The following is a 134,318-nucleotide window of genomic DNA, read 5'->3' on the forward strand; positions in this document are numbered from 1 at the left end:
AATTTCTATATATTTACACAGCATTCTAATTAAAAATCCATTGTTAACTGTCAAAAGAACAGAACCCAGCAGACAAAAATCAGTTCTGCCATTGCCCCCAAAGCTCAGTGGAGGACGGGTTGGTTTTAAGCACCAAAAATGATATGGGGCCCTGTGAGGAAACTACCTCACGCCAATGAGTCTCTTCATCCTTTTGCAGACTCCCACGGGGCTCCTAGGACGCCCACACGCAGTTAAGACTCAGGTTACTAAGGACAGTAAACAGAGGCCGTGAGAAAGTGAATTCTGTCTTGTTTCATCTTACTCCCAGAGTGGAAATACACCGTGCTTGGCCTTGAAGTGTTACTTAACAGAACACTTTCCTTCTTGCACTCAATAATTCCAAGTGTTAGAAATGATTATAAATGATGTCTGCCCAGAGTTCTTGCATCGAATGATGATCTAGAAGGTCTCGTTGAGCGATGACACAAACACCATCACTGGTTCCTGTCCTAGAGAGATGACATCTTGTCAAAGCTTACTACTTCCCAACTCAGCAAAGGGATGGTGGTTTAGAGGGAGCATTTTTGCAGGGAGCAAAGGCATTTAGAGGGTTCACCTCAGTCGGCTTATTATCTGATTATTGAAAATATAAATTGATTGGTATTGATTTAACTTTGGCTCCAGAACAGAAGGTCAGTGGTTATTAGTGACAGGTCTTCAGCTGTGTCCATGACGATACCAAGCCCGTAAAATAGCTCAACACGATGCGTCCAAACTGCTGAAGAAGCAACAATTACTGTGCCCGTGAGAGTACCAGGGACGACTCTGAGAGCTGGGCATCATTTCACTCATATTTTTAAGCCTCTCAACATCCCTAAGAGGTAAGGCTTATTCTTATTCCAATTGTGCAAAGACACTTAGAGAGTTTGACCAATACCATACACAGACAAATAAAGGACACCTGAGGTTTAAATATAGTTCGTCTGACTACCTACGGGGCACGTGCTGCATTGCTGTCAGAAAGACTCAGTTATTTACTGCAGTGTCTTTGAGGTACGTGGCCCTGGACTGGCATTGGACTGAGAGAGGTCTCCGAGATGTCTGCAGGCTGTGGGATTCCTGGCCGGGTGGCTCTGGCCATAGCAATCTGGATGCATGACTTATGTGGATCACCACACCATTTGATTTCCTTGTTTATTTTTAACAGGTCTTATAACTTTATTGAGGTATTATTCACATGCCAAATAATTCACTCATTTAAAATATACAATTCAGTGGCTCTCAGTATATTCACAAAGCTGCATACTCATCCCCACAATAATTTTTTGGAACAACTTCATCACCCCTACATGAAATCCTGTACACATTACAGTCATTCTCTATTTCCACCCCACCCCAGCCCAGCCCAAGGCAACAAGTGATCTCATTGTTTCTATAGAGATGCCTACCCTGGGCATTACACACAAGTGATCATACAATTTGTGGCCTTTTGTGTTCAGCTTCTTTGACTTAGCATGATGCTTTCACTGTCCATCATGTGTGTGTGACACATACTGGGCCTTCATTCCTGGTGATCCATTGTGCGGATACAACACATTTTATTCACTTGTTCATTGCTTGATGCACACTTGGGCTCTTTCCACGGGTTGGCTGTTGGGAGTAATGCTGCTGGGAACATTCATGTACCCAGTTTTTGTGTGTGAACATATGTTCTCATATACTTAGATATGCAAATGCTGGGGCGTATGGGGACTCCATGTTTCCCTTTCTGGGAAATTACCAGCCTATTTTCCCTCCTTGCAGATTAGTGCTAAGAAACTCTCCTCAGCTGACTGTTTCAAAAGAGCAAATAACTCTTCTTACTCCATAGAGGCAGCATGGTATCGCACAAGAGCGTCGAGCCTTATCTTCACTAGTACCTGGCTGGCCCCAAATTTGCGCTCTGGTGACAGAAACAAAGAGAAAGCTTCCAGGAACCCGGAGGTCGCTCTCATCTGACTACTGCATGTTTATCGTGAGTACATGAGCACATTTAATGAAAGAAGGTAACAAGAGCACCTAATTGTTGAGCAGTTCACACGTGCCAGGTAGTGTATGAGGGACTCTGCGCTCATTTCATATTTAATATTCCAACCAATAATGATGTTTCAGAGTACTTACACGGTAAAGAACTATGTTCAAAAGTGGAAAGGATGACAGCCCCATTCTATCTCGACTGAAGACTAAAGCAGACAAAATTAAAAAAAGAAAAACAAAACAAAAACACGGTTAACGAAGAAAAACTGAAACAAATGGAGGAATTGCCTCTAGTGAAACATTTACCGTATTAAGGATCTTATTGGTAGGAGGCAGGAAACAGTGAGTTACTATTGCAGTGTCTTCTGGGTCTCTAGACTCATGAGAAAGAATCTCTTGGATTATAGCTTTCCACAGGAACATAAATTTGTTGCCAAATCAAGTTTGATAGAAGCTAGTAAATACAAACAGAAGAGAAACGAGGAAAAGTTCTATTTTACTGGCATCTGTGGAAAGCGTGCATGTTGTAAACTTCCCATCTCTTGCCTAGTGTAACAATTAGTTTGCTGAACATAACAAATCTTAGAAAGCAGTGAGTACACACAGAGTTAAACCAACAAAAACTAAGCCCTACACAGTCATTTTGTTTGTGGTATGCTTCAAAATAGCAATGAGAAACTTTATATCCATACATACAAATGTTCAGGTTACAAACTTCACTGCTTGGAATGGCTAATAATTATAATTTATAAGGTACTGCCATGTCCTATTTAACATGGCTGAGAATTCACAAGTGGAATTCTTCTTAGGAATAAAACCCAAATGAAACAATTGCCACAGGCTATTGAGCAAGACACAAAACAATGGATGTCTAGTTGGAGAGGGCATAGTGTTGATTCCGATTTTGTATAAATTTGGCCATTGCATGAACATTTCATTTGGATTGACTCTCTTCATACGTAACTGTGATAAAATTAAGGCGCATGATTATTTTCAATGAACTCTGAATTGCCCTTCGAATCAAAGGCTGTGGGAAGAATCCCTATCCCACATCCTGCTTCCTTCCCTAATCCCCGTTACAGCAGCCTGTCGTCATGTTCATGCCTTGGGACAGACCAGACTGTTCTCTTTAGCAGCCAATCCAGGAACTCGATTTCACCACACTAACCACATCTTCCTTTTCGGTGTCATACTTGTAGGCTTTGGGTCCTGAAAAGAAGTATATGTTCCCTAAAAGAGAAAGGTGAGATTGGGGTTACCAGAAAAGATTTGCCGACATGTAAATGACGGAATTTATAAACGCAACATTCTCGAGGAGGACCCAGAGAGCAACGGTCAGGTTCTAGGTCTTCAGTCCTCTGCTTGGCAATTTCGGAGCCCTGGAACCAGACACTCAACTTTGCTATCATCTCTCATTGTTCTCTCTTTGCTTCAACCACGGGATGGCCTGCCCTTGGAGGGTGTCCACTCACGTCCTGCTCACTTCTGCTTCATGCACCTGATAAGGTGGTTTCCCTCCAGGAATCCATGCCTCAATCTTTCCCCTCTCTAGTGAAATCTCCAGACAATCTTCAAAATCCAGCTGAAGTCCCACCAGAAGCGTTCAAGCATTGCCATTGACATAGGTAGTTTAAAAAAAAAATTATTGGGGCCTCGTCCAGCTCTTATCACCATCCATTCTAGGCTTTTGGTTTCCCAGATCATATTTTGCAATTATTCTGAGGACAATACTACATGGCAAGTCAATACTAGTTATAGATTGTTTTGTTCGTTAGTCATTTCATATGTGGGAGATGAATGGATATTTTCCAAAGACATCTTCTGAAAAAAATGAGGGGATGTTTGAAACTCCGTTAGCATTCCTGAACAATGTCCAGGTCTGCAAAATACTCAAGAAGGATGTGTTGCCAGACTGACTCCTCGGATTTGATTAAAGTGTTCTAGGTCAGCTCCATTCAACTCTCCCAGTGACGTGTTAAAGTTAAGGAGTTCGGGGGGTAGAGTGGGGAAAGTCACTGGACAAGTTCTGAGTATATGCCTTTTTCAAGATGAAAAAGGTCATTTCAATCTGGGTAGACTTTAGGGTCTAGTCAACTAATGGACTGAATCTATACTTTAAAACTCTTTTAAAGGAAGAACCACAACGACATATTCTTTATAGTGGTTCTTTCTATGGATAATCTGGCCGGTACATTTGAAAGTAATGACTCCCCATGTAGAAGGCTCGCAGCTGTTGTTGTGTTTCAGAGCTCAGATGTCTTGTCACATTTACCCCAAATAAATAGCTTTCTGTGAAAATACTCACCATTTAATTCCACAGCAGCATCTATTTGGCCATTTACTCCCGAAAATTCTTCTTGGATATTCTTTGGGTAGTCTTTATCCATTTTCCTTTTTCTTTCATCATAGCTAGAAGAAGCATTATTTAATAAACAATATTAATAAGAAGCTTTCATTGGTGTTGGATGGCTAGGCATATTTAACCAGGGATAATTCAGAAGAGGACAAGCCAATCAGCTCCTGTAAAGATATGTAGCTTCTGATTCCTGGTGGTGTTGTGGTTATGCGTTGGGCTGCAATCCACATGGTTGGCAGTTCAAAACCACTAACAGCTCCGAGAGACAATCACTGGACTTTCTACTCCTATGAATAGTTACAGTTGAAATGACTCAGCTGGTGGATTACTGAACTCAATTTCTGTGGTTCAAATCCTCCTGGGGAGAAAGATGAGGCTGTCTGCTCCTGTAAAGATTTACAGTCTTGAAAAGCCTACAGAGGGCCACAAAGAGCTGTAACAGACTTAATGGCAGTGGATTAGGTTTGGAGCTTAGTATGGAGCCCCTGGGTGATGCAAATGGATAGCACCAAAGCACACCCCAATTTAACTGCCATCAAGTTGTTGGCATACTCTTCAGGGAAGCAGAGAGCCTCGTCTTTCCCGGGCAGAGTGGTTGGGGAACTGCTGACTTTGCACATAGCTGCACGATGTAACGGGAGCTCCTGAATGGTCGGCACACTTAACTGTTCATCAGTTTGAGTGCGTGCAGGGGCATCTCGAAATACAGACCTAGAGCTCCAATTCAAAAAATCAGCCTTTGAAAAGATTATGAAGCGTAGTTTTACTCAGGCAGCTTTGGGGCTCTTACGAGTTTGAAACTCCTGAATGCAGCTGGTTGCTTTATTCTTCCCGTAGGCATCTAAGATTCTGGACCCCTAGGAGGGGAGCGGCTTACTCTCATGAGTCTCCTCAAATATTTCCAGATGTATTGCTTGGCATTACATAATCGCCACGGTTGATACCTAACCTCCCACGAACAACAGAAACACGGTGAAGGGAGACAGCTATCAGTGAAAGATATGAAAATAATAATAATTTATAATTTAGTTAGGGATCACAAGGATGGGTGGGGGAGGGAGGGGAAAAAGAGGTGCTGATACCAAGAGCTCAAATAGAAAGTAAATGTTTAGAAAACAATGATGGCCATATATATATATATATATATATATACATATACACACATATACATATATACACATACATATACATATATATGATACAATTGATGTATGGATTGTCAAAAGAACTATAAAAACCCCCAATAAAATTATCTTTAAAAAGAATAAAATTTTAAATGCTTCATTATTATTTTAACTAGCCCAGGTTGCAGCGTAGGGGTTGCACCCTGGGCTGCTAACCTCAAGGTCAGCAGTTTGAAACCACCAACCTTTCTGCAGGAAATGAGGCTTTCTTCTCTCATACAGAGTTACGGTTCAGGAAACGCACAAGGTCAGTTCCACCTGGTCTTATAGGGTTGCAATGAGTCGGCATCAACTCAGTAGCTGAGTTCTCTGCTTTTTATTCTCTTTCTAGTCCTCTATCTATGACTCTCTTGAGTCAGCAAATAGTTGGAATTTTCTTTTAGGGGAGAATGACTTAGTCATAGGTTTATTGTTATGTATTCATGGAATAGGGGTTAAAAACATAATGTATGTTGAATGGATGATAACATTTGTAAATGATCATCAGATGCTAAGCAAGAAGCTCTAGACTGTCTATTTTAAAAAATACATTAATTTACTGAAATTGTATTTGTTTCCTGGAAAGATTATGTGACTGGCCTGCTAGTAATTCAGGTTTCTTTTTCTGGGTTAGCAGCCACCCATTCAGAGACATTTCTCCAGACTGATAAATACTGGGATGAGTCTGCAGCACATTCCGCTTTGAAGGCAAAGCAGGCTCTCACCTCCACAGTGTGGCTGCACTTAGTGTGGGAAAGCCCACTCATCAGTATAGACCTCCCTTTGGACATTCCAGGATGGACACCCCACTCCTTTCCCACCAAAAAGTCAGACAATTTCTTCTGGGGTTTGGGCTTCTGGGCCGATTCCCAGGCACTAGCTCACATTCCCAGCGCCTGCCATTTGCATCTCCTGTCGCCATGACTACACACACAGACAGAGGACACCTGCTTCCTGATGGAAAGCAGGCATCAGACTTCCAGCCTGAAGCAGACCAGATGATTGTACCGTGTTGTGGAGTTTTGGGGGCAGAGTAGAAGCTAACGCCCCCAAGCCCTCTGTCCAGGAGAGTCATTAGAACTTTTCTTTAGGCCAGGAGGAAAACAGCTCTCTGAGTTACGGAAAGCAAAAAGAAAAAGGGAAATAAGTTCCGTCTTCCTCTGTCATGAGAACTGTCAATAAAGAGGATGTGGGTGGGGGCAGGGCACTGATACATGGTCGTTAGTTGTCGTGGACGCTTGTCCAGCTCATGGCTATGGCCTGCTGCAAGCAAGCTGTCACGTCTCTGGTGAGGTTCCCTCAGCCCCTTCTCTGCTAGCAGCTGAGCCCTGCGAGGACTCCCACGCCCCATGGGGAGATCACTGAAGAGAGCTTTAAAATGTGTGGGAAAATCCATGATCTCTTAAAGCTGTTTTTCCAGGGACTCTTTTGGAAGTTCCTTTGTATTTTCTGTTAGACAACATAAACGATCATTGAGTTTCCAAAACCAGTCCTACATGTATATTCAACAGACACCAAGGTTTAGTAATAACAGCTCCTCTTTAACTTCCCTATTCTGAGTAAAGACAAAAGACGGCCAGGCATTCAAGGCTTTCCATCATTTTTCCTGCACACGGGATGCGCGGGGCCACCCTCTCTGTCTCCCAGGGTCAGACCACAGGGCTTATGGTCACTTTGTCATTCCTTCTGCATCTCATGGTCCAAATCCTTAACATCTCAGCATCGCCTTCCTCATGCCCTCCGGTCAGCGTTTTCCCTTCCTTCATGTGGCTGTTTCAGGGAAGTGAACGAAAGCAACCCCACGGACAGGGAAAAGTGTGTGAATCACCTGTATTTCTGTTTTGAAAAGAGGGATTCTTATTGGTGAAATTTCAGACACAGCAAAGGATCTGGGCATGGAGAAGCCAACACCTGTACGCCACTCTGCCTGCTGCTCCTCACACCTGTTTTTTGGACTTTGTGACACTTTTTATTAAGAGGCCTCATCAATAAGTATTCCTAAACAATAAACAATGGGAAACTAAAGCATAAAAAAGAAACATTATGGACACATTAGTCAAACACTCTTAAATCTTCTTATTGCCTTTATACAGCCAATGCATAATATTTAAGCAAAATTCACTTTTTTATTAAGCAACCATTTTTGCATAAGTTGCCTTCTTCTTGTCTCTCTGTGCCTTTATCTTTTGCTTGACTTTCAGCAATTCAGCCTGGAGAGCTTAATCTTCAGGTGCTATCCCCTGAGCTTTCTTGAGATCAGCCAGTGCTTGATCATAGTCTCTTAATCCGTGCCACCCTTGAGCTCTGCAGTACAGTGCCTTAGTAGTTGCTGGATCTCGTTCAAGGGCCTCCACGCAACTATTAACTGCTTCCTGCCCGTTGGACATCTTCAGTTTACAAGCTCCAATGTTCGGCACACAGTTTAAAACTATAGGTTGTAGCTTGGATCTATCTGCTTTCTCAATAACGGCTTGGGAACCTTCTACACACCTTACAACTTGGTATACTTCTTTAGGGCCATCTCCCAGTTTGGGGATTTAAAAAAGTATTTCCAATGTTTTTTTTATGTCCTCTGTTAGCAATAAAATTTTATCTACATCTTTAAAGTTTATCTCAGCGTCCGCAGGGAAATCTGGATGACTGTCACCAGAGCCATCTTTGGGGAATATTCCCCAATCATCCCCTTCTTTCAATTCTCCACATTCTACAATAACGCACAAGTTGGCAGGTTTTTCACCTTTTGCTTCCATTTTTTCCAGCATCCTTGCCACACCCATTCTTTTAATAACTTGGCCACACACCACATATTTACCTTGGAAATGAGGAGCTGGACCTGTTGTGATAAAGAACTGAGCATCGTTTGTATTGGGTCCTGCATTTGGCATGCTCCGTAAACCTTCCTGATCGTGCTGATAATAGAAATTTTCATCTCCAAATTTTTACCCATAAATGCTTTCTCCACCTGTCTCATTCTGATTGGCGAAGTCTCCACCCTGAATTATGAATTTCTTAATAATTCGATGGAAAGGACACCCTTTCGAATGGAGCGGTTTTCCAGTTGTGGATCCAATGCCTTTTTCTCCAGTACATAATGCACGAGAATTTCCTGCAGTTTTAGGGACAATATCTGCAAACAACTCTAGGACAATCAATCAACTTACTGCCCCCCAATGTTCACATCAAAGAAGACTTGGGGATTGCTGGGGTGGGAGGGCTTAGTTTGGGGGGAGGGGTGCGACTTCTTGACCTCCACACATGTTTGAAAGTGGGCTCCCCCCATGCTTCTTCAACCCACCCGCATCTCATCTTGGGAGATGGAACGGGAATCTAGTTCAGCAAGGTCAAGCCTTGAACACCTTCCAAAATACAGTTCTGCTAACAATAACGACACACATTTTGTCAGCACGATTCTACAGCAATGAATAATCTATTGCTTCTACTAATATGTCTTTGGCCCTTTATCCTATAACTAGCTTCTAGAGCAGTGATTCTCAACCTGTGGGCGTGACCTCTTGGGGGGTGGAACGACCCATTCACAGGGGTTGCCCGATTCATAAAAGTAGCAAAATGACAGTGATGAAGGAGCAACGGAAATAATTTTATGGTTGGGGGCTCACCACAACATGAACTGCATTAGGAAGGTTGAGAACTACTATTCTAGAGAGCATTACTCCCAATAAATTTAGGATCAGTTTGACACACTCCTGACATTTGGGGAGAGATGACAACTTACTCACTTCTTAAAGAATGAAACGCTAATAGTAGAATTTTGACAGTAAGTCTATAACGATGGGAGAAGGAAACTCATCGATTCTTATTGCTATCACTTCAAGCCAAGGCCTGTTTGTGCAGTCGTTCTTGGACCCTGGATTTCAAGGATGGCTAACATTTCAAAAAGAACTTTGTTACTAACACAGGCTTATCCATTTTTCTTTTTACCAAGTAAGAACCTTACCAAACCATCCAAAAAATATCAGCTATTCTCATCATTTCACAAAGAGAAGAGAATTTAACATAAGAATAGGCTATTGGGCTTATTTTTCTTATTTTGCTGTGGATGACTTTCTGATGAACTAGCTTTTAGTTATTTGGGTATTTTTGGTATAGAGCAAAGAGCACCACCTATTTGTATACAGTCCAATGGCTCAGAGTTTAACTGGAAAACAGTTCTCTTCTGGGTAAGACACGAGTCATGTACACACCTGGGCGTGCTGAGCACATGTGGGCACCTGGGCAGCCCGACACCAAGCCTTTGCATTTTATTATGACCCACAAACCATCAACTCTGGTTTATTAGTATGAGTTGTATGAATTTTGTGGTTTCACCTGGGAGCTGAATCATAGAAGAATTCAATATCTATCTAATTTTTAAACACAATTTGTTAAGATAATGTTCTGCTAGGGTTGGTGAGCTGACCAAGCGTGACTAAAAGAGAGAAAAATTTGGAGATGATTCTGGGAAATAAATCTTAGTTAAAGAAGGGATTAAGATTAAGAAGGCCTACCACAGGTTGAAAGGAATTCTGGTGGCATTGTGGGTTACCTGTCTGGCGGCTAACCACAAGGTCAGCAGTTTGACCCCACCACATACTCTGCAAGAGAGCGGTGGGACTGCCTGCTCTCATGAAGATTTGCCCTCTGGGAAACTCACAAGGGCAGTTCCATCCTGCCCTACAGGATCAATAAGAGTAGAAATTAACTCTATGTCAGGGAGCTTTGAAAGAGTTTGTCAAGAGTGAAACAGAAAAGGAAATTATATGACAAGATGAAAATATGGTCAAAGGTATTTTGACTGATGATAAAAGTCTTTTCTGAATTGAAAAGACTTAAATTTGCATTCAGGGAACACAAGTGACATACTCCAATTGATTACCTTTTACCTATGATTTTGAATTGATCACTTAATTTCTCTAGGACACAACATTTTCAACTGTCAAATAGAGATAAAAGACCCACCTCTCAGGACTATTGAGAAGGCAATTGGGAAAATATGAGAAATTATCTAGTATGATTCCTGACACACAGTAAGCCACCAACAAATATTAGTTGCATTTGAACCTTAAGGAAATAAATAAATGCTTATTGCGCATTATATACATTTTCTCATCACAAAGGCTTGTGTGTGAAAACTAAATACCCCTCCCCAAATGATTAACATATAACGATGTTTATTTCCTCTGCTTATATTTGTTTCATCATTAGATATTGATTAAGGTCCGGGATGTAGAGATTAAATACATCGTTGCTGACAGTTAAAATTTACAATCGATACCTAGAAAGAACTGGTGTATTTCAATTGTGGTGCCGGTGACTACTATTGAAAGTACCGTGAACAAGCAAATCTCTCTCAGAAGTGTGGCAAGGGCGCTCCTTAGAGGCGAGGATGGCGAGATATACCATATATACTCATGCATAAGCCGAGTTTTTCAACAAAAAAAATGTGCTGAAAAACTGGGGTTCGGCTTATACATGGGTCAGTGGCACCCCAGCGAGGTGTAACATCTCATGGGTGATTGCCGTTTCTCCGCTGTTCATTCAAAGCCCCGCTGACACTGCAGGGCTTTGAATGTTTGTTTACTCACATCTAACCAATCAGAGCCGTCCTATGACGTGGACGGTTCCAATTCGCAGAAGCACTCGTACTGATTCACTTACGTGGGCCCCTGAACTGGTAAGGATGTGTCTGTGGCTGCGCTCCATCTCTCTCCTCTGGTCTCTGTGTTAATTCACATCCTGCATTTCCCACCCTAGGTTTATCCTCGAGTCAGTCAGTTTTTCTGGTTTCCCAGGTAATCATTAGGTAGCTCAGCTTATACTCGGGTCGGCTTATATTCAAGTATATACGGTAGACTTACATTATTTGGCCGTGTTGTTAGGAGAGACCAGTCCCTGGAGAAGGATAGCATGCTGGTTAGAGGAGAGGGGCAGCAAAACAGAGGAAGGCCCTCAGCACGAGAGGCTGGCCCAGGGGCTGTGACAAAGGGCGCCAGCCTGGAAGCGCTTGTGAGGCTGGCCCAGGGCCGGGCAGTGTGTTATCCCTGTGTTCTAGGATTGTCATGCATCAGAATTGACTGCATGGCACAGAACAGCAACAACAAATGTCTGATGTCGTCTCTCAGATATCCTGCTTTACTCCCACCTTTGTCATCGGATTGTTTGTGAGATTATTGTGGTCAAGGGCTTGCATTTTTTTGTGTACTTTAATACATATGTTTAGAACTTAGATTTGTGAGGAACCTCTGGTGTTTTGCTTGTGGTAACCTCTCTATTGCATCATTGATATAACTGATGCCCATTGGACTCATTGGAAGTGCTGCTCGGGGGAGTGAGTCAGCTGAAGACTACTTAGCGACTGGGAGAACGGCTGACAGAGAGTGCGCTCACTGCTCAGGTGTCTGTGACATGCGCTTTCATTCAAGGAGCCCTGTGTGTAGTGGGGGCGGGGTGAGGCAATTAAATGGAAACCCGAGATTTTCTGTGAGGTTAATAAGTGACTCTGCAGGAATAATGTGGTTTTCACAGTGGAGATGGCCATTGTTATCTGTTCTAGAGAAGGGCAGTGGACTGAGAGGGATGGAAGATTGGCCGAGAATTAAAAAAAAAAAAAAAAAAAAAGGAGAAGAGCAAGAAGCTAAGATGTCCACCTCAGATCTCATGGGGAATACAGCCAAAGACAGAGGACATTCTGGAACAGAGTTTGTAACCATGAGGGGAAATATCCAGGTTAAAATATTAAGTGGAAAATGTCAGGAGACAAATTTACGTATTTAACTAGACACATGTGGGGAGGGAAACCAAAGGCAGGGTGACGGAAGACAAACTATTACAATGGTTATTTTTTGTGATGACATTGGGATTTCTTTCTTATTCTTATTTTCCACAATGAGCCTCCCATTCTAGCCTTGCTCCCTTCTTTCTGGGCAGGCTTATTCTCTCATATGGCCGAATCTGCAACCTGGTTTTCTGGTGAATTTCCTGTCCTCCCCACCAGCCTGTGCTCTTTTGAGTTGCAGACTGTACATCCAGGTCGCTTCTGGGCACTTCCATTCTGAGGTCCCCCTGCCACAGCAAACTCCACGAGCACGAAATAAGCTTCTCTCTCTTTATTCTCTCCACTGTGGCTTTCCTGTTACACTGGGTGAACAATCACTAGATGGTGCAAATGTGCTTGAAACAGTGGATGCATGGATGGTTATAAGGGCTGTAAAAGCCCTCCATAAAATGACCAAAAATCAAAACAAAACACCCCCTCCAAAAAACAAACAAAATAAGAAGTGCAAAGAAAAATCGCTAGATGGCAAATCTAAACCCCAATATTGGAGACATGTCCCCCACCTAATCGTTCACCAAGACCTTACTTTTCTACTTGGATGGCAATCAAATCCACCATTTCCCCAAACTCATCAGCTGGGATATGATTATTATAATAGTCTCTCTCTTTTAAGAATTTAATTATTTCTCCCTTAAGAATTTAACATTTGTTTTATTAATATGCACTAAGTTATACTATAATTACCATAATCAATCTCAGAACATATTCACCACTTAAAAATCTTGTCTTCTTTAGCTGTCACCCTGTTAATTCTCCTATCAAGTCATAGAAACCTCTTGTCTACTTTCCATCTCTATCTCACTCACTGCCATCGAATGAGTCTATGCTGACTCATAATCACCCTATAGGACAGAGTAGAACTGCCCTTGTGAGTTTCTGAGACTGTCACTCTACAGTAGAAAGTCCCATCTTTCTCCCAAGAAGTGACTGGTGGTTTCAAACTACTGACCTTGTGGTTAGCAGTCAATGCATAACCACTATGCCAGTAGGTCTCCTTTGTCTCCATAGATCTGTTTTGTTGATAGACTTGATGATTCTAGACTTCTCATGTAAGCAGAATCATAACTAGATTTTTTTCAAGATATATCAATGCAGTAGCATGTACCATACTTTATTCCTTTTTATGGTTAAATAACACTCCACTGTATAAGTATAAAGAGTCCGGGAAGTAGCGTGCTAACTGTAAGGTTGGTGGTTCCAACCCACCAGCCACTCCATGGGACCGTCAGCTGAGAAACCCCATACAGGGTCTCTGTGAGTCAGAATTGACACCCATCGCAGTGGGGTTTAGATGAGTATACCATTCATCAGTCGATGGGCATTTGCATTATTTATACCTCTGGGCTTTATTAATGATGCTGCCATGATCCTTCATGTACATACATGTATGGACAGCTGTTGTGTGAACACGTCTTCAACTCTTTTTACCTAGGAGTGTCTTGTTGGGTAAAATGGTAATTCTGAAGTCATTTTTGAGAAGCTGCCAGGCTACTTTCCAAAGTGGTTGCATCAACTTACGTTCTCAGCAGCAGAGCAAGTAGAGTACCAATTCTCGACACCATCACCAGCACTTGTTAATATCTGGCTTTTAATTATCACCATCCTGGTGGTGTAAAATTTTATTGTGGAATTGGTTAGCATCCTTCCTGATGACTAATGATGGTGAGTGTCTTTTCAGGTGCTTACTTGTCATTTATATATTTCCTTTGGAGAAATGCCTAATCTGGGTGATTTTTGAGTTAAGTCAGTATTCTTTATGTATTCTATATAAAAAACCTTTTTCTCTAATATGACTTGCAAATATATTCTCCCATTCTCTAGGTTATTGTTTCACTTTCTTGACAGTGTTCTTTTAAATAAAAGAAGTTAGTATTTTAATAAGGTACAATATATAGCGTTCAATTTGTTGCTTATGCTTTTGGTGTCATATCTAAATGCCCATTGTCAAGTCCTAGCTGATAGAGATCTACCCTAAAGTTTTCATACACATTTTATATGTCGTTTAAATTATCATCTGTAACAGAGAGTTTGTAACTATATGAAATATCAGGCCTTCACTCAAGTGTGGGCTAATTTTTACTTTTGGCCAGAAGTGGGGATTCTAATTTATTCTTTTGCACATGACTATTCAATTGCCCCAGCACCATTTGTTGAAGAGACTATTTGTCCCTATTGAATGACCTTGTAAACCTTGTAGAAAAATCAAAGATACAAAGATCTATTTCTGTACCTTCCATTCATTACACTGATCTGTATGTCTATCCTTATGCCAACACTATACTGTTTTGGTTACTGTTACTTTATAGTAAGTTTTGAGATGGCAAAATGTGTTCCCTTCAATTTTATTAGACTTTTTAAAGCTTTTGTTCATTTGCTTGTTTGTTATTCTGGGTTCCTTGCAAGTTTATATGATTTTTAGAGTCACTTGTAATTTCTAGATAGGAGTAAGCTGATATTTTGGTAGGAATTGAGTTAAATTTATAGGTTTAGTTTGGCATATAATTGTTCATAGCATGCCTCTATAATTATTTTTATTTGTTTAAGGTCAATAATGTTTTTCTTTTTGCATGCATGATTTTAATAATTTGATCTTTTATTTTTAACTTGTTCAGTATAGTTAAATGTTTATTAATGTTGCTAACTTTTTATAAAAACACTTGGTTTTCTTTTGTTTTTAACCCACTTGGTTTTCTTTATTACTTATTTATTCTGTTTCATTTACTAGTTAATTATTTCCTTCCTCTTTATTATTTTTCCTCTGTTTTCTTTAAGTTTAGCTTATTCTTTTTCTTTCAGGCTCTAAAGGTAGAAAATTGGCTGATAGGAAATCTATTTTTTCTTTTATTATAGGCATTTACAACTATAAATTTCCTTTTAAGCACGACTTCAGCTGTATTTCATAAGTCTTATATTGTGTCTTCATTTTCATTTTCCCCAAATAATTTTATAATTTCTCGTTTGCTTTAATTTTTGTACCATGGATTATTTAGAATTGTGTTGTTTAATTTCCACATATTTACTTTTGTGAGTTGATGGCATTTCTTCTGCTATTGATTTCTAGAGAAGTCCTGGTGGTGTAGTGGTTATGCATTGGGCTGTGATCCACATGGCTGGAGGCTCGAATACGCCAGCAGCTCGGCAAGAGAAAGACTGGGCTTTGTACTCCCTTACACAGTTACCGTCTCAGAAACCTCCAGGGGGTCACTATGAGGCAGTATTGACTCGGTAGTCAGTAATTTTATTCCAATGTAGTCAGAGGAGATAACCTTGTAAACCTTTGATCCTTGCACATTTATCGAGACTTATTTTTATAGACTAGAGCATGTCTTTTGGGCACGTAAGAAGGATGTATATTCTGTTGTTGGGTTGAGCATTCTACTATTGTCTATTAGGACTATTTGATTCATAGTATTAATCTAGTTTCTGTTTTCTTTGCGGTCTTCTATCTAATTCTTTTATGCACTATTGAAAGTATTCTGTGAACAATTTGCATATATCCTCTGGTCTAATTTGGTCATAGTTGGCTTTTAGTCTTCCCCCATTGAAACCAATGGCATTGGTGCTAAAGCAAAAGTTTTGGAAAACAAATTTGTTTGGATTGTTCTAATACTCAAAACATTCAAGATGCCTTTCTGTTCTACAGAATAAACACGGAATGCCCTAGAAAGGCATAGAGCACCCCGCCACCTCCAAGTTCTACATTCTGTTTGTCATTGGATTCCATCTATCATTTTAACTCACTTTCTAGTCACACCGAATTGCTTCTAATTTTTCTCACACACATAGGCTATTTCATGCATCGGTACCCTGCGTCAGCGATTCTCTCTGCCTAGAAGCTAGCCTTCCTGTTTCCCCATTCTACCTCCTTGTCTAGGAAACTCCTACTCAATTCTCAAACTAGTTCAGTTATCACTTTCTCTGTGAAATTCGTTTCTGGCACCTTTGCTAGAGCTGGCGGCTGCTCTCTGTTTTGCCCCAGTGAGCCCTCTGCAGACTTCTAATCAGGTGCCTAAGACACTCGAGTTGTTATTACTTATTGACTTATATATCTACCCTCAAGTGCAAGACCTGCTTGGGGTGTTAACACCACCCAGCATGAATTGAGTGCTTATTATGCGCCAGGCATTTCAAATTCTTTTCATTCAAACCTGTTACTCTATGATGTGATGCTCCTTTTATCTCCATTTTGTAGACGAGGGAACTGAGACAGAGAGCTGGTCCAGATTGCCAGATGATTGCTGGTAGAACCAAGATTAACAGCGCCTTTCTTTTACAACTGCCCATACTGTTTACCGCCAAACTCTATGCCTTTTCTTGTGCGTCGAGGGTCTAGTTCAAGAGCTTTGCAAATGTAGTTTGAATATGGTGGTTGTGTAGTGGATAACAATTTTTTTGTTTGGTTTTGATTTAAGGCATTAACAATTCAGTTTGGGACATTTCTTTACCTTCCTTAGTTTGACAATATGCTATTTATTTCCCTGTGGCAACTAACTGTCCTCAAAGCTAATCACTGATACTGAGTCGATCAACTCCTAGAGTCTCTACAGGACAGGCTATAACATTCCCATGGGTTTCCAAGATTGACAGTCTCTGTGGAAGCAGCCTGTGACACCTTTCTCCCATGGTGCAGTTGGGGGGTTTGCACCACCCACCTTTTGGTTCTCAGCCAAACTCTTTGGGCACTGTGCCACCAAGTCTACTTAAAACTAACTGTAACAATTTAAATAAAAAGAAGGATTTCCAGTGTTTGTGGAATATCTAGGAAGGAGATATGTGGGGGATTTTGTCTTACTTTGCACCAGTGATGGCTCCAATGCCTTTGTGTAGAGAGAATGATTTTTGGGGTGGTGATAGGATGGAAAGGGGCTGAGATCTGTGGATCTGAAAATAACTTTACATAAAAGTCCCAAGACACTGATTCAGCTTGTGGATGACACCTCTGCAATACCCAGAAGCCCCTCGTTAGAGTCACGGCTCTGCGACCCATGGGTGATGGAGAATATCCAAAGAAGGAAGTTAGCCATGAAGGGAGAAACACTGGTTAGATTATTGAGTGCTTACTAGACAGGGAAAAGAAGGAACGAAGGTAAATAGACAAATGGGGAAGTAGCCCCTGTGGGCAATGTTTAACCAGCGTTATCTGATGATACAGCATGTAATAACATCTTCCTAATAAAGGCTCCTTTCTGCATTTCACTTTGTGGTTCTAGAGCTGCGCCCCTTAAGTTCCTCGTATGCTGATGTACATTCTCCCTCTTTGGGCCTGCACCCATCTGCTCCCCAGCAAACCCTGAGCTTTTGGTAGAGGAAGTTTCTGTGTGGTTTTCTCAGAATACTTCATTCACTGAAACTAGGCCCAAACCCTGCGAGTTCTTGGAGGACTTCCCTACCAACAAGCATATTCAGAGACTTCTTTAGCAACATTGTTAGTGTCACACACTGAAGCTGGGTGAGACTAAGGAAGAATTAGAGGAATGTACAAACATATAAGACCTAACACCCTGTCATAACTCATTTTCGCTGGCATCAAGCCAATTCTTACAGCAACCCTTTGGAAAGAGTAGAATGCCCCCGTGTGTTCTGAGATTGTACATGGCCACAGGAGCACAAAGCCTCCCTAGGAGCAGCTTATGGGCTTGAACGGACTCATAGCAACTATATATCCATCAGAATCCAACACTGCTCAATCATGTTCTATCTCACCATTGCTATGTTTGAGCGCACCGATGCAGCCACTGGGCCAACCCATCTTGTCGAAGCTCTTCCTCCGTTTTGCTTGCCCTATCACTTTACCAAGCATGATGCCCTTCTCCAGGGGCTGGTCTTTCCTGACAACATGTCCAAAGTGTGTGAGATTCATTATGCTTGCCTCTAAGAGCACTCAGGCCAGACTTCTTCCAAGAGAGATGTGTTTGTCCTTTTAGCAGTCCACGGTACTTTCAGCATTCTTCACCAGCACTACCATTCAAATGCATCATTTCTTCTTCATTCTTCTTTATTCAATGTCCAACTTTCACACGAGTATGAGGCAATCGAAAATGCCATGTCTTGGGTCAGGTCTGCCTTAGTCCTCAAAGTGACACCGTTGCCTTTCCTTAAAGAGGGATGTGCAGCAGATTTATCCAATGCAACTCCTCTTTAGATCTCCTGACTGCTGCTTTCATGAGAACTGATTGCGGATCCAAGCAAGAGGAAAGCTTTGGTAACTTCAGTCTTTTCTCCATTTACCCTGATGTGGTCCAGTTGTGCGGATCTTGGTCGTCTTTACAGTGAGTTGTGGTCCATGGTGAAGGCTGCGATTCTTGATGTTCATCAGAAAGTATTTTATGTCTTCCTCCCTCTCCGTGAGAAAAGTTGTGTCAGCTGCACGTCGCAGGTTGTTAAGAAGTCTCCCTCTAATCCTGACGCCACTTTCTACTTCATATAACGCAACCTCTCGAATTGCATATGCATTGAATAAATACAGTGAGAGGATGCAACCCTTGTGCACATCTTTCCTGATTTTAAACCATGCAGTATTCCCCTTTTCTGTTCTTCAACCTGCTTCTTGATCCATGGACAGGTTGACATGGGCACAACGTACTGTTCTTTGATTCTCCTTCCTCTCAGGACTATCCATAGATTACTATGGTCCACACACCTCAGTGCCTTAGCACAGTCCATTAAACACAAGTCAACACAAGTCAACATTCTCTGTTTCAGTCGAGATTTATCTAACATCAGCAATGATATTTGCTCCGTGTCCTTTTCTGAATTTGGCCTGAACCTTTGGCAGCTCCCTCTCAATATACTGCTGCAACCATTGTTGAGTGATCTTCAGCAAACTTTTACTTGCATGTGATACTAATGATATTCTGGTCACTTTTCTTATTTTTGGTATTCTCTTTCTTAGGACTCTATTACTAGTAGGTAAATACAATATATCTAACTAATATAGGACACCACAGGGCAATGAGGTACCACATACACAGGGCCCAGCTAAGCATGTGAGCTCTGTATGTGCAAACACAAGGGCCTGACTAGCAGGGCTGATCCAGTTGCTTGTTCTGAACGCTCAAAGTGTCAGTCAGGGTTGTCTCGTATTCCTCAGTGCCAGGGTACGTGTTTGCATGTGTGAAGGACAAAAGGTGCCTGGCTGAAAGGACTGTCTATGTTTTGTCAAACACAGTGGGTTCTGTCTAATGTCGGAAACCCTACTGTATTCAAAATAGACAATCCAATTCTACTTGGCTCTCAGATGGCCCTCAAAGGAATATTGAGGTCGAAGCAGTCGTTTCTCATGAGGCAGAACAGAATTGTCCCTTTGGGTTCCTGAGGCTGTGAATCTTTATGGGAAGGGGCAGCCTCAGCTTTCTCCCTTGGAATGGCTGGTGGGTTCAAATGGCCGAACTTGCATTTGGCAAGTTCAGTGCATAGCCTACTGCACCCCCAGAGCTGCTATGTGTCCGATTGACCTCTATGGCATGAGTGTGATGTTATATAAAACATTCATTTGGTTCATTATCACAGTGTTTTAAGCAATTATTTTCTATCACATCTGTTTATTATTCATTTTATTTTTTAAGCATTATCTTTATTGAATATCCGGTGTATGCCAGCCATGGCTTCACCCAATATTCTCAGTTATGTGAAAAGTTACTATTTCATAGCCCTAATGTGTTCTCCTTCTCCCTTGAAAATGCACTCGTTAACACTTGCACTAAGGGCCAGTCTTCTCTGAATTTGTTTCCTCTAGATTACGGAGGGCATTTTCTTAGTGGATGCAGTGGCCCAATAGGAAAGATGAAGACCTGCTTCTTTTAGGGCCAGCAGGGATCGTTGTCATTACAGAATCCCTTCTCCGCAAACCTCACATTTACAGAGGCTTTTAAATGTCTGCCCTCCTCGGGTCTCTTGTCTCAGTTGTTAAGCCTTCAACATGCCTGGCTCTAGGTGCATGTTTCACTACAGGTGGTGGCACACAGTCCGAAGAGGACATCATACGTAGAGAAGAGGAAAAAATGGAAGAGTGGGTATTCCTTCCAGTGAGAGTCACATCGTTACCACATGAACAATCTTTAACACATGAACTAAATGTATAATTATAAAAATGATAGTAGAAATCCTCCCGCCCACACTCATACATGTATTTCTCTTGCTCATTTTCTCAAAGCTCACAATGGGAATCACTTCCTCAATACTCCTCTCGTTGTATGTCAGTACTGTGATTCCATGTGTTTAATAGGCTAACACATAACCCAGAGATCCAGCAAATAGCATGTCCTCAACAAATAGCACAATCACTATTACTCTGTTTCAGGGTGGAAGCTCTGAGGGGGCAGGCAAAAAAAATACTGGACTGGAACTGACAACCATGGCGCCACCTGTGTGCTGGCGTGAATTTCTTCATACCACTCGTCTACCTCTGTCTCTACAACTTCCCCCAAGTACACACATAGAGTGTGCGTACCATGAATAGAGGGCACCATCAGTTTTCGTCACCATACCCTTGGCGATCAGGATGAGCCACCTAGGAAGCCGGAGCAGAGAGAGAATGCCAGGACCACTGGAAGAGCACCTTTCACATCTCTGTCTGAAGTGGCCGAGGCCAAGACCGGAGACACCGGAGGCACCAGAGGCTGGGGCACAGAGACTACAGGACAGAACAAGAGCAGCAGCAGCGAGACTATAGATTGGTGAGACAGATAGGCTTCCTGGTCCTGGAAAGCAGAAGCCAAGACGTGGCTGAGAGGCTTGAGGACCAAGAGGAGATGTGGTTGTGGGCTGAGACGTGGTGGTGCTGTGGCCCCATGCCTGTATTCTGATTGCTTACTGATCCTGACTTTTACTGATCCTGTTAACTCCCCTAATAGTTCCTGCCATTGATTTGATGCCAACTCATGGCAACCCTATAGGACAGGGTAGGGCTACCTCTTGAGTTTCTGAGACTATAGTTCTTTATGGGAGTAGAAAACCCTATCCTTCTGTGGAACGGCTGGTGGTTTTGAACTGCTAACCTTGCAGACAACAAACAACCCAATGGTAACCACTCCACCACCAGAGCTCCTCCAATGAACTTCCTTAATTGTGAGTATTGTCTGTGAGTTCTGTGTCACCATCACGACAAATTACCAAGCCCAGCATCTCTGCAGAGCGGCCTGAGAGGACCGTGTAGGGAAAGAAGGACTCAGCGCAGAGGAATGCTGGCCTCCAGAGGAGGGCAAACACGCCCTCATGCTGTGGACGGAAACAGGATGCTTTAGGTCCGCTGTAAGGGTTTCTCTGAGTTGGAATTGACTAGACGGCAGTGAGGTTGTTGCTGTGGTTTTGATGAGTGGTTCAGGAGATTCAGTCAGGGGGCAGGGGGAGGACCCACAGCTCTTTGGCATGTATTTTTCATAAAATAGTTTTTCCTTCTCATGAAAGGTAGCTGTGTTCTAGTCATATTACTTTCTCCTCTCCAAACTGGGGGAGATACTATGAGTTGGCTGGAAGACAATGGCAAACCTTGATAGCTAGAGAAGGGCTTTTCATTTTAGCTAAAAGGCCTTTTATTTCAGGAGAACTTTGCTCCAAAGTGCCTCACAGTTCTGACACACCCATTTTGCACAAATTATGGAGTGTTCCAGAATGCATTGTTCCTCCCTCCCAGCAGACGCTGCCCTCCCCTTGGGCTTTCCTGTTGGATCAGTACTGGGCATCCAGGTAAGGAGTGCTTTGACCCACCAGGATGTTTGGCATCCCAAAGAACAGTGGGCTTAGTGAGGGCTTCACTCATCACTTGCCCGGTTTAATGTCTTGAAAACAGAGTGAACAGTTCTGTAAATGACACCCCAATGGCCAGGGACAATCGATGAACTCATACTTCTCTTTTGCAAAGGATTGTTCTCCTCGCCAACAAACGCATCTTGTCAATCAAAAAGATAGACAGGAACTTCCTACCTGTAGTATTGGTTTCCCACGAAGAAAAGGGTTTTCTGGGCCTCCTTGAGGTAGACAGCAGCATCTATTCGTTGCACGTATCTGGGGAACCCAAAGTCATAAATAGTCCGAGGAGGACCTTGCATTTGAAATCCTCTTGTTACCCAATAGTGGGGACCTGAAAGCAGACATTGAGGCTGATAAACATTATGCACCATGTTATTAATGCGCTTCACAGCTGGAGATGCCTGTGCAGGATCGCAAGCGAGGCAAGGTCAGGAGACATTTGCCCAATCGGAGACTGAGCCTGTTCAATTCAACTAAGTGTTTTATTCAAGAAAGGACTTCACATTTTCTCTAGAGGCAAAAATGCCTCAGAAACGATAATACTGATACAATTTTTATCTCAAAATGCATCATTGTTTTAAAAAGATACTTTTCAATTATTATTTCACCTTGGTCATAGCTATGAGAAAGAAGGGACAAGCAATCCAATATTAAGCTCTTCAATTTGCACCTATCTCCTATCTGTATCTCTCAGCATCAAGAAAATAATAGCAAAAGAAAATACTAGCAAAACATGCTAGTTACCATGGATTGGATTATTTCCACTGGCAAGTTATTGTCCCAAGATAGTGTCAAGATTGATATTCCTATAATCACTTTATAAAGAAAGAAACCAAGGTTCAGGAAAGCGAGATAACTTCCCAAAGTGATTCAATTTGTAGACATCTAGGCCAGGATTCAGCATCCTATGTTTACCTCCTGAAGTCGTGGGTGCCCCTCCGCTTCTACCTGCCTTTGGGCATGACATAACAGCAAGGGCGTGGCTTACTTCACATCAGCTCTTATTACTTAGGCAGTGGCGAGCACCGTGTCTATCAAAGCGGAGCTCCTAGAAGATTGGGACAAGGCTTCTAACTCCATGGGCACCAGGTTAGGCTAGAATAAAAAATTCAGCTCTCCATACTGTTTGAGTCATTGTCACAGAACACGGGGGTCGCAGTCCACACCCTGCCGGAGGAGCTGTTGCAATGGAAACACAGTGGGGTACCTTTGAAGAAGTAAGCTGCGCCCCTGTCTGCTACTTCGTAAGCTGCATCCACGTTAGACATAAGCTGGGGGAAGGAGCTGGTAATAGTGCTGGGTCGGACTCCGGCCGTCAAGTGCACTTGGCGCCGCCAGAAAATCCTGTTGGATGTTCCAAAGAGATCAAGATCAAGGGTTAATTTAGGTATCATATTGAGCCTGGAGCAAACCTTAAAAGTGTAAGCCAAACTTCAGAGGTCATTTTTAAATGCCATTTGACCTCCTAGAAGTGGACTTAACAGCTTATAAGCCTATGATTAAAATTTTTTAAAATATACGTTAGCTATCATTAATATTTGCTTTGTTTTTTAGGAAGAGCATGTTCTTTTGACCCTATCAACTGCTTGCTTCTTGTCCATTTTTATTGTCTTAGTATCTCTGCAGAGCTCCTTAAAAATGCAAAAAAAAAAATCCAAAACACAGAATAAGAGTGTAAGGAGATTACACCGATGAAGTGATGCATCCTCCTTTTCCAAAGATCTTTTGATAGAAATTCTCTTTTCCTAGTCTGATTTCTTAGATTAATATCACACAAAGGTAAGCATGACACAAACATGAATATTATACATATGATACGAATGAACCAACATTTGTGATTGGAAGGTGTTTTAAAACATTGACAAATGTTTTCTTTTTTAAAAAAACTAATGGTATTGTCTATGCCATCATTTATGAAAAGTGTTTGTATCTATGAGTCTGATGGATAATTAACAATGAAAAAATTTAGTGAAGCACCTAGATATTAATTTCAGGATGAGCAACTCAAAGTTCTCTATCCACTCACCCAATATTGTTTTCCTAAAGATATGGCAATATAAAAATTAAGGTACTGGGCTGAAATTTTCAATGTAAATGAGGTCCATGTTGCACTTTGGGGGTGAAAATCAGTTTGATAAGTCAAAAATAGTGTACTTGACTTTGTAGAAACCTGGAACCAATGCATAAGTTTATCTGTGAACCAAATCAAACCAAGCTCACTGCTCTTGATTTGAATCTGACATAATGACCCTATAAGACAGAGTAGACCTGCCCCTGTGGGTTTCCAAGATGGTAACTCTTCAGTGGAGTAGAAAGTCTAGTCTTTCTCCAGTGAAGCGGCTGGTGGTTTCAAACTGCTGATCTTGCAGTTGGCAGCCTGACACATAGCCACTACACCACCAGGACTCCTATCTGTGAACAGGGAGACACTGAACTTTCTATGCTGTTAGTTTAGGAACTCCCCTAATATCTCTCTGTTCAAGGCAAGAAATATTAATGGTGCCCTATTGCCAGCTACTGCGGTAGATGTTAAGGGTACAACATGGAGCAAAACCAAAACCCCAGCCTTCTAGGAACGGAAAATCGAGTAGTAGAGATTGGGAAGTCATTAACCCAACCCATGGTCCTTCCATAGATTCTGACTCATAGTAGTCTGCCACTAACTTGGCAGAGTGATTAGTGCTACGTGGAGTTAGTGTGGGAGGGTCTGGAAACACCAGAGGGATGGTATATTGTGTTTACCGAGTTAGGGAAGGCTTCCCTCATGAAACTGTTTGAGCTGATGATGAAATGTAGGAGACAGATGGATGGAGAAATGTAGGAGACGGATGGATGATGAAATGTAGGAGACGGATGGAGAAATGTAGGAGACAGATGGATGGAGAAGCAAGGAGTCTGTCTTCATGTCCTTCTGATGTAGAACGCTGCATTTCAGGAGACAGAAGCTGGAACGCTGACTCTCCCCCGACCCCCGCCACCATCTCCAAGTCACACTTCCATCATCTCATGAATAAGAGTAATAACACCTGGCCCATATCATAAGCTCCTTATAAAGATCAAATGAAACTATTCTAATATAGAGTGCATTGCAAACTGTTAGGTGCCATAGAGCTAGATAACTGTTTTAAAAATTATTATTATCTGCCTACACCTTACCTATCCAATAACCAAGCACCCATGGGCTGAGCTGACTGCAAGGTTGGTGGTTCAGAATTCCCAGTCTGTCCAAGGAAGATAGACTCACAGTGACCCCAGAGGACAGGAAAGAACAACTCTGGCGGATTTCTCAGACGATGACTCTTTATGGGAGTAGAAAGGCTCACTTTTCTCTATCAGAGTGGCTGGTGGTTTCGTACTGCTGACTTCACGGTTAGCACTCCAATATGAAACCACTTTGTCACCGGGGCTCTACTGCTTTTCTTCAATGTAGTCTTCACCACGGCCAATAAACAGGTGTGCATTTAGTAAGACATTTAAAATTCTGTCATGTGTTATAAGGCCCAAACATCTATTTAGAGTTCCAACCAGAAGGGAGACAGTGGACTTGCTTAGGCCCAATCCTTCTTGATCATAATCAGATGATCCAGCACCAGTACGGGTTTGCTAGGGGCCATGCACCATAAACAAGGCTTGGCTTGGGTGGCCTCGTTTGTTCTTTACAATGACATCAGCACTGAAACCACAGCAAAGAAATATTTTAATAACTGGCCCCAAGGTTAGTAAACAAAAGAGTGAAATATTGAGCTCATGAATTCCAAATCAAACCATGATGCTTTAAAAAAAAACTTTTCATGGTGAATTGTGCAAAGATTTATAGAGCAAGTCATCAGTTTTACATTCATCAGTTCACACACATTCTGATTCACCTCATGTACTACAATCCCCTCAATGCACCAATAACTTATTCTGCATTTCCTGTTCCCAGTCATTCTCTTTTCAAACCCTCTAAGCTTTGATGTTGAGTAAATGCTGCCCTTTTGATCTTACATGGCTCCTCTTTTGTTTGTTTTTAATGACAGTTCCAGCCCAGGAGGGTGACTAAGGGCCATAGCTTTACTATTTGGCAGATCAAGTCATTCAGGATATCAGGCTGTGGCTTCAAAGAAAAGGTAGGGCTTAACTTTGTCTACAGTCAATTGCTGATTTTTAAATGAGAAATGGAAAAACAAAATCTTGCTTTAGGGTACCCAAGGAGAAAGCAGCTGCGAGTCCACGAGGTCAAGGATGTAATTTCCCATCTTCTCACCTCCACAACTGTCAAGCCTTTGATCCATGTCCATCTTCTCCAACCCCACACTCTCCCTGCTCTGTCCTTTCTGGTAGTTTGTTCCCAGTGTCATGGAGGAAGAGTGTCTTCATTCATTTGTTTTTTGATGTTTGCAATTCAATTCCTGTCTCAGGCATGGCGCCTGAGTTCTTGTTTGATCATTGCGTGCGGTGCCTCAGGGGGGTGTGCCCACGTTCCTGAGGCTTCATTACATCCTGCCATATACAGTGAGAGTAAAAGTGTTCTCTCAGGCAACAGGCTCCGTGAATGGAATACATATGAAGGCATTTTCCAAACTCTTCAAAAGTTGTATTTCCCTTCTACCGAGTTCTTAATTAATATAAAATTTAAACTTTGAGTTTATCAATATAGTTATCAATATAGAGTGATAAACTCACTCTCCCTCACTGCCATTAAGCTAAAGCCGATGCATCGTGACCATACAGGATGGGGTAGAACTGCCCTTATGGATTTCTGGAACTGTAAATAGAAAACCTCATCTTTCTTTAGCAGAGCGGCTAGGAGGTTTGAACTACTGACATTTTCAGCAGCCATCGAAATTAACTAAATGGATGTAACTCCTCCCTTCCCCCCTTTCTTGGCCACTGAACATACCATTGGCTAAGAGCTATTCGTTGCGCAGAGGGTGGGGTCAGTGCCAGGGATAGTTATTAGAATTCCTGTAGCTCAGAATTCTTCAGAGGTCAAGTATTCTTGTAGGCATCCTTCACTTATAAAGGATTATAAAACTTATAAGACTGAAAACCCATGTGTGGCATAGGCTAATAATAGTCGAAGCTATGCAGGGTGTCCACGGTGGAAGTCTTGCTTTTCCTGTGGGAGACCTGTGTCAGAAGTCACCACCCTTCTCTTGATGGAGGCTTGCATGTTGCTGGGATGTTGAACAGGGTTCAGGGGAGCAGCCAGACTGAGACGGACTAGGAAGGAAAGTCTGGCCATCTACCTTCGAATCAGCCGGTGAAAACCCTAATGGATCCAGCAGACTGATCCACAACAGGCCCAGGAAGCCTTTTGCTACTTTGTGAATGAGGCTGCATGAGGGTGACTTGGTGACAGGCCAGTAAAACCAGCATCCTTAGCTGAAGAGCGTATAGGAATCCCTATTCATAAGCTGTCACCTGTGAACAGGTAAAGAGTTCATCTTCACACTGAAGGAAGGAATGCAGAAGTGACAAGGAATCAGGGATCTTAGCACGCCTTTTGCTTTGTCTGAAACTCTTACTGCATCACAAAGCACAGGTTTAAGTAACCCCAAGTCACGGGTTGGCTTTCAGCGGAGCAATGTAGCACCAGAAAAGACAAATCCCGGCAGAGACTCTGAAGGAGGAAGACTTGCTCCTCACTTAGGCAGTTTCCTCAAGAGGGGGGAACACTGAGAAACACAGGTTTTAAACGTACCACCGCAGTAGCGGTGACCATTATGCATCCCTCTGTCATCTGTGTCCCACCTCCGTTTTGACTCCTTTAAATATGCCCAGGTTTTTCCATCTTGAAAAACTCTTGTGTGATCCCGCTGCTCTTCTCTCCCGAAGCTACTGTCTGAACGGACCCTACATTTTGCCAGTAATAGGATTCTCAAATGCATGATCGCTATGTACCATTCTGTTTCCGCCCGCTATGTGTTCCCTACGGCTGGTTTCTTTCCTCCCGTCTTAGTTTCTGGAAGTAGCCATCCCTCGGGCTGGTGGCCTCTGCAGCATTTGACACTGCTGGTCACTTTAAAAGAAAGAAAAATAGCAACTGCACTCCACTCCCACTGCTGATTTATTGGGAATTCTGCCACAGATTCTGTCTCTGAAGGCAGGAAGACCCAGATTAAAATTTTGGCTGGGATATAAGATAGGAATAGGAAACAAGCGGAGGAGAAAGCAATGGGCTGATGGTTACAAAGGAACATAGGGGAAGAGGAGGCAGGGGAAAAGAGCGGTGAGCAAACAACACCATAGACCGGGGAACAACTAGGGAATTAAAATCAACAACCAGGAGGATGTTGAGATCCTAGGGGTGTTGGAGCAACAGCAATCTAGCTGAGAGGAATTACTAAGAGGTGGAAGAAGGTTGAATGTGATAGTGGGGCAGGAGGAAAGTAAAAGGAAATAGAAAAGATCTAGGAAGTAAAGCTATGAATAGAGGTATAAACATAGATGTGTACATATGTAAATACATTAATTCATAATAATAGAGGTATTAGTACATATATTTATGTATGTAATAAAGGCCTATTACATATATTTATATGGCAATACATTGAGGAAATGGATGGGCTGTGGGCCTCTGCTCAACCCTCCCTCAACACAAGAACACTTTGTTCTAATAACCTGGCATTCTGTGATGTTCACCCTCCTGACACAATGGCTGAAGACAAAATGAGTGCATAAGTAAATGTGGTGAAGAAAGCTGATGGTGTCTGGCTATCAAAAGATATAGCACCTGGAGTCTTAAAGGGTTGAAGGTAAACATGTTGCCAACTGTCAGAGAAGCAACAAGCCCAGAGGGAAGAAGCACACCAGTCTGTGCTATCATAAGATGTCAATGGGATCAGGTAACAAGCATCAAAAGACCCAAAACAAACAAACAAACAAAAATACATATTATTGAGAACAAAGGGGGTTGGAGCAGACTCCAAGCCCATCTGTAGACAATAGGAACATCCCCTCACAGAAGGGTCACAAGGAAGGGATGAGTCAACCAGGGTGCAGTATGGCACCAATGAAACACACAATATTCTTCTGGTTCTTTGAGGCTTCCTCATCCCCCCACAGACTCCCACTATCATGACCCCAGTCCTGCCTTTCAGTTCTGGCTAGACCAGAGTATGTACACGGGTACAGATAAGAGCTAAGGACATATGGAATCCAGGACAGATAAACCCCTCAGGAGCAGAAATGGTAGGAGTGATACCAGGAGGGGAGGGGAAGGTGAAGGTGGGGAGAAGAGGGAGGAAGGGGGAACTGATTGCAATGATTGACTCATAATTTACCCCCACCTCCCAGGGGATGAACAACAGAAATGTGGATGAAGGGAGAGAGAGGTCAGTGTAACATATGAAAATAATAATAGCTTATAATTTATCAAGGGGTCACAAGGGTGGGAACAGGGAGAGGGAGGGGAAAAAGAGTTGTTGATACCAAGGGCTCAAATAGAAAGTAAATGTTTAGAAAATAATGATGGCAACATATGTACAAATATGTTTATACAATTGATATATGGATTTTTATAAGAGCTGTAAGAGCCCCTAATAAATGATCTTTAAAAAGACACAGAAATATTTTGGCTGTGAATGAAATGAGTCTCTGTCAGTGCTCTGCTTAGCAGAACACATGCACAACCCCGCATATACACACACATACGCCCGAAGGGCCAGTTCTTGTTGGAGTGCTGCTTCTCTCTCTGCTTTCATTGAATCCTTTTTTTCCCATAGCTGCCATTTTTCTAGGTTCCTTCCTCAGATTTCTTTCCTTTCTTTCATCCTCACTTCAGAACTGTGTCAATTTTTCATCTTAAACCGTATCTTCTATGTGCCAGGGGCCTAATGTATGATGTCTCACAGCGACCTTGCCCCTGAGCACAGCTCATTTCTGTGAGATCCCACGAGAACGGATCCCATTTTAAGTTCAACATGCTTACAATTCAGTTTTTCTGAACTCACCCTCTTGATCCAGCACAATAATAGAGAGGATGTCAAGGTGACCAGTAACACTGCAGAGGTACCTAGCCCTGACGATAAGCAACCATTGAGATTGAAAGGGCACCATTTGCCAAAGGATGGAGTTCAGGAGACAGGAAGGGGTAGGGAAGAAGGAGGAGTGAAAATGGGAAGCAGGAGAAAGAAGTGGGATAAGTGAGGACATATTGTGGGGATTGCAATCAGTGATCTGAAGCAAAATGTGTATGAATTGTTGAAGGGAAAACTGATCAACGCTGTAAACGTTCACTCAATTCACAAGAAAAAGTTAAAAAAAGAAGAAATTCAGTTTCTCTTCATGTGCCCACTAAATCATGTTGATTGCACATCTATGTGAATGATGCTGTTGTGTGAACAACTTTGAGCATGCTTTCTCTGGTTCCTCCTTTTCCATTGTTCTCCTCGCCATATTAGTGTAACACGTTCTGCTGCTGAAGCCTGAAGAATGCCTCTTACCTTTCTCCTTCCCCTCATTTCCTCCTTGAAGGGCCCTTAAAATAGTCTCTCTTTGCATTATATTCTAAAACATTTTGCTTTGCTTTGTTTTTGTACATATTATTGCCTATGCATGTCTATCTGGACAAGACAGGTAGGAGGAACAATCCAGAGGAGAGAACAGTGGGACTGACGGTTCCCGGGGTGCATAGGAGAGGGGGAGATGGGGAAAAAGGAAGGAGGTGTCAACAAACCCAGGGAAAAGGGAAGTATAAATAATCTAAAATTGATGGTGAGGAGGGTTTAGGATGCTTGGGAGAGCTCGGTCAAGGGCAATGTAGCCGAGAGGAATTACCGAAACCTGAAAGAAGGCCGAACATGATACTGGGACAGGAGGAAAGTAAAAGGAAATAGAGGAAAGAACTGGGAGGCAAAGGATATTTATAGAGGTCTAAATACAGGCATGTATATATGTAAATACATTTATATATAATGACAAGGGGTAGATCTATGTGCATATATTTATTTATAAAGTATTATGGCAGCAGGTGGACATTGGGCCTCCACTCAGGTATTCCCTCAATGCAAGAGCAATTTGTCCTACTGACACAGTACTCTGTGATGTTCACCTTCCTTGACATAATTGTTGAAGACAAATGGGTTCATAAGAAAATGTGGTGAATAAAGCTGATGGTGCCCGGCTATCAACAGATATAGCATCTGGGATCTTAAAGGCTTGAAGCTAAACAAGTGGCCATCTAGCTGAGAAGCAACAAAGCCCACATGGAAGAAGACCAGCCTGTGTGATTGTGAGGTGTCAATGGGATCAGGTATCAAGTATAAAAGATCCCCAACAAACAAAAATCATATCAATGGGAATGAGGGGGAGGGCAGACTAGAGACCCAAAGCCCATCAGTAGCCAGTTGGACACCCCCTGTCAGAAGGGTCACAAGGAAGAGAAGAGCCAGTAAGGGTGCAGTATAGCACCGATGAAATACACAACCTTCTTTTAGTTCTTTAATGCTTCCTCCCCGCCAACTATCATGACTCCAATTCTATCTTGCAAATCTGGGTAGACCTGAACATGAATACTGGTACAGATAAGAGCTCGCGACACAGGGACTCCAAAACAGATAAACCCCTCAGGACCAATAAGGGAAGCAAGCTGTGATACTAGGAGGGTAAGGTTGGGGCAGGGTGGGGGTGGGGGTGGGCAGCAAGGGAGAACTGATCACAATGATCAATGTATGGCCCCCCTCCCAGGGGAATGGACAGCAGAAAAGTGGTTGAAAGGAGACAGTGGGTGTAAGACATGAAAAAATATATAAGTTATCAAGGGGACCTTGGTGAGAGAGTGTGGGGCAAAAAATGAGAAGCTGATGCCAGGGCTCAAGTACAAAGAAAATGGTTTGAAAAAGATGATGACAACATATGTACAGATGTGTTTGATGCAATGGATATGTATGGGTTGTGATAAGAGCTGTAAGAGCCCCCCAATAAAATAATTAAAATGCATTTTATAAAGGGTAGTATATTGGGATAAAAAAGAACATTGACAAACCTGTGCAACACACCTAGGCTAGAACAGCCTGTGCTCTGGCTGCCTACCCACCCTGCAGGCACAGGGCCTGCACGTACATGCAGTCTTCAGTGCCCACAGCATTCAGGCCAGAATTCAGTCCTTCCCTTGGTAGTACCAGTGCACTAAACAACCCCCTCTCCCCCCAGCCAGCTACAGAAGGTTCCTTTGAATTGACTTTGATGCACGGTGACCCCACATTTCTCAGAGTCCCTCAAAGGGTTTCTGTTATTGAGTTTTCAGAAATAGACATCTAGATCTTGAACTTTGAACTTTTAGTTAGCAGCCAAGCTCATTAACTATTTTCACCCCCTAGGGACTCCACCGGCCCTAGCCAGAAGTCTTCTCTGTCAGTGATGGGCTAGACTCTGGTCGGGGCCCGAGGACTTGGGATGCAGTGGAGAATCCAGTCTGCTGAACTGAGAGACCTGGCCCTGGTTTCTTTATCGCTAGAATGGAGAATCTGACTGGGATTGTTTTTTATGGTTACTTAGTTGCTAAAATACTACTTCCTTTCCTTCTAACGTCTATAAACGATTGTGGTATTTTTTATTTTAGCCTTACATTTACATTATGTAAAACCTCCAATAATTTATGAGATGTGAATATAATTTTTGAATATCTGCAGCTCCATATTTCTTTTCCATCCCCTATGTGAGTGTTAACATTTTGGGATAGCCTTGAATATTTTATCAGTAGTATAAAGAGTAGATAAATGTGCAGTAATTATATGTGTGTATAAGTGGATATATGTATGTGTATATATATGTTTTTAAGTTAATTGTATGCATATATAATTTGTTAATTATTTGTTGCTGCTGAGTCGATTTTGACTGAACTAATTATAGTCAAAGTTTATTTCCCTTTAACCAGAAGAACACTTTAATGCACTGTTAAGGACTATGGAAAATAATTTTTTTAAAAGACTATGGAGAATATGTAACCATCTTATGGTGACTTTGAAAGGTACTGAGTTCCATTTTGGTTTACCAATAAACTGTGTGGTTAGTATGTCCACAACTTGAAATGTCACATCAACCAATCAGCAGCAGTGGAAAGGGATTCCAGCCTGGATAAGGGGAGAACAGACGGGGCTCTTTCATAATCAGGTTGCCAGTATAGCGGTGACTTAAAAGAATTCTTTGTTCTTTGTTCAGTGTTAATAAAACTTTGGGCATGTTCGTGGCAATTGGTTGAGGATCGAGGATGGGAGCTTTAGGGACCTGGAATGCTAGCTCTGGGCGGCACCTTGGGAGGTAACATAGTGGGGCTATTGGCAGCATAGTTCTGGCCAATGATAGAGTTGGTTTCAATCCTAGTCCCACCTCTCATTGACCATGTGCTATTGAATAAGTTGCAGATCCTCTGTGCCTTGTAAAGAAAGCATAGTAATTCATATATCAGAGGGCCATTTTAAGGATCTGAAAACATAGCACTTAGCTCAGTAAGCACTATACATATTTAAATCACTGTTACTATCAGGCAAGACCCTCATTTTATAATAGAGGAAAAGAGGCTTAATATACCATGGGGAAGTAGTGATGGATCATGCGCTGCCTAGCTCTTCCTAGTTCTCAGCTCATCAAGTCTGGGATGGGGGAAGAGGAGAAGGTGATGACAAAGCAGATACCTAGCAGCCAATCATCTCTTTTTCTAATCCCTTTCCTGACTCCTTTCTAAATTTCTCTTTCATTTATGCCCCACCCCCCAAAAGTCCCTTTCTCCTCTGTTACTACCCTCAGTATCTATATTCAAGACGTTGCATAGCAGTTGGTTTGCTCTCTACTTCAGTCCCTGGGTGGTGCGATGGTTAAGCACTCAACTGCTGACTCACAGGTCTGAAAGGGTAATAGTCTGAAGCACCCCCCCCTCCCTGCCAAGCCTGGCAGAAGAAAGGGCTGGCAACGTGATTCTGAATGGTGACATCAATGAAAGCTCTAGGTGCAACTGCTGTCTGAGGACAACACATGCGGGGTCACGAGCATCGCTGGTTTCTCCTTCGCAGTAGAAGGGCGTGGAAGACAGACTGTCTGTACTCGCATATGGAAAAGAACCCGGTGCCCAGAACGTAGTGGGAGCTGCCCTGCTGCAGTTGGGCTGGCAGTTATGTAGCTCCTCCCACCCTGTAGCCACAAGGCAGCGTTTGCTCATGGTTTTCACATATGGCAGTGTTTGCCTGGGTGTGACCTGGGGCACGTCGGTGGTGAAGTTCCTGCTTACCTGTCTCTGAAGAAGAGCAACTCCTTTCCAAGCATGGTCACGGCATCAAAGGGCGAGTTGGAGTCACAGAGGTCAGGGTTGGATGGTTTTTTCGGGGGTAAATGGGGCACGGTGGGATGCCCTGGGAGTGTTTTCCGAGGGCCTAGGATTCAAAGGAACATGGTCAAAATGATGTCAGCAATCTGGGGCCTGCACCTTTCTGTTCTTGTTCCCTTGCCCTCTGTACGTGTCCTTGTGACCAGCCTGCTGATGGCAGCCGACGTGCGGTGGAAACTCAGTTTTCCTGCTTGCATTTAACCCCTGTACGCTTGTTTCCTCACGCCAACGGGAGTGGCAAGACCAGTACCTAATTCAGAAGGTAGTCACGAGGATACAGTAATCTCTACGAAATACTTACTAGAGTTCTTGGCACAGAGTAAATATTTTGAAAAATGGTAGTTATTATTTCACCTCGTTCCTGGGTGGGGGAAGTGGTCGACGATCTTGCCTGCTCACCAAAAGGCTGGAAATACGAGGCCACTTGGGGGCAGCTCAGAAGAAAGACTTGGTTATTTGTGTTTTAAAAACTTCACCGTTCAAAATCCTAGGGAGCCCAGTTCTACTATGAGACATATGGTTTGTTGGTATTATTTGGTTGTTATAAAAATTTCTTCAATAGTTCCAGACTGGAGACGGATTTGAAACCTTGCCGCTGATTGTGTCTTCGTAATTAGTTCTTTCTTCTTAGTCAGATGATAACGTCCTTGTGTGTTGATCAGTTTTGTACACCTCTGTGATCCTGTGAGGCCTCTGAAAGACTGGGGAATTCTTGGGAAGGGAAAGGGCATGGAAGGGATTTGCTACTTGAAGGCAGGTCTTGACGGAGCGTCTTTTAAAGAGGGATCTGCTTCCAGCGAGGGCTGTCTGTGCATTTCCATCCTCCACGGAGGGTCAGCAGGTGAGTGACCTGGAGCTACCTGGACGGCCCATGTTGTTTGACAAAAGCTTCTTGTAGCCAGATGGGAGGATCAAAGAACAGCAAGGGCACAGGAAAGAAACAAGATTTGAGACAGATTAGGGTGAGAGGAGGGGCGAGAGGAGAGGTGGCCTCGGAGTCAGCAGTGGGGTAAGGGCCAGCAGTGGGGTGAGGCTTCAGGAAAAGCTTAGAACCAGGAAATTGGGCACATCAGAAAAGTGGTGAGGTTGGTGGATAGGGTGGCAACATCAAGCCCTGTATCCACATTCTGGTCAACTGTGTGAAAATAGCCATTGTGTCTCTGCGGCTCAGCTCCAGGTCAACTGACCTTGGCCAATACAATGGTGGCGACACTGCAGAGCACAAGTTCCTAGGAAGGACATGCAAGCCTTTGGATCTGACCTATCTTTGTGGTCCATGGGAATGTGTCACATTGACCCTCAGCCACTGGTGCTCAGGGGTCAAGTTGATAGAAAGGAAACATTGAAAACACTGTTCCCGTCACACACCTGAGGAACCGAACTCATTGAACGTTTGGACCTGGCTGGAGGCTTCCTTGATGTGGCCTGTGGTGAAAGCTGAGAGTCTACAAGGTGTGTGCCCATTTCTAGATGGTCTTACCAAGACGCAGGGAGGCATTTGAGTCAGCTGGACTCTCTAGATCAGTGGTTTCAACCTGTGGGTCGCGACCCCTTTGGGGGGTCAAACGACCCTTTCACCGGTGTCGCCTAAGACCATCGGAAAACACATATTTCTGATGGTCTTAGGAAACGAGACATCTGTCTCCAGGCGGGTCTGCCCACATGCAGATACGCCCACATATGAGTAACCAGCTGAAGACTGTTACCCATGCTACTCCATGCTTCAGGACAAAATTTCATTTATTTGTCATTAGAAATAAATACTTTACAATATATCATTACATATTGTTTTTGTGATAAATCACTATGCTTTCATTATGTTCAACTTGTGACCATGAAAATACATCCTGCATATCAGATATTTACATGACGATTCATAACAGAATGACAGCTGTGAAGTAGCAATGAGAATCATTTTATGACTGGGGGGTCACCACACCATGAGGCACTGTGAAAGGGTCGCGGCATTAGGGAGGTGGAGAACCACTGCACTAGAGGTCTTGGTTGGGAGGATGGAGAAAGGATCTGATGAGGAGAGGCTAAGTGACCGGGTTTCTGCTCAGACCTGTAGATGATTTTTCTGACATTTATTCATCAAAAAAGTGTCAGGGGCTAAAGATGTTTCATGATTGCTTCTCATGGATCAGATGATTTGTTTATCCTTTGTGGAAATTTGGATATAGAGTCTTATTATTGTTACTGCTGTGGGCTGGTCCCCAACTCAGCGATCCCTTGCACAGCAGAATCAGACTGTTGTAATCCATAGACTTTTTACTGGCTGATTTTGGGAAGTAGATCACCAGGTCTTTCTTCCTAGTCCCTCTTGGTCTGGAAGCTCCTTGTTCAGCATCATAGTAATACACAGACTTTCAGGGACAAATGAGCGGCTAGTGCACACGAGGAGCACAGGCTGGGCATCAGACCTAGACCTCCACTCCACTCCTCCACTGAATCATCACTGGCTTCATAAAAAAGCAAAACTAAAAACAAACTGGCTGCCATCAAGTCAATGCTGACTCACAGCGACCACCTGGGGTTTCCAAGGCTGTGACTGTTGACAGGAGTAGAAAGCTCAGTGTTTCTCCAGAGGAACTGCTGAGGGTTTCAAACTGCTGACCATGTGGATTGTAGCCCAACACATAGCCACTAGGCCACTAGGGCTTCATAGAGCTTCTAACAATCCTTTCGTCTCTTTCAAGGAATTTAACGCTTGAACTAACATGGAACATCTTAGGATAATTGCTGTTTTGAGCCTCATCTTTCTCAGCTACCAAAGGAGGAAAACCTACCACACCACACAGACTTTCACGTTGTTGTTGCTGTTAGGTGCCACTGAGTCGGTTTCTACCCACAGTGACCTTATGCACAACAGAATGAAACACTGCCTGGTCCTACGCCATCCGCACGACTGTTCCCATGCAAGGCGTGAAAGGCTTTGCGCCACAGTAACCAGATCGTCTGTACAGTGAGGTGATATGGCTACTGGAACGGCCATCTCTATTGTTAGGAAGATAGGTTTACTTCGCTACAGATTGATTGGCAACATGAATAAAACCAAACCAAACCTGCTGCTATTTAATTGATCCTGAATCACAGAAACTTCACACAGGGCTTTTGAGGCTGTAGATCTTTCCTGGAGCAGGTAGGCTTGCCTTTCTCCTGTGGAGGGGCTGGTGGTTTGAGCCTCCGAGCCTGTGGTTAGCAGTCCACAGCTTACCCACCATCACTACCCAGGGCCTTGGGAACACGTATACCCACTGCATTGAGTCATTCTGACTCAATAGCAACCCTATGAGACGGAGTAGAATCCTCACTCTGAGTTTTCAAGGCTACAACTCTTTATGGGAGTAGATAGCCTCATTTCCTGCTCCCCACCGTGGAGTGGCTGGTGGGTTTGAACAACTGATCTTGCAGTGAGCAGCCCGACATATAACCCACTATGCTACCAGAGTTCCTCATAGGGACTACAATATATATCTATCCTCTCTCAATGTAGAAATCCTGTTCTGTACTCAAAAACAACACCACCAATAACACCACCCCCCAAAATGATTGCACTTTCTGCGGCATTCCAGGAACCAGTATTTTCTAGAGGAAGGGTGTAGAATTTGGCTATCTATTATTGAAAAGAAAACAAAAATATCATATCTGGTTGAACCACTGAGTTTGGGGCTGACCCTTCACAGCCATGGCGATTGCTGTCAAAGCACACTTCCTCTAAATCGCTGTGCAAATGCCTGTCACTCTCCAAGTCGGCAGTCAAAGAAGTGTAAGGCCGGTACCATACAATGCCTGGATCCCCTTCACGTCGTCCTTGGGGAGGTGGAACCCATAGGGATGCTGGTACTTGTAAGTTGGATACATCAGCGCTGATGGATCTGTGGAGTGAGCCAGGCCCAGTGCATGGCCAAATTCATGAGCAGCAACAGTGAATAAATTGAAGCCTACGTAAGATAAGAGAGAGAAAGTCGGCATAAATACAGATCTATATAGATATAGATAAGTATTTTTTCTTTCTATCTTCTGTTGTTACATGGTCTTTTAGGCCCCTGGAGTAGTGCACTCCTTTCTCTTTTGAGATCATTTAAGGAGGCAGTTTTCTCTGGCTTTCCAGTTTCCTTCTTCCCGCTTTGGTTAGAAGGGGGTTGGGAGGGAAGAGTGGGAATGTAAGTCTACCGGTCTGCCTTTTGCCAGCACTTCTATGAAGCGAACACAGCCGCCCTTAGCATCAGAGTGGCCGTGGGACTCAGCACCAGAGGCAGGTTTTGACCATCGTTGCGGGACTCCTCCCGCCCGGCACCGCCAATGTCAACCTGTGCACACAGGGGCCACCCTGAAGGGTTCTAGACAGCGTGTATGCTATTCTGAGACCTTGAAGCCCATTCCAATCCCAGTTCTCAGGAGCGTCCCGATTCCCCGGTCATTTCCGAACACGCCCTGTTACCAAGCATAAGCAGGAAGCCGTCATAGATGCTGGGTAGCTTAAAAGGAGCTGTGTGCTGAGGGCATTGGCGGCCCTCGAGGTCATGTTCTTGGACATGGAGATCAGACCAGACTGCAGCACCCTGAGGGTGGAGCGTGCCCTTACGGCGTTCCCTTTCAGTTGGTTGGCTTACTCGGTTTTCCTCGTCAGTCCCCCTAGTTAAAAGGTGACTTGGGACCTTGAACCTTAAGGTTTCATGATGGAGGCCCAGAAGAAGGTGCCCCTATTTCCCGGGTTATGGTGAATTGTGCATACATACCGTTCATTCCCATAGTCCACTTCTCAGCATTGTCGAAATGAGTATCGCCTCCCAGGCCCTCTCCGGGGGCAAAGGCGTGGGCCAGAGTCCCTCGAGGACCGTCGAATGGATAGGAGTCCCCGTGATCTGAATAAGCAGAGGGAAACACCAACATGGCCTGCATCCTCGAGTGATTTGGAGGGGCCCACACCATTATAGGGGGTGGACATAGCATTTGCATAGCATTCACACCTGTACGTAACTTGAATGTCCAAAACACATGTGTCTGTGTGTAAATTCTCCATGGAAACAGAGAAAAACTACTTTGTCCCCCAAGCAGAGTAAGCCATAGAAATAAAAAGCTTTCTAAAGCTTTGTTTTATGGAAACATGGGTCAACAGACATTTTACAGACTAGTTACGCCCCGGAGGTGGCAGAAGGAGAAAGACTAAAAGGATCATTCGACACGTGAGGCCAGTTTTGTGACATGTGAGGCCACTCTAGTGATGGGGACCTCTTTACTACATGATTCAGGTGAAGGAAGTTGAGCAAGTGTGTGCTTCCTAGATCATGATTTTATACCATTGCAAAATCAAAGTAAAACGAAACACCCCCAAAACCATATACAAACTCCCTGCCATTGGCTTGGCACTGGCTCACAGCCCACCCCCACCCCCCAACGCTAGAACTCTTCAGGGAAGCAGAAAGTCCTGTCTTGCTCCCAGGGAGCTGCTGGTGCTTTCTAACTGCCGGCCTTGTGGATCGCAACCCCATGAGCACCCGCTATGCCCCCGGGAACCTTAATATACCACGGAAAGCAGTACCAAAAAATTATCGAATTTTTAATACATTTTCATGTATAAAACATGAAAGCAATAAAGTTATCCATAATCTTTAATATCCAAAACTTTAGGGTTTGGTTTATTTATTGTCTTTCTTTTAATGAATTGTTTGCTAGAAATTTAATAGGAAGAAGAAAGAAAAGAGAAACTGTAGTAGCTTCATGGCACGATTTTCCAGTTGTAGTGGACACATTTCTGGAGTGCTTGTCCCCAGCTTGCAGTGGAATGCAGATTTACCCTGTGTCCTGCATTGAGGAGCTCTTGCACGGTCCCCAGCAGGACAGGACACCGATTTGAAGGATCAGGAGAGAGCTCACTGTCATCTCCATGCCCCAAAGCTGCCGGAGTCACCTTGACATGCCACTGGCCATGGCCTTGGCCGTTCAGGAGGCACAGGAGGCCCGGAATCTTTGGGCTATGTGTTAAGCCATAGTTAGGGCTTGCTTGATTTTTTTCTTTTACTAGCACCTACGCATTTTTAAAAATCCTAGTGTAATTATATTAACATTAAGATCTGGCTTCAGTGAACAGCAACAGATATAGACATGTTGCCTGTGGAGGGGAAGAGGCAATGGTGAACACTCACTTGACTCTTAGGAACTAAGCAAGGCAGCAAACTTGTCTACTAACCGGACAAGTTCCTCTATAAAAGGACTCGGAGCGCTCCACCAACTGCTGGGCACACCCATGCCTCCAATCCTCGCCAGGTTGGTGGTGGTGTGGAGAAGAGGTGGGACAAGCGACAGGCAGGTCTCACAGGCACCAGCGAGGGCTGGTTGCTCCCAGGATGTAGGCTGTAAGCTATGGGCAAGACAGCAGCTCTCCTAACTTCCCCTGCAGAGGGAAAAGCTCTGTTGGGGTCCTGGTGGTTCAGTAGGCAGAGAAGGCAGGAAAGCCGCGGGACACAGTGAAGGGCATGATGGTGAGCATGAGATGAGGCCAGGTGACCTTCTCTGTGCCAGGTCTGGTCTTCCATGGAGCAGCAGGTGAACCACCAACTGTTCAGTTCGCAGCCGAGTACTTAACCACGGCACCGGCACTGCTCTTTCTCTAACTAAGAGGAAGTGAAATCTCACAGAATTCATTCCCGAATGGGGCAAAGGAGTACCTTGGGTGGTAAGAATGGTTTACTCATTTGGTTGCCAATCAACGAGCATCGAAGTCTGACGATCTACTGAAATGCCAGCCATTAAAATGGGGCCCAATCCTGTTCTGATCCAGAGGGGATCTCCATGAGTCAGAGTTGACTCAATATTTTTTTTTCTTTTCTTTCCTTTTTACTGGTAATAGGATGAAACCATGACGAGAGCTGGTGACACTGAATCACTCACTGAGCCTGATGCTGCCAAGAAATGCCCAGCGTGCCTCTTGTTCTGTTTTATGGTCCTAAGTCCAGTGGACTTTGTTGAGATCTTGACCTCTGCCCAGGTTGTGCTTATCAGTTGGCTTAAATATAGTAGAAGGAACAATATTGGAACAATTCTCCACTGGATTAGTACACAAAATTCAACAATCACCCCAATACCTCCGGTTTCAAAAGAGATCATGATGTCCGCTTCTCCCAAGTTGACTTTCACAAAGTTCAGTGGGATGGCGCTGCTCCAGGCCTGCAAGGCCATCTCCACGGCCTTGTCCACTTCCGTCGAACTCATGGAAGACGTGTACTTGGATACTCTGTGGGAAGAACGGGAACATGGTTTCCTTTTGGTAGAATGCATCTGAGTGAAGAAAGTAACAATTATGTTACCGACTGTATTCGAAGTAAAAATATTGAACAGAAATCTGATATTTAGGTTAGATTTTTTTTCTCCCCTTCAAAAATCAAGAATTCTTATTTTGCCCTGCGCTTTCTTTAAATACTGGAGCATGCTGAGAACAGGAGATATGAAAGGGAGAAGAGAGAGACACTTGAGGCAACCTGGGGCTGAAAAGCTCGGCTGGGATTGTTAGTATGCTGCGACTCCCTGGAAAGAGAGAGAAGCCCAAGGTCATGTGTTGGGCTGCTAACCTCAAAGCTAGCAGTTCGAGATCACCCGTCAGTCTGAGGGAGAAAAATGAAGCTTTCTGCTCCGGTAAAGAGGCCTAGTGTCAGAAACCTGCAGGGACAGGTCTGCCCTGTCCTATCAGACGGCTGTAAGTCGGAATGCCTGGATGTCAGTGAGCTTGGTTGTGGATCAGAAAGAATCATACTATGTGTCACTTTACAAGTAGCAAAAGGTCCATTTGCCTTGAAGTAGTTTAACCATGTTCTCCCTCAAGGGAGCTGCCTGCTACCTTTCAATTGTAGGAAGTTTGTACAAAGGTGGAGTTTTGGAAACTGTCACTCCGAAGTCATAAGGTTTTTTCCCCAGGGCTGTTGAGGAATGTCTTTTCTACACTAAAAAGAAAGGGTTTGGTAAAGAGGAAGTGCTGACTTCAACAGAAAGACCACTCTCCCGGCCTGGAGAAAGAGTGAGCCATTGAGTAGGTCCTCGTGCTATAGTGATGTGTGAAGGCAGAACAGGATGGAGCTTTTCGGACACCCAGTGGGCGACAGTGGAGCTGGTTGTGTTCCAGGATTTGCTGCTCTGGAGCCTGGCATGGGAGGAGAGGGAAACAGACATTGGGCTGGGCCGGAGTATGGATAGCCAGAGAGAAACCAGCTCTGTGAGGCCGCCATCTAGGGGCATTCGAGAGCAGGGATCGAGCATCCTTCCTTTCTTCAGTTCCTAGTCCAATGTTTGGCACATAGCAGGAACGTAGCCAATGCTTGTGAAATAGGCCAATGAATGAATAAAAGTCCGTGGTTTTAGGGTCTGCCAAGTGGCTCTTAATTTAAAGGCTCTTGGGAGTTAGTTAATGCACAGGGGTGACCCAACTCAACTCAATTCACACAGCCACCGAGTGGATGTGAACGCATAGTAACCCTGTAGGACAAGGTAGAACTGTCCCGGTAAGTTTCTAAGATTAACTCTGATTAATCTTAGACTAATTAATCTTAATTGACTGTAAGGTCAATTCTGATTCATAGTGACCCTATAGGAGAGGGTGGAACTGCTCTGTGGGTTCTGAGACTGTAACTCTTTACAGGAGAAGAAAGCTTCATCTTTCTCCCCGGGCAGGTGTGGTCCAGGGATCTGCATTTTAGCCAGTATCCCAGGCTATTCTAATGTAGCTAGTGCAAATCCAACCAGAAATCAATAGCAGTAAACCCAGGGCTTCAAAGGGAAGGGAGCATATTCCAGAGAGATGGGGAACAATTCAATCTAGAACCAAAGTGGGAAGGAGCAAGGAGAAATGTCACCCCAGGTCAGGAGGAGTGAACTACAGAGTTGAAGGAGGAACCTAGAAACATCCACAAGGGACCACTTGATGCTTTCACAATATTTTCAATATGCTTTGGCTTTATATAAACAAATAAAACAAAAAACCCAAATCCAACTACTTTCATTGAGTTGACTCTGAATCACATACATCCTATAGGACAAGCAGAACTGCTCCTTAAGGTTTCTGAGATTGTAAATCTTCGTGGTAGCAGACAGCATCATCGGTCTCCGGTTAAGCTCCTAATGAGTTTGAACATCTGACCTTGTGGTTATCAGTTCCACACTTACTTCCACAACACCAGGGGGGCTCTTTCCATATAGCAGTATGTTGAAATGTCCTCTTATTAAAGAGATGTTCAGCATATCTTTGAGCTGACTAAGAATAACGGGATTGGAGAAAGGACTAGATCCAGGAGAGAATAATGTTGAGAAAGGTCCTGACCTAGGCTCTAGAGATGGACAAAGCAATGACCGTAACAGCTAATCATTGAACAGACTGCAGCTGGGCCCTGTTTAAGCGCCATCTAATTCTCACAGCAACCTTTAAGAGAGAGGTAGCAATAATGATCTACATTCTCTGATTAGTCAGGATTTCAAACCAGGTCTACCTGACTCCAGAGTTTGCATCTTGTGCTATAGTTTGTCTTTTTTTTAATCCTCTAGGTTATGTTGTAAGACGCTATCTTGAGAGCCAGCAGTTATCTGGACAGGATACTGCCGTTGTTTGCTGTTGAGAGGATTTTGGGGACTCCATATGACAGAGTAGAACCGCCACCGATGAAGTCTAGGCTGCGAGCTTCATGGAAGCAGATCACGTGGTCTTTCTTCCATGGAGTGAATGGGTGGGTTTGAACTGCAAACCTTCTAATTAGTTGCTGAGTGGTAACCACTGTGCCATTAAGGCGCATTGAGATGGCCTGTAGACAGACTTTTTTGTGTGTATGGGGTAGTGCTGGCGGGGTTGTTCAGAAGTAAGAGTGGCACGACAGTGTTGGTGCCATTGCCTAGAGGCAGGGTTCTTTATTTATCACAGGCACCTTATACTTCTAAGCACCTCATACATCTAAGGAGGCCTGGTGGGGCCAGGGGTTAGGTGTTGGGCTGCTAGCCAGAGTCCGAAGTTCAAATCCACAAGCTGCTCACGAGTGGAAGACAAGCTGTTTGCTTCTGTAAAGAATTAAAGTCTTGGAAACTCTAAGGAGCAGTTCCACTTTGCCCAAATGAGGCCATTCTGAATGGGAATCAACTTCATGGCAGTGGGTGTGGTTTGGGGGGTTATTGTACCTCTCCAAGTTTCGAATTAACTTGTTCTTTGATCTTATCCTTGCTGTGTGTGGTCCAAACTCTAGAATATAATTTAAGAAAACGCTGGACAAAACTTAAGGAATTATGTAAACTTTGCATTCCTCTTAATTAACTCACAATCACTGCTGTGTTCATATCCTAATAGGATTTTTCTTTACTAACAGCTTGGATTTTCGTGAATCTCAAGATCAGCAGTTCGACACCACCAGTTACTCTTGGGGAGAAAGATGAGGTTTTCTACTCCTGTAAAGATTTGCAGCCTTGGAAACCCACAAGCAGCAGCTCTCATCTATTCTGTCCTGTCAAGTGGATAGGAGTTGGCATCCACTAGGTAGCTGTTTGTTTTTTAAACTCACAGGAGAGCAATAATTGTGCTTTGAGCGCCACCTTCTGGACCAATAGGCTCATCAAAACCTAAACCCCAAACAAAACAACGACCAATGATTCTATAAACTCACTGCCAGGAGTCCATGCTGGCTCATAGCGACCCCTGAGGGTTTCTGAGGCTGTTTACAAGTCAAAGCCCAATGAGGAACCACTACACCAGCAAGACTCTATAGTTAAGGGAGCTGACGGCTGACCATTTCTCCGCCTGAGCTGCCATGGGTTCGAATCACCCATCTTTAGATCATACACACATGCTTATCCCAAAGAGCGGCAGCTAATAAGTAGAATCACCTGGCCTCTTTCTACCTCGTTTGCCTATCTGATTTGGGCTCTTACAAGGATAAAAAACTTTGATTTTTCTTCAGGGCTTTTAAATTTCCATGCTGTGAATAATCTGGATCTGAAAAAGTTCAAGCTACCAGCTTACCCTCATTTAAGGGGACGTTGGGAAGAGATAAACAATAAAACACTATGTAAATAACCTCACAAATGTAGGTAGTAGTAAAGTGCAGTAAGAGAATGATAACAATGAGCTGTTGTTTATAATGTAACTTAATTGTAAGTTAATAGTATTTCCCTGGTAGCTATTACACAAAATTCTTGAAAATGTAACAAACTAAACCCTGAAGATTTAAAGACTGGCCGTTACAAGCTGGTGCTTGAACGATTGCAACAGTCCAGCCTTGCAGTCTTTGTCCACAGGAGCCCTGGGGGCACAGTGGTTATGCACCGGACTGATAACCACAAGATCAGCAGTTGGAAACCACCAGCCAGTCTGTGGGAGAAAGATGTGATATTCCACTCCCATAGAGCGTTGCAGTCTTAGAGACCCACAGTGGCAGTTCTACTCTGTTTTAAAGGGTGACTGTGAGTCAGAATTGGCTCAGTGACAGTGAGTTTAATTTAGTGGGTTCCCCCCCCCCCCCAGTCTTTGTTCCTGGAGGCCTGGTGGCGGCGGCGTAGCGGGTTAGGAGTGAGGTTGTAACCTGCAAGGTAAGCAGTTCGAACCCATCAGCCGCGAGTTCGGCTTGCTTTTTGAGTCATCATTCAGGTGCACTCATCTTAAATGCAGCCCAAATCTGCCTCTCGCTCTTGCGTCATTTCCCGGAAACATCTTCCCTCACCCTCCACTCCTGCACTCCTTACCCAGGGGCTGGCACGGCTGCCCCAACACACCAGGCCCTCATGCTCCCTCCTGCTGTTTGCTGGTTCTGCTTTCTTGCTTGGGAAACCCAGGGGGCAAGAATGAAAAGGAGAGACCTGGCCAATAGCGATACTCCCCTTCCTTCCAAGGCCCCTTCCCTCTGACACGGGAGAGACTCAAGTGTGACTGTCTATCCCTCGCCAAGGGGAGGGGCGGGCACTATCAGTGACTCACTGTCAGTTGGCTGGACCTTGCATGAAGGCCTACACTGACCACAGAGACTGGTCTAGGGTTATGGTTTAGGGAGGCTTGGCTTGAATACCCAGAACACAGGGAGAAGATATCCCCATTGGGCGTATCCCTTAGGCTACACAGATTCCTTGGGCCTGTAGAAGACAAGGTCAGATGATCTAGAGGATGACCATATAGAAAAGCAAACTCACTGCTGGTGAGTTTGAACTGCTGACCTTGCAGGTAGCAACCCCACTCAGAATCCACTATGCCACCACATGGTGACCCTGTCGAACAGGGTAGAAGTGCCCCTTTGGGTTTCTGAGATGATAACTCTTTACAGGAGTAGAGAGTCCAGTCACATCCTTTTTCCTGGCAGGAGGGACTCTGAAAAGTGGAGGTTGGCGGCCCCTGGGGCTGCAGATGGGTTGCTCTGTTTACTCTTCAAATCGCTGCCCGCCTTCCCTTGGGCTCCCACAGGTCTTTGCTTCGACCTGCTCTTCTGCACTTTCCATGTGGAGCTGCTGAAACCTGTGTGCCCATGTGCATCATGTCTCCCCGAAAGGAACGGAGTTCCCTACAGTCAGAGAAGACCATGCATCAGCTTTGCACCCTCCTGCCCAAGCGAATGGCTAACGCGGGCACTTAGAAAGTAAAGAACAATTGATTCTTTTAATGAATGAAAAACGTTAGTTTGATGCATGGATTTGATTTTATCCTTTGGATTCAGGAGGTTGTTTTAAGGAAACTAGATGATAAACTCGTAAACCAATTGTTTTTTAATTGATTCCAACTCATGGAGACCCTTGTGTGCCAGAGTAGAATTGTGCCCCGAGGACTTTCAATGACTGACCTTTGTCAGCACTAGAGGGCCAGCCCTTCCTTTCCAGGTGCGTCTGGACAACCACAAACGTCCAGCCTTTTGGCTAGCAGCCAAGTGCGTTAACTGCACTCCCAGGGCGGATACTGTCAGCCTATTAATCCGGGCTCGGTTCTTTTTATTGAAAGAAAAAGGAGTTATTTCTACCTGGTGCAATGGTCTCTAATGCCTAATTGTCAGGATAGTCCCAAGGTCCTGTTTTCTATTGAATACCCTTGTCGTTGTCTGAAGGTTGGAAGGAAAACTCCCTGATTCTTTCTCATGGAGGTGATGAGCCTTGATCCCATGCAGTGCAGTAGGGGTGATTGTCAAAAGGAAAGGAAAGGTAAGTTTCTCTTTTGGAAAGACTCGATCTCATTACCTGTATGTCAAAGTATTTTTTTTCCATTTGGGTTCACCTGGGAAGAGGCGGTAGTTGGCCACGTCTGGGACTCCACATCGAGGCTTCTTGATCACGTTCATTGTCTGCTGGTCCAACTTCCCCGTGACTTGGAGGCCAAAGAAGGCCTGCAGCTCCTTAATCTTCCTTATCATGGAATTGCTTCCTCTGGCAACCATCTCACCAACCAGGTGTTCTCCTTCCTTTGGGTAAAACTTCTCAAGGTACGCCTGAAACGGAGAGGCAGGCCGACATGTCTCTGGCACTGTGTCTGGGAAACTCATGCTCCGATAAGATAGGGGTCTCTATTCCTGTGAACACACACACACACACACACACATACATGCATATATATATATGTATGTGTGTGTATACACGTGTATCCTAACCCCTGTACCCATAAATATGACCTTGTTTGGAGAAATCAAGACTATCTTATTTCTTTCCCGAGGCTACCAGTCTGATGAAGGGGGTCCTCTCCACTGCTCGGGTACTAAGGCAGCACCGGGTCAGTCTAGTTCCTGCCTGAGGCTTTTATTAATCAAGTCAGGCATCTTCTGTGTGTGCTGGGTTCGAGGTTGTTTCTATGAACAAAAGTTTCCTAGGAGGCTCTTTGCCTCTGAAAGACAAGTCAAATTAGCCATACATTTTAAGGTTTTTATACAGGCTTAAAAATCCTTCATATGTTGTTCAAAATACTTTTCTATGCCTTGGGCTAGATTGGGGTGAAAGAAATGAGGCAGAGCCAACCAAATGCAAGGTTGGGGACTGGCTTTGAGCAGGGAACTTCACCTGCGTTAACTAGAAAATGAATGGAGACAAAATTTTATGTATATTTATCATATATATAAGGAGCCTTGTGGCATAGTGATTACGTGCTTGCCTGATTACCTCAAGGTCAACATTTCGAAACCACTCGCCACTCTGAGGCTTTCTACTCCCATCAAGAGTTACAGTCTCAGAAACCCACAGGGGTACTTTTCTCCTGTCCTTACAGGGTCAGTGGCAGTGAACTTGTTATTGTTTTTAATAAAAAGTTTATCTTTACATGTTATTTGTGATTTATAAATCACATATTACTTACACATTACCTAGCAACTTCATATCAGTTATATATGTTATATGGACACATTTGTGTACATATACATAATGAAAAAGTGGAAGTAGAATAAATATTAACAGTAGGAGATTTATTCAGCGATAGGATTATATATTCATTTAAAATAATAGTAGGCATCTACTAAGATCATGTTTTTTTCCTCCCCTGAGAGCAATACAATTCCTTCAAAGGTTTTATTTATTTATTTTCCCCAACAGATTCATTGGTGTATAATACACATATCATACAATTCAACAGTTCAGTTACATCAAGAAGAGCTGTACAATCACCACCCATCAGTGTGAGAACATTTTCTTAATTCTTGCACTCGTTGTTATTAGCTCCCCATTCCCCCCCAACCTCACCTCTTATTTCCCGAAAGGACCATTAATAGTTACTGTCACTATAGATGAACCTATCCTAGATTTCTTTTTTTGATACTTTTTTTGGGGGCTCTTACATCTCTTACCACAACGCATACATTCATCCAGTGGGTCAAGCACATTTGCACATATGCCGCCATCATCATTTTCAAAGCATTCTCTTCCCACTTGAGCCCGATATCTGCTCCCCATTTCTCCCCCCACCTGTCCTAATCCTGGTATCTCTACTTTCCTTGTTGGCCCTGGGGGGTTTATCTGTCCTGGATTCCCTGTGTTGGGGGTTCTTATCTGTAGAAGTGTGCAGGTACTGGTCTAATCCGATTTTTAGATTTCATATACAGAAAAATATTTACAAACAAACAAACAACACTAACATGAATAACAAAGTAAAACAGATAAAGACCTCTTTTGAAAAGAAAGCAGAAACTATTAAACACTAGAACAAATTTAAGTGGATCATAAGGGAGATCGATGACAAGGTGCTAAATTTTAACCTTTCTGCACCTGCAGCTGTCCACCTTCCAGACATGCTGCCTGTGAGCAAGGCTGTCCATGCCCCTGGTCTCTGAGCAGAGGGAACTCACCAGGAGCTTAATCCACATGTGTTTCTCCTCCACTTAATAAAACAAACCAAAGCAGCTTTCAAAGGCTTCGAAAGGGTGGTTGAATTATAAGATGCTACATTTTGACTTAACTACGGCTTCCATAACCAACTTTACAAGGATTTGTCTGATAACAGAGTGTTAAAACCCTCGACTATGATTGGAGGGGATTCACCAGAAACTTCATCCATGTGTGAACCCTGCAATGAATTTGGGGCTTCCTCTGTCATCCAGAGCCTTCTGCAAACCAGGGGTTCACAATTTAAGCACTGACACCATTCTCTCCTTTGGATTATGTTATTACAACCCCTGTAAGCTCACATTTCTGAAGAACATTTGATGATCTGGAATAATGCTCTCAATGTAATGGAAATATGCTGAGACAATCAGAAGAGAAATTGTTACACAGAGTATGATCACTATTCTATAATTACATAAACCAGATATTTATACACACACATCTATATGTATCGACCCCAAAGCAAACCTACTGATTCTAACTTGATTTCTAACTCTGTAGCAACCTTGTACAAAGTTTCCGAGTTGGTCAATCTCTTTGAGGGCATGTAGCCTCAACTTTCTCCTGAGGAGTGTCTGGTGGGTTTAAACTGTGCCAACACACACACACACACACACACACACACACACAGAGAATTATATACAATACTGGAAACTCTACATGTCACAGAGCAGCGCTGTTCCATGGGGTTTTCTTGGCTGTAATTTTTATGAATGCTCATCACCACATCTTGCGAGCTATTGATGGGTGGGTTTGAACCAACACCTTTTTGATTTGTAGTTTAGCACCAACTGCTTGTGCCACCAGAGACTTCTCATTCTTTCCTGTAGCCAAGGGTTTCTAAAAGGAGAGTAGATGCTATTGTTGGGACAGACTCCTCACTTCATCCCTGGAGCTCACACTTACCTAGTGGCAACCCCTCCTGGAGAGCTTAGGGCAGCTGAGGACCCAAGAGGAAGGGAAGGGAGAGCACCCCGACCCTGACACCCGGGTGGGTACCTCTGAAGTGAACGTGTGACTGTTTGGACCCATTTCCATCTCAGGTTGGGCAATCTCAGGTGATCATGTTATGTTTCCGATCTGATTTTGCAAGAAGACACCAAATCTGTGAATCATTCCCTTGAGTTCAGGTTGAGGCTGTGATGATGTGATGCTTGAGATGTGCTTCTCAGAGGTAAGCTTGTGAATAAGACTAGACGTTTCTTATTTTACGTGACAGTTTTTATTCCTTTTATGTTTATTTAAATTATTAATCTTTTTACAGATATCATATACCAAGAGTGAAGTCCCCAGATTGTAGTGTTGGGATATGTTTCTGAGACTTGACTTTAATTTTCATTTCAAATCTTTTGTTCTTTTGTAAGTTATGTGCTATACTCTGCATTCTAATATTGGTTTCACAATGAAGGTTAAGGAAAGAAAGGCGCTCAAGGTCTCACTGCCATCGAGCTGATCTGCCTAATAGCAACCCTACAGGACAGGAGAGAACTGCTCCATCGGGTATCTGGGACTATAGACATTTATGGAAGCAGACAGCCTGATCTATTTCCTTTGGGGAAGCTGGTGAGTTTGAACCACTGACCTCGCTTATCCTAAAGTGTTCCAGGGCTTCTTGAGAGTCATTAATCATTCAGTGTAAGTCATACAACTACTGGGATGGAGCAAATCATATTAGTGACCCCAAAAGGTTTGTGTATGGCAACCCACACAGTTGCATCTTCCTAAGTCAGTATAAGGGCGAAGTAAGTGAGGAAGTACCAGCAATCCAGTGATTAAGTTAAATAATATCAAATGAATAAAAATATATGCGAAAATCCATGCTAAAAAATGTACCACATTTTACAATAAGCATAATCCCACCTTGCCTCACCTGAATTCTGGCTCCAAGTTATTGAAAGATGTTTTGAAAGACTAGAGAGACTAACAGTTTTCATATGTTAGTGGTGGAAGGAAGAGTAGTGTACACATTTACAAAGTTATACATATTTAAATATAGCACATATCCATTGGTATATTGGAGGGGCCGACGAGATGGTTCCGACGTGCAGTGGCCCCGGGGCACAGGAGAGCGAAGCACTGTTAGGTCCTGCACCTCATCACAATGGCTTGGATGTGTGAACCCGTGTCTCACCCCTGTGTCCATCCAGCTTGTCACGAGTCCTCCCCTCCACCACGCACGCTGTCCTTCTGCAGGGAGAGCTCCATGCTGACAGCACATGCAAAGGGCTGGAGATGAAGTCCTGCCACCTGGCCTCTAAGGGGCACTCTGACGGTAATTCTTCAAAGACAGATTTGTTGTTCTTTTGACAGTCCGTGGTTCATACACACACACACACACACACACACACACACAACTTTGTGGACAGAATTCCATTATATTTGAATTCTATTTCTCATGAAATTTTGAAGCTCCTCATATGTAGCAAACTGTTTAGTGATTTACCTATCTATCTCTATCTATCCTCATTCTATCTATCTATCTATCTATCTATCTATCTATCTATCTATCTATCTATCTATCTATCTATCTTCCTGCTCTTGCGTTGGCTCCAGAGTTAGAGAGAGCTCATGCACAACAGGAGGGGACCACTGTGACCCATAGGATTTTCATTGGCTTCATTTTCATACTGGATCTGTCTTCTCCATCCATCTTAGTTTGCAAGTTGGTGTTCAGCACCATCACAACACACGTGCATCTGGTGACAGACAAGTGGCAGCTGCACTAACCCACTACACCATCTGGACACCTGGAAGATGTCAACACTCACCAGAATTGCCTCATTTGTCCTCCTCTTCACCCCCTTTTCCCCACTGTTAAAGTCACAGAATGTTGGAATTGGCTCCCAGGCGGTCATCTCGACTTCTCTTTAAACACTTGACAGAGAGAAATACAGGGGTCCAGGAGGTTGCTCACACAAGCTCCCGTATTAGCTTGAGCCTGGGCACCTTCTTTGAATCCTTCCTGAGAATATGAGCTTAGTACGCGGACTTAGGTACACTTCAATACAAGAAGTTCAGAAAAATAATTTCTGTAATATTCCTTTCTCTCATTTTTCTTCTGAGTCATAGAAGTGGATTGTGAGAAATTTTGCTACGGGGTGACAAATCCCAGGTTCTAGTGCGTGTTGAGATGGCGTCCTGGTGGCGCAGTAGTTAAGTGCTTGGCTGCTAACCGCAAGCTTGGAGGCTAAGTTTAGGCATCTGAGGAGGCTCAGAAGAAAGGTTTTGCAATCTACTTCCGAAAGCACCAGCCTTTGAAACCCCCCTGGAAGACGGTTTTATTGTGACACACTTGGGGTCCCTATAGGGAACAGTCAACTCAATGTTAACATTAAGTACATAAATTCAACACCCATTCACCCTTTCAAGTGTAGATGGTGGTGTTCCTTAGTGTGGGAGCAAGAAGTGTGCCGTATTAGGAAACATTGATGTTTTCAAGGCACAAGAACTCATTTGTTTTTTCTTAGTGAAAAATTTAGACAGAAGAGAGTCATGTTTGACCTGCCCCAGGCTTCCAGAGGGTCCTTTAGATGGAATTTGCCTCTAGGAGTCATCTAGAGTTCCTCATCCTTGATCTCCTAGCTCCACCCACACTTCAGGCTCCTTCACACACCGCCATTGCCATGTTATTTTCTTTGAATGGCCCTGTCCCTGGATCTTCACATCATACAACTTTTCAGATAGTTCTGGATCATCTCCGATGATACGTCCTCAAAGAGTTCTTTCCAGACTAATCAGTGATGGGGACCCTCTGTCCCAGTTATTAGTATTATTTTTCCCAATTATAATCTTGATTGTAATTTTTCCAATATCACTTGTTACTCCCTGAAGTGATCTTGTCTACTTATTGATTGGCTTGTTGATAACTTTTGTCATTCCCATGCAGGCACCCAAAGGATAGAAACTTTACTGATGTTTCTCCATGACTTAGAACTGACCTTGAGACACAGCACACAGTAGGCATTCAATAAATCATTGTTGAATAAATGGACGGAAGCTGGCTATTTCTCGTCTTGCTTTGTTATTTTGTAAGACTGGCAAAGTGGTTACATATTTCTATAAAGCCTGAAGTGGGACATTATTCTTTTTAATCACTGTGAGTCCATGTTAGAGGTTTGACCAGATCATTTCAACCCCCAAAAGGGTGATGGGTTCTGTCTGTATGAGCAGGGCTGTGGCAGGTAGGACATGGTATTGCTTGCCACGTGGCAAGGTATTCTTTCTCTCTGGTTTAAGCGTTTCGGACAGTATGTCATAAGGAAGATCAGGGAGTGCTGACATGTTTGGATAGATCCTTCAATATACCAAGGCGATCTCCTTCTTCCCATACATACCTGCCAAGGATAGACTCTGGCCTTATTCCTGCAGACTGGTCAGGGGTTGACTAATCTTATCTCTAAAGGCCAGATGGTTGTTCTTTTCAGCATTGGAGGCTACACACTAGCTGGACAGCAGCTATTGACATTTATAAATTAATGGTTGTGTTCAGGTTTGGACCAACGCCAATGTTGATTAACTAAACTAGAAGCAAGGTCTCTTGATCTGTTCTGACTTCAGAAGCCCTCCCAATGGGAAACTCAGAGCCTCTGTAGTTACTGGGTTTCTGAGTGCCATGGCGCTAACTGGAGGCAAGATGTATGTGGAGAAATGGGGTGCACAGCTTGGTGGCACCTATAAATTACAACTTGAAATTGAATCAGGTATCCCAACTTATTTTGAATTTAGCTCCTCAAAATAGTGGGCTTAAGTCAAAGGAAATTCAATTCAACAGGCCTGGACTGAGCATCCACTAAGAGGATTATATGCAGGTCTGGTATTCAAAATGATTAGCAGGTGGTGTGGTAGGGAATTGATCAATTAGAACGGGCAAGAGCTGTCCATAACATGCGGGGGACATGTGGGTATGCTCTGTGGGAAGCCAGCTTTGAATGTGACGATCTGAGCTGTACACAGGTGTAGCCTGGCAGGAGGGAATGCAATCTTGGGGCAGAGTTGGTAATCACAGATTACTGACACCAGGGCTCTAGTGTAAAACCATCCCTGACACGCACCTTCCACTAACGGGGAAATGTCATCATTATTGACCCATCCTTTCGATGAAGGATTACCATGTTCCTCTAACATGCAAAACCACTCAGAAGTAAATACCCACTGAGTCATTTTAAATCACGTACTGAAAAATTCGATTATAGATCATTTGTAAAAAATCATTTTCGACAGTCAAATGGGAGATATTTTAAAAAGAAAAACAAGAAAGAGTAAGCAAATAAGACATAGACAGTTCCTGGGTAACAAGTGATGAACCAACCTTCCTAAAGCTTATTAGTTTAAAATTTTCAAGTACATACCATGGTGCATAGTAAAGAACAAGTACTATCTTTCTACACACGTCAAAGCATTAATGTTATTATAATATCGTGTTAATGCTCTTTTAGGTCTCTGGAAGTATTTCCCCAGTGTTTATGCATTGAAAAGTACATTACGTCTTACATTGTAAGACAACCATCTGACTGACTGATGTTAGAAATGAACAGTACCTAACGCTCGTGACTAGCATACAAAGTCAACTTAAAAGGCAGTTGTAGAAACGGACCTTGTTCACAATCCGGAGACTGCATGTGGTTCAGAAATAGGCTTTAGAAAGGAATGCCCTTTGAATAAAAGAGGTTCAGCACAGCGGAAAAACTTGATCCAATTTTAATTTCAGTTAAAATTATCCCGAATACAAGAGCCATTAAAAAATTAAGCACAGGAAATCTTTTGATGTGAATGTTAGGAAGCTTATCCCTAAATTGATCATCCACGTCGAGTCTGCAAACCTGCCACTGTCCTGATTTTCCCTCCCCTCCACAATTCTTCAAATAGTTTTCTTAACTTATTTTTGCATTGCATTGCATGTATTTTTGTAAGCCACTCCCAAGTGTAAGGGATGAGACATCTAGACAGGCATTTATTCTTTCATTTACTCAGTCATGATGTGTTCATGTGCACCTACTATGTGCCAGAGGTTGGTCTTCAATGACCAAGAGACTGTATCTATTAGACTTCAGTGGACTTATAAAATGACTTTAAGAGGAACCGATTTTGACTTATTTTTCCCTTTCCAGGTTGTCCTGGACAGCGGGGCAGGAAGAGGGAAATTGTGCAAAGATTGACCAACCTGGGCAAGGCGGTAGTTGGTCCTTGAGGTCCTGGAAGTGGCTGCCAATAGGGAGGGGGCTGCCGTGGAAAACTTCAAAGCGGTGATGAGGAGGAGGACGAGGCCAGATGCAGGGAGCACCTTCATCTCCTCCTGGTCGCTGGGTAATTATAACAGCCCGGGGACGGCAGACAGTGCACATTTGCACTTCGACCTTCAGCTGCTTTTATAGAGCCACACAGGTCTGGGCCCTCCGAGCAAGGATGAGTCATGTCTCAAACTGTAATTACACAGCTCGCTTCGCTCCCTGATGATGGGGTTCCTCAAAAGCACACAGGAGCCAGGGAAAGCTTCCTTCTTTGTGATTTACCAAGTAACCAGGGAGGAAAATGTCACTTTTTAGGTTAATGAAGTTGACACAAACTTGGGCCCACCTGCATGAATGTGCGCCCGACTCCCTTGGAACATTTGACTAGTGTTAATTTGGGGGCCTTTCCCAATTCTGATCGCAGGGGAAGGAAAGGATGAGAAGAGAAATTAGTTTGGTCTCTGTAATCCTGGGCTCCCCATACATTCGGTCCAATCGCCTATATCTTCTGCATCCTTTTAGGCATTTCTTGGTAGTAAGTGCTGTTCATAATGATGGTTCCGAGACAGGTAGGATCCCGAGTCACCACGGAGACAGGACATTACACTGTGCTGACTTAGGGTGGAAAGTGAGCTGATACCTGTTAGATTGTTGAATCAGTCACACCAATATTTCCGTAGCTAACCCAAATACTAGCCAGAACTCCCCTTCCCTGGCCATTCTGGCTAACAGAGGTCCTATTCTATCTAGTTTTTCCTTGCTCTGATTGAGATGGGCTTTGATGCAGGGGTAGTATGGAGAAATGATGTTGGGTGGTTGGAAAAGCACTCTGTATGCAAACAAAACCCCCTGCCATCCAGTCAATACTGACTCACAGTGACCCTGTCGGGTTTTCTAGGCCGCACAGCTTCCCAGCAGCAGAGAGCCTCGCTATTCTCTCGTGGCCCAACTCAGTGAGTGGCAGTTCAACTTTTGCTTGATGGCCCTACCCAAGCACCTTGATTCAAAGTGAGATTAAACTTTGGTTGAGATATGTTCTGTATGTGTGATGCAGGGTTAGTTATTTAACCTCTGCCACATCATTTTTTGTTTAGTTGCAAATGACTGACGAAATGCTACCGGAGTGTAACCCCCTCAATGGGAAAGGGGAGTATAGAATAGAATTTGGTATCTCCTGGCACCACCTGGGTCTCCACTTTACTTCAACTCAAATCCTGGTTCTGACACCAGTTCATAAATATGACTTTGGCCATTTGTTCAATCGCTTTCAGCTGTGGTGAAAATATAAAATATACATATTCTACAGGTAGAAAATATACCTTTTTTAGGATTGTTAGTAACTATTTCAAGTCATTGCAAACCCTTTAACAGACTGGTCAGTAGACATTAACTCTTACAATATGATGTGTATTTTATCTTTTTATTTTGATGCCTAGCATCTAGTATCTTTTAACCAATTATTTTGGATGGATAGATGGATGAACAGACCAATGTTTCTCCAAGCAGGATCCCAGCAGCATCACTAAGATCAGGAATTGGTTCGAAATGCAAGTTCTTGGGCTCCACATTGGATGGACTGGATCAGAACCTCTGAGAAGAGGGCTAAGAAGTCTGTGTTTTACTAAGTCCTCCAAGCAACTCTAATTCACGAAGTAGTTGGAAAAAAAAAAAAAACAACCACTGGCCTCGTTGAGTAAAGCGTATAAGGAAATCTTTGATGAAATGGAAAAAAACCACAAAAGTAATTGCCTAGAAGACCCTAAGCACAGAAAGTATTCAATATCACCCTTTCCATCTAGATGGAAGCCCTGGTGATTTATAGGTTACTCATTGGGCTGCTGAACTGCCAGGTTAGCAGTTCAAAACCACTAGCTGCTTCTCAGGGGAAAGATCAGACTTTCTACTCCTGCAAAGATTTACAGTCTTAGGGAAAGTTCTACTCTGTTCTATAGGGTCATCACGGTCAGAATTGGGAATGTGTATGCATTGGACTCCTCTTCAATTGGTCATCTTGCTCTTTGTTTCCCCCCAATCCATGGTTCCAATTTATCATGGTGGCCACAAGGCAAAAGCAGGAAGGAGATGGGTATTGGAATAAAAAGGATGACTGTGCTTATACATAGAAAATGTTCACATAACCAAGATTTTAAAGGACATGCTCATTTCTAATTTAGAAAACAGAGTGATTTCAATAATTGCCAAAATGTCTGATGTTGACACTACAGAAGTTTCCCGTATCATTCTTCTAATGCATAAATGCTACCAATCCCAGTGTTTCCAATTGCAAGACTATAATTATTTAAGTTCAAAAACTTGAGAGAGGAATAGAAGTGTGTGTTCTTATAAGTCATTCACACATCAATGTGACTAAGTTTTACTCTAAGGCCAGTGCTAAGGAAAACCTTTAATTCTTTCAATGAACAAAACTCAAGCTGTTGAATTTCACCACATTTTGTTTCTGCTCTGTTGAGCAAACTCCCTGGGTTGCAAAGGGAATCTGCTCCTGTGCCTGCTTCGGAAGGGTTTCAGCCTCAGAACCCTGTTTAGTGCAAGAAAATAATATAGGTGAGGAAGTCTCTGGGCAGTAATGACCCCTTGGGAATCACATTTCCTAGAAATGTTTCATAGAAACCAACGATCCAGACTAATTCAAGAGGGTAAATTACCCTAACCCACTGATTAAGCCAACTCTGATTTGCAGCATCCTGTAGGATAGGGTAGGACTGCTCCTTAAGGCTCCCAAGACTGTAAATCGTTATAGGGGACAGACCACCTCATCTTTCTCTGGTGGGTTTGAACCTCTAACCTTGAAGTTAGTAGTCCAATCATTAAACCTTTGAGCCACCAAAGCCCCTACAAGAGAATGAAAAATTTGAATTATTGTATCTTATTCACTACAGAGAATTGTTCCTTGTTAGATCTCAGATGAGGAGTTTTACTTTTTTTTTCCAGTGGCAGGTAGATTTTATTGGTCTGGGGCACACAGTGGGGGAGCCCTCAATGCTTTGGGCAGTGAGGTTGAAGATAAAATCTGATGGTTACTTATGGTAGAAATGGAGATTTGGACAGTGGCTGGATGAAAGGAAGCCGAGGGCCTGGCTGCCTGGTAGCTGCAAAGCCCGACTTTCCTGTTGGTTGCATCTGCACTGGGAGCTGGGGAGATGCAAGGAGACCAGGGCCTGGGTGCAGGGCCTGGGGGTGCATGGGGCGCAGGGAAGATGAGTCAGAGAAGCCAGGCTGCTGGTTAGCATGCTCCATCTGCTTTTGTAAGGCTTGGGCACCACCAGGCTGGAGAAACCCTGTCTGCGTGGGCTGAAAGTGGCCTTGCGCAGCATAGGGCTGTGGCTGTGACAGGTACTGCAGGGCGGGAATTGCTGAAGGTGCTCGGAGCTGCTGACTTGGACTGTAGGCTGGCTGTGTGGGCCCGTAGTGAGGTGGGGGCTGAGCGGTCCCATAAGCGCCCTCAGGGCTGCCTTGGAACTGCGCGTGGTCTGGGGTCCCTGCGAAAGCCGCTGCGGAGCCCACATAGTGCCTGGTAGTAAGCATTTGAGGTGCCAACATCTGTTTGGCTCTGTCAGCTGACATGAGGGGGTCCGGGCGATCGCGTCTTCCTGGGCTCCCCTGCATGCTGAGGAGGTGCCTTCCTGTGCAGACAGTGGGGCTCTGCTGACAGGCAGCTGATGTCAGGGCGGTCAGATCGCTCTGCTCCCTTCGCCTCCGGTTTTCTTCCTCAAGCAAACCTTTCTTGAGCTGCAGGAAAACCTGGTGCTTTTCTTCCCGTAGGGCCAACAGCTTCTCCCGCAACTTCAGGATGTGTTCCTTAGTCTCCTGCAGTGATATTCTTTCTTCCCTCTCCTTTTTCTTCCTCCTCTCCTGCTCTTCCTCCATCTTCTGCTCCATCATCGTGTCCTCCTTTTCTTCCTCCTGCCGCTTGCCCTCTCGCTCCATCATGATGTGCTGGGAAAGTTTGGGGCACTCCAGGAGCAAGGGCATGGTGTCAATGACTGCCAGGCCAGGCCTCGGCTGGAGCCGGTGGGGAACAGGCGCTCAGACGACTCCCCCTCAGGGAACCCACCCCCGCGAGCCGGCCTCTCCTCTTGGGCCCCAGGGGCCCGCCCCTCCCCACGAGTTTTAAATTTTTAAGATGATACGTGCCATGAATATGAAGCATTGATCAATAGTTGTAGCATAAATGATTGAATGCGTAGTGGCATTACTTTTAAAAAGGGGGATAGGTTTTATAGTTTGGCAGATGGAACCAATTACTGACTTGGCCGCTTTTTAGATGGGCAAGATAGCAGCCAGTGTTCTCCATTTCAAGCTACAGGAAACAACACTCACTGGCATGAAGTCGATTTCGACTCATAGCAACCAAATAGGACAGAGTAGAACTCTGTGTTTATGAGATGGTAAGCCCCCCCCCCCACCATTTAAAAAATTACATTTTTATTGGGATATACTTCACATATTATATAATTTAATCATTCAATGATATTAAGAAGGGTTGTGTAATCATCACCATAATCGATTTCAGAACATTTTCTCCTTGTATTCATTGCTGTTAGCTCACCATCTGCCCCCTTCCCCCCTAGGTGAATATTAATTCCCATCGCCTGTACCCGCAACCTCGCCATGCCCCTAGGCAATTTCAATCCAATTATTGCCCATATGAAGTTCAGAAGAGGTATCTTTAAAGAGACTGTGATTCTGAATGCTGGTAAAAAGCCTCATTTTTCTCCCGAAGAGCATCTGGTGGTTTCAAACTGCGGGCCTTGCAGTTAGCAACCCAAAGAGTAATTTCATTACACTCACTGGGGCTCCCTGGCTAATTAGGAGAAAATACAGTTCTTTAAAGGATATAAAGTAGCTCAGAAATACTCCAGAAAAAAATGGAAAAGCAGGTTAGGAGAAACAGCAAGAAAAGGGATGTAGAAACGCAAGGAATGATCTGTTACTAGGACCTTTGCCTCTTACCACTTGACAACACAGAAGAACAGAGTTGAAAGACTGATGCTGCCTGACTTCGAGATGGGTTATATCGCTAAAAAGGACATGTTTCCAGGGGAGCCCAGTCCCTGGAAAAAGACAAGCATGCTTGGTAAAGTAGTGGGCAAGGGAAAAGAGGAAGATCTTTCATGAGATGTACTGACACAGTGGCTGTAACAATGGGCTCAACAATGTCAATTTTGAGGAAGGTGCAGGATCAGGCAGTATTTCCTTCTGTTGTACATATGGTTGCTATGAATCAGAACTGACTCAATGGCACCTGACAATGACAATGACAACAACAACATCCTTTGACAAGATAATTGACTGGAGGAAAGATGATCTTATCAACAAATGGTGCTGGAACTAGAGGATACTCAATGTTAAAAATGGAATCTAGACCCAGCATGCGTCTTTCACTAAACGTTCACTCACAGTAGAGCATCGGTCTCTATTTAAGTTGCAATTATATACAACTTCGAATAGACAACACTGGAGGAAAGCTAAGTGACATTGGATCTAGGGATGACCTTTCAGTTAGAGCATCCAAATCATAAGCCATAAAGGAGGAGTTTGATAACTTAGATCTAATGAAAGAACTGTTGCTCTGGGATGCTCACTGTTAAGGGAACCAAAAGACAAGCCATGCGCTGCAAGAAAATGTTTGCAAGCCACGTACAAGGAGGGTGCAACAAGGTCATGGGGAAATTGATGAAAAATTAACAAAAATTTTCCATGAACCTTTTGAAATCCCTTTATGTTGGATAAAGGACTCGTGTTTAAAATATATAGTTGAATGAGCAGAGCGACTGAATGATCAAAACTATGGAATAAGTATAATAAGAGCATTTTTAGGGGGGTAAGTTTTGAATTAACCCATTTAATGGATCAGACAAAGCTATATACAGTCACATTGAGTCGATGCATTATTACACCTCTACTCCCTGCCAGGCATTGAGCCAAGCACCATATGTACATTTTCTTACTAACCTTATGACAGCCCATTTTTGAAGAGGAAAAAAAAGAACCTTGGAATTGGGGAAATTAATAATTGACTGATGTTAAAAAATATGGTAACTGGTGGATGCAAGATTTTAACCCAGTCTGTCAGAGTTCAGAAACAAGGTTTTAACACACACAAGGAGCAAAACAGGTGTGTCTATACCAGGTAGAAGGGGGGTAACAATGTTTGGTTGGCTGCAGGGAAGTCCTGTGGCTGACTCCTAGGCCTCTAAAGCTTTGACTTACCACATGTTTTGCCTGTAGAAAAGTCTGTCCACGCTCTTGATTGAGGATATTTGTCTAGCAGATGATTAGATTGTTTCTCTGGCTTAAGTGTTTCAGACCCCAATAAATTGAGGCTTCATAACTGATTAAATTTCTGGGCCTCCATCTTGTACAACCAACTATAACTTAGTACATTTTACAAAGGAAAAATGGCTCCTAGTGAGATGGGCTTCTGACGGTCAGCCTTCTAGTTTGTCCATGCCCCAACCAAATTTCCAGTAATGGAACTCACTTTGAATACCCAAATTTTGAGACATTTATTCACTTAACATGAAAATAATAACACACTATTTTTAATTATTTTTTTATAGATTGCAAATTTTGGATAAGAAAACAGAAGGGCATGAATTGATATCCTCAGTTACCAGGTAAAATATATATATATATATGTGTGTGTGTAATTACAAGTAATAAAGAAGAGGGCACTTGAAATCAAAGATTACTTTCAGAATGCTGTGCAAAAATTCATTCAATAATCTCACCTCACCTGTGAGTATGAGAAGCTCAGAGAGGTTTTATCTTTACCAAGAATAGGAAAAGAAAGCATGTGAGACACAGAGAAAAAGAGAGACAGAAAGGAAAACACATTTACCCTGTGCTAGAAGTGATCTTAGTAGCGGACACATAAATAACCTTTGCCCCAGCAATTACTAGTATTAGATTGAACTACTAAGGAAGTTTGTGGAACTGGCTTCCCATGTAGTTAGCTATTGGATACTTGAGAAGGGATCGGGTTATGGGAGTGCTGCCTGCTCATTCCAGGAGAATTCAGATGAGAAGACATTTCCAGATTACTCCCAGCATAAAATATAATAAAAAGGAAAACACCTTTTCTCATTTACACATTCAATATTTATTGAGCATCAGTTATGAGTTAAACACTGGTTACATAGAAATAGAAGACACTGTTTTTATGCTCCTGGAGTCCAACATTAACCTCTGCAATATGACTGAAAGTGGAAAGTAACATCTGGTGGTTGAATCTGAGACAAAAATGTGCTCTATGAGTCGCTATGAGTTAAAATCAACTTGGTAGTGGTGGTTTTTATGTTTCTTAAGAGAGTGGTTGTTTATTTTTTGTTTTTGTTGTTTTGTTTGTTTAAAGAGAGGAGATGCTCAGTAAAACTGTTAATTGATCAACACTTGTTTTTTCTCAATCAACACTACCATTTAGCTGATTGGTTGATCCAATCGTACATTCACTTAAGTGGATGTCAAAATACAAGGAGACCCCTTTTTGTCTCAACGGAGACCTCAGAGGCTAAGAATAGAATCATAGTTACCAATTATTCCCACATGACAAGCATTTTATCTCCCACGAAGAATATGAGAGAACCTAGGTAATGTATTGAATTGAGCTTTTAACCACAGGTCAGCTGTTCAAAACCCCAGTTTCTCGATGAGAGAAAATTAAGGCTGTCTGTTCCCTTGAAGATTTAAAATCTTAGAAACCCAAAGGGGCAGCTCTGCTGTGTCCTACAGAGTCTCTGTGGGAAGGAATCAACGGCAGTGACTTTTTGAGTAGGAGATCCAATCCTGATCGTGCTGTCTTTGGGCCTTACGTACTTCTGAAGCTGCGCAGGAGAGTTCTTTGTCCCTCGCTGAAAATGATCATTATCACTACGCTCTACCCGAGCCAGGATCATGAGGGGGTGAGTAGAGTATATTTCCTTCCATCTCTCCCTAAATAATGTGGAAGAGAAGATTTAGAAGATTTTACGAGAGACTATGACCGAGATTGACCAAGAAACCCATGTGGATAAATGGTTAAAGCGCTAAATATCAGATTGTTCTTAGGACAACTTCCAAAGGGTGTTCAGTACCTAAAACTGTATTCAGAAACGTAAAGATATGATAACTTTAACGGAGAGTGCCAGGGGCTGGTGGTGGCACAGATTTATCTTCCAAGGTGCTGGTATGATTTTGTTTCTTATTTGGGATACTGGCTAGACAGTTGCATTTATTTTATGAAAACACAATGATCTACCCTGCTCTCTATGAATATTCTACTGCAATCAAGGGTTTGTTTTGTTGTTACTTTTAAGGTATTGAATCTGGTCAAGATTTCATTCAAGAAAAATATTGCATCAATACAAGATTTGAATGAAAATGTATCTTTGTACTATCCTAATTCAATCTACTTTATGAATTTAGTATATTTGTATTATACTTCAATTGTAAAAGCCTTATTTTTTCTGTTAAAACTTTGTATCAGTCATGCTAAAACTCATTCATTTTATTAGTTTATCAGAAAATAATCAAAGATTAAAATAAAGACTCACAATACCAGGAAAAAAAAAGGTGCTCTATGTGGAAAATTGGCAGATTCCCAAGACCTGAAAAGGGGTCATACTTTTTCAATCATATCGTCACTAAGAAGATATAGATTTTTAACCAAAGTTTGTTTTGTGCTTGCTTACAAGAGCAAAACTTTAGAAACTACCCAAATCTATAGAAATAAGGAAATACAACGATGACAAGTCAATGATGTATGAGGGAGCTTCAAAATATTCATGGAAAATTTTCATTTTCGTTTTTACAAACTTTTTGCTTCTTCATAAAAAAGGAAAAAAAGAGAGAAAGAAATGAGGTAACAGTAGATAAAATACTTTAAGAATAATTTTTACCCAAAGCCTGAAAAGGTAAATACAGAATCACACAAATGTTGATTCCCTTATGCTAAAGAAAAGATTTTGTGTATAGACCCAAGAGTTGGAAAAAACCTGATGAACTGAAAGCAATAGCGTTCATTCATTCTTGAGAGTTTTCCTCAATGCTGTTATATATATATATATATATATATATATATATATATATATATATATATATATATATATATATATATATATATATATATAAAATTTGAAAGACTATATCCATGTAACAACTCAACTACTAGCTTAAAGCTTGACGGGTTGAATCCACCCAGAGGTATCATAGGAGACCATGCTAGTGATCGGTTTTCAGAAGTTCATACCCTTGAAAACCGCAGGGAAAGCACTTCCTGCTCTCCAGGGATGTCATGAACCAGAAGCACTCAGCGGGAACTAACAAAAGCCAGATTGCAATGCAGGAGGGCAGACCGGGCAAAGTCGATCTGGTCTGGGCAGCTGAGCACATTAGTGGGCTGGAGCAAAGAGGGAGCTGGGAGTCTTCCACAGGAATGGAGTTTTAGTTCAGTGCTGATGATTGAAGGAATTAGAACTCACCAGCAAGATGGATGCAGTGAGAAGGAGGGGAAAGTGAGGTAAAGAGAAAGAAACACCAAGCACGGGATTATGGGATGGGGAGGTGTCAAAAGCATCCATTCCCAAGAAACTCAAAGGAGGTCTAAGTGCAAAGCCATCTGTGGTGGCCACAGGGGACCGGGCAAGAGCAGAGAGCAGATACCTGTCTGTTGGAGGACGCCTCTCACCCACAGTTCCGATGACTAAAACCAGAAGGCAGAGGTCAGGAGTCATGTGCTGGGTCAGCCAGGGCCAAATGTCCCAGAGAGCAAGTTCTAGTCCAGGCTCCGGATCCGGGGACAGGACAGAAATGAGACTCGGAGGCACAGAGCTGCAGTATGGCTGGCAGCACAAAGAAGAGCGGGCATGGGCAGCCTAGCCGAGAGCAATTTTGGAGTAACCGCAGCTGCAGTGAGGGATTTTGAAGGCTTGCTGGTTTATTTAAAGGGTCTGGTGAGGGTGGACAGGGAAACCTCATGGGAGCTTGATAAGCCAGGCTACGGCATCTAGACATTAATATTGCGAGATGGGAAACCACTGCAGGGGTTCTTCCGGAGGAATGACGTGTTGGGTTTGCATGTAAAGAAAGATCACTTCACAAAGAGTGTGGCGATCGCCCTGGGGGGCGGGGCAGGGGGAGTAAGGATGGATTCAGGGAGGTCACTGAGAGGTGGACTACAGGAGGCGCCCGCTGAGGGCTAACAGGCACATTTGCCTTGGATCATGAGCTGTGAGAGACAAGCATGTCAGGATAAATAGTCAGCATTTTGTTTACCATTGTAAAACCCAGGGCCTGTAATGCCGTGATCACCAATGTGAGCGTTTGAGGTTGGGTAGTAAATGTGTTTACAGCTGCTTGTACGGAGGGGTGGGATGGCAAAAGACCATTAGAGCACATTCCACCTGAATCGCAGACTGCCCAATCATTGTAGTGAGCCAATTTGCTAAATTATAGACCGATTTCAGTATACGAATCAGCAATTTCTGGAAGTTGATGGTTTGCCCAGTAGTTTCTTTGGAAAGTCTTCAATTTTTTTCCTCTAGAGTTTTGTCTACACACAAAACCAACTTAACCATTTTGAAGAATCTATAATACCCTTACCATTTCCCTGTCTTCAATGTTCTCCTATACCTTCCAAAGGACCCTCTGTGTGTGCCGGGCAATTTTCTGGTTGTAGGGGTATTTTGACTAAGTTCTTTAGAGTAGCAAAATCACTGATATACACACACACACCTATATATACACATATATGTAAATGTATATTCACATAAACATATATACATGTACATACTATCAGTGGTTTTATATACATACACACGATATGCTTCAGAACAGTTTGTGAAAAATTCCATTATTTTTTAGTTCCATTTTTCCACAAACACCTTGAAATCCCCTTGTATGTAGAAAGAGTTATTTTAAGGAAATCGTTATGAACGATGGCAAGTCTCAACTCCATGAGTCAGGCATCAGACTGGAGGCTCTTCTGATTCAGATGTTCTCCCGAAGTTGATGAATTCTAAATCTTGTCATCAGTTGGAAGGCTGCTGCCTAGAGTGTGTCCGAGCTTGACCCTGTATTTGCAGGTCAACTAGCAAGCCGCTGACTCACATTCCAGGAACATAAGGTCAGAGTAGCAGGGTGACTGCAGGATCAAAAGTGAGTGAACCTGAAAATACGGCTGCATAGCAAAGTATGGCGAAGACATCAGAAAGTGCCCAGCTGTCAGAAAAAATAGTGTCTGGGATCTTCAAGGCTTGTCTATGAACGAGCAGCCACAGAAGTGATGCGTCTGCTGAGTCCACGTAGAAGAAGCACAGCAGCCTGTGTGGTCATAGAATTATGTTTAATAATCATTTATGATGGGGAGGATAAAATAATTTATCATCATACCTTATGATAGAGCTTAAATGCGGAACACCTTGGTTTGCAAAAGGGTACATGTAGCAGTGGGAGTGACAGCCCATCATCCATTGGCAGAGCCCCCAAAAAATAAAGCCTCCATTGAAGGCTTTCTGATCAATAACCAAAGAAATAGATAATCTTGCCTTCAAGCAGAATGCTTGGGAAAGTGGATTGCCCCCACCTGTCTCTGGCCAGTCCAGAGAGGGGCAGGAGCAGTCTCTTTCTTAGGGACCTGGGTGTATCTCTGATGGACATCACCAGGCTTGAATGCTACAGGGAGCTGCATAGTCACGAGTCATGTCCTGGCTGTCTCACCCTGATTGCCTGGTTGGAATACCCTGGGCCCATCGTATAAGCTCTTCTATGTAATGATGTATGTGGCCCAATCATGGTCCTGTTCATGTTTCTGTAGTCCCACTAATAACTGTGATGTGTTGATTTGTCACAAGTCATGCTTTTGTGATAATTTCCTTGGCCACCATGCTCTTTTTAAGACTTGGTATCTCAATGAAGCCTTAGCTGCCATGCCATTTCAACTTCATGTTGGTGGCCTCACTCATCCAGATGGTGTGTCTGTGTCTCCGTGTTCTCTTTGTCTCTTTTTAAGACTTAATGTTCTCTTTAAATTAAAAAAAAAGTGAGTGAACCTCACCAGAATGTTTATATATATTGGATATTTGGTCTCTTTTAGGTCTTAATAAATGTTCTCTTTAAATAAAAAAAAGGAGAGTGAACTTTACCAGAATGTTTATATTTATTGTGATATATCTATCACAAAGGAAATTCAAAAAAATAAAGCTAATTACACATTATTATCATGACAAAATAGATGGACTCAGTGGCTGCCACGGTGTACTCAAACATACAAACAACCGTGAGGATGGCACAGGACCGGACAAGGCTTGGTTCTGTTGTACACAGGGTAACTATTAACAGAGCCAACTGGAAGGCACCTAACAACAGCATCGTTTAGTTGACACATAACTTTAACCATCACCGTCCACCCTTTGTCAGCCTGGTGCCTGTGCCCCTCTCCATAAACCATGCAGGTTTTCTAAAGATAGGCAAGTGTAAAGTCATCCTTGAGTCTAAAATGAAACAGCTCCTGTGCAAACAACCCAAACTCATTAACCCCGTTGGTACCTTGGGAAATGTCAAGGGAGGGCAGGGGAGGCAGGGAGCTAGCAACAATGAACATGAGGAGAAAATGTTCTAAACTGGTCATTCCAAGCCCTTCCAGCCAAACCATTAGCCTTCCAAGTAGAAGGAACAACCAGATGCACTGCCTGATGCTCAGCCCATTGGGAGAATTTTCAATTGTATGCTGATTGCTGGGCTGTGGCCAATGGTTTTGTGTTGTTTTGTATCATGTTCTGTATATGAAATCCAGAAGAGAGAGATCTATTGAGAAAGTAACCGAATCGGGGAATTTGTCTTCATCATTGCACTTCATGGAGGTTCCAGATCTGGGTTACAGTGCTGTCACTGTACACATTTGAGTAGATTGTGCACATCACACATAACCACCTATAACCAAGCCCGAGTTTTCTATGCCTCAGTCAGCTGACTATAAACACGCTCCATGAGGCCATAGGCATAGACTGGGAGAGGGAAGGCAATGTGACAGGTGTGGAGACCATGGACAGGTGGGCACTTCCTCATGCAACTGACTTGTGCCTTAAGGTCCTGCTCAAGCTCAAGCCCTCTCATATACACCATTGCCACTGAATGCTGGAGTGCTGCGGTGCATATTAATGTGCATATTAATGATGAGATGTTCAGACTGCTTAGTGACTTGGTGGCCTATGGTTAAGCAGACACACTATCCGAAAGTTTACATGAACAGTTACAGTCGCAGAAACCAAGATGGGGTCACTCTGAGTCAGCAGTGACTCAAAAGCAGTGCGTTTGGTTTGGTTTTGGAAGACCCATCTCACGTCGAGAACTGTTTCTCAAAAGGAGACTAGTTATTGGCAGAGGATGGCAGAGCTTTGCTCCATAGTGTCACAGATCCGCACTGGGAAGCAGCATTAGGGTATAAAATAGTATCGCTGCTGGCCAGGGAATATGGCCTAAGTGGAAGAACCGATCACACGGTAGCCTGGATCTGTTGCAGTGTTCTGATCTGATTCTCACTAAAAACGAGTTGCTGTTTGAATCAGTTGATAAATAGGCTGCAGTAGCACACCTAAATGAGGGATGTATTACCTTGAAATTCCAAAGAGGCCAACCAGGCATTTCCCTTATTTTTCAGTTGCAGAATGGGTCAGATTCAACAACTTGTCTTTCTTTTTAGAATATATATAACATGATTTTAGAACCAATATTTTGACATGCCCCATGTCATAGGACTTCAGGAAATTTACTGATGTGGAAGGTAGAATTAAAAAAAATTTTTTTTGTTGGGTTAATTTCCTAAACTCTAGTGTACAAATAGGTGTTTTGGTGATGTAGTGGTTATGAATTGGGCTGCAATCCACATGGTTGGCAGTTAGAAACCACCAGCAGTTCTGCCGGAGGAAAACGGGGCTTTCTCCATCCCTAAGCAGTCAAAGGCTCAGACACCCACCGGGGGGGGGGGGGTGCTATGAGTCAGCATTGACTTGATCCAGCGTGATCGTTTTGAGTATGCAAATGCCTTACCAATAAGCCTTTAGTCAATGGCTTCAGAAGATGTAGAACAAGGGTTATCATTGTTAATGTTGGATGGATCTTGGCTGAAAGCAAAGATGTTTGCTTGTGTTTTTTTGACTATACCAAGGCATTCAACTGTGTGGATCAAAACTATGGCTAGTCTTGAGAAGAATGGGAATTCCAGAACACTTCATTGTGCTGATATATAATTTGTACATGTATCACGAGGCAAACAGAACAAGGGAATACTGCATGGTTTAAAATCAGGAGAGATATGCATCAGATTTGTATCCTCTCACCGTACTGATTCAATTTGTGTGCTGAGTGATAATCAGAAAGCTGGTTTACATGAAGCTGGTTTATATGAAGAGTTGAAGGAAGGCTTATTAACATCCTTCTGTATGTAGATGACACAACCTTGCTTGCTGGAAGTGAGGAGGACTAGAAGTGCATGATTGTAGCCTTCAGAATGGATGACAACTCAATGTAAAGAAGACCAAAATCCTCACAATTGGACTAATAGATAACATCATGATGTCAATATCCTGACGAAAGATTGAAGCTGTCAGGGATTTCATCTTGCTTTGATCCACAATAAATGCTCATGAAAGCAGCAGTCAAGCGATCAAACGATGCATTGTATTGGGTAAGTCTGCTGCAAAGACCTCTGTCAAGTGGTACTTTGAGGACTAAGGTGTGTCTGACACAAGCCATGGTCTTTTCCATGGCCTCATATGCATTTGAAAGGTGGACATTGAATAAGGAAGACTGAAGAAGAATGGATGTACTTGAATTACAGTGCTGGCAAAGACTATGTAAAGTACCATTGACTACCAAAAGGACAAACAGATCTGTCATGGAAGAAGTGTAGCCATATGCTCCTTAGAGGCAAGGACGGTGAAACTTTATGTCCTGTACGTTGGACATGATATCAGGAGACAGCAGTGCCTGGAGAAGGACACTGTGCTTAATAAAGTGGAGCAAAAAAGAGAAAAGCTCTCAACAAGATAGATTGATACAGTGGTTACAAGCATGGGCTCAAACATGACAACACTTGGGAGGACTGGGCAGTGTTTCATTCCATTGTACGTAAGGTTGCTATGAGCTGGAACCAACTTCACGTAGTCCTTAGCTGTGACGCATGCTCTGAGCTCATCTCTTTCTTTCACGAATTTAGGGAAAGGAGGACCAACTAACCAATCACCCTATGCTTCCTAGTTTGACAGAATTGCTGAAAGGCCTCAAACACACAATCATCCAGAATCTTGGTTCTCAGAAGTATTTTGATTCAATGGTGGTGATATTTTAAATCTTTCTACTACCACCCCACTCCAAGGATTCGCAGTACCTACTTCCCTGCTGGAAGTAAGAGCATCAGTGTGTTTAAGTCTAAATAGACTTGAGAACCAATTCAGAAAACTCATCTTTAAGGTTTTGTTCCTTTCGAAGCACTTAGGATGGGTTTTCTAGAAGAGCAACACCAGTGAAGCATATCTGGGGTTTCATAAAGCTCATGGAAAAGATGAAATGAAAAATTAATGGAAATTTTCTACTAACTTTTGAAGTCCTTCATATATATAAACATATAAACAGAAATTTGGCAAGTCCCAAATCAGTGGGTCAAGCATCCAGCTGGAGGCTTCTAATAATGTACATGGTTGCAAGGGTTGATGATTCCTAAACTGGCAGGTTAGGTGGAAGGCTACTGGCTCACAGGGCTAAGGGGGCTGGTGAATTCCCAAATCTGCAAGTCAGAGGATGACTTGAGTCAAGAAAGCCATTGGATAAGCTTTGCCAGAATGTCTATATATATAAAACACAGGCCAGAGTCCTAAGGAAACTTACCTTACATTTGATAAAAAGGAATGAAAATTACATATATTATGAATCGTGACCTAGCCAAGTTGGCTGTAACACAAGGAGATACAGCCATGAACAAAAATATAGTGTTTGCACGGTGGTAATTGTGCCTGTCCTGAGCTCACTATGCCGAAGCCAGCCTTTGGGGACATGCAGCAGAGCAGTGGGGGGAGCAGAGCAATGAAGTCCCCAGGGATAGATGTGGGTCCAGGGCATGACACCCCTTCAGACTCAACTGGAAAGCCCTCATGAAGGATAGCAAATAGACCCTGAACTATTTATAGGGTGTTTTTGTTGTTGTTGTTGTAGCTATTGTTTTACTTTCTATTGTTGCTTCATTGTACTTAGCACATAGCATGTCTATCTGGAAGGGATAGGTGGGATAAACAAGCCAGAAGAGAGAACAATAGGATGACAGTTCTGGGAGGACATGGGAGAGGGGAGGTGAGTGAAAGGAAGGGGTGTTAACAAGCCCAGGGACAAGGGAACAACAAGTGATCCAAAATCAGTGGCAAGGAGGGTGGCAGGCTGGATAAAAGGCCATGTAACCAAGAGGAATTCCTAAAACCCAAATGAAGGCTGAACATGATAGTGGGACAAGAGGAAAGTACAAAGAAATAGAGGAAAGCACTAGGAGGCAAAGCGTAGTCATAGAGATCTAAATACAGGCATTTACAGATGTAAATATATTTATATACAATGAGGGGGAAATAGATCTATGTACACATATTTTTAGGATTAATTTTGAGGACACAGATGGACAGTGGGCCCCTGCTCAAGTACTCCCTCAACACAAGAATACTTTGTTCTAACAATTCATCAGTCTGAGATGCTCACCTTCCTAGCACGATCACTGAAGGCAATGGGTGCACAAGCGAATGTGGTAGAGAAAGTTGATGGTGCCTGGTTACCAAAAGATATAGTGTCTGAAGTTTTAAAGGCCTGAAGATAAACAAGTGGCCGTCTAGCTGAGAAACAACAAATCCCACATGGAAGAAGTACACCAGCCTGTCCCGACTCAGTTGCTGAGGACAAAGTGGGCACATAAGCAAACGTGGTGAAGAAAGCTGATGGTGTCTGGCTATCAAAAGATATAGCATCTGGGGTCTTAAAGGCTTGAAGATAAGCAGGCAGCCATCTAGTTAAGAAACAACAAAGCCCACATGGAAGAAGCACACCAGCCTACCCTGACATGATTGCTGAAGTCAAAGCGGGTGCATAAGTAAACGTGGTGAAGAAAGCAGATAATGCCTGGCTGTCAAAAGATATAGAATTTGGGGTCCTATTGGCTGAAAGATAAACAAGGGGCCATCTAACTGAGAAACAACAAAGCCCACACGGAAGAAGCACACCAGCCTGTGAGATCACAAGGTGTAGAAGTGATCAGGTATCAGGCATCAAAGACCAAAAAAAAAAAAATCATAACATTGTGAATGAGGGGGAGTGTGGAGTGGGGACCCAAGGCCCATCTGTGGGAAATTGGACACCCCCTTACAGAAGGGCTGTGGGGAGGTGATGAGCCAGTCAGGGTGCAGTGTAGGAATGATGAAACAAACAATTTTCCTCTAGTTCTTGAATGCATCACCCCCCCCACACCCACCCACTATCATGATCCCAATTCTACCTTACAAATCCGGCTGGACCAGAGGATGTACACTGGCACAGATAGGAAATGGAAACACAGGGAATCCAGGACAGATGAACCCCTCAGGACCACTGGTGAGAGTGGCGATACTTGGAGGGTGAAGGGAAGGTGAGGAAGAAATGGGGAACAGATTACAAAGATCTACATATAACCTCCTCCCTGGGGGACAGACAGTGGAGAAGTGGGTGAAGGAAGACTTCCGATGATGTAGGATATGACAAAATAATAATAATTTATAAATTACCAAGTGTTCATGGAGGAGGGGGCAGCAGAAAGGGAGGGGAACAATGAGGAGCTAATACCAAGGGCTCAAGTAGAAAGCAAATGTTTTGAGAATGATGATGGCAACATGTGTACGAATGTGCTTGACACAATGGATGGATGTATGGATTGTGATAAGAGTTGTACAAGCCTCCAATAAAATGATTTAAAAAATATATAGTGTTTGCTCTTGAGAAGTTTACATTCTAGGGGGAAAATTCCAATTTTTTGGAAGTCTTGTCTTAAAAAAAATTTTTTTTATTGGGGGCTCTTACAGCTCTTATAACAATCCATACATCCATTGTGGCAAGCACACTTGTATACATGTTACCATCATCATTTTCAAAACATTTTTCTTTCTACTTGAGCCCTTTGTATTAGCTCCTCTTTTTTCCCTCCATCCCACCCTCATGACCTCTTGATAAATTATTATTTTCATATGTTCACTCATGTTTCTGTTGTCTGTCAACCTGAGGTGGGGGATTATATCTTGATCATTGTGATTGGTTTGTCCTTTTCCCCCTTTCTCTGCTCATCTTCCCCCTACCCTCATGGTATTTCTATTTCCATTATTGTTTCTGAGGGGTTTACCTGTCCTGGATTCTGTGTGTTGAGAGTTCTTTTCTGTTCCAGTGTATATGCTCTGGTCTGGCTGGATTTGTAAGGTAGAACTGGGGTCATGATAGTGGCGGGGAAGAAGCATTAAAGAATTTGAGGACTTTGTTTCATTGGTGCTATACAGCACCCTGGCTGGCTCATTACTTCCTTCTGATCCTTCTGTGAGTGGATATCCAATTGTCTACAGATGGGTTTTGGGTCTCCACCGTGGTCCCCCTCATTTGCATCGAATTGATTGTTTGTTTTGTGTCTTCTGATGCCTAATTCCTGATCCTTTTGACACCTCCTGATCACACAGGCTGGTGTGCTTCATCCATGTGGGGTTTGTTGCTTCCCAGCTAGATGGCCACTTGTTTATCTTCCTTTAAGACCCCGGATTCTATATCTTTTGATAGCTGGGCACCATCAGCTTTCTTCACCACATTTGTTTATGCACCCATTTTGTCTTCAGCAATCATGTCGGGAAGGTGAGCATCATGGAATGCTAGCTTATTTGAACAAAGTGTTCTTGCACTGAGGGAGTACTTGAGTGCCATCCCAATGTCTGTCTGCTACCTTAATACTTAATATATAATATATGTACATAGATCTATTTCCCTATCATTTTTATATAAATATATTGACATATATACACACCTTTATTTAGACCACTATAAATGTCCTTTGTCTCCTAGTTATTTACTCTATTTTCTTTTACTTTCCTCTTGCCCCACTACCATGTTCAACCTTTCATTCGGCTTCCATTAATTCCTCTCAGCTACATTTCACTTGATCAAGCCCCACCAGACATCCTTACGCCCTCCTCGCCATTGATTTTAGATCATTTGTGTTTCCTTGTCCCTGGGGGAAAACCCTTGTCTTGTAACCCTGTCTTCTTGAAGGAAAATGGATTGCTCCAGACAAGGGAGGTGTCTGGCCCAGGCTAATCCAATCATTGTTACCAATTTTCAGGGTTTTAATTGATCCAGGAATGGACCACTGGTGTTGATGGGAATGATTAGACTGACTTTTCAGGATCATTAAATCTGGCATTAGAGACTGAAGTCTCTCTGGGGATGGAGATGCGAGGTTCTGCAATCATTTATGGCCATACTCCTGTGGGGTGGGAAAGCCGGTGACCATGGGAGACAATGAAACAGATCAGAGAGAGAATGAAACAGTGATGGGTACTGAGACTGTTAGGTAGCTTAGCCTAGGGATTGGGATGTTCATTGACGCATGCCCGGGACGCATAGGACAAAGCTGGATTTTCCCGCTGGTGGGCAAGGATGGGCGTTAAACCTGGAGCAGCCCACCTGGGCCAGGTGATTGCAATTCAGCCAATGGGATTGACCTGGGGTCGTTCACCACGCCTCCCCAGGAATCCTTGAAAAGGCAGGAACCGAGAGGGAGAGGGTCTTGGCTAGTCTGGTCTTGTTTCGGAGGAAACTTGGGAGAGAGATCCTTGCGTGACTCTGAGCAGCCTCTGCCAGGCCGCAAGGTCAAAAGGAATCCTATGGGTGCTGTGTAAAACCTGAAGTTTCTTTTAACTCTCATTAAATTCACTTGGATCACGAGCCCGGGTTTGGCATGAAATCTTTCTCGTGTGGAGCCAAGGAACTAGGATGGAATCTAGCCCGGAGAGAGAGACCTTATAAGACCATCTGAAAGTGTTTCATTCCCAGGAATGCATCTTCTTTTTCTGTGATTCTGTGACCATTTCAGTTAATTTGTCTTTAAACTGAAGTAGTTCTGGTTGGATTTCAGTCACTTGGATTCAAAATTCAGATTTTAGAGTTTAATCTTCGTCTCAAATTCACCCAGTGCAGAATAAAATTTACCATGATCTCCCCCTGGCCTTTCCCATAAAACCACCCTCCCCTCTGATTAATTTAGCAGATATATAAATATAATGTAATGTCCTTGAACTCTGTTTCATTTTTTCTTCCTTTACCATCTCTGGTCAGGCCCTCATTATTTCTCATTTGGATGATTAAAATCGCCTGTGTACCATTCTCCCTGACTCAATCTAGTGCCTTTCTCACCTAAGCTCAAGTCTTATACCAAAGGAATATTTTAAAAGTAAACTACAACCCAAGCACCCTACATACAGAACTTCTAATGGTTCTTCTGAGTCTTTGAAAAAAATGCTCATAAAGTTTTGCGTGGCATTACTGTGCTCGGCCCGCTGCCAACCTCTTTTTCCGTTCTCCTTCCCTCAACCAGGTAACGTCTCACCTGTAACACTGCTTTCCACCCCTCACTCTTCCCTATTTTGCCCTTTCTACTGTGAATGCCTTCCTCAACTTACCCTTGAGCTCGCTTGTCCCTTGGGACTCAGCTTAGACAACATCTACCTTTCTGTTGCTCATTCTATTACATTTTGAGCATCCTCATAAGATATTTAGTAAATATTTTTGTTGAATAAATTCACAAATTTGTTGAAAGAATAACATACATACAAAAAACCCAAATTGACAATGAAATGGAAAAACAGTTTCCCTTTAACACTGCAGAGATCAGGAACATGGACCACTCTCACTCCCAGCAGAAAATTCTCACATAACTTTTGATTCCTCAGAACTGGGACTAATGGTCTGCAGTGGACCGAAACCTTAGCGATAATCTAAAGTTTAGATTCTAAACAGTCACTGAACATATGTATTTAAGCTTATATATATTACATATTGCACCCAAAAAGAAGCCACAGTTTCATTTTGAGATGAGAAAGTGTTAGGCAGCAGGATAGGGGACTGTTCCTCTCCATGCCCAGGGGGTCCCCTCCAAGAAGTCGGAAGCCAATAAGCATAAAGGGCATGCCCCAAATTCAGGCTCTGAGCCAGGAAGGGGTGGTACACCCGGATGGGCCCCAATCCAGGCCAGGTGGGCTTAATTCAGCCAATGAGGTCAATCAGTACCACCGACCACGCCTCCGAGCGGAAGGCCCCCAAACAGCCTGAACCGGAAGACCACCCTCCCTTTGCGAGCTCCTCCTCCGCAGTTCTGCGCAGCAGTCGGGCCTCAGTCTCCCTCTCTGGCCTCTCAGGCGCCACATGTGGGCACGCATTGCGGGGAGGGTGCCTATGTTCAGTTCACTGTAATGACTGCAACTGCTTCTCTGTATAAAAGTCCACTTGCATCACAACCAGGCTTCCGCCAGATTTCTTTCTTGTGCAAAGCCAGGGAACGAGATATTTCTCACGGAGAAACCAAAAAAAAGTATTTTGCAACAAAAGCAAGCGCTTTGTGCTTGCTGCCCTAGTGGCAGTGACCGAGTGGTGAGGTCCCTTTTCTCTTGAGCAGTCGTGGTTGTGCGCGAACCCTTTATCTTGACATGTCAGGCAGCTGCAACTGCAGACCTCAATCTCTAGGACACATCTGGTCATTCAACTTTTATTATTGTTTTTGGTAATGTGATCTTGGTCTGCTTCTTGGGAGTATTTCCTGGATTATTCAAAGGTGTGTAGTATCACACCCACTAAATATGGTTGAAATGCATGAGAGAACTGAGAAAGACTTAATTAAAAAAATTAAAATAAAATTTTTTTACCAGTTACTGTAGAGATGAAATTCTCAGACGGAGATGACTAATATCACATGCGTTAAAAAATCCGGGAATAAGCGACCTGCCAGGTCAAACCTCTCTTGTTCAAGGGTCCACTGAAGAATCAAGATTTAGTGTGCTACGGGTTGGAATCAACTCAATTGCAGTGATCATTTTGAGTATGCTATGAATAATACCACACAGCTTATTTATAAACTTAAAATATATTAAATTCAATATAATTTGGGATGAAATCATTTAGCAAATAGCTGTTTAGTGGTGTAGTTTTCAAGTAAGAATTTGTCTTTTGTCATAAATGGAATTACCTTGTGTGGTAGCTACATAATTTCATTTCAAATGATAAATAAGTCTAGGGAGTCTAGCTTGTCAATCAGGTCACAGCCTGATGGTGCCTCCTTGTGGGCGTGGCCTTCTCATGAGGATTCTGGGAACTTCCTCTCTTTCTCTCTGAAAGGTGATGCCCTGCTTAACCTTCCTGTTGACAAGCCACATGGAGCCACACTAATGGCAGCCAGAGCCTGGAGATATGTTCACTGCCATTGGATCCACAAGACTTCACCCACTGGCCTCTGATCTTCCTGCATTCGGCATCATTGTGAATGGTTATGTGAGTTTGAAGAGGAATTTATGGACAAGTATTGGACATATGTGTTAAAATTGGACTTATGGGCTTGATCTGGACTGGGATGTTTTCTCAATATATAATTGCTCTTCCAAATAAAGCTCTCTCTTACACACATATGAGTGTCCCTGGATTTGTTTCTCTAGTCAACCCAGCCTAACACACTTTGGAAGTAGACTAGAGAAGGAGATGAGGGTGCAAGAGTTTGTTGGGAAATACTCTTAAGATCAGCGTGTGAAGAAGGGAAGAGAAGGAGGTAGGATTGCACAGAGGGAAATGATGGATGTGGTTCAGTCTCAGAGAAGGTCTCAGCACCCATGGGCTGCTGGGTGCTGACATGTGCTTTTGGAGTTGTCATTAGTTGGGATGTAGCTGTTAGACAAACTCTCAGAAAGACCAACTTTTAGATGTGACCTGCCTTGGGACGGTGCATGGCTTGTGAGAGGTGGACCTCTCGACGTGAGGGCATTCAAAAAAAAGGCCTGACACCTGGGGATGTCTGAACAATTCTACCAGAAGCTGGTGTGTGTGTGTGTGTGTGTGTGTGTGTGAGAGAGAGAGAGAGAGAGAGAGAGAGAGAATCATTCCTTTAGTTTTGAGGGTCATTTGAGAATGCATCACTGTGTTCACAACATCTATACATGCATATACTGTGCGGTAGATAACTTGGACCTCTAGCACTGGGTGTAGCAATTGTGGGCGTGGTGTAGCATAAGAGTCCACTAGGATCTTGCAGACATTGATGTTGTTAGGTGCTGTCAAGTTGGTTTAGACTGATATTACAGAGTCGAAATTCCCCGATGGGATTTTTTGGGATGTGATCTTTATAGGAACAAAGTGCCAAGTATTTTCTCCCATGAGCAGCTAGGTGGGTTCAAACCACCAATCTTTCAATTAGCAGCCAATCTTGTAATCATTGCACTGCTGTAATAGTTAACTCTCATGCTCATTCTCCTTTTGTCTTAATCACCTTGTGTTGATCAATAAAAGACAGTTTATTGTATACTGTATTTTCACCAAAGTCAATATATGTGTATAGTTTGTGACTTACTGTCACTTTCTTCTCTCCCACCCCTGGTAAACTTCAATGAATCATTCTTTCTGTAAACCTTTTGTTGGTGTTTTACCATAATGTTCTCATGCAATAGATGGACTTTTGTGATGACTAATTTCACTCCGGCTAATATCTTCTGGGATCATCCATGTTTGGAGATGGTTTTCATATTGTGGTAGTCACCTAATCTGGTGTCAATTTAAATATCAAGAGTGTAGGGGTGGGATCTAGGCTGTCAATCTGGAGATAGCCAATGAGACTTCTCCTGAGAATTCTGGGAAATCTGGTCCTTCCTCCTTGGAGGCGGAAGACGCTTCTCTCTCTGCCACTCCCTGGGAGACATTGCAGAAGACAAGCCACATGGATGCAACTAGACCTCTGAAGCTGGAGAAGCCACAGAGAAACCCATGCCAATGCTGAGATGCTTACAACACCACTGTACCCAAAGACTTTCTACCCACTGGCTGGTGATCGTCCTGCATTTGGCTTCACTGCATGTGTTTAGTGAGATTGAAGAGGACTTTATAGATTGGTATCAGACATATGGGCTAATATCAGACTTATGGCCTTGTACTGGACTGGGTTGGGATGTTTTCTCAATGTTCAATCACTCTTGTATATAAATCTCTTTCTTATACACATATGTGTGTGCATGGATTTGTTTCTCTAGTCTACCCAGAATAACACACATATTCACCACTATTCTTCAACATTGTGCTGTATTCCAGAGTGTGTATATACATTGTTCTTTTACCCCTTAATCCACTGAGGGGCCCTTAGGTTGTTTCTGTCGTTTGCTACTATGAACAACACGGTGAAGATCATGGATGTGCATGTATCTGTCTGAGTCATAGCTCTTATTTCTCTTGGGTATGTATCAAGCAGTGGGATTGCCAGACCTATCGCTACCATTTTTATTTCCAATTCTGTAAGGCGGCACTAACCCATTCTCCTTGTGGGCACACCATGTTACTGTCCAACAGGCCTGTCGACACCCTTGCCAGTCTTCGTTGTTTCCGCTTTTGGTTCGGTTTTGCTAGTCATCCTCAGGCGAGACATCTCGCTGGTATTTTGATTGGTATCCTCTAATGGCTAACAATCAAGGGCATATCTTGAAGTATCTGTGGATGCCCGAATGTCTTCTTTAGAAAGTACCTATGTATGTCCTCTGCCTACTTTTAAAGTGGATTGCTTTGTTGTTGTTATTTTCTATAAATTTTACAGATCAGCCCCTTGTTTTTTTTTCTTTTTTTAAACATTTTATTAGGGGCTCATACAACTCATCACAATCCATACATATACATACATCAATTGTATAAAGCACATCTGTACATTCTTTTCCCTAATCATTTTCTTTTTTTCCCTTTTCTTTTCTTTTTTTACATTTTATTAGGGGCTCATACAACTCGTATCACAATCCATACATATACATATACATACATCAATTGTATAAAGCACATCCGTACATTCTTTGCCCTAATCATTTTCTTTCTTTTTTTAAAATCTTTTTATTGGGGCTCATAAGGCTCTTATCACAATCTGTACATACATCAAATGAGCAAAGCACCCTTATATATTCGTTGCACTCGTCACTCTCATAATTCACCTTCCACTTGGGTTCCTGGAATCAGCTCGGTTTCCCTTTTTTTCCCCCCATCCCCCTCCCTCCCAGATCCCACCCCTGGTCCCTTGATAGTTTATAAATAATTATTATATCTTATCTTACACTCCCCGGCGTCTCCCCTCACCCGCCTCCCCCTTGCCAATCTCCCAGAGAGGAGGTTACACATAGATCTCCGAGATCGGTTCTCCCTTCCTACATGCCCTTCCCTCCTGGTGTCGCCACTCCCACCGCTGGTGTTGAAGGGTTCGTCTGTCCTAGATTCCCTGTGCCTCCAGATCCCCACTGCACTGCTGTACATCCTCTGGTACAACCAGGTCCGCAAGGCAAGGTAGGATTGGGGTCATGATGATTGGGAGGAGAGGAAGCGTTCAGGAACTAGAGGAAGGTTTTGAGTTTCATTGTTGTTACACTGAACCCTGTGTGGCCCATCTCCTCCTCACTACCCCTCTGGAAGGGGTGTTCAGCTCTCTACAGGTGGGCATTGAGTCCCCATCATGCACTCCCCCTCTTTCATGGTGATGTGATTCTCACCACCACCCCACCTTTGATGTTGGAGACCTGGTCTCCTCTGTCCTTCATGGTCACCTATGTTGGTGTGCTGCTTCCGTGTGGGCTCGGTTGCTTCTGGGCTAGATGGCCGCTTGTTTGCTTTCAAGCCTTTAAGTCCCCAGACGCTATATCTCTCAGTAGCCGGGCACCATCAGCCTTCTTCACCACACTTGCTTATGCACACTTTCGTCTTCAGCCATTATGTGAGGAAGGTGAACACACAATGATTGTTTTTGTTCCTTTGTATCTGCTACATGGTCCATTCAACACCTTGTATTCGCTTAGGCCGTGTGCTTCTTCTCTGTGGGCTTTGTTGCTTCTGAGCTAGGTGGCCGCTTATTTGCCTTCAAGCCTTTAAGACCGCAGACGCTATATCTTTTTTTGATAGCCGGGCACCATCAGCTTTCTTCACCACATTTGCTTACACACATGGCTGTCTTCAGTAATCATGTCAGGAAGATGGGTATCCTGCAATGGCTGCTTAGCAGGGCGAGGTGCTATTGTATTGGGGGATTATGCATGAGGAGGCCCAATGTCCATCTGCTACCCTACTACTGAACCTATAAATATATGCATATAAATCTATTGCCCCCATAATCATAAATATATTTACATATGTACATGTCTGTATTTAGGCTTCTCTGTATGCACTTTGCCTCCTACTCCTTTCCTCTATTTCCTTTCGCTTTCCTCCCGACCCATTACCATGTTTGGCCTTCATTCTGGATTCAGTAGTTCCTCTCAGTTACCTTGCTCTTGGTCACTCCCTTCCAGTCCTCCTCTCCCCTCCCTCCTCTGGTTTTGAACCATTCGCTGTTCCCTTGTTCCTGTGTTGGGCGACACCTCCTCCCTTCCCCTACCTCCCACGCTCTCATGTCCCTCCAGGACCGTTGGTCCTGTTGTTTTCTTCTCTCATTATTTGTCCAGCCTATCTTGTCTAGGTGGACCTGCTGACATAGTAATATGTGCATACAAATGGATATGACTTTGACTGTACCCAAGTGGCCCATAAGAACATGGCTTTGACAGAAGCAACATCGACACGCTGATAAGCAGAAAAGCCACTAACATACAAAATTTACAAGGTAAAAAACAAAACAAATTTAAAAAGACTAAGCAAAAAGATAGCAAATATTAAAAGAAAAATTGCTAGTAGTTCAAGGTCCTTTCGTTGGCCTTTAGACCATCCTTTCTACTCCCTCGGGCTCCCTTTGCTCTGCTTCCTCTGCTGCTCCATTGCACGCCCCCAGTGTTTGCCTCAGTGTGGCGGGGTCAGCTCAGTCGCCCATCCCCCATTGTGTCTCAGGTGCTGTCCCATGTAGGGCCATGTGTTGGTGCAGGATGTCGTATCTCGTAGTGTGGTCAGCTGAATGGTCCTCTCTGTATGATGGGCCCTTCTAGCTGGTCTATCGACTTTGGGCTTGGTGGACCCAGGTGTACTCCACTACATCCTTTCTCCTTCTTTTGTTTCAGCTTCCTTCTGGATGTGGTGTGGTGGGTCAGTTCCTTTCCCACTCCAGACGATCTATTTTTGTTTTCTGTGGTTTTCCCTTCGAGTGTGGGGGTCGGCCTAATTCTGGTTTGGGCCGGCTTGTCGTCCAGCCTCTTTGTGTAGACCTCTGTACTTTGCGTTGCCCTCTTTGTTTGGTGTGTCGTGTTGGGGTCCGTATGCATGTTCCAGATCTGTGGGGACACAACCGATACTCTCCCCTGGGTGGGTTAGTACCCTGCCCCCCCCCATACCATCCATTCAGATTCTCCCCCTCCCGGTTCTCCCTCTCCCTACCCCACTACTCCTTCTTTATGCTGGGCTCTCGTGTACCTCCCTAGGTGTGGCCTGTCCTCCCTCCAACTATCTATGCTTCCTCCCGTTTATTGTGGGATGGATGTTTATTCTTCTATTTCTGTCATGCTGATTGTACTTACCTCAGGGGACTCATGTTGTACCTGTCCCTTTGGGTCTGGCTTACCTCGCTTAACATAATTCCTTCCAGCTCTTCCCATGAAATAACGTGTTTCATGTGCTCATCGGTGCTTTTCAGTGCTGCATAATACTCCATTGTGTGTATGTGCCAAAGTTTGCTAATCCACTCGTCTATCAATGGAAACTTAGGCTGTTTCCAAGTCTTTGCTATTGTGAATTGTGCCGCAATAAACATTGGAGCGCATATGACTGGTCGTGTTTTATTTGCTGCTTCAACCGGGTATATGCCCAGTAGAGGGATGGCTGGGTCGTAAGGTAGATCAATTTCCATTTTCTTTAGGTATCGCCAGATTGCTTTCCACAGTGGCTGTACAAATCTGCACGACCACCAGCAGTGGAGGAGGGTTCCTACTTCACCACAGCCCCTCCAACACTTGTTGCTCTCTGATTTATTGATCTGGGCTAGCCTCAGGGGTGTTAGGTGGTATCTCATGGTTGTTTTGATTTGCATTTCTCTTATGGCAAGGGACTTCGAGCACTTTCTCATATATTTATTGGCCATATTGATCTCCTCTCTAGTGAAAGTTCTTCTCATTTCTTTTGCCCACTTCCTTAGGGGGTTAACTGTTTTCCTCTTTTTGCAGGTCACGATGGTGTTGCAGATTTTAGTAATGAGCCCTTTGTCTGACGTGTCATTACTAAAAATCTTCTCCCAGTCTGTGGGTTGCCTTGTCACCCTCTTGGCAAAGTCTTTCGAGGTGCACAGGTGTTTTATTCTTATTAGATCCCATTTGTCGATTTCCAGATCACCTGTGTGTGTCCCCTTCCCTGTTGCAGTGAGCCTATGTGCTCCCTGGGCCAGTGCTCTGAGATTAGTCCCGATTCCCTCCTTAATGGTCCTGATGGTTTGGGGTTTGACTTCTAGATCTGTGATCCACCTTGAGTGTATTCTTGTGCATGGGGTGAGGTAGACGTCTTGTTTCAACTTTCTACATGTGGATAGCCATTGTTTCCAGCACCACTTATTAAAGAGGGCATCTGCTTCCCACTTGACGTTTTTGGGACCCTTGCCGAAGATCAGTTGTCTATATGCTGATGATTTTACTCCTGGACTTTCTATTCTTTTCCACTGGTCTGAGTGTCTATCATTGTGCCAGTACCATGCTGTTTTGACCACTGTAGCTGTGTAGTAGGCATTAAAATCAGGTAGGGCGAGTCCTCCAATTGTGTCCTTCTTCTTGAGGAGTTCTCTGCTAATTCTGGGTTTCTTCCCTCTCCATATGAAGTTGGTGGTCAGTTTTTCCAATTCTTTGAAGAAGGTTGATGGTAATTGGATTGGTATAGCATTGAACTTGTAGAGTGCTTTAGGAAGAACTGTCATCTTTACTATGTTCAGCCTACCTAACCATGAGCAGGGGAGGGTCATCCATTTGTGAAGGTCACTTTTGGTTTCCTGTAATAGGGTTTTATAATTGTGCTTATAAAGGTCTTTAGTATTTTTTGTTAAATATATTCCTAAGTATTTCAGTTTGTTCTTGGCTACTGTGAAGGGTACTTCCCTCTTAATCGCCTCTTCCATGGCCCTGTCCGATGTGTATAGAAACCCTACCGACTTCTGTTTATTGATCTTGTATCCTGCTACTCTTCCGTATTCCTCTATTGCTGTAAGTATTCCAACTGTGGAGTTTTGGGGGTCTTCAATGTATAGGATCATGTCATCTGCAAATAACAATAGTTTCACCTCCTCCTCTCCCAACTGGATCCCTTTGATGTCCTTCCGCTGTCTTATGTTGTTAGCCAGAACCTCCAAAACGATATTGAATAGAAGAGGGGACAGGGGGCATCCTTGTCTTGTACCCTTTTTCAGTGGTATTGTTCTTGTCTTTTCTCCATTGACTATGATGTTGGATGTTGGTCTTTCATAGATAGCTTGTATGAGCTTGAGGAACTTACCTTCCAATCCTATCTTCATGAGTGTTTTGATTAGGAATGGGTGCTGGATGTTGTCAAATGGCAGCCCCTTGTTTTATATGTTATTGCCAACAGTTGACCATCACTCTGTCAGTTCTCTTTTTGCTCTTTTGGTGGTCTTTTTTTAAAAAATAAAAAATATGTTTATTGGGAGTTCTTACATCTCTTATCACAATCCATACATTCCTTCAATGTGTCAAGTACATTTGCACATATGCCACCATCATCATTTTCAAAGCATTCTCTTCCCACTTGAGCCCCTGATATCAGTTCTCCATTTCTCCCCCCTCCCTTCCCCATCAGCCCTTCCTCACGAACCCTTGATAAGTTATATATTATTATTATTTTCATATCTTACATCTTCCTCCATCGCCCCTCACCCACTTTTCTGTTGTTCTTCTCCCTGGGAGGGAGTCCTAGGTTGATCTTTGTGATCCATTCCCCCTTTCTCCCACCACACTCCCCTAAACCTCCTGGTACCTCTACTCTCCTTGTTGGCCCCGAGGGGTTTATCTAGCCTGGATTCCCTGTGGTGTGGGCTCTTATCTGTAGCAGTGTGCATGCTCTGGTCTAATCCAATTTGTAGGGTAGAATTGAGGTCATGACAGTGGGAGGAGGACAAGTGTTGGAGGGGCTGTGGGGGGACAGGAACTATGGTGAAGTCTTTTTGTGCACATACATGTTTAGTTTGTAGGAACTCCCAGTTGAGTAGCCTGTCTTCTGCTGTTTGTGTCTTTTTAGATATGCTCAATAGTGTATTTATGATACATATTAGGGGCTCTTAAGTTAACCCCTGTTTTCTCTTTGATGATATTTATAATTTTTGATTTTACATTTAAGTCTTTGATTCTTCTTTTGTTAGTTTTTTAATATGGTGAGAATTATGGATCCTGTTTCCCTTTTTATGCAAATGAACAAACATTTTTGCCAGCATCATTAATTAAAGAAACTATCTTTTCCCCAACTAAGGGGTTTGGGCTCTTTGTCAAATATCAACTATCCATAATTGGATGTGCGTATTTTCATTTTTAATAAAGTACTGATTAGCGTGCAATGTAAGTCTCATTGACATCGAGTCCGTTCCGACCCGCAGCAACAGTGATTTGAAAAGTGTGTCTACATAAGTTAAGTTGTTCTAACCACATAACTATAGCAGTTCATGAGCACACAACCAAACAACTAAACGCTTCCTGCTGAGAGTGCCTAGGAATCAAACACATATCTCTGCATTCGTAATGCTTCTTAACTAATTTTATCTTAATCTCCATGAGGGCAGAGCCATAGGTCCCTCTAGTCAAGTGGCTCTCAACCTGTGGGTAATGACCCCTTTGGGGGTTGAACGACCATTTCACAGGGGTCACCCAGTTCATAACAGTAGCAAAATTACAGTTATGAAATAGCAACAACAATAATTTATGGTTGCGGGGGGTGGGGTGGGTGTTTCACCCCAACATGAGGAACTGTACTGAAGGGTCGTAGCATTAGGAAGGCTGAGAACCACTGCTTTACTCTATCATTCCTCAAAATACTTCGATCAACAAATGTTTTCTCAAGATCTGAAAGAGGAATAAAGTTTCTCAGTTTTGTGTCTTAAGTCTTGTCCCTATTAATTTAGACAAACTTAAAGAACAAATTCCACTAGCTACAATTAATTTACAATTAACCAAATGTAGTAGTTACACAATCTGTTGTCAATTGGAGATTTAGGAGTGAAGGGGTGGAGGTTAGCCTGTCAAGTTTAGCAGCTTGATGACCTCATTTGGAGGCACTAAGGAGATAAATAGTTTGTTGGAGGTAGGACACACACTGATGCCCTGGGAGACATTCCTGTGGACAGCATACATGGAGCTACGCTAGCACCCGGAAGCTGAAGGAGCCAGGTGGAGCCCCCTGCCAGCACTGTGATGCTTCCACTGCCACTGGATCCACAAGGCTTTCCACCCACTGGCCTTTGATGGTCCTGCATTCAGCATCATTGCATGTGTTTCATGAGTCTGAAGAGGAACTTATAGATTGGTATCAGACATATAGGATAAGAGACTTTTGGACTCGATCTGGACTGGACTGGGATTTTTTCTCAATATTCAATTGCTCTCATATATAAAGCTCTTGCTTGTACACATATGAGTCTCCCTGGATTTGTATCTATAGTCTACCTGGACTAACACACCAAAGTCTAAGGGCAATTTCCCATTTTGTTTAGAAATTGATTTATTTGAAGTGGCTGGTGATGACTTTGTAACAATACTATAGCTCTAGCAAAGTCAATTTTAGAAAACTTACTACTTATGTAAGTCCAATTAGGCACAGTGATGGGAAGTTTCCAGTAATTAAGTTAATGTTTTTATTACTGTTATTGATTTTTAATGGTTAATCATTTTATAATTCATTGTATTTTTATCTTTGACTTCAGGTGTGTTGGGACAGGTCGACTAGAGAAACAAATGCAGAGACACTCATGTATGTGTAAGAGAGAGCTTTATATCCAGGAGTAGTTATATATTAGGAAAACATCCCAGCCCAGTCCAGGGCAAGTCTGTAAGTCCTGTACTAGTCCTGAATTGCTTTTCAGACGCACATAGCCACAAGCAACATTGCAAAATACAGGAAGATGACAGGTCATTGGGTGGAAAGTCTTGTGGATCCAATGGAGGTGGATGCATCACGGGGCTCACACAGGTCTCAACGTGGCTGGCAGGAAGGTGAAGACAGAGAGAGAGGAGAGGTTCCCAGGACCCTCCATATGAGGAGGTCAGGCCCACAAGGAGGCATCATCAGGCTGTGACCTGATTGACAGGTTAGACTCCACTCCTACATGGCAAGTGGACATGAAATTATGTAACTACCACATTAGGTCTGAATCTACACACACATGAAAAGGCAAATATGATAGCTGTGTGATCTTGGGCAAGTTAATGAACCTTTCTAAGCTTCAGTTTCTCCATGAGTGAAATGAGAATAGTTAAACCTATTGCATTGAGTTGAGATGGTGTGATGTAAATATTCAGTAAAGTCCCTGGAATGTAGAAAACACTGAATAAATGATTGACATTATTATTATATAGAATGATATATTAAGTGCACACATACAATATGATTATAAGATATAATATATCTGCAAAGCCTCACCGTCTCACCAGCTTTTTACTCAAATATATTCAATCGTACTTAGAAGTGCTTGCTAATGTGTACAGCTTAATGACTAGTTAAAAGAATGCTTCCTGTTTTCTCCTTCTTCCTTTCCAATTTTTCTGCATATCCTAAACTTATCTCCCTCCAACATCCCCCAAATTAAAAGACATTCTTTTTAAAGAACAGGTTTCCTTTTTTTTTTTTTCAAAACCACTTTAGAGGGAGCTAATACAGATGTCATGTCATTCAATCATACCAAGCAGTATTATACAATTGCTACCACAATCAGTTTCAATTTATTCTTTTCCTTCCTGAAATCCTTGACATCAGCTCCCTCTACCAGTGGCACCACCATCACCTCCGCCCTCGTCCCAGCACTGAATTCCCCAGAAACTGGCATTCTACTTATTGCCCCTAGAAGTTCATCCATCTTGGGTTTGAATAACAGAGAAACATGTAACAGGAATTTAAGAGGGTCACCCCCAATGACAAAGCACATCTGAGGTAAATCCCAAATGAACAAACAAAAAGCAAAAAGGCAAACACAGAAAATGTTGAAAACCAGATCAGGCCTAATGTGTATTGGAAGGGAGATAAACTGACAAGGTTTTAACTGTTCAAGTCAGGTGAATAATTTTGATCTTCTATAATCAGCTCTCCAGTGCTTGGTAACTAGTTTCTTTGGTAACGATGCTCCAATACTCTGCTTGGTAACGAGTTTCTTTGGTAACGATGCTCCAATACTCTGCTTGGTAACGAGTTTCTTCCCATCCTTCCATTATGGACAGAGGAAAATCACTGGAGGCTTATTTCTTGGGCTTCCACTGCCATCCATAGCTTTCTGCACAAGATTCTCACAATTTAGACTCTGTTACTATTCCCTCCTTCAGCTTTATTACAATCCTCATTCACTGTTGTTGGTGTGCTTCTTCCAGGTGGACTTAGTTGACATCTCACTTAGATAGCTACTTTTTTTGGAGACCAGCATTTAAAATCCCAGACTATTTAAAAAAAATCCTTTTATTGGGGGCTTGTACAACTCTTATCATAATCCATACATCCATCCATTGTGACAAACACATTTGTACACTGACTGATGTCTCCCTTCACCCTCTTTTCTGTTGTCCGTCCCCCAGGGAGGGGGTTATAGGTAGATCATTGTGATAAATTCCCCATTTCTCCCCCCACCTTTTCCTTACCCTCCTGGCATCTGTACTCTCAGTATTGGTTCTGAGGGGGTTTATCTGTCCTGGATTCCCTGTGTTGTGAGAGCTTATCTGTACCCCTGTACATCCTCTGTTCTAGTCAGATTTGCAAGGTAGAATTGGGATCATGATAGTGGTGGGGGAGGAAGCATTAAAGAACTATAGGAAAGTTGTATAGTTGCATCAGTTCATCAGTGCTAAACTGCACCTTGACTGGCTCATCTCCTCCCCGCGACCCTTCAGTAAGGGGATGTCCAGTTGCCTACAGATGGGCTTTGGGTCTCCACTCTGAACTCTCCCTCATTCACAATGATATGATGTTTTTGTTCTGGGTTTTTGATGTCTGATACCTGATCCCATCCATACCTCATGATCACACAGGCTGGCCATGACCATGTTCTTTAGGAATTAAAAATCTGGACAAAGGGCCAAACATTGAAAAACACAATGAAGAACTAGGACTCAGAGGACCATATAACATGCTGATGTTGGGAGGTTCCTTGGAAAGAGAGAGGAAAGCTTCGGCTGTGATAGGATGGGCAGTGCAAAACTCCCCAGGACAAAGGAAGAGGCATTTAGGAAGGGCACAGTAGAGCGTGGCCTGCTTTGTGCAGACAAACCAGTGATTCTGAAGCATAAAGACAAGGAAGAGAGGTAAGAGACAAGACAGAAGGGTTGGCAGTGGCCAGATCATTGAAAGCCTCCTATGATGCATGATTGGCCTGCCCTTTATCTTGTGGAGATGAAGAGAGAACACTAAGAGGCTTGCTTCTGGCCTCTCCTGTTTCTATTTGCCTCCCTCTATCACCTCCAGCAGGAACTCTGGGGATGTACTGAGTTACACCTAGGGATGCGAACTTCAAAGTTGGCATCCAAACCAACAGCTACACCATGGGAGAAAGGTGAGACTTCCACTTTCATGAAGATTTAGAGTTTCAGAAACCCAAAGGAGTTTTCTACTCTTTCCCACAATGAGTTGTAATAGACTCACAGGCAGTAAGTTTGGTTTGGATTTTATCCCCTCTAGTGAGACCCAGTAGTAGAATTCTCGCCTCCATGTAGAAGATTCAGGTTTGATCCCCGGTTTATATACTTCATGTTTGTGTGTTGCTATGATGTTGCCCTCATTTTCAGCAAGGTTGTGTCATCCATATATTGCAGGTTGATAATAAGCCTTCCTCCAACCCTGAGGCCACAGTCTTCTTCATGTAATCTGATTTCTCTGATTATTTGCTCAGCGTACAGATTGAATAAGTATAATGAGAAGATACAATCCTGATGCATACTTAAAAAATTTCAACCATGTAATATTCCCTTGTAAATTTGTTGCATAAGGACTCTTTGGAATATTGAAAAGCAAGGATGCTACTCTGAGGACTAAGATATACCTGACCCACCCCGTGGGACTGGCTATAAGGATGTGCAAGTTGGACACTGACTGAAGAAGGAAGACAGCAGATTGATGTGTTTTGAACTGTGGAGCTGGTAAAGATTATTGAAAGTACCATGAACTGCTAAAAGGACAGACAAATCTGTCCTGGAGGTAGTGCACCCAGGAAATTCCTTAGAGGGAGGGATGGTGAAACGTCTCCCACACTTTAGACATGTCAGGAGAGACTACTTGCTGGAGAAGGACACCCTGCCTGGTAAATTGGACAGGCAGCCAGAAAGAGGAAGATGCTTACAGAGTTTGGATTGACCCAGTGGCTGCAACAATGGGCTCAAGGACAGGAGCCACTGTGAGGACGGGGCAGGAGTAGGCAGTGTTTCCTTCTGTGCACTATGGGTCCACGTGGACTTAATGGCACCGAACCACAACCAACACACTATGCTGCCCGGGTTTCAAGGTGGTACCAGACGAAGGCAAATAGTTTTCAGGGATTTATCCAGCTTCCCTGGCTCCTGAAAGTTTGGAGCCTATGAGAATTTGAAATTCAATGATGTGTTTTCTCTCTTTCTATAGGATTTCTCTATCAAATCTTTCATTAAAATGTTCAGGAATGGCATTTGTCCCCCATCCAGCCCTTTGGATCTCGTGGCAAAGGTGCAACTGTTTATGGAGGGATTTGTCACACATTCTATGACCTCCTCCTATTTATTGGTCCAAATGAGTGGAAACTAATTGGTGTGCCTTGTATGGTCACCTGCCAGCTTTTAAAAGTCCAGACACTATGAGATGACGTGGGAGGTAGAAGAAAAGTACTAAACAAACACATTGCTAGGCCAGCGAACTAGTGTGCCCTGTGAAACCGTGACCCTAAACCGCTAGCCCAAAGGATCAAAAGCTACTGTTCTTTTTATTTCTTTACTTTTTGTTATTGTAGAACAAAACTATAAGGTGTACAACTTATTAATAGGAATTATAAAACTTAGCTGGGCAATCCTCCTCTTAACTAGCTGATTTTCCCACCTTTCTCTTCCATGTCATCTTGGGGAGCCATTAATGAATTCTGGCCTCCATACATTTGTCTTGGAGCCTTGGTGCGATAGCAGGTTATTTATTGGGTTACAAACCGTGAGGTCAGTAGTTCAAAACCATCAGCCACTCTGTGAGAAAAAGATGAGGCCTTTTGCTCCCATAAAGATTTACAGCTTTAAAAACCCCAAAGGGGCAGTTCTATTTGGTCCCATAGGGATGTTATGAGTAACATTCTCATATAGCTTCATTCAGCTCTTACCTTCTTTAATTTGGATCATTTTTTATATTTCCAGGTTATTAGTTCTCTAAAAGCATAAATGATAGAGTTCACTCCTCTCGGATTCCTCCTCCATATAACATCCAATAAAAACTGCAGAGAGCAGTTTAGCAAATATGTATTGTATCCATGAAATTGTAGCAGCAGCAAAATATGAACCTAGAACCAGAATCATGTGCTGAATCCTGAAGTATTTGCTTGCTTTCTTTTCCTTTTTTTTTTGAAAACCCAGGATTTTTTTTTAATGCTAATTTGCAGTTTGAAGCCGTGTAGGTGAAAAACACAAGAAGCAGCAGCAAAAGAGACCAAGCAGGCACTTTTGGATATTGTAATTACACCCAAGGTTTGTTTTTATTATAGTTCTTCCAGCTTAATCATGCTCTTGATGCCATGAAATGTCATAGAATCACAGGACGGAGAAGGTCTCTAGGTTTTGTGGTCTCTGTCTTGAAGGAAGAGACGAGTTTAAGCATTGGAAACATTTCCTTACCCTATTCTTTGAAATATTCAAAAACAGAGGTTCCGATGTTTTAAAAAAGTAAATAGTATTTTATTTCAGCCTCTTTTGGTTATGGTTTAGCAGTCAGATATATCAATTGTCCTCAATTCTTCCTCTCCATGCTGCATTGGACTTTTCTTTATCTGATTGTACCTCCTCTCTTTCTAAGAGGACGTTGGATTCCTCGCCTGCCTATAATGAAGAGCAATTTAGCAATTGATAATCTTGTGTCTTTAGCAGGTGCTTGCTCTGTGCCGGTGATTTCCATGACCCCCAATAGCTGCTCCAGACACTCATTCCAGGACAAACACCATGCTGTCCTCAACAGTGACGTTGATGAATGAGATTATTCTTCATCTCATGACATTTCAGTGTACTTCTGTATGGCTAGCTCCAGTTCCTTTATTCTGTCAGCGTACAGCTTACTGTCCAGAAATATATAACCGTGCTTTTGAGGGGTTTGTTTCTTTTTTTGGTCCTCTGCGCTGTGCAGGTCAACACCCATCATCTGAGTATAGAACCAGAAGTGATTACAGGCTTCTAAAAAAGGCCAGACCTCTCCAGATTGTAGCATTCATGGGTTGTTGAAAATTCTGGTGACCGGGCCTGGAGTTTGCCAAATGCACCGATTGCCACCCAAGATGTGTTTTTGTCATTGTTGTTATAAACGTCTTCTTTTGGGCTTCCACCAAATGCCTAGGTTTCCGGCCTTACTGTCTTTGTTCTGCTCTGAGATGTATTAATACCTGCTGTTCCCTCTTCTCTACTCATTCAAGCTGAAGGATTTCCAGGGTTAAAATACTGTAAAAGGTGGCTGTCCGATTGGATGCCCTTGGCCAATTCAAGGCTGTGGATCATTCGGTGATGCGCTTTCCTGGACTGCTTGTTTGAGAAGATGTTTTGATGACTATGTTGAGAGTAGTACCGTGCAGGGTACTAGGGGAGCAGCACGGGACAGTTACCTTTAGACTTGGGGGATCCTAAGAGGCTTGTGTTCTAAGTCCTGAGGTGGGGGGGATCAAAGGAAGAGGGCAGGGCAGTGGAGGAAGAGAGTTCCAGAAGAAGAGACTTGTATATGCAAAAACCTCAAGATGAGCAAGACGTCATTCAGTCATGTTGAGGCAAATTCATGAAAGTCCGTCCTGGATTAAACATTAGACACTGCCGAGGGGAGACAGGAGGATGAAGCTAAAGCAGGGAATAGATTTCCTCATGTTGGGTCTTGTCAGTCCTGCTAAGTCTAAGAGTGATACAGACCCACGAAGAGATCTTAAGAGAACAGATAATATCATTAGTTTCGTCTTTGAATGTTTCCTGTGGTCTTAGGATCCCTGGGTGTTGTAAACAGGTTACAATGAGCTACTCACATAAAAAGGTAGTGGTTTGAATTCACCCAGTGAAGGCACAGGAGAAGGGCTTGGGGAGCTACTTCTGTAATATTAGCCATTGAGAAGCCAATGGAGCACAGTCTTCTCTCAAGCACGTGGCCCTCCTTGAGTCAGCATTGACTCAATGCTAGTGGGTTTCGTTCCTCGCTTACTCTGATCACCGTGTGAACAGCTGTAGGCTGTGGGACCCCATTCATTAGCAGTAGTCCAGAGACATGGTGGAGGTTTGAGGTAAGGAAGAAAAACAGAACAATGCGAAAAAATATAAATAAGATAAAACAATATAAAGGGAGATTGTATATATTCACTTTCATGATATTCATAGATTATACCAGTTTTAACCAATTGGGGGGTGCCAGCAAGCTTCTGGGGGGATGATGACACTTGAGGTACAACCATTTCTGCTTATCTCCATTTGGCAAATGGCTTCTGGAGAGTTCCTGGGTGGTACAAACAGCCAACATGCTAATGGAAAGCTTGAAGGTTCAAGTTCACCCAGATGAGCAAGTGCCTTAGGAGACATGCCTGACAATGTACTTAAAAAAACCCATATAATTGTGAATGAAGGGAAGTGCAGACTGGAGCCCCAAAGCCCATCTATTTATAGGCAACTGGACATCCCCTTACATAAGAGTCACGGGGAGGAGATGAGCTAGTCAAGGTGCAGTATAGCAATGATGAGACATACAACTTTCCTCTCGTTCCTAAATGCTTCCTCCACCCACTATCATGATCCCAATTCTACCTTACAAATCTGAGTAGACCAGACCATGTACACTGGTACAGATAAGAACTGGAAGCATAGGGAATCCAGGACAGATGATCCCCTCAGGACCTGTGGTGAGAGTAGTGATAGCAGGAGGGGAAGGGGAAGGTGGGGTAGAAAGGGGGAATTGATCACAAGGATCCACATATTATTCCCTCCCTTGAGGATGGACAACAGAAAAGTGGGTGAAGCACCAGACGTCCTGCTTTTGGCGGGACAGTCCCGATTTTTAACAATTTTTTCCCGCACCCTGCGGCATTTTAAAAAGTCCCGATTTTTGGAAAGAATGCACAACAAGGTAGGGTATACGGTTTTCAGCTGCCATGTGGCTATTTTGCCAGGATATGAGTTTTATCAATGGTGTCCTGCTTTACAAATGTTAAAAATCTTGTCACCTTAGGAGACGTCAGACAGTGTAAAATATGACAAAGTAATAATTTATAAATTATCAAGGGTTCATAAGGGAGAGGGATGGGGAGGGAAGGGAAAAATGAGGAGCTGATACCAAGGATTCAAGTGGAAAGCAAATGTTTGGAGAATGATGTACAAATGTGCATGACACAATGGATGTATGTATGGATTGTGATAAGAGTTGTACGATCCCCCAATAAAATGATTTTAAAAAATCTCCAAACCCAGCCAAACAAACCAGCACGCAGCTGCCTTTTAGGGAAGGTTTCTCCTTTTGAATGAAACTACCCAATTCAGAAGCAACTTGAGATACCAAATGAGTGACCATTCTCAAGTCCGCATATAAGGTTTATTCATACAAAATTAGAATCATGAATCTTTGGCAATTCTCCTCTTGGGAATGTGGAATGGAAGTTGCTACAGCTAATCTGCTACTACTAATGTAGATTGATATTTTTCGTGGCGGTTGTTAAGATTGCTGTTGTCGTCACTTGGTCGTTGCCATCCTGTCAGTTCTGACCCATAGAGACCTGTGCCCAACACAATGACGCACTCTCTCTCCTGCCCTGTGCTCACGGCTGTTCCTGGGCTTGAGCCCATCCTCGCAGCCATTGGTCTATCCATCTTTTGGAGGACCTTCCTCTTTTTGGGCTGCCCTCCAACTTACCAAGCCTGAGGGCCCTCTCTAGGCGCTTGTCTCTGCTGACAACATGCCCTGAAGTATGGGAGGCAAATCCTCACAGTTCTTGACTCTAAGGAGCTTTCTGTCTGTACTTCTTCCGAGACACATGTATTTGTCCTTTTGTCATTCCATGGTACTTCCAATATTCTTTGCCAGCACCACAATTTAGATACATTGACTCTTTTTTGGACTGCCTTAGTCAATGTCCAACTTTCATATGCATATGAGGCAATTGAAAAAAAATTGGGTCACGTGTACCTTAGTCCTCAGAATAACATCCTTATATTTCAATACTCTAAAGAGGTCCTATGTGGCACATTTACCTAATGTAACACATCTTTTGATCTCTTGACTGCTGCTTTGATGAGCCTTGATTGTGGACGATTGTCTAAGAAAGACAAAGTACATGACAACTTGAACCTTTTCTCCATTTATCATGCTGTTACTTATTGGTCCAGTTGTGAGGATGTTGGCTTTCTTTATATTGAGTTGTAATCTATTCTGAAGGCTGCAATCCTTGATCTTCATCATCAAATATTTCAAGTTCTCCTCATTTGCAGCAAGCCAGGTTGTGTCATCTGCATATTGTAATGGTCAATAAGCTTCCCTTCAATCCCGATGTCACATTCTTCTTTATATGGTGAGAGAATACAACCCTGATGCACATCTTTCCTGATTTTAAACCATGTAGCATTCTCCTGTTCTGTTTGCCTAACTGCCTCTTGATCCTTGTACATGTTCACATGAGCACAATTAAGAGTCCCGGAATTCCCATTCTTCTCAAGGCTGTTGATAGTTTGTTATGATCCACCCAACCAAATGCTTTTGCATGGTCAATGAAACACCAGTCAACATATTCTCTGATTTCAGCCAAGATCCATCTGCCATCAGCAATGTTCCCCGTTCCATGTCCTCTTCTGAATCCAGCCCGAACCTCTCCCAACTCCTTGTCAATGTACTCCTTCATCCCTTGTTGGATGATCTTCAAAGTTTTATTTGCATTTGATATCATGATATTGTTCTATAATTTGAGCATTTGGGGGGTTTCCTTTCTTTAGAATGGGTACAAATATGGATCTCTCCAGTCAGTTGGCCAAATAGCTGTCTTTCAAATTTCCTGGCATAGAAGAGTAAGTGCTTCCAGTGCTTCATCAGCTTGTTGAAACATTTCAATTGGTGTTTCATCATCAATTCCTGGAAACTTGCTTTTGGCTAATGCCTTCAGCACAGCGTGGATTTCTTCCTGCAGTACCACTGGGCCGTGCTCAAATGCTACCTCCTGAATTGCTACCACTTCCTTTGGGTACAGCGACTGTATTCTTTCCATCTTATTTTGATGCTTCCTGCATCATTCAATATTTTGCCTATATAATCTTTCAATAATGGAACTTAAGACATGTGTTTTTTAAATTTATGTGTTAGTCTTGGGTAGACTAGAGAAACACATCCACAGAAACTCATATATGTATAAGAGAGAGTTTCATATAAGTGTACATTAAGAAAGCATCCCAACCCAGTTCAAGCCCATAAGTCCGACATTAGACCATATGTCCAACATGGATCTACAAGGTCCTCCTCAAACTCACAAAACACATACAATGATGCCGACCGCAGGAGGAAAGCTGAATCAGTGAGCATGCAAGCATTTCAGCGCTGGCAGGGGTCTCCACGTGGCTTCTCCAGCACCCAGGACTGCATCGGGGTAGGTCCATGTGGCTTCTCCTCAGGGATGTCTTGCAGGAAGTGAGCCTTGCAAGTTGAAGCAGGAACTGGCTAAGGCAGCTGCACCCTGATCTGACCATCAGAGAGCAAGAGACCAGAAAGGCGAGGCTCACTGAGCCATTTATCTCCCCGCCCTTCAATTAACCCCACATGTGCTCATTGGCCAGGTTGGCACACTAAACCTTAATGATCACAATTTAGTTCTTTTAATTTTAAGATATTATATTTTATTTTAGCTCCTGGAGCTGTCCTTTGAAAGTTTTTATTCAGCTCACTGACTTCATCATTTCTTCCCTTTGCTTTAACGACTCTACGAATCAGAACATATTTCAGAGCCTCTTCCTATATCCATAGTGATCTTTTTTTCTTTACCGTGACCCTTTGCTTTCTTCATGAATGATGTCCTGGGACAGCTCATTAGGTCTTCTGTCATTAGCATCCAATGCAGCAAAGCTGTTCTTGAGATGGTCTCCAAGTTCAGGTGGGATAGACTCAAGGTTTTTTTGTTTTTCCATGTGGGCTTGTTTTAATTTTCTTCAGCTTTATCCTGAACTTACATAGGCGCAACTGCTGATTTGTTCTGCACTCAGCCCTTGGCCTGACTTGAGCTGCTGACATTGAGCTTCTCCATCGAGGCTGTATACAAGGTTGAGGCTATGGAGAGCAAGACAGACACCACTCAAGCAGCTTCATGGACAATTCACTGGTGGTGGTCACATTTGTTGAGTTGTTGTTTCAATGTCACCCCATATAGCTCGTGCTTAAAGAACATACTGACCAAGGCAGACCTCTTTTACTAGTTAAGAGAAATGGTTGTTTGGTTTTAAGATGAGTTGAGGGAGTTTTTAAAAATCATTTTATTGGGGGCTCATACAATTCTTATCACAATCCATCCATTGTGTCAAGCACATTTGTACGTTTGTTGCCATTCTCAAAACATTCGCTTTCTACTTGAGTTTGTTGCCATTCTCAAAACATTTGCTTTCTACTGGAGCCTTTAATATCAGCTCCTCATTTTCCCCCTCCCTCCCCACTTCCCCCTCCCTCATGAACCCTTGATAATTTATAAATTATTATTATTTTGTCATCTCTTACACTGTCTGACATCTCCCTTCACCCACTTTTCTGTTGTCCATCCCCAGAGAGGAGGTTATATATAGATCCTTGTAACCAGTTCCCCCTTTACACCCCACCCTCCCTCCACCCTCCCGGTATCACCACTCACACCACTGGTCCTGAAGGGATCATCTGTCCTGGATTCCCTGTGTTTCCAGTTCCCATCTGTACCAGTGTACATGCTCTGGTCTAGCAGGATTTGTAAGGTAGAATTGGGATCATAAGAGAGGATGGAGGAAGCATTTTATAACTAGAGGAAAGTTGTATGTTTCATCGTTGCTACCCTGTACCCTGACTGGCTTGTCTCCTCCTGCAACCCTTCAGTAAGGGGGTGTCCAGTTGCCTACAGATGGGCTTTGGGTCTCCACTCTGCCATCACCCTCATTTACCATGATATGATTTTTTATTCTTTGATGCCTGATACCTGATCCATTCAATATTTCATGGTCACACAGGCTGGTGTGCTTCTTCCATGTGGGCTTTGTTTCTTCTGAGCTAGATGGCTGCTTGCTTACCTGCAAGCCTTTAAGATCCCAGACACTATATCTTTTGATAGCCAGGCACCATCAGCTTTCTTCACCACGTTTGCTGTCTGGAGGAGAAAACAACGGGACCAATGTTTCCGGGGGTACATAGGAGAGGGGGAAGCAGGGGAAAGGAGGTGGTGTTGACCAACCCAGGAACAAGGGAGCAGCAAGTGATCCAAAATTAGTGGCAATTAGAAGGTGTGAAAGGCCTAGTAGGGATTTAGCAAGGGCGATGTAACTGAGATAAATTACTGAAACCCAAATGAAGGCTGAGCATGATAGTGGGGCAAGAGGAAAGTAAAAGGAAATAGAAGAAAGAATGAGGAGACAAAGGGTATTTATAGAGGTCTAAATACAGGCATGTACTATGTAAATATATTTATATAGGATGGTGGGGAAGTAGATCTATGTTTATATATTTATAGGTTAAGTATTAAGGTAGCAGATGGACATTATACTTCCCCTCAAGTACTTACTCAATGTGAGAACACTTTGTTCTATTAAATTGGCATTCCATGATGCACGCCTTCCTGACACGATCACTGAAGACGAATGTGTGCATAAGCAAATGTGGTGAAGAAAGCTGATGGTGCCTGGCTATCAAAAGATATAGCGTCTGGGTCTTAAAGGCTTGCAGGTAAACAAGCAGCCATCTAGCTCAGAAACATCAAAGCCCATATGGAAGAAGAACACCAGCCTGTGTGACCACAAAGTGTAGAAGAGTTCAGGTATCAGACATCAAAAACCAAAAAATCATATCAGTGGGTGCTCACCTTCCCAATATGATCACTGAAGACAAATGTGTGCATAAGCAAAAGTGGTGAAGAAAGCTGATGCTGCCCAGGCATCAAAAGAGGGATTTAAAAAAATGATTTAATATTTCAAGATTATCTCAGGGAAATAACTTCAAGGGTTCATTTAGCTTCCAAAGCTCCAGCGAATGTAGAGTCCATGGGAATTTGAGATTTTATTCTCCATTTCCCCCTTTTGATAAGGATTGTTCTATAGCATCTTCAGTCAAAATGTTTAGCGACGGTAGTGGGCATTTGGTCTGCTGTAATGGTAAAGGAGGCAAGGCTCACAGATGCCATCAGCCACACATTCCATTTCCTCCTCTGATTCATAAAATGCGATTTTATTGTGGTTTAGGTGAACAAATGAGGTTGGTTTTCCATTCAATCATTCATACACAATTCATTTTATATTGCCCACTCTTTCTTCTTCTGCTTCTCTAGGTAAATAATGATCACACAGGTAGGTTGCATGTAGATAAATCAAGAAGTAAAAGCATAAGTGTGTTTTCTAGAGAAATGAAGCTGGATTGCCGAAATCTCAACTAAGGATATTGTAGTAGCTGCCTCTGGGAGTCAGATTTGGCAAAAACAGTCATCTGTTTTGTCTTTTCATCATGATTGATTTAATGCTTACAGAAAACTACACCATGTGTGCATCATATACGCTGTTAACAAATGAAGCAAACTGCATGTAGTTGGCCAATGAAAGAAACACATTTTTTGTACCAAAGCACAAGTCCATTCCATTCCTCCCTCCCCACTTCCCCCACTTGTGCTTGCCTTTAAAAGGAGGCTTCCAGACCTCAGTAAGAAAAAGATGACTCACCCAATTAAAAATGGGCAAAGGACACGAACAGTCAGGTCACCAGAGACGACATCCAAATGGCTAACAAGTATATGAAAACATGCTCATGATAATTAGCCCAAAAGAAGACGCAAATCAAGGCAATAATGAGATACCACCTTCCATTGACAATGACGCAAAATTAAAACAAACAAACAAAACAAAACAGAAAACAACAAATGCTGGAGAGAGTGTGGAGAGATGAATAAGTGTAGGTACTTTGGAACACGAGATGGTAGTATCTCAAACCACTGGGGATAGAAACGCCATAGATCCAGCCATACTTCTGCTGTGTGTCTACCCTGAGAGACAAGAGTCACAGCAGAAGCAGATATCCGCTGCGTGTTTGCCACAACAGTGCTCCCAATGGCAAGATGGTGGCAACAGCCCGAGTGCCCATCAGTAGAAGCATGGATAAAGAAATGTTGGGACTATCTGGAAACACGGAATTTAGGACGGATGAACCCCTCAGGACCAGCGGTGGGAGTGGCGACACTGGGAGGGAAGGGCGTGTAGAAAGGGAGAACCGATCTTGGGGATCTATGTGTAACCTCCTCTCTGGGAGATGGGCAATGGGAAGGTGGGTGAGGGGAGATGCCGGGCAGTGTAAGATAAGATAAAATAATTATTTATAAACTATTAAAGGTGCAGGGGGTAGGGGGTAGCTGGGAGGGAGTGGGAGGGAAAAAAGGAAAACGAGCTGATTCCAGGAACCCAAGTGGAAGGGAAATTTTGAGAATGACGAGGGCAACCAATGTATAAGGGTGCTTTACTCAATTGATGTATGTATGGATTGTGATAAGATATGGATTGTGGGTAGACTACTTGTCCTTTAATATTCTGAAATTTGGTCTCACTTTGAAATTATAGCATCAACCCCTACAGACAACAGATTGAACCCCTACTCACAATCACCCTGACTTGATGTATGTGTGATTTAAAATCACTGCAATGCTTCCAACGCTTCTTTTGTCCTAAACCAACCCCCTGCCATGGAGATGATTCTAACTCGTAAAGATTCTATAGGATAGAGTAAACTGATCCGCCGCATTTCCATGGCTATAAATCATTAAAAAGCCAGACTGCTCTATCTCACTCCCCCAGAACAACTGGGGGGTTGGAACCACCGACCTTAGTGTAAGCAGTTTTGTTCTCTAACCATTGCAGCAACACCAGGCTACTTTCTTGTCCTGAAGAATGGCTGAAGAAGAGTCGTATGTGTAAATGTGCCTACACATTCAATTCAGACACAATTAGGAGCTGAACTAGTTTGTAATGTGGGGAGTGCCTGTAGATGATAAATGCTTTTAGCAAATGTTGTTTCATTTTATCCACAAAACCACTCTCTGAGCTATCATTTATTCTATTTCCATGACACATTCTGAAACATATTACAGTGGGTATTATTATGCCTGTTTTATGGATGGGAAAACAGGCAGTTAGGAAAAAGCATAACTAGGACTAGGACTTGCATCTTCTGTAGGACAAGTTCTTGGTGTCTTTCAAATACTGACTCCAGTAGGAATGCCAGCCCTTTACCCGGTGGAATATTGTTGCTGTAGGCTTCTGTCCCTCCTATACTTCCACTCCCCTCTCCCCGACTCTCTCTCTCTCTCTCTCTCTGTGTGTGTGTGTGTGTGTGTGTGTGTGTGTGTGAGAGAGAGAGAGAGAGAGAGAGAGAGAGAGAGAGAGAGAGAGAGAGAGAGAGAGAGAGAATGAACTCGCTTTTTCCTTTAGGCTCTCAGAAACCAGCTAGTTTGATTACTTCGTTAATACAGAGTTTAATGATCTCACAAGCACAGTTATGCAAACCTTTGTTTTTGTTATCAAATCCACCTTTTTACCCCTTGGAAACACCTGTATATATAACTGGAAAATAATTTCCCAAGACTTCCCTCAACATGTGTAATGAGTCTGCTGACAGTAGCCAAATGAGTATAACTAACGGGTATTTACACTCCTAACCTTACATTAACAAAGAATCAGATGAATCAATGTGCAGACAACATTTAAAAAATATTTCAAGACTCTGTCTTTGCCATATCATATTGAAAGCAAAAGTATTCTTACTTGAAAGGTATGTTTTAAAATGGAAACCTGGTTATTACATCTAATTTTCTGTCTCCTCTCACCTCTAGGTTTTCTAGGTAACGTTAGATTTCAGGCATATTCTTTTATTGAAAAAATTCTTCTCGCCCCCCAGGAAAACCTATCACATATATTATAGCTGTTGATATTTTCTCTAAAGAACATTCTTTATCAGACACACAGATACATATCAGCAGTAGTAAATCTGGGGAGATGGGCTCATGCAGATCTGTTGTTCTCTCTGTGTGTGTGTGGTCTTCTGTATTTCTGAATTGGGGAAAAAAAGTTGTGTTTTGTTTCAGCGATTACTCTAAGACAATGCTTTTTAAAAATGGGGATGAATGTCTGCAGGGAAATATACCTGTGCCAGTTGACCAAGAAGTCTATATTTGTATATTAAGCAAAAGCAGGCACACAGTGGAATGAAATGCAACTTTCAGATATAACTGCAAGAAGTAGGTGTGTTCAGACATATGTGCATTCATAGATTTGACTTGAATCATACTTGTAACCACTTCTCTACCAACAAGAGGTCTTTTCTTTGAAGGAAAATGCCGAGAAGCACCATGTGCAAACGATGTTCTGAGAGGAGTGTTCTCAGGGGGATTTGCTACAGGAAGGAGAATGAATTCTGCCCTCTGAGGCTACTTACATTCTAAAGCTCAATAAAGTGGTGGGGCAGTGAACAAGAGGGAGGCCCTCGACCAGCTGGATTGGCACGTGGCTGCAGCAGCCGGCTCAAGCTGAGACACAGTGATGAGGATGGTGTGGGACTAGGCGTGTTTCATCCTGCTGTACACAAGGTCGCTCTGAGTTGGAACGGGCTTAATGGCATCTAAAAGCAAAGACGATGCTGTCTGAAGTCGCTTTAAGGTACGCGGAGCTGCTTTTTGTTTTGTTTTTTACAGCGAAGAGGAATCTTCGATTTCTAGTTTTGTGGTCATTCCGCCTCAAGGAGGACAGCCTGTGTGACTGAGCAATTACTTATACAGTGACTCCCCTCCCGCAGCAAGATGAGTTCACAAACGAACTGATGATCTCCAGGCCACAATCAGGTTTTTCCGATGGCTCTGAGAAGTTCCTCGGGGTGTCTGCCCTGAGCTGTGCCCTTTCAAAGAAATGTCTGCATGAGATCAAAGGGACAGCAGTCACTCACTCAGAAGATTAGATGGGGTCCTTTGGGGTTCGGGGTTGAGTTTATGATAGTGAGGGAGGGACAATTTAGAAAAGGAGGGTGAGCGTGCGTCCCCAAACTTGAAGCATGGAGCAACTTTTGAATTGGTGTGTTTGCTGTTGGATCTCTTCTCCACCATAAGTAAGAACGAAATGAAGTGTTCTAAAAAGAGGTAGTTCATCACGTGTTCCCACTTGCCCAAATCATAGGTCAACATTCTTGTTTCTTTAGGAAGCTCACAACTTACATGTAAATGTCGCATTCTGAACTCATGTTTATCTGCATTTTCTGGCCCTGCTGTTTGTTTACATCCATAAAGCAGAGAAAGACCCCAGATCCTTCATCGTCAGGGTTGGTGAGTCATTGCAGGGCTCGGTATCTGGTGTACATGTTGCTAATGCTAAGGTATAAGGTATGAGGGTCAAAGGGTGCAGCCATGCACATGGGTGATGGTTGAGAGACCCAGACACATGCTTTCTCGTGGAATCCCGTTGGAATCCTACAGCACTCGCGTCTATCAGAAGTTGCGATTCCATGTGTGAAATATTTCTCATCCAGGAAGCTCTTCCAAACCCAGTACCCACAATCCTTCCCGGGAACATCACCCAGGCAACCTTTGTGTGGCACATCCCCCAATTCTAGGCAGCCAGAAAAAAGCAGGTGTTGATCAAAACCAGTCTGTTTATGCGCCCAGGTTAGTCCCAAGGAGCTGATCGGTGTGGGGAATGTTGAGAAGCCTCTGGACACCCACATTTCTGGGCTCCAGTCCAGGACCAACCTTCAAAGCAGATCTTTTCGAGGTCAGGCGTTCCAGCCTGCTATGTTAACTCTACAGACAGTCTCTGGAATCAGGTTCTAGTCTTGCCAGGAAAGGAAGGGCCCCAGAACCTTCTTTTATAGTTTTTGAAGTATTCTAGCCTCTATACAAACATCCTTTCCTTTTAAAACCAGATCGAACAGGAAGAATTATAGAGGGAGATTCAGTAGGAGGGTTTTGTTTAAATCCTTCACATGGGACCAAATAAGTAGAGGCTTGTCCACACGGGCATCCCAGCTTTGCCCAGGAAAATAGCCCTCACAGGTCTCCCTCGCCACAGCCCAGAGTCTGCCTTAAGTATGTGTTGGAGCAGGAAAATTTGCACATGCAAGTGCCCCAGTAAGCACTTAGAGGCATCCTGCTGGCGCACTGACAGGGGCTAAATGCTGATTTCAGGCTTAATACACAGTCATCACATTAATCAATGTTTACCTGCTAGGATCCTATTGTGTCTGGCTGCTAGAGCTCCTGGTGTTTGCTCCTCTCCTCACTTGAATGCATCCTCTAGCCTATCACCCCCTCCCCACTTTAAATGGCTTCCTGAAGATTCTGGGTTCTCTCTACAAGTAGTCTCTGATTCACAACAAATTCGGGTTACAACTAGCCACAACGATGATTGTTCTTTTTATTGGCACCACAAACAATGCTGTCATCTTGTCACCTGTGTGCTACATGTGATATTGGCCCACACAGTGAGTCGATGTTATCCTTCTCAGACATTGTTTCCAACTCCCAAACACAGATGAAGATCGTATGTATAAAGATACTCGTAACCAATGGCAGTAATAATGAAAACTAATTTTGTTTTTAGCAGACTAGTACTTGACTTACACAGAGTCCTGGTGGCATGGTGGGTCTAGCACTGGGCTGCTGCTGCAAGGTTGGTGGTTCAAACTCCCTGGCCACACGGTGGGAGCAAAGTGAGGCTGCCCGCTGCGTTGAAGCTTCATGGTCGCGGACACCCCTCAGAGCAGCTCTCCTGTCTTCAAGGGCAACACTGGGTTGGTGTCAACGCCATGGCAGTGGGGTTGGTACTTAAGTGGGTGCAGTCTTAAGGTTGGGAGTACTGTAGGGTAGAACATGCAGCGTGGGGCTCTCTGCTGGAGGTGGAATTTAGTTAGGCAAACACCACCATTGTGGGAGGTGTTTTGTTGTTATCATTGTTGCTTGTTTGTTTTATGTAACCTATGTCAGAACTGACTTACAACAGTCTTTGGAAGGAAACCCCATCAGAAGTCAGGGGTTATGTGCACAGCTTCTAAGGTACTCTTGTTTCTGAAAGGTCTCACAATTTCCTTCCTTCACGGCTTACCAGCGGTTCCTGATCATAGTTCTTCTCCTGGTTATCAAGCAAGGGGATGGTGACAAGGACTGGGGAGAAGACAGACTGATGGGTGGAGGTTGGATTAGATGAAGCATGGCCTGCCTGGGCCCCTGGGAGACACGGACCGGGCCATGACTTCTTACTGTGCCCTGCACAGCGTGCTAGTAGCTCAGCATTGACATGTGAACACAGGACCAGTACAGTAGCAAGTGAGTAATGTGAAATACACACTTAAAAAAAAAAAAGGTGAAGCATAGACAAACTTTTATCTTAATAGTTATGTGTTTATTTTAAATAAATAAATACTGCTCTCTGAGAGCGTACTTGACTACTCGTGTTGTTATAAGGATTAGAAGCTGTACATGGTAAGTTTCCAGCATAGTGGCTGGAAATAGAATTTGAACTGAGTACTTACTAGGTTTAAGCTGGTTGTAGCGCTTTATATGTATTAATCTAATCCTCCCTCTTAAAAAAACACTTTATAAGGAGGGTACTATTATGAGCACCCTTTGTCAACGAGAGAACTGAAGCACCATGAGGTTGAGGTGACGTTTGCTCCAGCGCACAGCCAGTAGGTGGTCATAGAGATTTGAACTCATGCAATATGACTCTAGATACTTCCTGTTAACTCAGATTTAAATGAACAGAATGTTGTGGTAAATGGAACTTCCTTACTTATGGCTCTTCTGTTCATGTCTTTGTAACTCCCACTAAACGATGGGGTGGGGCCATCAAATAAGACGATTGGAACACTACGAGGAAATTGGTCATTTGTGGCATTCCGCTGGGCGTAAGTGTGAATCATCTCAGAAGCAGGAGGACAGAGACACCGATGACTCTCAAGGAAGAAGAGCCACACACAGAACGTGGGTGACATCCCTGTCTGAAGTGGCAGGGGCAACAGAGTCTCCCTCCCTCATGAATCCTTGATAATTTAGAAATTATTATTAATATTATATTATTATTATTTCATGTCTTACACTGATAAAGGTATCCCTTCACCCACTTTTCTGTTGTCCACCCTCCTGGGAGGGGGTTATATGTTGATCTTTGTGATTGATTCCCCCTTTCTCCCCCCAACTTCCCCTTCCCCTCCTGGTCCTGAGGGATTTATCTGTCCTGGATTCCCTGTGTTTCCAGCTCTTATCTGTACTAGTGTACATTCTCTGGTCTAGCCAGATTTGTAAGGTAGAATTTGGGTCATGATAGTTGGGAGTGGGAAGCATTAAACATTGTATTTTCAATGGGCTCATACATACATGAAAACTGGAAAATTAATGCATTTCAATTACGATGTTGATGGAGAATATTGATACGATCATGGGCTTCCAAAAGAACCACCCAATCTGTTTTGGAGGAAGTAGAGCCAGAATGCTCTATAGAAGCAAAGATGGTGAGACTGAGTCTCAAGTACTTTGAACATGTTATCAGGAGAGACCAAACTCGGGGGGTTGGGGGGGGGGAAGTTGTGCCTGATAAAGTAGACAGAGAGTGAAAAAGAGGCAGACCATTGTGGAGATGGAGCAGCACAGCTGCTGAAGTCATGGGTTCAAGTCTAACCATTGGGGAGATGTTGCCGGACTGGGCTGTGGTCCATTATGTCGTCTGTATAGTCGCATGACTTGATGGCACTAAGCAACAACATAAGGTCATGCTTGGCATGTGTTAAGAGGGACACTCAGGGATGGGACTTGGATTGGAGTGGAAATTACATACAAGGGAGTCGCAGTGGGAGTGGTCATGAGATATACTGGTGGCCTTAAGTGGTGGGAAAAGGAGTTGGAATATTATTTGGTAGACAATGAGGAATGGCTTTGATGCCAGTGTGTTCCAGGACGTTTTTTTAGGTGCAGAACAATAAAAAGGAATGGTCCTCAAACACCGTCTAGATATGTGGGGTGGCGGCTGGCTAAAATGTATCATGGTAAAGAGAAGGAGGTGTTCTCCGAGAGGCATATGTGAAGCAGAGCAGAGACACAGGGGAGAGGGTCAGAGAGGCAGGGGTGCAGGGAAAGCTTCAGGGAGGAGGTGGTTGGGGTTCCGAGCATCGTGTCAGGACTAGAGCCGAGCATTCCATCTGCTAACAGATGCAATGAAGGAACTACAAGTGACAGGAACGTCTGGGACTCCAGGCCTGGCCTACGTGGTGAAAGTGAGAATGGACAAGATGAGATTCCCCAACCAGAGTCAGAGTCTGCTTCTGAGAACTACTAGCTCTTTGACTTTGGGCCAACTACTTATCGACTCCTATCCTCAATTTCCACATGTGTCAAAAAGGACTCTTCATATCTTCTTTACTGCATTCTGGAAAGGCTTACACCAAACATGTGCAACCTCTGGGTGCAGGGCGAGGCACAGAGAAAGAGCTAGGGAACTGTCAAGGGTTCCCCTGCCCTATCCCACGAACAAAATAATCCCCTGAGATTCTTCAGAACAACACAACCTTGGTGTGAAAACGTTGTCAGACTTGGAGAAGACAAGCCCTGCTGTCCAAGGCCATCTCAAGCCTTTGCTCACTTTCTTGTTCTTCTGGGATCCAAAGCCACCGAGAGCATGTCCTTCCCAAGGGCACAAGGGAAGCACAGGACAAACCCATGTGAAGCCTTTGTTCTCACCGTCTCGTCACAACATTTGTTGGACAAAATCAGGCACTGCCTAGCGCACTGTGAGAGGAGGAGATTCCTCTCTGGCAGGGGAAGGGTATGCTGATAACAGGGTAGTCTAGCCATACCCTCCCACTAACACCCACCCTTTGATGGCTCCCGGCTCTCTTGGTGGGGGAAGTCGGGTGAGCGATCACCCACTGAGTCTGCTCCCTCTCCAGGCACTGTGCGCTGCGTTGGCTGCGCTTCAGAGATGAGCAGTCAGTCGTTTGCTTTCTACAGCTGGGGATCTTCCTGGAGCACAAAGCATGGTTGGATCTCAAGTGGCCGTGAAATCTTTCTCCGGAAATGTGTTGCGAAGAACACAGGACGTGCATTTTTAAACCAGGAGGATTCCAGAAGATCCTCCTGAAGCCTCCCTCGCTTGCATCCTGACTGGAGCCTTGAGTGGAAAAGGACATTGGTCCAGCTCGGGAGCAGGGTGTCTTTGGAGACTCTTGGGTACTTTTGTAACTTTTCACCGAGCACTCACAATGGAGTCAGGATAACGTGCAGCAGGTGTCATGTTGCGTTGAAAACCACAACGTCAGTGGTTCAAACCCACTAGTCTTTCCAAGGGAGAAAGATAGGCCTGTCTGCTTCTTTCAGTAAAGAATATCATCTCAGAACCTCTATGGAATAATTCTGCTCGGTCTTCCTGGGCACCATGAGTCAGAAGTAACTTGCAGGCAGTGGGTTGGGTTTAGGTTGACCGCTCTGTAGTAGTTCTCACAGTTCTCAAGGATGGGGACCCCGTAGGGGAGAAAACAGAACCCTTTAGCTACTGGGGCTACTAAGAAAATATTTGAAGGTGCGGCCTGTAGGAATTATCTGGGGAAAGAAGATCCAGGAAGATGGAATCTGCAAAGGCTCTGTGGCAGGAGCAAATGTAGGTCAGGTGAATGAATGAATGAATGTAGGTCAGGTGAGTCAATGAATGAATGCCTTGGTGGACAAAGGTGTGGACCATTCTTCCGGAAGAGCCTCCCTTTGAATTTCATGAAAAACCACCAAGCAAGCAGAAGCCCGCTGCCACAATTGATTCCCCGATAGGGCAGAGGAGAAGGCTCCCTATTGGTTCAGACTGCACATCTTTACAGGAGCAGACAGCCTCATCTTTCTCCGGCCGAGCTGCTGGTGGGTTTGCACTGCTGACTGCAGTCGGCAGCCCAGTGTGTGACCCAGTGTATAACTATGCCACCCAGGGTCCTTGGAGTTCAGTAAAAAAGGAAACACTGCCACCATTGTCATGGAGTCCCTTCTGACGTGTAGCCACCCTGCATTTTCTGAGGCTCTACATCTTGAAGGGAGCAGACGGCCTCATTTGGATCACCTGCTTTGTCTTTAGCAGCCCATCGCTTAACGGGACCTTGCCAACAAGGCTCCTTTAATTCTTCCTTTGGGGTGCCATGGTGTTGCTTAATGTGGCCCTGTGTTGTTGGTGTTAGGTGCCATCAAGCCAGCTCTAACCCATAGCAACCCCGTGCACAGCAGAACGAAACACTGCAAGGTCCTGCACCAGCCTCACAATTGTTCCTGTGCCTGAGTCCATGGGTGCAGCCGCTGTGTCCGTCCGTCCATCTCCCTGAGGGCCTCCTCCATTTGCCGCTCCCCCACGTTACCAGTTCTCCGGAAACAGCTCTCTTTCCGAGAACATGTCCAAAGTATGTAAGATGAAGTCTTGCCATGTCCAAAGTATGTAAGATGAAGTCTTGCCACCCCTGCACTCTGACCTTACTTCTTCTAAAGAGCAGCTTGTCCTTTGAGCCGTCTATGGTACCTTCAATATTTGTCTGCAGCTTCACAAACGCAAAGGCGTCTATTCTTCGGTGGTCTTCCTTATTCACTGTCCAACTTTCACACGCATATGATGCAATGAAAGTACCACGGCGTGGGTCAGGCGCTCCTAGTCCTCAAAGTAACATCCTTAGTCTTCAATACCCTGAAGAGGTCGTAGGCAGCAAATTTACCTAATGCAATATGTCTTTTGATCTCTTGACTGCTGCTTCCGTGAGCATTGATTGTGAGCATTGATTCAAGAAAGACAAACTCCTTGACAACTTCAACCTTTTCTTCATTTACATAGTTCTACCTAGTGGTGCCGGTGAGAGCGTTTGGGTCTTCCTTTCATTGAATTGTAATCCATGCTGAAGATCAACCCTTGATCTGCATCAGCAAACGCTCAGTTCCTGCTCACTACCAGCAAGCAAGGTTGTGTCATCTGCACGTCACAGGCTGTTAATAAGCCGTCCTCCAATCCCGATGCAGCCTTCTTCGCCATCTAACGCAGCTTCTCTGATGATTTGCTCAGCATCAATATTGAACAACGAGGATGCAACCCTCACGCACATCTTTCCCAATTTTAAACCATGCGGCATTCCCTTGTTCTGTTCACGCTACAGCCTCATGGTCCATGTGCAAGTTCCAAACGAACACAATGAAGTGTTCTGGAATTCCCATTCTTCTCAAGGTCACCCACAGTGTACTATGGTCCATACAGTCAAAGACCTTTGCAGAGTCAATGAAACGCAGGTAAACATCTTTTTGGTATTCTCGTCTTTCAGTCAAGATCTATCTGACATCAGCAAAGATATCCCCTGTTCCACGTCCTCTTCTGAATCCGGCCAGAACTTTCAACAGCTCCCTGTCAATGCACTGCTGCAACCATTGTTGCGTCATCTTAAACAGACTTTTACTTGTGCGCGATACCAATAATATTGTGCTATAATGTGAGCATTCTGTTGGGTCACCCTTCTTTTGAATGAGTCCAAATATGGATCTCTTCCAGTCAGTTGGCTAAGTAGCTGCCTTCCAAATATCCTGGCATAGACGAGTGAGGTCTTTCAGTTCTACAGCTTTCGGAAACATTGCAAAGTGCCTGGGTTTGATATGTTAAGCTTTGGCTGCTTCATAGAGCGGCCTGGATTTTTCCAGCTTGCCAACTCAAATGCTCTGGGAGGAAACCGCCCTCTAGTGGAGAAGTAAGGAGCCACATCTGTTAGATTGGAGCGCAGGGAGGGTTTTTGTTTTGTTTTTAAATACTTTTATTGGGGGTTCTTACATCTCTTATCATAATTCATATATTCCTTTTCAAAGAATTATCTTCCTACTTGAGCCCCTGATATCAGCTCCCCATTTCTTCCCTCTCCCGTCTTCCCTCACTCACAAATCCTTGATAAGTTATAGATTATTATTTTCTTATCTTACATCATCCTCTGCCGCCCCTCACCCACTTTTCCCATTTTCTCCCTTTCTCCTCCCATTCTCCCCTAATCCTGGTATCTCTACTTTCATTGTTAGCCCTAAGGGGTTTATCTATCCTGGGTTCCCTGTGTTGTGCACTCTTATCTGTAGCAGTCTAATTCAATTTGTAAGGTAGAACTGAGGTCATGATAATGGGGGAGCAGGAGGGGAGGAAAGCACCAAAGAACTAGAGGAAAGTTGTGTGTTTTATCAGTGCTATACTGCACCCTGACTGGCTCATCTCTTCCCCATGACCCCTAGATGAGGGGATTTCCAATTGTCTACAGATGGGCACTAGATCTCCACTCCATGCCCCCCACCCCTTCAACTTGGGTATGGTTTTGTTCTGGGTCTTAGATTCCTGATACCTGATCCCATCGACAACTCATGATCACACAGGCTGGTGTACTTCTTCCATATGGGCTTTGTTGCTTCTGAGCTAGATGGCTGCTTGTTTATTTTCAAGCTTTTAAGACACCAAATGCTATATCTTTTGATAGCCGGGCACCATCAGGTTTCTTTACCACATTTGCTTATGTACCCATTTTATCTTCAGGGATTGTATCGAGAAGGTGAGCATCACAGAATGCCTGATTGTTAGGAAAAAAGTGTTCTTGTGTTGAGGGAGTACTTGAGTGGAGGCCCAATGTCCATCTGCTACCTTAATACTTAACATATAAATATGAGTACATAGATCTATTCCCCTCCCATTATATATATATACATGCCTGTATTTAGACCTCTATAACTTTCCTTTACCTCCTGGTTCTTTCCTCTATTTACTTTTACTTTCCTCTTGTCCCACCATCATATCCAGTCTTCATTCAGGTTTAGTAATTCCTTGCTGCTACACAGCCCTTGATTAAACTTCACTAGGTGTCCTATGCCCTTCTCTCCATTGATTTTAGTTCACTTGTACCCTTGTCCCTGGGGTTTTTCCCCCAACCCCCTTCTTTTCTCCCACCTCCCCTTTTCCCGCATCCCCCGCCCCCCCCCCCGAAGGAACCATTGTTCCTCTTCTTTTCCTCTCCGAATTAATTATCCTGCCTTTCTTATCTAGATAGACATGCAGATATATTGATAAGTGCAAAACCCAGGCAAAGCCACATAAAACAACAAAGTAAGTCAAGACCAACAAAACAACAAAAACAAAACAACAACAATAATAAAAAGAAAGCCACTGATAAAGCCTATAAATAGTTCAAGGTATATTTGTTGGCCTTTAGTAGTGTTTTCCAGTTGAGCCTGATGGGGTGCCACACTCTGTCTCCAAAGTCTATTTTTGGTATTCCCTGGGGATTTCATTACTTGCTCTGTTGCATGCCTTTAGTATTTCATCACAACATGATTGGGTCAGATTGTGCACAATTCCTGAACTGTGTCTCTAGTATTGTCCCCATCAGCACTATGGTTTAGTGAGGGACATCGTGTCTCATGCTGGGGCTGGCCCTATAGTCCTCTCTGCCTTGTCTGCTCTGAGCAGGAATATCATTCTCGGTGCTTCATGGGACAGGATGTCATCTCCTCCCTTCCATCCCTTTGCGTTTCTCCCATGTGCTCTAACCTGATGCACCCCTCTCCCCAAGCTGTAGCCCCAGTGCTGTCCTCTGAAGTGCATTCTAATGAGGGGTGGGTGTCCACAGAGTTGGGATTGGGGCCCACCCCAGAGACTTCTCTATTGGTTCCCTGGTACATGCCGGTATGTTGTAGTTACGTCTTGGCACATTAGGTTGAAGCCTGGTCTCTCTCTCCCTTTCCTGTGGAGATATAAACAATACCCTCTCCTTGTGTGGGTTAGTGCCCTGCTCCCCTCCTTACCCATGCCTTATTTTTTCTCTTTCTTTCTCCCTCTCATTTATTTGGCTGCCATGTGTATCTCTGGATTGGGTTTAGTCCCTGCCATAGTTGCTGGACCTCACCCCAGGGATGTATGTATATAGTAGTTCCTCCCCCCGCCACCATGGTTTTTTTTTTGTGTGTGTGTGTGTGTTTTTTAGCTTACCTCAGTGGACTCATGCTGTACTTGTCCTTTTGTGCTTGGCTTACTTCACTTAGCATGATTTCCTCCAGTTCTTCCCATGCGGCGATGTGCTTCATGCTCTTATACACAGAGGAATGACTGTGAAGGAGATGGGAATTCTGTCTTTCATCAGACATACCCCCAAGGAAACAATTGGTGTGACTTGGACTTGGTTCACACTCCAGCTCCGAGGGAGAAAGACTGAGCTTTCTACTCCTGTAAACAGGTACATTCTCAGAACCCCACAGGGGTCACTATGAGTCAGCATCGATTCGATGGCAGTGAGTTTGGTTTTCTGGTTATCTTGTCTATTAGCACAGCAGAAAACTCTCTCCAAAATGGGATGATAGCCACAGGCAGAGAGCCAAGAATTATAATGTCACCTAAAGAGCTTTGACTAGAAGGGCAATATTAATTGACTACATCTCAAAAGCACATTCATTTGATAAATTCATTCTTCTTGCTTTGGAATGGTGGCCTCCCCTTTTGGTGCTAAACTCCCAAACAAACTCACGGTCATTGACTCAATTCTGACTCATAGTGACCCTATAGGGCAGGACATAAGACTATGGTTCTTAGTCACCCTCAAGTCTGGAAATGAACTCACACCTATGACTCAATTTTCATCCAAGTATTAGAGAGTCCTAGGAGAGGAACAATGACACGACAGAGGCATGCCCACCTTATAATAATCTCCATTTGAGAGAAAAAAGGACAGCATTTCCCCAAGGACAAAGTCCAGATGGGGAGGATCTAAAACAAGAATCACAGGCAGGCCCTGGGATATGGAATGATTTATTGTGGGGATCATGTCAAGGAAGTGCAACAAAGTGTATATGAATTGTTGAATGGAAAACTGTTCTTTCCTCTAAACCTTTACCTCATTCATAGGTTGGAGAGTAGGTAGGTGGGTGCATAGATGGATGGATGGATAGACAGATAGACGGACAGACAGATTGTTGGTCGTGGTGCCATTGAGTCGGTTCCAACCCACGGTGACCTTCTACACAGCAGAACAAGACACTACTCAGTCCCGGGCCATCTTCACAATGTTGTTGTAGATCCACTTTGACGGCCTTTCTCTTTTTCCCTGCCCCTCTCCTTTACCAAGCATGGTGTCCTTCTGCAGGTAGGTCTCTCCTGGCAACAGGTCCAAAGTATGTGAGACAAAGTCTGGCCATCCTTGCTTTTAAAGAGCACTCTGGCTGTTCTTCTTTCAAGACAGATTGGTTGTCCTTTCTGCAGTCCACGGTAGTTTTAATATTATTCTCCAGAACTATCATTCCAACGCATTGACCAATTTTCACATGCACAGGCGGTAACTGATAGATGCGTCAGGCTGGGTAGACTAGAGAAACAAATCCATAGAGACTCCTATGTGAATAAAAAAGGTGTTTATATACAAGAGGTATTGAAGATTGAGGAAACATCCCAGATCAGTCCAGATCAAGTTCATAAGTCAGATATTAGCCCATATGTCCGATACCAATCTATAAAGTCTTCTTCAGACTCATGAAACACATGCAATGATGCTGAAAGTAGAAGATCGCAGACCAGTGGGTAGAAAGTCTTTGGATCCAGTGGCGTTAGAAACATCTCAGCTCTGGCAGGGGTCTCTGCATGGTTTCTCCAGCACCCAGGGCTGCATCAGGGTGGGTCCATGTGTCTTGTCTCCTGCTATGTCTCCCATGGTGTGAATGTCTCCCACCTCCAAGGAGGAAATACTAGAATTCCCAGAATCCTTAGGGGAAGGCAATGCCCACACAGAAGCCTCATTGGCTATGACTTGATTGACAGCCTAGACTCCACCTCTACACACTCAATTCTCAAATTGACAATGATATAATTACCACAAGAGATGATTAGAAAATCGCAGGTATTGCTCCAATGTTATCTCATTAAATCCTGACACAAACTTTCAGGGTAAAATTTTACAAAGCACAGAAAGGATCAGGAAATTGTCACTCTCAGGAGGGGAGAAGAGAAGCTTCCTAAGCCAGGAGGATGGTGGAAAGTTAGATAAAGGGGGCCTTGAAGGACTGAAGGAAGGAAATGAGCAGGGACAAAGGTCCAACCCCCCTCCAGCAGGTACATGGAGGTTGCAATAAATAGCTGGGCATGGCCATGTTTAACCTCTTTGGGCTTCCGTGTTAACAATGTAGCTATTCTATTTCGGTGTGTAGAGTGTGTGGGGGGGGTGTCTTAACAACTTGTGGCCTCGTGGGAGTCACCGAAGGTGTAACTATTGGTCTGTTTGGAGGAAAGAAAGGTAATGGCAATCAAAGATGCAAGGAAACAAATAGCCCAGCGCACATTAAAATGAGAGACACATTGGCGCAGGTTAGAGACCTGCCGGCATAATGGTTAAAGCACTCAGCTGCTTCAAATCCTTTCCTACCCACGGGTTTCTCACCGAGAGAAAGACACTGCAGTCTGCGGCTGTAAAGAGTTACAACCCTGGAAATTCCACGGGCAGTTCCCCTCTCTCCTAAAGGGACACGCTGATTGGCCTTGACCTGAGGGCAGTGGGTTTGGACTTCCGTGTGCAGTTTGCATTTTTCCCTCCTAAAGGAACCCCGGTGGCAGAGAGGCTGTTTGTTGGGCTGCTAACTGCAAGGTCACAAGTTCAAAACCACCAGTTGCTCCTCCGGAGCCAGATGAGGCTTTCTAGTCCCATAAAGATTTACAGTCTTGGAAACCCACAGGGGCTGTTCTACCCTGTCCTATAGGGTCGCCACCAGTTGGAATCTATTTTACTGCAGTGAGGTGTTTTTTGTCCCGCCACCCCCCCTTCCCCCCCCCCCCCCCCCCCCCCCCCCCCGCCTCTCCCTTTTTTTTTTTTTTTTGGAAAAGAGCCCTGAGGCACGGTGGGCTGGGCAATGGGCCGCTCCTAGAGAGAAAAAATGATGTTACCAAACCTATAAAGATCCACAGCCTTGGAAATATTATTTAGGGTGACTGTGAGGCAGAATTGACTAGATCGCAGTGGGTTCCATTTTGATGGAGGAGGGGTGGGGAGGCACAGTGATTAAAATAGTGGTCAGACTACAATAAAGAGCCCGATTTCAGTTCACAGGAATTTTCACTAGAGGGCGCATGAAGACTTTTAAATGTGGTGTGCTTTCATTGTCTTTGGTCACTGATTTGAGTCTTGTTTATTGGCTAAGGCTGATGCTTCTCTCTAACAACCTCTTGCGTATTTATAGAGTCTGATTGTTGCTGTCTACTGAGTTGCTTTCTATCAGTTTACAGAATAAGGTTTTAGCTTTCCCTGCTGGAATCACATACTAACTACCTGCTTGTGTTAGTCTAGGTACTTTAGAGAAACAAATCCACAGAAACTCATGTATAAGAGAGAGTTTTATATAAAGGTTAAGTGCGCATCAAGAAAACATCCCAACCCACTGCTGACCAAGCCCACAAGTCCAACATTAACCCTTATGTCTTACATCCATTCACAAAGTCCTCCTCCATCTCACAAAACAGACGCAATGACGCCAACTGCAGGAGGAAAGCCAAATCAGTGAATGTATAAGTATCTCAGCGCTGGCAGGGGTCTCCAGACGGTTGCTCCAGCATCCAGGGCTGCATCAGGTAGGTCCATGTGGCTTCTCCTTGGTGATGTCTTGCAGGAAGTGAGCTTTCTCAGTTGAAACAGGGTACTGGCTAAGGCAGCTGCACCCTGGTCCGACTATCAGAAAGCAAGAGACCCTAGAACTTGAAAGGTGAGGCTCACTGAGCCATTTATCCCTCCGCCCTACAATTAACCCCACATGTGTTTATCGGCCAGGTTGGCACAATAAACTAACTCCTTCACTGCTCCAAGGTGGACCCATTGGGCCTCCCTGTAGTTAGTTACTCTCACTGCCCTGGATTTTCACAAACATGAGTGACATGGACTCTACTCGCTCCTTACACAGAGCCCTGGTGGTGTGGCGGGTTAAGCATTGAGCTGCCAAGTACAAGATCAGCAGTTCAAACACATCATCCTTTATGTGAGAAAAAGACGAGGCTATCTAGTTCCAGAGATTTATTGTAAGTCTTGGAAACCCAAAGGAGTGGCTCCATTCTGCTTATGGATCGTTATGAGTTGGAATCAAGTCATTGGCAATGGGTTTGGGCTTTATTTTTTGGTTTGCTTTATATGAGGAGTCTGGTGTGGAGTGGGTTATTCACCGGAGGGATAGCTTGAAGGTGGGTGGTTCAACCCCACCAATCAACAGGGGAAAGAGAAATTTGTTAGTTTTTGTAAAGTTACAGCCTCAGAAGCCCTAAGGAGCAGAGTCCCTAAGGGTGGTTTGGTTTTTCTTGGTTCTCCTTTGCACAGAGCCCAAGCACACAAATAGAGGATGTGATGAATGATAGCCGTCCTACTGGTGCAAGAAGACGGCGTCCGTAATTATTGCTCAACAGATACTTCCCATTTCCTGGAACAACTTGAGTGTTGTGTATTGCAATAGAGAGAGATTCGCTACCTCCATCTTCAGGATACGTATCTTCATTTCCAAGTAGTCTCTCAAGTGGATTTAAGAAGGGCCTTGATGCCTCAAACAGAGTCTTCATCCTTCAGGGCTCAGGTAGGTGCTGGTCTTCACTGGGAAAGATATTTAACAACTGGTTTAACCCTTTCATGCTTGTGTTCCAAACCTGGAAAGACCAGACAAAAGAGCTGTTTATTTTCCTTGAGGATTTAGCAGCAAGCTGCTTTTTAGAAAGGCTCCATGAGTGTAGGCTGGCTGATATTTAGAAAACTTATGGTGCTCAAATGCAGACACGACTGCGTGGAGTGTTGCTAGCTCCACTGATTCAACTCTTGATGTTGTTTTTATACAATAAGGCCCACGGATGGTGGGTGGGTGGAGCAAGACAAATAAAGTTAGGATTTCTTTGTACACAGGAACTTGTTATTCTCCTGGCCAACAGATGGGAAGATATGTGTATTTGTCCCCAGTCCAGAGAAAGGTGATCCAACAGCATTGGGAACTTATCAGCAATGCCATTAATGTTACACTCAAGTAAACATTTGTTGAATAGAATTGCAAAGTGGTAGCATTAGAACATTGACAGGGAACTGCCGGAAGTTCAAGCTGGCTCTAACAGCGGACACGGAATGAAGGATATCATTGGTCACCACAGAAGGATCTGGGTGAAAGCAGAGGATACAAGAAAGAAGGTGTACCTTGGTTTTAACGATTATGCAAAGGCATCCGACTGTGTACATCATTACAAAAATGGGAATTTTATAACTTATTGTGCTCCCTTGGAACCTGTGCACACACAAAGAAGCAGATGTTCAAACACAACAAAGGCTTAATATCAGGGGTGTACTCTTTAACCGTACTTATTCAGTGTGTCTGATGAGTAGACACTGAGAAACTGGATTATGTAAAGAGTCATCCATATGTCATTTTGAGGATGGAAGATTCATCGACAACCTGTGATATGCAGATGACATAGCCTTGCTGGCTAAGTGTCAAAACTTGAAGCACTTACTGAGGACGATCAAAGATTATTGCTTCCATATGAACTACACTTCAACCTAAAGAAACAAGTATCCGCACAACTGGACAAATAGGCAGCATCATGATGTGTGGAGAAAGGATTGAAATCGTCAAGGCTTTCATTTCACTTGGGTCCACAGCCAGCACTATGGCCGACACTCAAGACATCAAACAGTGAATTATTACACGGGGCACATCTGCAGTGCAAGATCCATTTCCAAGCGTTAAAGAACAAAGGTGTCACTGGAAAAGCTAAGGTGCTATGGACTCAAACGACAGTATTTCAAATTGCCTCTTATGTTAGACAAAGTTCTCTAGAGAAACAAAACCAGGACACTTAGGAATATATATATAGCTAACTAATAAAACCAGGATATATATATATATATATATATAATATAATATACATCTAACTAATCTGTGGAGTAGTACAAAGGGCTCAGAGCAACTCACTTCCATGAGACAGCTAATACACTGGCAGTCCTTCAAGACTTAAGGGCCGCCGGGTGCAAGTCAAGGAAGCAGACAGCTGAGTCCTCTGTAGAGCAATTCAGGCTATCCGGCCACAGGGAGCAAACAGTAAGGCATGTCACCAACAGTCAGCCAGATGACAGGGTCTGACAGTTCCCAGATCAAGTGATATATATTCTAGTAGCGTGGTGAAGCAGGTCTTGAAAGAACCTCAAATTACAGTAACACAGTCCATAGGTTAGGTGTCCCACAGGTAGTGTAACTTGCAAATTGAGGCAGAGAACAAGCTAAGGCAGCCACACACTGGTCAGATCATCAATGAGCAAGAGATAAGAAAGACAAGGCTCGCTGAGCCATTTATCTTTCTGCCCTTCAATTAATCCCACATATGTTCATTGACCAGGTTGGCACAATAGACCTACCCATCACACCTCTATGCATGCTAAAACTGGATAACAAATAAGAAAGACCAAAGAAGAATCTGCTTTAGAATTATATTGTTGGTGAAGATTAAATATACTATAGCCTGTCGGATTAGTACAGTCAGAATGCTCCTCAGAGGCAAGGATTGTGAGACTTTGTCTCATGTATTTGGGACATGTCATCAGGAGCGGAAAGTTGCTGGGAAAGGACATCCTGTTGGGGGCAGAGGGTCGGTGAGGAAGTCAGGGCCTCCATGAAGTGGCTTGACGCAGTGGCTGTAAAGGTGAGCCCAAGCATAAGAAGAAGACCCAAGGTGGTGCACAACTGAGACATGTCTTGTTGTGTGGCCCGTAGGGTCACTTACACCTGAACTGATACATGGCGCCCAACAAGTGTCCAACTGCTGCTCTCATTTGCATAGTGTTATTTAACAAGCTGCTTTTATTGCCTCAATATGATTTTCACTTTGACATTGTAAATGATTTTCCTTGGCAGATTGACTGGAGCGTTGGTAGGACACCTCAGGTATCCCATCTTTATCTAAACAAGGGTGAGTTTCAGTCATTGAAAAGACCCTGAAGGTATGAGGCCAGATGTTGTAAGTGGCACATCGGCCAATGATATTTTTAGGTTTCCTCAGGGAAGTGGAGCAAAAAAGAGCTAAGATCAAGCTACGTATGACTAGTATGAATTTAAAGTTACAAAATCCTGTAATGTAGAAAAAGAAGTGAAGGCAGCAATCTAAATCCGATTCTGAATGAAGCCTGGATCCATCACCCGGGGCTGCAATGAGGAGCAGAGTAGGACTGATCTCAGGAGACGTTTTGGGACAAGCCTGAGGGGGGACAGTAGACACATGCATATCAGGGGAGAGATTCAGGATGGTCCTAGTCAGTTGGCCTGCATTCAGCGCTGGGTTCCAGTTTCCATAGGAAGCTGAAAGGAAAAATTAAAGTCTTGGGCATCCAAGGCAAACACACTGACAGAATACAAATGATTCCTTCAGGAAATTGCAGCTCCATGATTTTGTGGACACCACTCTCACTTCAAGACTGCATCCCATGTCTATAATCCTGAAGACTGACAATTAGTGGTTGGAAATTAAATTTTAAATTTACTGAATGAGCTTCTTTCTTTGGTGTCTATAAGGCAGTGAGTCATATTTTATATGGTTTCCAAACAACCTCAGACGTTGTTTCCAACAATGGAAGCAATCGAAGTATAGCTGTGTGGTTATTTATTCTAACCCAACCTATATTCCTTGAGGCCTGTTACATAGCAGACACTACACTGAATAGAAACATGTAGAAGGCATGGCCCTGAACCTCACTTGCTGTAATTATCCAAATTCAGGCCAGGTTGCCCTTACTGTAGTTAAATTCTAATCTCGTGGGTATCGTTGAGTTGCACCTGACCTTCACCTCAGTCTCTTTGGAATTTTTATAGCGTTCTGTAGAACTCAGAGGCAAACATGATCTTTCCTGGAAAATCCTTCAGGTAACTCTGAAAATCATTTCAGAAAGATTGTTCCTGCTTGCTAGTTAGTCCAGAGACATCCTGAGACCGCCCTCACCGCATTATCCTGGTGTTTGCTCATGGTCAACAATTGTCTCCCATGATTACCTTGAAACCAGAGTTAATGTAAAATATTTGTACATGACTCACCTAGGGTGTGAATTCTAAAGTGAAAAGTATATCATCTCTAGTCTGGTTTCCAACAGGACTTCTTCAAAACGAGTTTGCATGGCCATCTGTTCCCCGGTGTCACCTTCTAGTAAACCGTTCTCTCTCTCCCGTGTAGTTAGCGAACTGGCTCTGCTACTGCAGGCTATGAACCCGTATTGGAGGTGACCGTCCTACGACTGGAACGGGTCTGTTAGGGAGGTGCAGCACAACTGACCAACAACAAAAGAAGTTGGAAGAAAAAGAATCCCATTCTGGACTGAACAGCAATGAGAGGCACACTGGACCGTGAAACCCATGACACACAGCCATCAGGTTTATTTCAGCTCACAGCGACCCTGTAGGGCACTGTGGAGCCGTTTCACAGGCCTCGAGTCTGGGACTCCTCGTGGAAGCAGGCTGCCTCCTCTTTTCTTTGTGGAACAACTGCTGGTTTTGAACCACTAAGGTTTCAGTTGGTAGCCTGACGGCTAATCACAATACCACAAGAGCCAAAGACCTATAACCACAATATTTAAATGTCTATTCCATCTTTGTTATGTGTTAATTGTATATATAATCTGTAAAATTAGGTAATTGTATTTATCAGGACTAGCATTTCTCTTCTTTTTCTTCGTCTTCTCCCCCTCCCTCCTCCTCCTCCTTCTCAAACTCCTTCTTCTTCCTCTTCACCACATAGAGTTTGTCTGAGAACTATAAAGGCAGGAACGTGAAAACAGTTAGAGAAATAGTAATTCTTGGTCACCACTGTTGTCACGGCTTGTTCTTGTAGTCGATGGAAATAGTTTGCAAGCTAATATTGTCAGTGAATTTTCTTACTTTGAAGAGAAGAAGGCCTCAACTGAGAGGCTGGAGAGTTGAGGTTCAGGTGGTTTCTCCAGAGCTCTAGGGCATTCTGCATCCTGGCATTCTGCCAGGATGGCTGGGGGGACTGACCCCAGCGCCATTGGGTCTGGCACAATCATCTCTCGGTGTGCCATAGGATTGCTTAAAAGTCGAATGAGCTGTTCTTTCTTTTTCCTGTACGCGTGTTGAGAAAACTAACCACAGCAACCATGAAACCAGAACGGAGGTGAAAATTGTTGCAGAAGCACCGGGAAATAAACTGCAATGCAACTTGTTGGGTGTTGCTTCAAGTTGGGGGGTTAGTGGCAGAATCAGGTTTTTATCAGTAAGTGGATATAGATGAGGGATTTTAATGTTTTGTTTGGTGGTGATAAGATTAAGGCATGATAGAGTGTTATACCAGTAATATGGTGTGAGAAGATGGAAGGTATAAATATATGAGACAGAATTCGGATTTGAATACACTTCATGTGATACTGGAAAAGTGAAATCTCCTCTGTTCATTAGCAAAATGGAGCAACTGTATCATCCTTGTACAATCGTTATAAGGACAAAGAAGAGAACAGCTAACATATTCTAAGGGTTGAGGTAATAGTCACCATTGTGGTTACTGTTATGTAAAGCCTCCGCTTGGAGATAAGCTGACTGTCACGATGCAGATAGGCTGCTGCTCCCTCTCTGTCTGTACTTACCAGTGGGCCATGGAACATTCTGGCAAGGTGCTGTCCTGGCCGCTGGGAGGTAACTTGGCAAAGTAAGATGTTTTCCTAATTTAAATGTAATAACTGGAGCGGGAAATGGGCAAAATGGGATTTGTTTCGCCTTTTCTTAAAAATGCTGTCTCTAATTTAAAAGCTTGGACTGACTCTGCTGTTTCTTAAAACAAGTTAGCTCTTCTTAGAACAAAAAGTTAATAAAATAGATAATGTTTATTTAAAGAAAGTATTAGGAAACCACAAAACCCAGAAACACAGCCTCTCAGACTATTTACCAGGAGTTGATGTGAGATTTGAAAAAACAATAACTTATGAATTATCAAGGGTTCATGAGGGAGGGAGAAAAATGGACTGATACCAAAGGCTCAAGTAGAAAGAAAATGTTTTGAAAATGATGACGCAACCTATGTACAAATGTGTTTGATACATGGATGTATGTGTGGATTGTGATAAGAGCTGTATGAGCCCCCAGTAAAATGATTTATGAAAGAAAGACCTTTAATCTTGTGGAAGCATGATTCATGGTTATGATTATGTCATTTTATATAAGTTACATATTTTACATAAATATGCTAGAGTATTTTCAGTCACGCCAACCTTGGGCCCTCATCTCTTATTTTGTTTCTATTCCAATTGTCCTTAGTAACCTGTACACAAGCCTCTCCTTTCTAAAACTTGGCTTCCTTATGAGGACAGGGAATGGAGAGAGTTAGACGGAAGAGCAAGAGGCTGACGTCTGTGTGGAAAAGTGACCAGGGGGATATTTCTGGAGCTGGGTTATCTAAAGTATATTAAGAATAAGAAGGCCTCATCAGACATGTCCCTCTCCCTGAGCTGCAGCTTCAGTGCTGTCCTCTGAAGTGCATTCTTCTGGGGGGAGGAGTGGCTGTCCACGTAGTTGGGATTGGGGTCGGCCCCTCTACTGGTTCCCTGCTTCATGCTGCTGTTTCATTCACATCTTGGAACACATGGGAGCAAATGAAGGGGAGGAAGAGAGAGTGGAGCACATCCTGGCCCCCCAATCCTTGAGGATGATATCCCCACTCAGAGCAGCCAGTGCATAGAGAGGATGGTATGGCCAGCCCCACTGTAAGACACAACATCCCTAGGGAACCAGTGGAGAGGTTTGGGGGGCCAGACCCAATCCTAACTACTAAGTGGACACCTGCCCCTCCCCACAGAAGAATTTATTTCAGAAAACAGTATTGAATCTGCAGCTCTGGGAGAGGGACATATCTGATCGGAGCACACGGGAGCAGATGAAAGGAGAGGAGGAGAGAGTGGAGCACATCCTGGCCCACCAGGCCAGGCGGTCGATGTTCCCAATTGGAGCAGCCAGTCCACAGAGAGGACCACATGGCCAGGACTACTATGAGACATGATGCCCTTCACTGACCCATAGTCCTACAGGGGACAACACTGGAGACCCAGTGTGGGAATTACACCCGATCTGATCCCGCCACACCGAGGAAAAACACAAAGGAGGTGCAACAGTATAGCAAGGGAAGGGAGCGGCGAGGGCCCCAGGGAATTCTGAAAGTGGACTTTGGGGTGAGGGCATGGTGCCCCAACAGACTGAACTAGAAAACACTCCTAAAGGCCAACAAACAATACTTGAACTAACTACAAGCTTTTCTTTCTTGTGTTTTTTTTTTTAGTCACTGGTTTTTTGTTGTTTTGTTGTGTATTGTTTCTTGGTTTTGCTCTGTCTTTGTGCATGTTATTATCTCCGCAGGTCTGTCTAAATAAGATAGGCTGGATCAACAATCTGGAGAAGAAAACAACAGGACCCATAGTTCCGGGGGAACATGGGAGAGGAGGAGGGGGGTGAAAGGAAGTGGTGTTAACAAACCCAGGGAGGGACAAGGGAACAACAAGCGATCCAAATTGGTGGTAAGGAGGGTGTGGGAGGCCTGGTAGGGCATGATCAAGGGTAATGTAACCAAGAGTAATTGTTGAAACCCAGGTGGGGACTGAGCATAGTAGTGGGACAGGAGGAAAGTCAAGGGAAATAGACGAAAGAGCTAGGAGGTAAAGGGCATTTATAGAGGTCTAGATAAAGACATGTACATATGCAAATATATTTATGTATGAAGATGGGGAAATCGATTTATGTGCATATATTTATAGGTTCAGTATGAAGGTACCAGAAGGACATTGGGCCTCCACTCAAGTACTTCCTCAATGCAAGAATACTTTCTTCTATTACATTGGCATTCTCTGATGCTCACCTTCCTGTCACAACCGCTGAAGACAAAGCGGGTGAATAAGCAAATGTGGTGAAGAAAGCTGATGGTGCCTGGCTATCAAAAGATATAGCATCTGGGATCTTAAAAGCTTGAAGGTAAACAACTGGCCATCTAGCTCAGAAGCAACAAAGCCCACATGGAGGAAGCACACCAGTGCGGGTGATAGACCAGCTCTCCCGCATCAAGCTGTGTCTGAGATGAGGCGTGCGGATGAAAGGAAAAGAAAGAGACATGTACAAAGCATGGATTGGGAGGACAACAGTCTGATGGATTGAAGTACCGAGTATAGTCAAAGCTTGGTTTTTATACTCTTCTTTCAAGGGAGTGGTTACAAAACAAACATCAAAGAACTTGCTTAAAAAAAAACCATTTCTAAACTCTTATCTATGCAAATGTTACTTAACTAGTCACACTTTCTCAACATTTGAATATGCACATGGATATGCAAGATTCAAAAGAATCTTAAAGAGGTCTTAAATAACTGAGTTATCTCTAAATGTTTTTAGCTGCAAGGTCATAAATAACTGAGTTATTTTGCAATGCTTTTGTCTGCAAAGACACAGAGGCACAGGGGACTAATTGATCACCCACCAAGAAAAACCTGGACCAGCCTATGGTCTCCTACATCTCCCCCTTCTTTATTTACTAAAAATGAGCAAAGCGGGACTGCGTCTGTCTTAGGTTGGGATAGGTTCTGATGATCTTACCTGTCATTGGGTCTACTGTTATTTAAAAACAGTCTCTTGTCTTAGGTTGATGCATCTGAACTCAATCCTCTTACCCGTCATTGACTGCCAGTCCTTCAGACTTTGCGGAAGGGGGTAACTCCATGAACTTGATTCAACTCAAGGCTGTTCAGATGAACTTGTGCCGTAATTCGTGCTAGCATGGCTTGAAGACATTGCAGACAACAAGGTAATAAAATGCAAAAAATCCCTAAAGTGACACCAAAAATAATAACATATTCCAACCAATTTTTAAACATACTTCCATCTGGAAGAGGCTTATGTAAAGTGTCCCAAAATTCATTAACCACTTGCACTGTATCTTAATGTAATACAGGAGCATGTTGTAAATCTACAATTTCTTTATGCAAATTAATAAGCTCCAAAGATGCGTTTTTCTCATGCCAAATCCCAATGATATGTTTTTTAATATTATCCCATGAATACTGACTTACATTATACAGTTTGCGAGCAACACATATTTGTTTATAATTGGCATGACACACAAACTTCTGAATCTGTTTCATTCTTTCAATTTCCTCACCCATTTGTAATACAGCATCATATAACATTTCTAATTGAGCTTCCATATCATCATCTATATCTTCTTGTGTCACCAATGTTTCCGTAAGGTTATGACTCAACTGGTTAACATCATGAGCAGTTTGCACATCTTGTACTAAGGCCGTTACAGCAGTGATAGTAACCACTATAGTTGTAATTAAAGCTATAATCCCTAAGATCAGTGTTACCACAGATCTTTTGGGTCTTTCTAATTCATTTGTCATATTTCCTAAAATTTTCTCCACCATGTATGATCCTTTATCTTCATACCAATTCTCTTGTATACTAACTGGAATCATAAGAAAAGGTGGTTGTTTTAAAAGCATTACTTGTAGTCCTTCCTCTATAACACTCACACAATTAGTCAATGTACACTTTTTACAGGATACATTAAAATTATCAATGCCCACCTGGAGACAGCTGGACATCCCTTGCAGAGGGGTAGTGGGGAGGAGATGAGTCACTCAGGGTTCAGTGTAGCAACAATGAAACTCACAACCTTCCTCTAGTTCCTGAACGCTTCCTCCCCTCCCAATTATCATGACCCCAATTCTACCTTGGGGACCTGGTTAGATCAGAGGATGCACAGCGGTGCAGTAGGGATCTGGAAACACAGGGAATCTAGGACGGATGAACCCCTCAACACCCGCGGTAGGAGTAGTGACACCGGGAGGGAAGCGGGTGTAGAAAGGGAGACCCGATCCTGGGGATCTATGTGTAACCTCCTCTCTGGGAGATGGGCAATGGGAAGGTGGGTGAGGGGAGATGCTGGGCAGTGTAAGATAAGATAAAATAATTTATTTATAAACTATCAAGGGTGCAGGGGAAGAGGGAAGTGGGTAGGGAGGGGGAGGGGAAAAAAAGAAACTGAGCTGATTCCAGGAACCCAAGTGGAAGGCAAATTTTGATAATGATGAGGGCAACAAATGTATAAGGGTGCTTTACTCAATTGATGTATGTATGGATTGTGATAAGAGTTGTATGAGCCCCAATAAAAAGATTTATTAATAAAAAATTATTATGAGCAGCAATAGATATGTTTACTTTTCCTATAAAAACACATATGGAGATCCAAGACAAGACTGAATATATCCTTGTGGTTTACAAGCATTATTTAGTAATAATGATTCAATATTACTGAAATTTAAAGACGTCTTTGATGACCATTTGAGGATAAGATCCCTGTCTCGTTCAAACACCATTGTAAAATGTGACCAAATGCAGCATCTATCTTCCACAAGTCTGATTGAACATGTTCTTTATATTGCCATAGTCCTATTGACAATCCGTAAGGCACAGAGCAGTCGGTCTGTGTAACAGTGTTGTTGCAAGCTGGATTCTTAGGATCATATCTGCTTACATTAGACCAGTCCCACAGAGTGGTGTTAAATCCTTCCGCAGTTATACTAGCAGGGGTAGCCGTATAACTCTGCTGCCACTGAATAATCTAGGGACGAAAACGAGGGGGAGGTCTCAAAGTTTCTTTTGAAGAATTTGTGGTGACTGGATGCTGTAAAACGACATAAGCAGACCCTTAAGTCCTTAAAATAGTCCTATTCACTAACATGCATCCCGGTACACGACTATTGAAACTAAACCATATATGCATGCCTTTTCTCATTGCTTCACAGGTGAAATTAGACAACACCTGTCTGGGCACTGCTCCATAAAGTAGTCCCACGAGACGACTGTCATTTGCCCAAACAGAGATAGCTGATCCAGTCCAGCAGGCAGGATGTAAAAAAGGAGGGTTTAGGACATATGCCCAGTATGTACCGTTGCCAAAGATGCCTTCAATCCAGGTGATCAGGAGCATCAGGAACTGCGGTGTCTTCATCTTGGATGCTCGCAGGTGGGAGCACAGGTCTCACCAGCCTTTCTGGCAGCCAACGAGCGTTCTCAGAGTCCTGTGGAAAAATACAGACATGTCCTCATCCCCAAATCAGAACGGGAGCTGGCTCTTGCCATTGTCCAGTAAGTGGATCTTTCCATTTTACATATGCTTTGTCTTTATGGTTAGTAATCTTTTTCCAAAGGCGATCAGCAGCAGACTGACCGTGTACATCCAAATTAAAAAAATTTAAAATAAATAAAGTATGACTAATTAAATTGTGAGGAGTAGAAGGGTATATCTCCCCCTTCTTTATTTTATCTAATTGTCGCTTAATAGTCCCATTGGCATGTTCCGCAAAACCTTGGCCTTGAGGATTATAAGGGATTCCAGTTATATGTTTAATTGAGAAAGTGACACAAAATTGAGCAAATGATTTACTAATATAAGCGGATCCATTATCTGTCTTTAAGCATTTAGGTACACCAATGATAGAAAAACAACGTAACATGTGTTGAATAAGCAGTTTTTTCACCAGTCATAGGAGTGGCCACAATAAATCCAGAGTAAGTGTCCACGGTAACATGCAAATAACCTAATTTACCAAATAAAGGCATGTGAGTAACATCCATCTGCCAAAGATGTCCCAGTAGCAGTCCTCTGGGATTGATACCTGAATGAGGAACTGGTAAATGAGTTCCACAATGGGGACAAGACTTTGCTATGTCTCTTGCTGCTTCTTTAGATATGTTAAAGTGATGTTTTAAAGCTTGGCTATTTTGGTGATGTAGTTGATGAGAATGCTGGGCTACAGTAACTTGATCTTCAGATAAACTGGCAAATGCTGCTGCAGCTTGAGTTGCACAATCAGCTAAATTGCTGCCTTCTGCCAAAGCCCCGGTAGGGAAGAATGAGCTCTGACATGTGCCGCAGAGTAAGGATACTTGCGGTTCCAAGTTAATTGTTGCAATTCACCAAATAAAGCCAAAATAGGTTCATTTTGTGGTTGAACACAAGCAACAGTTTCTAAATTATTTAATACGAGAACAACATGTAGGCTGTCCAAATAAATGCTTAAAGGTTGTTCCGCATGTCGTTGAAAAACTGCTGACTGCACGTAGCTCAACTTCAAGCATAATAAACACAAGCAAAAGCAATTTCATCCTTAAAATAAACATTCAGAAAAACCTCTCTCTACGTACAAGTGAAAGAGTATGCAATGCTTTCACACGCACACAATTTGTTTACACAACAGCTTACATCTGCTGTATTTTGACAACTCACGAAACTCTGATTTCCACAAGTAATCTCCTGACATACACGTTTGAGCCAGCTGTTTCCAGTCTCCTGCCCAAAACACATTCTCTCCTATCGCGGCTTCTACTAACTCCTCCACAGTAAAAGAAGCCACAGGACCATATTGAGAACAAGCAGATTTGAAATCTTTCATAGTTTTGAATGGAGTGGGGGCAGATATTTGCCCCAGTCCATGTTACCTAACTAGTCGTACTTTCTTAACATTTGAATAATAAAAGCACTATGTTCTAAGACCAGCACACGAATATGCAAGATTCAAAAGAATCTTAAAGAGGTCGTAAATAACTGAGTTATCTCTAAATGTTTTTAGCTGCAAGGTCATAAATAACTGAGTTATTTTGCAATGCTTTTGTTTGCAAAGACATAGAGGCACGGGGGACTAATTGGTCACCCACCAAGAAACACCTGGAACAGCCTATGGCCTCTTACGCACCAGCCTGTGCGATCCTGAGGTGTTGAAGGGATCAGGCACCATCAGAACAAAAAATTTTACCATAGTGAATGAGGGTGGGAGTGGGGAGTGGAGACCCAAAGTCCATTTGTAGGCCACTGGAGATCCCCTTTCAGAAAGGTCTTGGGGAGAAGATGAGCCAGTCAGGTTGCGATGTAGCAATGATGAAAAATACAACTTCCCTCTAGTTCCTAAATTCTCCCTCTTACTCCCCCTCCCCCCACTATCATGATCCAAATTTTCCCTTGCAAGTCTGGCTAGACGAGAGGATGTACACTGGTACAGATAGGAACTGGAAACACAGGGAATCCAGGGCGGGTGATCCCCTCAGGACCAGTGGTGTGGGTGGTGATACTGGGAGGATGGAGGGCAGGTGGGGTAGAAAGGGGGAGCCTATTACAAGGATCTACATATGACCTCCTCCCTGGGGGGACAGACAACAGAAAAGTGGGTGAAGGGAGATGTCAGACAGTGTAATACATGACAAAATAATAATAATTTATAAATTATCAAGTGTTCATGAGGGAGGGGGCTGAGGAGGGAGGGGGAAAATGAGGAGCTGATACCAAGGGCTCAAGTAGAAAGCAAATGTTTTGAGAATGATGAGGGCAACAAATGTGCTTGACACAATGTATGTATGTATGTATGTATGGATTGTGATAAGAGTTGTATGAGCCCCCATTAAATGATTAAAAAAGAAAAAGAAGGACTCATATTCAATATCAGGTTTCCTCCCCTGGTTTGTTGGAGGAAGAGTATCGGAACCTTCATGGGAGTTTGGGAACCAAGCTTATTTAAATCTCTAAGGACAGAGAAATCATCTCATATTTTATTGTACCTGTAATAGTCAGCATACAGCCTTTAGAAAGCTGTGTTTATAGTTGAGCCACTGGCTCAAATGTAGGATTATTTTAATGTTTGTACCTTGTCCTTTTCAAAAATCAAGTAGAATGTCAATGCCCATAAGCAAGTCTGAGTGGAATTCCAAATTATAGTGTTGCTAGTGTTTATGCTGCTGAACGGAGGGGCGGTATATGGACGCGGTACAAATTGACCCAATTGGATAACCTAGCCTCGGTTGTACTCGATTTATGGCAGGACTCCATTCCAACGACTCCATTGTAAGCTAGTTCCCAAACATAGTAAAATGCTTCTCTTGTCAGCTTTCATTTTATTTCCTTTGATCATCGGTATGTTTATAAATCTGATATTTTTGTGGGTGCCAAAATGGGTTATGTGTTGGACTGATAAAGCATTGGAGAAAGGGGATGATTTCTGCTCCCACAAACACAGCCTTGGGAAGCCAGCGGGCAGTTGTGCTCTGTCCTAGGGAGATTGCTATGACTCAGCATGGACCCAATGGCAGTGAGTTTGGGTTCTTAGTTTTCGGTCTCTGTTTTTAGGCCGCACTTACATAAGACACAGCGTAGAGAGGAGTAGGAGCATCCTACTCTGGTTTGACCAAATGTTAACTGGTAAGGCCTCTAAAAACTCCATTTGCAAACAAGGCTCTGTTCACATGTATGTAGGTTAGGATTCCGACATAGCTTTATGGGGCATACAATTTAATCTGCATAATTAATGCTAAAACCCCCAGTCTACTGTCCTTGAGTTAATTCCCATTCACAGTGACCTTGCAGAGTGCTTCCCAGGCTGTCCATCTCTACAGGAGCAGTTAGCTTTGCTTTTCCTCTAGGGAGCAAGCTGGCGATTTGACCCATTGACCTTCATCTTAGCAGTTGACCTTTGTCTGCATAACCCACAGCACCACCAGGACTTACTACACGCCAGAACTCACAAATTTTAGGTGCACAACTGAAAAAAATATAGATTAACGTTGCAAGGTTCTTCTAATACGTTTTCCCAGAAGCTCTCTATTTAAAGCTCTTATATTTGGAAGTCTATAATTCACTTTGAAGTGATTTGGGTAAATAGTGTGAAGTTAAGGACTAAGGGTTTTGTTTTTTTTAATGGGTTGGGTGCTTTTATCGCCCCACCCCCACCCCGCCTGAACTTCAGAAATGCATTAGCAGTTCTCTGTCTTACATTTTGACTTTCTGAGTTCTGGGAACGTTGAACCTGGGCTTTGAGCCGGCTCATTGGTGTTCACTCCCCTGTTGATCATTTGCCTCTCTACCCCAGATAGATGAGGCAAGGGAAGTTAAAAAGTATTGCTATTGGGGTGTCAGTGCATATGTGCAAGGGTTTATGCCAAACAAAACATGTGGGATGACGTCTCTGGTCAGTGGATGACAGAAGACAAGTTCTCTCACTCATCTTAGCCTCCCGAACCAAACTCACTGTCCATGACTCATAGCAACCCGACAGGACTGGGCAGAGCTGCCCCTGCGGCTTCTGAGTTATCCGCCAAAGAGAGTCTGGAATGAAATGGCCCAATGGAAATGGTGGCTTCCCATGGAATGTGCTGGGCCAGACCAACTCCAGGCAGAGGAGAGTGTGGCAACTACTTTCTGGAATCCTCAAGGGGCAATCTTGGTAGATTTCCTTGAAGGACATGGATGATCACAAGGAGTTTCTGGAAAACTGAGAACAGCATGGGTGACAAAAATGTCAGGAAAGTAGCACGGAGGGATTTTCCTTTTGCACCTGTTCATTCTTTGAGGGTAACAAGACTTGTACTGTAAGATTTCCATAAAGTCTCAGATGAAACCTCTTTCCACCCACTCGACAGCCTTGATCTGGCCCTCTCTCACTTCTTTCTGTGCCCCAGACTCAAAGACCATTTCAAAGGAGTGGGATTTGACTCCCGTGGTGTACCACAATGGCTGCTTGGAAGTGGTATCAATCGCAGAGCACA

General features: G+C 43.4%; 1 protein-coding gene and 2 pseudogenes across 1 annotated transcript; all 3 read right to left on the bottom strand.

The window, feature by feature from the left end:
• Positions 1-2,989: 2,989 nt before the first annotated feature.
• LOC142447009 (matrix metalloproteinase-20) lies at positions 2,990-55,983 on the bottom strand. The gene is made up of 10 exons (XM_075548727.1): positions 55,858-55,983; positions 47,577-47,824; positions 41,489-41,637; positions 39,143-39,268; positions 38,183-38,344; positions 34,305-34,446; positions 23,304-23,440; positions 22,271-22,427; positions 4,304-4,407; positions 2,990-3,228 (listed from the first exon to the last, which is right to left on the bottom strand). The coding sequence occupies exons 1-10, from the start codon at positions 55,981-55,983 to the stop codon at positions 3,128-3,130; spliced, it is 1,452 nt and encodes a 483-aa protein (XP_075404842.1). The 3' UTR covers positions 2,990-3,127.
• LOC142444302 (peptidyl-prolyl cis-trans isomerase D pseudogene) lies at positions 7,647-8,797 on the bottom strand (annotated as a pseudogene).
• Positions 55,984-58,966: 2,983 nt separating the features above from the next.
• LOC142447010 (G protein pathway suppressor 2 pseudogene) lies at positions 58,967-59,875 on the bottom strand (annotated as a pseudogene).
• Between the last annotated feature and the right edge of the window lie 74,443 nt (positions 59,876-134,318).

The sequence above is a fragment of the Tenrec ecaudatus genome, chromosome 4 (genome assembly GCF_050624435.1).
Source record: "Tenrec ecaudatus isolate mTenEca1 chromosome 4, mTenEca1.hap1, whole genome shotgun sequence".
NCBI classification, from domain to species: domain Eukaryota; kingdom Metazoa; phylum Chordata; class Mammalia; order Afrosoricida; family Tenrecidae; genus Tenrec; species Tenrec ecaudatus.

Coding starts and splice junctions, on each gene's coding strand:
- LOC142447009 (XM_075548727.1), bottom strand. CDS start 55,983: ATGAAGGTGCTCCCTGCATCTGGCCTCGTCCTCCTCCTCATCACCGCT. Junction 41,638..47,576: donor AAAAATACTTTGACATACAG/GTAATGAGATCG, acceptor TTCTTCCCACAG/AGTATCCAAGTACACGTCTT. Junction 39,269..41,488: donor GATCTCTTTTGAAACCGGAG/GTATTGGGGTGA, acceptor CTGCTTATTCAG/ATCACGGGGACTCCTATCCA.